The sequence below is a fragment of the Erinaceus europaeus genome, chromosome 12, assembly GCF_950295315.1.
Source record: "Erinaceus europaeus chromosome 12, mEriEur2.1, whole genome shotgun sequence".
NCBI lineage: Eukaryota > Metazoa > Chordata > Mammalia > Eulipotyphla > Erinaceidae > Erinaceus > Erinaceus europaeus.
In genome coordinates, this window is record NC_080173.1 from 46607697 (window position 1) to 46748618 (window position 140922).

At 45.5% G+C, this 140922-nt stretch overlaps 5 protein-coding genes and 1 long non-coding RNA gene across 11 annotated transcripts; 3 read left to right on the forward strand and 3 right to left on the reverse strand.

Annotated features, from left to right (window-relative positions):
• The first annotated feature begins 7401 nt into the window (after nt 1-7401).
• Nucleotides 7402-52422, forward strand: EZH1 (enhancer of zeste 1 polycomb repressive complex 2 subunit). The gene is made up of 20 exons (XM_060203456.1): nt 7402-7725; nt 9889-10010; nt 10379-10507; nt 15653-15772; nt 19492-19612; nt 24262-24435; nt 29123-29225; nt 30025-30188; nt 30561-30652; nt 38302-38482; nt 40200-40396; nt 41944-42035; nt 43727-43767; nt 44228-44353; nt 46388-46566; nt 47064-47159; nt 47917-47998; nt 48799-48879; nt 49786-49870; nt 50155-52422. The coding sequence occupies exons 2-20, from the start codon at nt 9894-9896 to the stop codon at nt 50213-50215; spliced, it is 2241 nt and encodes a 746-aa protein (XP_060059439.1). The 5' UTR covers nt 7402-7725; nt 9889-9893; the 3' UTR covers nt 50216-52422.
• Nucleotides 52423-52851: 429 nt separating this feature from the next.
• On the reverse strand, nt 52852-70145 carry CNTNAP1 (contactin associated protein 1). Its single transcript, XM_007535016.3, has 24 exons — nt 69896-70145; nt 68943-69044; nt 68658-68851; nt 68112-68259; nt 67822-68025; nt 66895-67079; nt 66109-66252; nt 65345-65606; nt 64813-64962; nt 64428-64599; nt 63594-63700; nt 63325-63444; nt 62194-62397; nt 61907-62063; nt 61708-61835; nt 61212-61397; nt 60549-60770; nt 60072-60311; nt 57725-58078; nt 57437-57564; nt 56083-56176; nt 55428-55673; nt 55288-55335; nt 52852-54206 (listed from the first exon to the last, which is right to left on the reverse strand). Exons 1-24 carry the CDS (start codon nt 69957-69959, stop codon nt 53896-53898), a joined length of 4170 nt encoding a protein of 1389 aa, XP_007535078.1. The 5' UTR covers nt 69960-70145; the 3' UTR covers nt 52852-53895.
• CCR10 (C-C motif chemokine receptor 10) lies at nt 53820-74535 on the forward strand. The gene is made up of 2 exons (XM_060203455.1): nt 53820-53927; nt 73182-74535. Exons 1-2 carry the CDS (start codon nt 53820-53822, stop codon nt 74247-74249), a joined length of 1176 nt encoding a protein of 391 aa, XP_060059438.1. The 3' UTR covers nt 74250-74535.
• A 760-nt stretch (nt 74536-75295) lies between these two features.
• Nucleotides 75296-78110, reverse strand: LOC132541917 (uncharacterized). 3 transcript variants are annotated; one of them, XM_060203460.1, is made up of 4 exons: nt 77290-78110; nt 77059-77187; nt 76271-76375; nt 75296-75593 (listed from the first exon to the last, which is right to left on the reverse strand). In XM_060203460.1, exons 1-4 carry the CDS (start codon nt 77549-77551, stop codon nt 75463-75465), a joined length of 627 nt encoding a protein of 208 aa, XP_060059443.1. In that variant the 5' UTR covers nt 77552-78110; the 3' UTR covers nt 75296-75462. The 3 variants fall into 3 exon arrangements, with proteins under 3 accessions (XP_060059443.1, XP_060059444.1, XP_060059445.1); XM_060203461.1 differs by having other exon boundaries at nt 75296-75601; XM_060203462.1 differs by having other exon boundaries at nt 75296-76033.
• On the forward strand, nt 76394-86557 carry PLEKHH3 (pleckstrin homology, MyTH4 and FERM domain containing H3). 4 transcript variants are annotated; one of them, XR_009553027.1, is made up of 13 exons: nt 76394-77083; nt 78959-79014; nt 79365-79444; nt 79551-79742; nt 79828-79985; nt 80098-80218; nt 82379-82685; nt 83454-83661; nt 83877-84013; nt 84211-84343; nt 84514-84956; nt 85294-85485; nt 86176-86313. XR_009553027.1 is itself a non-coding variant. In XM_060203457.1 (13 exons), the coding sequence occupies exons 1-13, from the start codon at nt 76922-76924 to the stop codon at nt 86347-86349; spliced, it is 2388 nt and encodes a 795-aa protein (XP_060059440.1). In that variant the 5' UTR covers nt 76394-76921; the 3' UTR covers nt 86350-86557. The 4 variants fall into 4 exon arrangements, 2 of the variants coding, with proteins under 2 accessions (XP_060059440.1, XP_060059442.1); XR_009553028.1 differs by having other exon boundaries at nt 83877-84004; XM_060203457.1 differs by having other exon boundaries at nt 84514-84981; nt 86176-86557.
• On the reverse strand, nt 86553-89650 carry LOC107523250 (uncharacterized). Its single transcript, XR_009553029.1, has 3 exons — nt 89540-89650; nt 88848-89006; nt 86553-88287 (listed from the first exon to the last, which is right to left on the reverse strand). It is a non-coding gene; the product is annotated as an uncharacterized LOC107523250 (long non-coding RNA).
• Nucleotides 89651-140922: the final 51272 nt, after the last annotated feature.

Genomic DNA, 140922 nt, shown 5'->3' on the forward strand with positions numbered 1-140922 from the left:
CCCAGGTTCAAGCCCCTGGTCCCCACCTGCAGAAGGGAAGCTTTGTGAGTGGTGAAGCAGGTAGCAGTGCTGCACGTGTCTCTCTCTTTTTGCCTCCAGGGCTATTGTTGGGGCTCGGTGCTTTTTTTCGTTTTATTGGATCGACAGAAACTGAGAGAGGAGGGGGACATAGAGAGGGAGAAACACAGACACCTCAAGACTTGCTTCATCACTTGTAAAGCATCCTCCTGCAGGTGAGGAGCCGGCGGGCTTGATCCCCGATCCTTGCTGGGGTCCTTGCGCTTAGTACTATGTGCGCTTAACCCAGTGCAACACCGTTCGACACCCCTACATACCTCTCTCCATCTCTCCCTTCCCTCTCGATGTCTCTTTGTCTCTATCCAATAAATAAATAAGTAAAAATTCAGTTATTATATATATTTGCCTCCTGGGTTATTGCTGGGGCTTGGTGCTGGCACTATGCATCCACTGCTCCTAGCAGCCATTTTTCCATTTCTCTATTGGATAAGGCAGAGAGAAATTGAGAGAGGATGGGGAAGAAGAGAGGGAGAAAGACAGACACCTGCACACCTGCTTCACCGCTCGTGAAGCGACAACCCCCCCCCCCCCGCGTAGGTGGGGAGCCGGGGGCTCAAACCCGGATCCATGCTTGCTTCCTCGCGCTTCGTATTATGTGTGCTTAACCGGGTGCGCCACCGCCCGGCCCCAAAAAATATCTTTAAAAGATATAGACTCCAGAAGGTTTCCTCAAATCACTGACAGTCCCTCAAAGCCTCTGACAGCGCCACTGTGGAAACCATTCGGTTAGGGGAACGCCATCTGACTCTTAAGAGTTCAGAGTAGCGACGCCAATTGACAGCTGTGTGAAGAAGGAAGCCCAGGTGACCGAACTGCAGGCGCGGACCTCAGTGCGCAGGCGCCTGGAGGAGGCGTGGGGCGTGGCCGCAACGCGTGGGCGTGGCCGCGGCGCGCAGGCGTGCTGGCGGCGAGTCCCTGTGGCTCGGGATGGAGGGTGAGTGAGTAAACAAGCCGGGGCTGGGCGGTGGGGCCGGACCTCGGCACCTCGCCACCCCGGGCCGCAGGGAGGGGGAGGCAAAAGGCTGGGAGAGCTGGAAGGAAGCCGAGGGGTGCACCGCCTGCCCCGCGGACTATAGCTGATTGCCCCTCCCAGTTAGAAGTGGGGGAGCGGGGGCATGGGGCGAGGGAGCCGCGGGCGAGGAGCTGGTCTGCAGCGGGAGGTGGAGGCGGTGTGCCCGGAGGGGGCGCGGCGGGGGCGGGCCCGGCCGGGCGGACCCGTCTCCCGCGATCGTGGGCTGTGTCGGTGGGCGGGAGCCCGGGCGGCTGGAGCGCGGTGGGCGGTGGCACCTATGGGGGCCCAGATCGAGCTGGACTCCCGGGAGCTGGGGTTATGCTTCGGGAGTCGAGCTCGGAGGTTGAGCTGGCGCTGACTTTCCGGGGCGGTGGCGGGGTGCGGGGAGGAGTGGGGGTGCTGGGGGCGGGGCCAGTGGTTACCACTAGCAAGACCGGAACTAGGCTGGGGCGGGTGAGGCACTTAACTCTCTGGGTCCTGCGGGTGAAGCCTCCTTCGATCTTAGGTCCTAGTTGCCTCGCTCCCCTGCTCCTGTCCAGGCCCTATGAGGCTTTTCTGCAGATTCGATCTGACGCCAGTCCCTGCTCATCCCAGATTCCTCTCCAGGATACGGTGATAAAAAGGAGAGCATATTGAAGCAAAGACAGTGCCTCTTAGGAAATGTGGGACAGACATTTCAGTAAAAGGGGACTACTGAGAAATCGTTTGGGATGGAGGAAAGGGACGTAGAAGGGGTGTTGGTACCATCGGTCAGCACACTGTGGTAGTGCAGTATTTAGAGTGGACTTGTGACAGGTGAGTGGCCTGGGGTGGGGAGTCTAAAGGTGGAGGGCTGAGGAAGAAGGAAAGGTGTGTGCTAGGATGGTGATCAAAGTGTGGGTCTCTACCTTTGCTGCCGTGATATAGAAAACACTGAATAAAGTTTGCAGATGGAGAAGGTGCTGACTTTGTTCATGGTTTATGTAAGAACTTGTCTCTTTCAAGCCTCAGAGTCCCTAGGGCTGTTATGGTGTGACACTGATTTAAAAAAAAAAGAGATTGCTTACATAGACAGAATGTGTTAGCAGATAAGTCTTTTCCACACATTTATAATAAAGTAGGGCCATTTATAAAAATGTACTAACACTATTCCTGTCAAGGTTTATGCCAAGTGTGTGCATCACAGACTGTGAATTAATCCCCCCACAGCAGGGATGTTTGCCATCTTTATTCACTGGTAAACACCCTAAACATCCAAAATGGTACTAGGTACAGTAGGCTCTCATGCTTATTTGTGGAATAAAAATCTTGAATGTTGGTGGGGAAGTAGCTCAACCTGTTACAGCACCAGCTTGTATGCCTGAGGTCCCAGAAGCTTCAGGTTAGGTCCCTGATACCACCGTATGCCAGAGCTGAGCAGTGCTCTGATCCTTGCTCATAATAAATAATAATAAATGCATAAACATATCTCTGGAAGTGGGGAGATATGGGCTCTTGTTGACCATTTTTAGGCTGTATTTATCTACCCACATAGTTGACATAATGTGAATGTTGATGAGATTTATCACTGCCAGAATACCAGAATGATTTGTGTATTTACTAAAGCTCTGTAGAGGTAGCTTTATTTCTGCCATTCATCTTCCAACTGCATCATGAACTGAAAAGGAAAGAATAAGAGAAAAAAATTAAATTTACTGTGTCGTAAATCTCTGAAGCTTTACTTAGACTACTGCTTAAGCTAACTATTGTAAAAGAGAAAGTGGTAAAGAAAGACACGACCTTGCCTTCAAGATACATATGTCTGCAAAATAATACTTTTATGCAGATAAAAAAAAAACATAGTTTGGGATTTTCATATTGTGATCTCTAGATTCAAGAATATTGTTCCATAATTTGATAATAATAGTTACTGTTATTACTTATTTTACCACCAGGGTTATCCTGGGGTGTGGTGCCTGCATGACAACTCCACCACTGGAAATGTCTTTTTTTTTTTCTTATAGAGACAGAGAAACAGAGAGGGGGTAGGAAAGAGAGAGGAGACACCTGCAGCACTGAAACTTCCCTCCCTGCAGGTGTGGATTGGGCTTGAACCTAGTTCCTCATACATGGTAGCATGTGCATGCTACTGGGTGTGCCACCAGTGCTGCTGGTATCTTTCATTCATATATATATATGCTACTGGTAAAGTAGAAGTGCGGGTAGTCGGGTGGTAGCGCAATGGATTAAGCGCAGGTGGCAACAAAGCACTAGGACCAGCGTAAGGATCCTGGTTTGAGCCCCTGGCTCCCCACCTGCAGAGGAGTCCCATCACAGGCCGTGAAGCAGGTTTGCAGGTGTCTGTCTTTCTCTCACCCTCTCTGTCTTCCTCTTCTCTCTCCATTTCTCTCTGTCCTATCCAACAATGATGACATCAATAACAACAATAAAACAACAAGGGCAACAAAAGGGAATAAATAAATATTAAAAAAAAGAGTAAAAGTGTGTTGGCACCAAGCACCTGCAATATCACTAGTGCCCCCCCCAAAAAAAAGTAGGACTAGAGAAATGACTTACCAGATAGGGTGCCTGCCTTGCCATAAATATGACCCAGCATCAGACCTCAGCTATGGCACCACAGCAAACTCCAGTGCTGTTGTCTGTCCATCTGAATGAAAAACCAGCCTAGAGCAATAAAGTCCAAAACATATCACAATCCTGGATCCCAGCAAAATAAATAAATAAGGAAGGAAGAGAAATGGTGCCATTTGTATGAAGGAAATTCTAATCTGCTTAATCTTTTTTTTTAAAAAAAACTTTTTTAAAATATATATTTATTTATTTTCCCTTTTGTTGCCCTTGTTGTTATTTAGATAGGACAGAGAGAAATGGAGAGAGGAGAGGAAGACAGAGGAGGGAGAGAAAGACAGACACCTGCAGACCTACTTCACCGTCTGTGAAGCGACTCCCCTGCAGGTGGGGAGCCGGGGGCTCGAACCGGATCCTTCTGCCATCCTTGAGCTTTGCGCCACGTGCGCTTAACCCGCTGCGCTACCGCCTGACTCCCAAGAAACTTTTTTTTTATACTTTATTTTATTTTTTTTTCCTCCAGGGTTATTGCTGGGCTCGGTGCCTGCACCATGAATCCACCGCTCCTGGAGGCCACTTTTTCCTCCTTTTGTTGCCCTTGTTGTAGCCTCGTTGTGGTTATTATTATTACCATTGTTGATGCTGTTCGTTGTTGGTTAGGACAGAGAGAAATGGAGAGAGGAGGGGAAGACAGAGAGGGGGAGAGAAAGACAGACACCTGCAGACCTGCTTCACCGCCTGTGAAGCGACTCCCCTGCAGGTGGGGAGCTGGGGGCTCGAACCGGGATCCTTACGCCGGTCCCTGCGCTCTGCGCCACGTGCGCTCAACCCACTGTGCCACCGCCCGACCCCCACTTTATTATTTTGTTGAGAGAGATGCAGAGAAAGAGACAGACAGAAACACCAGAGCACTGCTCAGCTCTGGCTTATGGTGGAGCAGGGGACTGAACCTGGGGTTTTGGAGCCTCAGTCATGAGAGGCTCTTTGCATAACCATTATGCTATCTCCCCTGCCCAATCTTCTTTTTTTTTTTTTTTTAACTTAACACCTTAGCACTCTGGAATTCAAGGTCTTAGATTTTGTTTTTGTTGTTTAACTCACTTGCACCAGAGACGTAATATTTAACTCATAGGGAATTCTGTTTTTAAGGTTCTGAACCACTTGATTGAGTTAGCAGTAAACACAGTAAATCTGTCTGCTTATTTGCTATTCCTGCCCTTTTTGTTTACCCTCTAAATTTAACATAGCATTACATCAATCCATTTGGTTCTTCAAATGAAGCATCTAGACATAGGCCTCTCAAAACCTGTATGTATGAATTACTATAATAATCACAGTCTGATTTTGTCAATAACCATAGTTTGTATCTTGATGTTTTCTTGTCTGTGTTCTCATTTTTTAAATAATTAATTTTTCCTTTTTAATGTTCATTTATTTATTCCCTTTTGTTGCCCTTGTTTTGTGTTATAGTTATTATTATTGTCATTGTTGTTGGATAGGACAGAGAAATGGAGAGAGATGGGAAAGTCAGAGAGGGAGAAAGATAGACACCTGCTGACCTGCTTCACTGCTTGTGAAGTGACTCCCCTGCAGGTGGGGAGTCTGGGGCTCGAACCAGGGTCCTTACACCAGTCTTTGCGCTTTGCCAGTCCTTGCGCTTTGCGCCACATGCTCTTAACCAGCTGCGGTACCGCCCGACTCCCAGTGTTCGCATTTTGTACAGGGGAAAGAAAGCAGGTCTTTTATAAAAGCTTCTTTAGTAGGGTTGGGCAGTAGCGCAGTGGGTTAAGGGTTAAGCGCACATGCTGTGAAACGCAAGGACAGAGGGCACAAGGATCCTTGCTCGAGCCTGGGCTCCCCACCTACAGGGGGTCACTTAACAAGTGGTGAAGCAGGTCTGCAGGTGTCTATCTTTATCTCCTGCTGTCTACCCCACCTCTCCACTTCTCTCTGTCCTATCCAACAACAACGATATAAATAACAACAATAATAATAACCACAACAACGATAAAAAAAAACAAGGGCAACAAAAGGGAAAAAAATAGCCTCCAGGAGCAGTGGATTAGTAGTGTAGACACTGAGTCCCAGCAATAACCCTGGAGGCAAAAAAAAAAAAAAAGCTTCCTTAGGAAAAATAGTAAATTTTATTTTGACTGTAGCTTCTTTATAAATTTCCTTCAGGAAGCCAAAATGTTTAATGGAATAAATAGAATTAGGGGCAGAGGGTAGATAGCATAATGGTTATGCAAACAGACTCGTGCCTGAGTCTCAGAAGTCCCAGGTTCAGTCCCCCGCACCACCATAAGCCAGAGCTGAACAGTACTCTGGTTAAAAAAAAAAAAAAAAAGAGTAGAATTAGTTCTCTAGGAAGCTTAACTAGTCAATACAGAATAAAAACACAAACTCGGGGGCCGGAGGTAGCAGCGGGTTAAGTGAACGTGGCACAAAGTGCAAGCATGGGCTTAAGGATCCCAGTTTGAACCCTTGGCTCCCCACCTGCAGGGGGTCACTTCACAAGTGGTGAAGCAGGTCTGCAGGTGTCTATCTTTCTCTCATCCTCTGTCTCCCCTCCTCTCTCGATTTCTCTTTGTCCTATCCAATAACAACATCAGTGGCAAAAACAATGAGGACAACAACAAGGGCAACCAAATGGGAAAAAATATCCTCCAGGAGCAGTGGATTTGTAGTGTAGGCACCGAGCCCCAGCAATAACCTTGGAGGAAAAAAAAGTAAAATAAAATACAATAAAATAAAATAAAATAAAAGCAAGTGCTCCAGGAGGTGGTGCATTGGATAAAGCATTGGACTTTCAAGTATGAGGTCCTAAGTTAAATCCCCGCAGCACATGTACCAGGGTGATGCCTGGTTCTTTCTCTCTCCTTCTATGTTTCTCACTAATAAATAAATAAAATATTAAAAAAAAAACTGTGTGTGCAGTGCACACACACTGGGAATTGAGCCCAAAGCTTCATATATAAGAAGCATGTACTTTACCACTGAATACATTCCCAGCCCCAGATTTTATTTTATTTCATTTTATTTTTTATCTTTATTTATTTGTTGGATAGAGACAGCCAGAAACTGAGAGGGTAGGAGGACATAGAGATGGAGAGAGACAGACATCAGCTCTGCAGCTCTGCTTCACCACTCGCAAAGTTTCCCCCCTGCCCGTGGGGACCAGGGGCTTGAACCTGGGTCTTTGCACATTGTAACATGTGCACTCAACCAGGTGCACCACCACCCAGAACCCTTAGCCCCAGATTTTATTTAATTAGTTTTTAAATGTACTTATTATTTGTTCTTTCTCTAATGTAATCAGTGGACAAGTAGTGAAGCAGGGCTGCAGGTATCTCTCTGTCTCTCCCCCTCTCTATCTCACCCTCCCCTCTCAGTTCCTCTCTGTCTCTATCCAATAATAAGTAGAAAATAAGTACAAAATAATAAATAATAGATGGGCCTACTAACTGAGTCTAGAAATTATTTCAGAAAAGCACTGTAATTTTGATCATTGTGTGACTATATATGCTCAGATTACTGGAAGGACAGAATCAATAAAATTAAAACCCCTCCTCAATGGCTTTAAGTATTATTGGATCCTACTGAGTGCATTAGGGTCTAAATATGTTCCCATGACTTAGTAAAACTGCTATCTGGGGGCCAGAGGATAGGGCAGCCGGGCAGCAGGTAAAGTGCACATGGCGTGAAGCACAAGGACTGGCGGAAGGATCCAGGTTGGAGCCCCACCAGCACGGGGGTTACTTCACAGAGATCTTCAAGTGTCTGTCTTTCTCTCCCCCTCTGTCTTCCCTTTCTGTCTTGATCTCTCTCTGTTCTATCTAACAACAGCAGTGGCAACAATAACAAGGGCAACAAAATGGGAAATAGGGCATTGGATTCATAGTGCAGGCACTGAGCCCCAGTGATAACCCTGGAGACAAAAAACAAACAAACCAAAAACACCAAAAAAACTTCTATCTGTTCTTTTTTTAAATAAAAAACCGGCAATTTCTTTGCTTTTGTGTCTTGCTGCTCCTCTGAAGAACAGAAGGCACGTCCTAAGAACCTGTACTTCTCCTGTACTACATAAGGTATGTAGAGTGTGTTACAGTAGGCACTTCTTTAAAATTTAACCTTCATTCTGCTGCCAAGAAAGAAATAATTTGTAGTTTTATTTATTTCCAAATATTTTGCTGCTGGTTTAAAGATGAGATTATGCTCTTGTGATGTGTGACCTTTATTGGTAGTCACATGGGAGATTTAGATAATTTGGCAGCTACAGTTTTGTAATGTGGGTGGATCTTTCCATAAAGCTCTTTGATATTAACTTGATTCGTGCTGAATATTTCTCTTCGTTATCATGGTGAATAGGTTTCCAAATTTCCAAATAATGTAATTTCCTAATCTCAATGGGAAAACTTCTTGAATACTAAATTGAAAACAAGGTACCAGAGAGGACAGAGGTTAAACCTTTTGTAATGAGACCAGGAGTGGCTGCTGTGCTATCTTTTTCTTTTTTCTTTTACACTGCTCAGCTCTAGCTATTGTTGGTGTCAGGGATCAAATCTAGGATCTCTCTCATACGAGTGCTCTTATGCACAACTACTATGCTGTCTCCTCCACCTTGGAATCTGGGAATCTTTTCTCTCTCTCTCTCTCTCTTTTTTTTTTTCCTTCACCAGAGCACTTCTGTTCAATTCTGTCTTATTGATGATACTGGGGATTAACCCTGGACATCAGAGCCTCAGGAATGAAAGTTGTTTTGCATAGCCAATATGCTATCTTCCCACCCTTTTCTCTCCCCACCCCACTTTTTTTTTTTAATGAGTGAAATACCAAAGTACTAGCCTGCTCTTTATGATTGTTTGTTTTTCTTGTTTTTATGTGGTACCAGGGGTTGAGTCCAGGACTTCATGCATGCGAGGCATGTACCATGAGCTACCTCCTGAATCCATAACATCTTTTATTATTATTACTATTTTTTAAATGTTTGTTTTATTTATTTTAGATAGAGATGAGAAATTAAGGGGTGGGGAGGGGGCTGGGCAGTGACACAGCTGGTTGAATGCACACGTTATCATGTGCAAGAACCCATGTTCAAGCCCCCACCCCAAATTCCCTATCTGTAGGAGGGAAACTTGATAAGCATTGAAGCATATCTATAGGTGTCTATCTTTCTCTCTTCCTCTTTATCTTCCCCCCCTCTCAGTTTCTCTCTGTCCTATCAAACAAAATTAAAAAATAAAAAAGACACAAAATGGCTTTGGGGAGTGGTGGATTTGTAGTGCTGACCTTGAGCTCCAGCCATAACCCTGGTGGCAATTAAGAAAAATAAAAGGGGGGGGTGGTAGATAGGGAGAGAGAGAGAGCTGCAGCACAACTTCACTGCTTGTGAAGATGCCCCCTGCAGATTGGAACCAGGGGACTTAAACCTGAGTTTTTGTACATAGTAACCTATGTACTCAGCCAGCTGTGCTACCACCCAGCCCCCATCACATTTTTTTAAAAAACATTTATTCCCTTTTGTTGCCCTTGTTATTTTATTGTTGTAGTTATTATTGTTGCTGTTATTGGTGTCATCATTGTTGGATAGGACAGAGAGAAATGGAGAGAGGAGGGGAAGACAGAGGAGAAGAGAAAGATAGACACCTGCAGACCTGCTTCACCTCTTGTCAAGTGACTCCCCTGCAGGTGGGGAGCCAGGGTTCGAACAGAGATCCTTACTCCAGTCCTTAAGCTTTGCGCCACTTGCGCTTAACCCACTGCAGTACCACCCGACTCCCCATATATTCTTTTAATAGAAAGTTCTATAGATTTAAGTTCTCTAAAATTACATTATCATGAATAAATGCAATGGGACTGAAAATAAATTCACCAGGTACATTTGAGTTTTAGGAGTGTTTGATTTTCAGGTAATAAATGCTATTTCTTGGGAGTTGGGCGGTAGCGCAGTGGGTTAAGCACACTTGGTGCAAAGCACGAGGACCTAAGGATCCGGGTTCAAGCCCCCGGCTCCCCACCTGCAGGGGAGTCACTTCACAAGCGGTGAAGCAGGTCTGCAGGTTTCTTTCTCTCCCCCTCTCTGTCTTCCCCTCCTCTCTCCATTTCTGTCTGTCCTATCTAACAACAATGACATCAATAACAACAATAATAATAACTGCAACAATAAAAAACAACGTGGGCAACAAAAGGGGAAATAAATAAATAAATAAATAAATAAATGCTATTTCTCATCTCTTTCTCTCTGACTACAGAAAAAATGGATATACCAAATCCCCCAACGTCCAAATGTATCACTTATTGGAAAAGAAAAGTTAAATCTGAATATATGCGACTTCGACAACTTAAACGGCTGCAAGCAAACATGGGTGCAAAGGTAAAAATAAAATAACTCCTGAGTGAAAGGTTATACACTTTATCGAGCCAATGTGAAAAAGTTGGATTAATTTTTAAATTATTTTAAGTTTTTTCTTAAAATCCTAACCATTTCTTTCTTTCTTTCTTTCTTTCTTTCTTCCTTTTTAATATTTATTTATTGGATAAAGACAGCCAGAAATTGAGAGAGGAGGGGGAGGGAGAGAGACAGAGACACCTGCAGCTCTGCTTAACTGCTTGTGAAGCTTCCTCCCTGCAGGTGGGGACTGGAGGCTCGAACCTGGGTCCTTGTGTACTGTAATGTGTGCTCAACCAGGTGTACCACCAACCAGCCCCAATCCTAACCATTTCTTTTCTTGACTTTGCTAGGCTCTATATGTAGCAAATTTTGCAAAGGTTCAAGAAAAAACCAAGATACTCAACGAAGAATGGAAGAAACTTCGTGTTCAGCCTGTCCAGTTGATGAAGCCTGTGAGTGGGCATCCTTTTCTCAAAAAGGTACCTTTGGGTGTCTAAACTCAGCCTTATTCTCTCCCTTAGATATTGTGTGTGTGTGTGTGTATTTGTGACTTACCAAAAAAATGGAGGGGGGCAAAATGAATACAGTTATTATTTATTACTATTATTTTTTAAAGATTTTATTTATTTACTAATGAGAAAAATAGGAGGGAGAGAGAGAAAAAGAATCAGACATCACTCTGGTACATGTGCTGCCAGGGATTGAACTCAGGACCTCATGCTTGAGAGTCTAGTGTTTTAGCCACTGCGCCACCTCCCGGACCACGAATACTGTTACAATAGTCAGCTTTTAAAAACTAGAATGGTGAATCTGTAACTCAAAGAATAACTCTTTTATTTAATGTTCTTAATAAATGAGTTTACTGTTGAGTGCATCATGAAAAACAAAAGCCGTTTACTGGCCGCTTTCCTGGTCTTTGTGTTCAAACTCCATAATTGCTTTTCTGTGGAAAGAGCACGACCTTTTTTGTACCTTGTTTGGTTCCTCAGATTGGAAAAAAGTGTTCTGGTGACAGGAGCATATTGTTTGAAGGGATATCTCTGGTGGGGGCGATGGTTGAGCAGTAGTACATTTGATTGAGCATAAGCATCACCATGCACAGGGACCCAAGTTCAAGTCCTTGGTCCTCACTCGCAGGGGAAGCTTCATGATTGGTGAAGCAGGGCTTCAGGTGCTTCTCTTTCCCTTTCCTTCTACCCCTACCCTCTCAATTTCTCTCTCTCAAAAGAAAAAAGGGGGTAGTACTAGTCTTTTTAAAATTTATTTATTTATTTATTTATTTATTCCCTTTGGTTGCCCTTGTTTTGTTGTTGCAGTTATTATTTTTTATTTTTTTAATTTATTTACCCTTTTGTTGCCCTTATTTTTTTTTTATAGTTGTTATGGTTATTATTGTTGTTACTGATGTCGTTATCGGATAGGACAGAGAGAAATGGAGAGAGGAGGGGAAGACAGAGAGGAGGAGAGAAAGATAGACACCTGCAGACCTGCTTCACCGCCTGTGAAGTGACACCCCTGCAGTGGGGAGTCGGGGTTCAAACTGGGTCCTTGCACCAGTTCTTGCACCAGTTCTTGCGCTTCACGGCACGTGCGCTTAACCCACTACGCTACTGCCCGACTCCCTATTGTTGTAGTTATTATTGTGGCCGTATTGATGTCATCGTTGTTGGATAGGACAGAGAGAAATGGAGAGAGGAGTGGAAGACAGAAAGGTGGAGAGAAAGACACCTGCAAACCTGCTTCAACGCCTGTGAAGCGACTCCCCTGCATGTGGGGAGCCAGGGTTCGAACCAGGATCCTTACTCCGGTCCTTGACTCTGTGCCACGTGCGCTTAACCCGCTACCTCCTGACTCCCTGTGGGAGTGGTATTCTTGGTCTAGGATGATGAGTTAGAGCACTTGCCTCACATGCATGAGCCTCTAAACTCAATTTTCAACTTTGCATAAAATGATAGAGCAGTGCTCTGGTCTCTCTAACAATAAAAGAAAAACTTTGAAATTTACAAGGTACACCTTGTAAATTTTAACAGTTTTTTTCTTCTTTCTATATTTTAGTATACCACCAGGGTTGTCTCTGGGATTACATAACTCCACTGTTCTCAGTAGCCTTTTTTTTTTTTAAATTTTGTATGTATTTATGTATTAGGTAGAGATGCTAGAAATTGAGAGGGAAGGGTTGATAGAGATGGAGAGACACCTGTAGCCCTGCTTCACCACTCGCAAAGCTTTTCCCCTGAAGTGGGGACTGGGGCCACGAACCAGGGTCCTTGAGCATTGTAACATTTGCACTCAACTAGATCTACCACCACATGGTTCCAGTATCTTTTTTTTTTTTTTTTTTTTGCTTCCCGTGTTATCACTGGGGCTTGGTACCTACACTAAGAATCCACTGCTTCTGGTTGCCTTTTTTTTTTTTTCCTGTTTCACTGGATAGGACAGAGAAATGGAGAGAGGAGGGGGAGATAGAGAAGGGGAGAGAAAGATAGACACCTGCAGATCTGCTTCACCGCCTCTGGAGCGACTCCCCTGCAGGTGGGGAACTGGGGGGCTCGAACTGGGGTCTCACACTTTTTTTTAATTGATATTTATTTACTTTTTAAAAATTTCTTTATTGGGAGATTAATGTTTTACATTCAACAGTAAATACAGTAGTTTATACATGCATAACATTTCTCAGTTTTTCACATAACAATACACCCCCACTAGGTCCTCTGTCCTCCTTTCCTAGGACCGGTACTCTCCATCCACCCCACCCCAGAGTCTTTTACTTTGGTGCAATACACCATACTTGTTTTTGTTTTTTTTTGTAAATATTTATTTATTTATTCCCTTTTTGTTGCCTTAGTTGTTTTATTGTTGTAGTTATTATTGTTGTCTGTCTTCGTTGTTGGATAGGACAGAGAGAAATGGAGAGAGGAGGGGAAGACAGAGAGGGGGAGAGAAAGATAGACACCTGCAGACCTGCTTCACCATTTGTGAAGCGACTGCCCTGCAGGTGGGGAGCCGGGAGCTCTAACTGGGATCCTTATATTGGTCCTTGTGCTTTGTGCCACGTGCGCTTAACCCGCTGTGCTACCACCCAACTCCCTCTTTTTTTTTTTTTTTGTATATATTTTGTTTATTTTATTTTTGAGAGAGAGAGACATATATAACACAGAAACACCAGAGCACTGCTCAGCTCTGGCTCATGGTTTTGCGGGAGATTGACTTTGGAGCCTCAGGCATGAGAGTCTGTTTGCATAATCATTATGCTATCTCCCCCATCCAGGTGTCTATCTTTCTCTTCCCCTCTCTGTCTTCCCCTCCTCTCTCCATTTCTCTCTGTCCTATCCAACAATGATGACATCAATAATAATAATAACAATAATAAAACAAAGGGAATAAATATTTTTTTTAAAAAGAGCTTACAGTAAGAATTATGAATTGTTATTAAAACCAGATTAGTTGGGGGTTTGTTTTTTATGCTAATACAATGGTTAGCATCTATGGTAATATACTAAACCTCACTTTGCTTTGTACTCTTTAGTGGTATCTGGACATCTTTGTATTTTAGATACTGACAGGGCCAAATGGTCTTGAGCTGTCTGCTCTAAAGTTATAGTTGACTTAGATGTTTAACAAGTTACATATGCACATGTATTTTTAGAGCTCCTTGAACTGTTTAAGCCCGGTGTCAGAGTTTGATCATCTTACAAATCTGAGGCTACTTAGGCTAAATACTTAGGCTAAAACAAAAATTTGTACTTCGAGCTATGGGCTAGGCAGTTAGAGGACTTGAAGTATTACATCTGTTTCCCCTCTGACACATCATGTTAATAGTGATTTATAAGAATATAATTGGTGGGGCCAGGCAGTGGCGCACCTGGTTAAGTGCACACATTACAATGCGCAAGGATCTGGGTTCAAGCCCCTGGTCCCCACCTGTCAGGGGAAAGCTTCATGAGTGGTGAAGCAAGTCTGCAGGTGTCTCTCTGTCTCTCTCCTGCACTGTTTCCCCCTCCCCTCACAATTTCTCTCTGTCTCTATTCAAAATAAATAAATAAAGATTAAAAAAAGAATATAATTGGCATGTAATTTTGTAAACTAATATTAAATTACTAACAAATATATATATTAAATCACTAACAAATATATATATATATATATATATATATATATATACACACACACACACACACATACAGAGAGAGAGAGACTAGAATACCTCTCTGGCATACGCAGTGTCTGATGCCTTGTGGTCTGCCCACTGAACCACTTCCCTAGCTACAATTCGTGCATAAGATACTATCTTTTAAATATATAGATCATTTACTGAGGGTAATTTTTCTCTTCCAAAATAGTATTTTTAGTTTTATTTATTTTGAGCTGAGTACTGCTCAGCTCTGGCTTATGGTGGTGGTGCTAGGGATTGAACCTGGAACCTTGGAGTCTCAGGCACTAATGTCTTTTTGCATAACCACTATGCTGTCTCCCCAGCTTTTTTCCAAAACAGAATATAACTGTAATGTGTAAACTACTTGCTTCTCTTGATATTATAACCATCACCTTTGTAACCAAGTTGATGTCCACTGCCACTTGTCTTTTTTCCTTCCCCCCCCAGAGCACAGCTCATCTCTGGCTTATAGTGGTATGAGGGATTGAACCTGGGACTTTGGAGCCTAAGCCATGAGCATATCTTTGCATAACCATTATGCTGTCTCCCCTGTGCCCTCCACCCACCACTACTGCTTTTCAAAGCCAGGGTTTCATGCATGTGCAATTTCACTGTTCTTGAATTGAACTCTTTTCATTCAGATAGAGATACACAGGCTGGGGAGACGGCATACACAGACTGAGGAGACAACACAATGGCTATGCAAAAAAGACTTTCTTTTTTTTTTTCTTTTAAAGATTTTATTTATTTATGAGAAAGATAGGAGAAGAGAGAAAGAACCAGACATCACTCTGGCACATGTGCTGCCGGGGATCGAACTCTGGACCTCATACTTGAGAGTCCAAGTCTTTATTACTACACCACCCTCCGGATCATGCAAAAAAGACTTTCATGCCTAAGACTTAGATGTCCCAGGTTCAATCCCCAGCACCACCATATTGGTCTCTCTGTACCTTTCTCTCTGTATCTTTTTTTCATTAAATGAAATATTTTAGAGAGAGAGGGGAAAGAAAAAAAAAAAGAAATATTTGAGAGAGAGAAATACACCACAGCACTAGAGCTTCCTGTGGTGCCATGATGGTATTCCTATTTGGTGCTAAACCTTGAACGTAGACTGTATGCATGGTAAGCCAGTAACTACCTCTCCTGCCTTATGCCCACTGTCTTAATGTTTAAGAAACTGTCATCCTCATTTTGTAGGACTTTCGGGGCCCTGAAAGTTGCACATAGCCCAAGTTGACCAACAGTCTTAGATTGAAATAAACAGTTGTAGAGGACACAAAGGAGAATGAAAACCAGTTCTGCCTCTCACAGGTGGAGGATTCTTACTGCCGGTGGATTCTTTAGGCATGATTGTAACAAAATGCTCAGCTTACTAATTTATAAGAATTAAATGGCTATGGGGGTTATTTTGAAAGGAGACTTGAATGTGGGCTTGCCTTTCACACTGCATGTATCATTTATGTTTCAGTGCACCATAGAGAGTATTTTCCCAGGATTTGCAAGTCAACATATGTTAATGAGGTCCCTGAACACAGTCGCATTGGTTCCTATCATGTATTCCTGGTCCCCTCTCCAGCAGAACTTTATGGTATGTATTGAAAACATTGTGGGGGTTATCCAAACTGTAAGAACTTCTTATACAGGGAGTTGGGCCATAGCGCAGCGGGTTAAGCTCACGTGGCGCAAAGCACAAGGACCAGTATAAAGATCCCGGTTCAAACCCCCGGCTTCCCACTGCAGGGGGCTTGCTTCACAAGTGGTGAAGCTGGTCTGCAGGTGTCTTACTCTCCCCCTCTGTCTTCCCCTCCTCTCTCCATTTCTCTCTGTTCTACCAAACAATGACGACATTAATAACAACAATAGTAATTACAACAGTGACAACGAGGACATTAATAACAACAATAGTAACTACAACAATAATAAAAATAAGGGAAAAAGGAAAAAAGAAGAACTTCTTATATTGATATGTTGGCACTACTCAGTATATATTGATAGAGTGTATTTAACAAAGTTTGGACAGTAGGACAGACTTTCTGTATTTTATTTACTCTAAAATAATATATTACTTGTAACATGCTACTTGCTCTTCTGACTTGTTAGATTTTGTGCTTCTCTAAAGGATACTTTAGAGTTGATACTGTTTTTTGAATGATTGAGATCTGGCAAAACTCCAGTCTTCCTTTATTGTGTTGTCGCAGTTTGTCACCTCATGTGCAGTTAAGTACATTCTAGGGGGCCAGGAAATAACTTACTTAGTAGAGCACACACTTTAAAAAATATATTATTTGTTTATTTATTTATTTATTATTGGATAGAGACAGAAATTGAGAGGGGTGAGGGAGATAGGGAGAAAAAGAGACGCTTGCAGCCCTACTTCTCCTTTCATGAAGCTTTTCCCTCGCAGGTAGGGACCAGGGGCCTGAACCTGGGTCCTTGTGTACTGTAATGTGTGTGCTTAACCAGGTGGGCCACTTCCTGGTCCTGAACACACTCTACTATTTGTGAAGATGTGGGATTAGCCTCTGGCTAGCACATCGAATAGCACATCGAAACACCATGCAACACAGAGGCTTCGTGATCAATGGAGCAGTGTTGTGGTGCCTCTCCTCTCTCCCTATCTCTCATCCTCTACCTAAAGAAAAAGAAAATAAGTCTTCCTGGAGTAGTAGAATCTTAGAATATTTTTTTTTAAATATTTATTTTATTCCTTTTGTTGCTCTTGTTTTTTTTTATTGTTGTAGCTATTATTGATGTTGTTGGGTAGGACAAAAGAAATGGAGGGGAGAGGCAGAGGGGGAGAGAAAGAGAGCACCTGCAGACCTGCTTCACCACTTGTAAAGTGACTCCCCTGCAGGTGGGGAGCCAGGGGCTCAAACTGGGATCCTTATGCCGGTCCTTGCACTTTGCGCCACCTACGCTTAACCCGCTGTGCTACCCGACACCCAAATCTTTGTTGTTAGGACAGAGAGAAGTGGAGAGAGGAGGGAGACAGAGAGAGAAAGATAGACACCTGCAGACCTGCTTCACCTCTATTGAAGCAACTTCTCTGCAGTTGGGGAGCTGGGGGCTCGAACCAGGATCCTTACGCTGGTCCTTGTGCTTCACACCACCTGTGCTTAACCTGCTGCGCTACCACCCAAATCCCCAAATCTTAGGATCTTATAGATATGGATCCCCAGAGAAAACGCTAGCAGGGGACACTTGAAGCTCAAGTAAGTCGACAGTTTTTGCTAATGGAGCAATCCATTCTGAATCAGAGACTTGAGTAGTTTTATTTATGCTTGTGACTATAAGAAAGACTATTTGGTGGGGTGTAGAGGGGAGTGGTGACTTACCCAGTAGAGCATATACATCATGTGCAAGGACCAGGGTTCAAGCCTCCCTCCATCTACTTTCCCCTGTTCCCACCTGCATTTATGAATGGTGGAGCAGTGCAGAAGATATTTCTCCTTGTCTCTGTTTCTCCCTTTCTTTCTCTACCTCCTTCTCTCTCACACATCTGCCAAAAAAAGAAAAAACAGGAAACCTGGCAACCAGAACGGGTAGAGTTGTTATACAGTTCCATTGATAACCCTGGTGGCAAAAACAAAAAACAAACAAAAAATTGTGTTGGACCAGGTAGTGTAGTGGTAGCACACAGTACTTGTTTACAAGAGATTCCAGGATTGAATCTCGCTGTCAGTAGTCAGAACTGAATAGCTCTCCAGTAAAAAACAGACAACAACAACAAAAAAACTAAATAAAAAGAAAAGGAATAACTGTTCTCTACTGAACAACAGCAACAAAAAATAAAGCACATGAAAGCAATCTGAATGTGGCACCTGTAACCCCATTAGTCACCAGGATTAATCTGGCTGATCGGCTGCCTGTTTGGGCACCTCTTCTCCTCACCACTCCACGTACACGCCACGCACACCCCACGCACACCCCACGTACACTCCACGTACACTCCACGTACACCCCACGTACACCCCTCCTGAAGCAACCTTACCAAATAGGGGTGAGCCATCTCTCAGTCCAGGGCATACAGGTAGCTGTGTACCTGTTCAAACACCCGAACTATGGGGAAAAAAAAAAAAAAAGCAATTCATCAGTATTATGGATAATATGCTTCTCATTGGAAAATATCCTTGGCTTATACTGTAATTTATTCAGGTTCCCATTGAGTATGATCTGCTTCAGTTATAACATTTTTATGACTCTGAAAGGTTAGCCATAGTCTGTATCCTAGGCTATCTAAAACTGTGATGGTTGTTCAGTTTCTGTTCTAAATACTCAGGCTTTATTGCAGAATGGATATACCCTAGGTATAATTTATCTGCTGATCTTCTTAGGAAAATAATTAGAATTGAAAACTTTTGGGGTTGTTGTTTAGATAATATTTGTACCTATTTTACAGTGATGTTTATTGGAAAAAAGTGAGATAATAGATACTCAATTTAAAAATAAATGTGAGTGGGCAGTAGAGATAGCATAATGGTTCTCCAAAAGACTTTCATGCCTGAGGCTCTGAAGTCCCAGGTTCAATCCCCTGCACCACTATAAGCCAGAGCTGAGCCAGTGCTCTGGTCTTGCTCTGCATCTCTCTCTATATATATCTCATTAAAATAAAATATTTTTTAAAATTACACTTCCAAGTGTGCTATTAAAAAATGTGAGGGGCTGGGTGATGGCACACCTGGTTTAATGCATACATTACTATGCACAAAGACCCAAGTTCAAGCCCCTGCTCCCCACTTATAAGGGGGAAACTTCTCAAGCTGTTAAGCAGTATTGCAGGTATCTTCCTTTCTTCCTCTCAGTCTCCCCTCTCAACCTCTCTCTTTCTTGGCAGATAAAATGGTTTTAATTGAAAAAATAAAAAGTAAAATAAATGTACTTAGGTGGGGAAGATAGCATAATGGTTATACAAAGAGACTCTTATGCCTGAGGCCTCAAAGTCGAGGTTCAGTTCCCCACACCGTGATAAGCCAGAACTGAGCAGTGTTCTGGTAAATAAATAAATAAACAAATGTGCTATCAAATTCTAGATGTTGGTGGAAGTATCACTGTTATTTTCAAAATAAACATTTGCTAGTTAATACCCTAAAGTAGTTAAACTTATTTATTTTCCTCTAAGATTAGGGCAAGGTCCACATAAGATTTTGTTAGAGAAACAAAATGACCACTTTTGAAAATGTCAGAAACTCTTTGACCAGAAGCATTTTTAGGAGATTCAGGAAACAAAAAAGGTTTAACAGAAATTCCATTAAACAGAAAAGAGGTGAGGTAGACTCACATAATGAATCACATTTGGTTTCATTTCAGGTAGAAGATGAAACAGTGTTATGTAATATTCCCTACATGGGAGATGAGGTGAAAGAAGAAGACGAGACTTTCATTGAGGAGCTGATCAATAACTATGATGGAAAAGTCCACGGTGAAGAAGGTATTAGTGCTGGTCTCTTTGGGATATATAGATATAGATTGTCTATTTTACTATTTATTATATATATGTATATATATATATATATATATATATATATATACTCTGCTTTATTCGATAGGATAGAGAGAAATTGAGAGGGGAAGGGTAGAGAGAGATGAGACACCTGTAGACCTGCTTTGCTGCTTGTGAATCATCCCCACTACAGGTTGGAAGTGGGGGCTCAAACCCAGGTCCTTGCATGGGTCCTTGCACATTTTTACCAGAACATGGCTCCTCTCTGCTTTATAGTGATGTTGCTGATTCATCCTGGAACCTCTGGTGTTTCACCTATGGGATATATTTTGCATAACCATTATGCTATCTCTCCATTCCTAAAACTTTAAAAATAATTTTATTTTATTTATTTTTTAAAGTTTTTTTTTTTTTTTTTTTGCCTCCAGAGTTATGCTGGGGCTCAGTGCCTGCACCATGAATCCACTGCTCCTGGAGGCCATTTTTTTTTCCCCTTTTGTTGCCCTTGTGGTTATTATTGTTGTTGTTGATGTTGTTCATTGTTGGATAGGACAGAGAGAAATGGGAAGACGGGGGAAAGAAAGATAGACACCTGCAGACCAGCTTCACCGCCTGTGAAGCGACTCCCCTGCAGGTGGGGAACTGGGGACTCAAAGCTGGTCCTTGCACTTTGCACCACGTGTGCTTAACCCGCTGCACTACCGCCAGACCCCCTTTTTTAAAGATTTTTAAAAATATCTGTTTATTCCCTTTTGTTGCCCTTGTTTTATTGTTGTAGTTATTATTGTTATTATTGATATCGTTGTTGTTGGCTAGGACAGAGAGAAATGGAGGGGAGAGGGAGACAGAGAAGGGGAGAGAAAGACAGACACCTGCAGACCTGCTTCACTGCTTGTGAAGCGACCAGGGCCCCTGAAGGTGGGGAGCTGGGGCCTTGAACCGGGATCCTTACGGCAGTCCTTGTGCTTTGCACCACGTGCATTTAACCTGCTGCACTACCGCCCGGCTCCCTAAAAATAATTTTGTTCACTTATTATTGAGAAACAGGAAGAGAGAGAAAGAGAATCAGAACATCACTCTAGTTTATATGTTCCAGGGGATCAAACTTGTAACCTCATGCTTGAGAGTCCAACACTTTATCCATTGCACAGCTTTGGGATAAAACTTTTTTTTAATTTTTATTTATTTCCTTTTTGTTGTTTTATTATTGTTGTATTGTTGTTGTTATTGATGAGAGAAATGGAGAGAGGAGGGCAAGAAGAGAAATGGAGAGAGGAGGGCAAGACAGAGGGGGAGAGATAGACACCTGCAGACCTGATTCACAGCCTGTGAAGCAACTCCCCTTCAGGTAGGGAGCCAGGGGCTCGAACCGGGATCCTTCCACCGGTCCTGGCTCTTTGTGCCACGCGCACTTCTTCTTCTTCTTCTTCTTCTTCTTCTTCTTCTTCTTCTTCTTCTTCTTCTTCTTCTTCTAGCGTTTGCCCTTCTTCCCTAGCCAGTCAACAGCGTCAGGTTGAGCCTGATGTAAAGTTTCGAGACCTCCTTTGAATCTGGAGAGGTGGCAGTCGTTGACTATGTGGGTCATTGTCTGTAGCCGCAGGGGTAGTTCGGGTCGTCTCTGACTCCCCAGCGATGGAACATAGCGGCGCACCGGCCATGGCCTGTTCGATAGCAATTGAGGAGGGCCCAGTCATAACGTGCTAGGTCAAAGCCGGGTTGACGCTTAAATTAACCAACTGCGCTACCACCCAACTCCCTGGGATAAGACTTTTAGAATGCTTCTTCTTTGATACATTACCGTCTTATCTGCTACCTTGTTGGGTTTACACTGAAGAATATTTCAATATCATCATATGGCTGGAATTAAAAATACTTCAGTTAATTTTCAAAAGGAATCAGGACAGAAAAGGTGGTAATCAATGACTTGGAAAAAAAAAAGTTTAGAGTACAGATAAATTTAATCTCCAATGCTTTCTATGAATTTTTTTCTTTCGATAAATTTATCCCGGGCTATTTATGTTCTTCATTTCATTTTCTCTGAAAATGGAAATGAACATGACCTTTCTGTTTTACTTCTTTGATCCAAATACTCTGGATCTCCCAGAGGTTAATTGAATATACTGACTTTACTAAAAGCAAGTCCTTTAGGTTTGGCTGTAGTTCTAGAAAAGGTTGTCAGAGTGTAAGAAGTGAACAGCTGTGGCCTAGAGGTGGTGCTGTTGCCAGAGCTGTTGTAGTTTACAGCATGAGGTCTCATGTTCAGATACCTGGTGTACCGCATGTGCTAGAATTCTTTCTCTTCCCTCCCTCCCTTCATACTTCCCTCCTTCTATCTTCTTCTTTTTTTTAGAAGAGTTCCTTCTTTTTTAAAAAAAAAACATTTTCTATTATCTTTATTTATTTATTGCATAGAGACAGCCAGAAGTCGAGAGGAAGGGGGAGAGAGGGAAAGAGAGAGACACCTGCAGCACTGCTTCACCACTTGCAAAGCCTGCAGGTGGGGACTGGGGACTTGAAGCCAGGTCCTTGAGCATTGTAGCATGTGCGTTCAACCACGTGCACCACCACCTGGCCCCCTCCTTCTATCTTCTTAATAAATAAATCCTTAGAAGAAGAAGTTGGAAGATGTTGACTCTCCATTGATTTGCAGACAGACAGCATCAACTATTAAAGCTCATTATTTATCCAGAGTGCCCTCTAGTGTTCAAAGACTTACTTTTGAATTGTAGTATAACTCTATACAGTGATGTTAGAGGGGAAAATGCTGTCTGTTGATTTGAAGAAGTTGCTGTTGGGGGGGTCACGTGGTGATACACCTGGGTAAGCGTACACATTATAGTGTGCAAGGTTCAAGGTTCAAGCCCCTGCATGGGAAAGCTTCACAAGTGGTGAAGCAGGAATGCAGGTATCTGTCTCTTCTATTTCCCCCTCCCCTCTCAATTTCTCTCTGTCTCTATCCAATAATAAATAAGTAAGTTTTATATGTATATATATTTGCCTCCAGGGTTATCTCTAGGGCTCAGTGCCTACACTACAAATCCACTGCTTCTGGAGGCTATTTTTTCCTTTTTGTTGCCCTTGTTTATCATTGCTATGCTTATTATTGTTGTTGTTAGTATTATTGTTGTTATTGCTGTCAGATAGGACAGAGAAATCAAGAGAGGAGGGGGAAGACAGAGAGGAGGAGAGATAGACAACTGCAGACCTGCTTTACCTCTTGTGAAGTGACCCCCTTGCAGGTGTGGAGCCGGGGACTCAAACTGGGATTCTTTTGCCAATCCTTGTACTTCGTGTCATGTGCACTTAACCCACTGCACCACTGCCCAGTGCTCCATAAATGATATATTTTTAAATACTGCTATTAGTGGTCTGGGATTTGGCATTGTACTCTCAGGCATGATGCCGTTAGTTTGGTCAATAGCATTGCGTGTGTCAGTGATGTTATCATTCTCTCTTTCCCTCTTACTCATTAAAAAGTAAATGGATCAAAAAAATTAATAAATAAATAATAATCACTACTGATTCATCAGTCACAGTATTCCCCTGCTAATTTCTCTAAACTAAGAACATCTTCATTTTATTATTCTTTCTTCATCACATTTATATTGTTTTTATACTTTTGTGAGACTTGGAGTCATAAATACAGTGGGACCTATGACTAAGGAAGAAAAATATTCAAGTAAGATTAAAGCCTACTACTGGATGTCCTGCTCTCACCAGGTAATCTGTTACAGTTGTAGGAGTCAATCATTATTGCAATTCACTGGTTGTCCATATAAAAATTTATATGTTATCTGCTTTTTTTTTTTTTTTGCCTCCAGGTTTGTTGCTGGGGCTCAGTGCCTGCACTACAAATCCACTGCTCCTGGAGCCTATTTTTCCCATTTTGTTGCCCTTGTTGTTGTGCTTGTTGTAGTTGTTATTGTTATCATAGCTGTTGTTGTTGTTGGATAGGACAGAGAGAAATGGAGAGAGGAGGGGAAGACAGAGAGGAGGAGAGAAAGATAGATATCTGCAGACCTGCCTCACTGCTTGCGAAGCGACCTCCTTCAGGTGGGGAGCCAGGGGCTCAAACCAGGATCCTTATGCCGTCCCTTGCGCTTTGCACCACGTGCGCTCAACCTGCTGTGCTACCGCCTGACTCCCTTATATATGTTATCTGCACGAATCTCAAGAGTGAGTACAAGAAAACCTTTCTAGGGGGCATTGGGAGGTAGCGCAGTGGGTTAAGTGTACATAGTGCAAAGCGCAAGGACCAGCATAAGGGTCCTGGTTCAAGCTCCTGGCTCCCTACCTGCAGGGGAGTCGCTTTGCAGGTGGTGAAGCAGGTCTGCAGGTGTCTCTCTTTCTCTCCCCCTCTCTGTCTTTCTCCTCTCTCCATTTCTCTCTGTCCTATCCAACAACAATAGCAATGACAACAATAATAATGACAACAACAAAGTTAACAACAAGGGCAACAAAATGGGAAAAATGGCCTCCAGGAGCAGTGGATTTGTAGTACAGGCACCAAGCCCCAGCAATAACCCTGGAGGCAAAAAAAAAAAAAAAAAAAAAAGAAGAAAGAAAGAAAAGAGAAAATCTTTCTAGGAAAGTTAATGAAGTGACCACTGCTCTCGTCCATCTAATCTTTGTTTCAGAAATGATCCCTGGATCTGTCCTGATTAGTGATGCTGTCTTTCTGGAGTTGGTAGATGCCCTGAATCAGTACTCAGATGAGGAGGAGGAAGGACACAATGACACCTCAGATGGAAAGCAAGATGACAGTAAAGAAGACCTGCCAGTAACAAGAAAAAGGAAACGACTTATTGAAGGCAAATAGCACTACTTCCTTATTCTACTTTGAAAGTGACCGAGAAGGAAGAAAGAGAAAACAAAAAGACTGATTTAATTATTTTTGGTAGAGACTGAGAGAAAAGGGGGAGAGAGGAAGGGAGGGAGAGAGAGAGAGAGAGACTGCAGGTGGGGGGACCAGGGTCTTGAACCCAGGTCCTTGCACATGGTAAGATGTACATTCTAGGGCCAGGTGGTGGCGCATCTGGTTGAGAGCACATGTTACAGTATGCAAGGAACCAGGTTTGAGCTCCTGGTCCCCACCTGCAGGGGGAAAGCTTCACAAGTAGTGAAGCAGTGCTGCTGGTGTCTCTCTGTCTCTGTCCCTCTCTGTCACCCCTTACCTCTCAAGTTCTGACTGTCTCTATCCAACAAGTAAAGATAAAAAAAAAAAAAATTATTAAAAAAAAAAGAATCTTAGGGCGGTGGGTAGATAGCATAATGGTTATGCAAACAGACTCTCATGCCTGAGGCTCCAGAGTCCCAGGTTCAATCCCTCGCACCACCATCAGCCAGAGCTGAATAGTGCTCTGGTTAAAAAAAAAAAAAAAAAAAAGATGTACACTCTACCAGATATACCACTACCTGACCTCCAATAAAAAGGTTTATTACTTATTAAAGACTATTGGTGCTTTTCACTGATTTACTTAATAGTTTAAATAAACATTAATAGTTAATCAGTGACATAGCTGAAGAAGAAAGTAGAACTTGTAGAATAATCCTTGTTCGTTTATAATTATAAAATTAATATGTTTGGAAATCATGGGAGTCGGGCTGTAGCGCAGCAGGTTAAGCTCAGATGGCGCAAAGCACAAGGACCGGCATAAGGATCCCGGTTCGAACCCCGACTCCCCACCTACAGGGGAGTCGCTTCACAGGCGGTGAAGCAGGTCTGCAGCTGTCTATCTTTCTCTCTCCCTCTCTGTCTTCTCCTCTTCTCTCAACTTCTCTCTGTCATATCCAACAACAATAACAATCACAACAACAATAAACAACAATGGCAACAAAGGGGCAAAAATGGCCTCCAGGAGCAGTGGATTCCTGGTGCAGGCACCCAGCCCCAGCAGTAACCCTGGAGGCAAAAAGAAAAAAGAAAGGAAACAAGCTCATCATTAGAGCACAGTACTGACATGCCTGAGACCACAGAAACTCCAGGTTCAATCCACAGTACCACCACATGTCAGAACTGAGGAGTATTCTGTTCCCTTATAAAAATAAATACATCTGGGGGCCAGTAGCACAGCAGGATAAGCGCACATGGCACAAAACTCAAGGACCAGCATAAGAATCCCGGTTTGAACCCCCAGCTCCCCACCTGCAGGGGTGTCACTTCACAAGCGGTGAAGCAGGTCTGCAGGTGTTTGTCTTTCTCTCTGTCTTCCCCTCCTCTCTCAATTTCTCTCTGTCCTGTACAACAACAGCAATAGCAACAACAAAGGCAACAAAATAGGAAAAATGGCTTTCAGGAGCAGTGGATTCATAGTGCAGGCACCGAGCCCCAGCAATAACCCTGGTGGCATAAATACATAAATAAATAAATATATATATATATATATATATATATATCTTAAAAAAATATTTACGGGAGTTGGGCCGTAGCGCAGCGGTTAAGCGCATATGGCGCAAAGCCAAGGACTGGAGTAAGGATCCTGGTTTGAGAGCCCGGCTCCCCACTTGCAAAGGAGTCGCTTCACAAGCGGTGAAGTGGATCTTCAGGTGTCTTTCTCTCCCCCTCTCTGTCTTCCCCTCCTCTCTCTATTTCTCTCTGTCCTATCCAACAATGACTACAACAATAAATTTTAAAAAAAGTTATTTACTGGGAGTTGGACGGTAGTGCAGCAGGTTAGGTGCAGGTGGCGCAAAGCGCAAGGACCGGCACAAGGATCCCAGTTCGAGCCCTGGCTCCCCACCTGCAGAGACCCTGATTGCTTCACAAGTGGTGAAACACGTCTGCAGGTGTCTATCTTCCTCTCCTCCTTTCTGCCACCCCCTCCCCTCTCCATTTATCTCTGTCCTATCCAACAACGACATCAATAATAACTACAACAGTAGAACAACCAGGGCAACAAAAAGGAATAAATAAATATTTTTTTAAAATATATTTACTAGGGCTAAGGAGACCGCATAATGTTTATGCAAAAGACTTGCATACCTGAGGCTTCAAGATCCCAGGTTCAATCCCCAGCACCACCATAAGTCAGAACTGTGTAATACTCTGGTCAAAAAAAAAAAAAAATTCTTATAGAGAGGTTTTTTTTTTAATAGTTTTATTTATTTATTCCCTTTTGTTGTCCTTGTTGTTTTATTGTTGTTATCGTTGGATAAGACAGATAGAAATGGAGAGAAAAGGGGAAGACAGAGAGGGGGAGAGAAAGATAGATACCTCAGATCTGCTTTACCGCCTGTGAAGAGACTCCCTTGCAGGTTTTAAAAAACATTTATTTATGAGGACCAGGTGGTTGCCCACTGGGTTAAGCACACCTAATGTGAAGTGCAAAGATCTGGCAAGGATCCCGTTTTGAGGCCCCAACTCCCCACCTGCAGGGAGGTTGTTTTGCAGGTGGTGAATCAGGCCTGCAGGTGTCTGTCTTTCTCTCCTCCTCTCTGTCTTGCCCTCCTCTTTCAATTTCTCTCTGTTCTATCCAACAACAACAGTAGCAGCAACAACAATAACAGAAACAACAATGGAAAAAAGCTGGCTGCCAGGAGCACCAGATATTCATGGTATAGTCACCAAGCCCCAGCAATCACACTGGTGGTAAAAAAAAAAAAAAAAACATTTATATTATAGAGACAGAAATAGAGAAAGAAGGAGGAGATAGACACAGCTAGAAACCTGCAGAAACTGCTTCACCACTTGTAAAGCTTCCCTCTTGCAGGTGAGGACTGGGGGCTTGAATCTGGGTCTTTGTACATTATAACATATGTGCTCGACCAGAAGTGCCACCACCTGATCGCAAAAATATTTCTTTATAAATGTTAAATATGGGAGTTGGGCAGTAGTGCAGCGGGTTAAGCCCACATGGTGCAAAGTGCAGGGACCAGCGTAAGGATTCCGGTTTGAGCCCCCGACTCTCCACCTGCAGGGGAGTCGCTTCATAGGAGGTGAAGCAGGTCTACAGGTGTCTATTTTTCTCTCCCCTTCTCTGTCTTCCCCTCCTCTCTCCATTCTCTCTGTCCTATCCAACAACAACTACAACAAGGGCAACAAAAGGGAATAAATAAAAAAAGATTTTAAAAAATGTTTAAAAAATAAATAAATGTTAAATATACACGGAAAACTAAAGTAATGTTAAATGTCAACTATATTTCATTTTTTAAGTACATAAACCAATCACATGTTACATATGTTATGTGAGATTGGAGTAATTGGAATCATGCCATTCTGGCACATGTAGTGATGCTGGGGATTTGAACTCAGGACACCCATACTTTTAAAGTCCAGTGCTTTAACTACTGGGCCACTTCTGATGCTGTGTATATCCCTTCCTAAAAATAAATCAATTTATTTATTTTTTTAATATTTATTTATTTATTCCCTTTTTTTTGCCCTTTTTATTTTTATTGTTGTTGTTATTGATGTTGTTGTTGATTAGGACAGAGAGAAATGGAAAGAGGAGGGGAAGACAGAGAGGGGGAGAGAAAGATAGACACCTGCAGACCTGCTTCACCGCCTGTGAAGCGACTCCCCTGCAGGTGGGGAGCTGGGGCCTCGAACTGGGATCCTTACTCCATTCCTTGGCTTTGCACCATTTGCGCTTAACCCACTGCACTACCGCCCAACTCCCAATTTATTTATTTTTAAGATTTATTTGTTAAGAGGAAGAGAGAGAGAACCAGAGCATCACTGTGGTATATGCAGAGCTGAGGACTGAAATCAAGACTTCAGGGTTAAGGGTCCAACACCATATCCACTGTGCCACCTCCTGGCTGTATCCTTTTTAATTTATGTGTATACCATGAACATTTTTCATGTTGTTAATAGTTGACTTGATGTTTAATTATACTTTATTTTATGATTCCACATCTCCAAGGACATAATGTCTGTCTCTTTCTGTAACAATTATATCAGTTTTATTATTCAGCATCACAATTATGATAGGACTCTCTTTTAAAATATTTATTTATTTATTTATTCACTTTTGTTGCCCTTGTTTCATTGTAATTATTGTTGTTGTTACTGATGTCATTGTTGTTGGATAGGACAGAGAGAAATGGAGAGAGGAGGGGAAGACAGAGAGGGTCAGAGAAAGACAGACACCTGCAGACCTGCTTCACCACCTGTGAAGCGACTCCCCTGCAGGTGGGGAGCCAGGGGCTCAAACCGAGATCCTTTCACCAGTCCTTGCGCTTCACACCATGTGCGCTTAACCTGCTGTGCTACCGCCCGACGCCCAGGACTCTTTTATATTCAGTTATCTCCATGAAAATTCCTTTTTTTTTCACCTCTGGGTTCTGTCTTGGACTGTGTATTTTGTTACTGACATGTAAAGGACTCCAGTAGCCTATTGGATAAGTTAAGGCAGCTTGTACCTTCTTGATGTATTCCTAAAGAACAGTTAAGTAACAAAGTATCTCTAACCAAAATGGTGCAGTAAAAGGAAGAATGGTCCAACAACTCTGCTTGAGAGTCTTGTTTTGTTTGGATTTTTCTCCTTTCCAATTCAGGCAACAAAAAGAGTTCCAAGAAACAGTTCCCAAATGACATGATCTTCAGTGCAATTGCCTCAATGTTCCCTGAGAATGGTGTACCAGATGATATGAAGGAAAGGTAGGGAAATCTTCCTTGCTCAGACCATGTAGAGTGCTGGGACAAAGCTTTTGTTCAGGCCTTTATCTTTTTTCTTTTCTTTCTTCCTTCCTACCTTCCTACCTTCCTTCCTTCCTTCCTTTCTCTCTTTCTCTCTTTCTTTCTTTTTTTTCTTAAGAAAGTTAAGATTGTCTGCTCTTAGGAGTATTACTTGCCTACTTGCTCACCTCTAAATGGCCATTCTCATGTTAAGGGTCATCGTGTGCTGACTTTTGGGTAAGTCTGGGCAGAGAACTTTTAAGGTTCTGATACTTTTCTGGAGCGTTACTCCAGCACTGTGTTTCTCAAATCTTTCCTTTCTTTAGTTGCAGTCACATGAGGGCCGAGCATAACTGCAATGGTATATGCACTTAGTTAGGTACTGTTCTGTCAATAAGACCCACAAAAGCCACTCATCCTCCCTTGGTGGACTGTATCTGAATGACTTTCGGTGTTCACTTTGTATTTTATTTTATTTTTTTTATAAAATCCTTTTTTAAAAATTAAAAAAAAAAACCTACATATTTGTTATTGGATAGAGAGAAATTGAGAGGGGAATGGGAGCTTGAGAGGGAAAGAGACAGAGAGACACCTGCAGCCCTGCTACACCACTTGTGAAGCTTCCCCCCTGCAGGTGGGGACCAGGGCCTTGAACCTGGGTCCTTTGGAAATGTAATATGTGCCCTTAACCAGGTACACCACCACCTAGCCCCTTCACTTCATATTTTCTTGCTGGAAACATTCCTTTAGAAAGAACTTTCTTCTCTTTTTTCTTAAATAGGTATCGAGAGCTAACAGAGATGTCAGACCCCAATGCACTGCCCCCTCAGTGCACACCCAACATTGATGGTCCCAACGCCAAGTCTGTGCAGAGGGAGCAGTCTCTGCATTCCTTCCATACACTTTTTTGTCGGCGCTGCTTTAAATACGACTGCTTCCTTCACCGTGAGTGAGGCTGCTCTGAAATGCTCTTTTCATTCCCTTCCTCAGCCACCATTACCTTCTTTTATTTTAGTTTATCAAAAAGGGCTCCCAGTTGTAGATCTGAGGATGATTTTACAAAACCCAACTCTGTTCTCTCTTGTTAGCATTCTTTGCTTGGGCAGGATGCATCAACAACAACAACATAATTGTTCCTCAGTACTTCCTAGCTCTGAAAGGGTTGTGTTAGTGTCAGAAATGATTACATTTCGTGCCCCTTGATGATAGCTATTCATATCTGAATTATCCTACGTTAACTCCCCGATTTAATTTTGTTTTTCCCCATCCTGTCAAGTGGATGAAGCATTGAGAACAAAGCAGTTTTGTGTTTTCCAGCTTTTCATGCCACCCCTAATGTATATAAACGCAAGAACAAAGAAATCAAGATTGAACCAGAACCATGTGGCACAGACTGCTTCCTTTTGCTGGTATGTTAATACAGTGTTCTGCCATAGTCAACTTTGTTTAATATTGAGCTGGAAATGGCCTTTAAGTTTTCAGTCCCTGGGAACACAAACCAAATGAACCAGCACCAAGCACTCAAGAGGTCAGAAAGCACAAATAAAACATGGTTTCTGTCCTAATACAGTTCCTAGATACTGAGGTTGTGAGGCTATAAACTTAGTCTGATGGAGTGAGATTTGAAGAGCATGAAAGACTTTCTTGTTCTAAATATCATCTACTCAGATTTCAGAGTCGACAACTGCTACCATTTGTGTGTCCTGAATTTTCTTTGCTCTCTTCTTATGAATATAGAGGGACTAACACATGAAGATACTGGTATTTTATTGGGAGGCAGTCAGCCCAGTGGACCCTCTGCTGATGGATGAATCATCTGTGGCAGCATAAACTCCCCAGCATTCTTGTGGGGAGAGTAATAGTCTGAAGAGAATATGTCATTTGGACTTGCCAAAGACAAATTTTATTTTTACATAATAAAGAATAGAATACTTTGATAAAATTCCTCCCACCAATTAAAATTAGATTATGTAGCCAAGTGCCTTTGGGATCATCTTCAGTGATATAATAAAAAGATGATTGAAAGTCTGTTGGAAAATGGGCCCTACTAGCAAAAAAAAACTTTTTTAAAAATTACATTTATTTATTTATTGGGTAGAGATAACCAGAAATTGAGAGGAAGGGGTAAATAGAGAGGGAGAGAGACTGAGAGACACCTACAGCCCTGCTTCACCACTTGTGAAGTTTTCCCCCTGCAGGTGAGGACCAGAGGCTTGAACCTGGGTCCTTGTGCACTGTAACGTGTGTTCAACAGGTATGCCACCACCATGCCCCCCCCCAAAAAAATATTATCTATTATTTCCCTACTGGTATGTACCTGGTATGTGCCAGGTACTGTGCTGATCCTTAATATGTTCCAAGAATTCATGTGGGCATTTTCAGGATATGGATATATATATATATATTTTTTTTTTTTCTGTTTTATTTATTTTTCAGTTATTTATTTATTTTCAGATAGAAGCAGAGAGAAAGAGAGAGAATGAAAGAAACTACAACATGAAGCTTCCTTTAATGCTGTGGTGACTGGGCTTGAACACAGGTCTCAGACACAGCAATGCAGCACACTTTCCAAGTGAGCTATAATATTTTGATGACCCTTTTCTTTTTTTAAAGAGTTATGTATTATTGGTGGGGGGGGGGCAGACCAGCACTCTGGCATATGTCCTGGCACATACCAGTGATCAAAATTAGAACCTTATGCTCAAGAGTTGAATCTTTATCTACTCCACCAACTCCTGGGCCACTCTTCTGTTGTTTTCTTACAGTTTAGTACATTGAAGCCTGGCTGAGCACACATACACTTTACAAGGACCCTGGTTCAAGTCCCTGATCCCCACTTGTAGGGTGAAGTTTTCATGCACAATGAAGCAGTGCTACAGGTGTCTGTCTCCTTCTCTTTCTCCCCATCCACTCTCAATGTCTCTCTGTCTGTATCCAAAATAAATAAACATTTTTTTTAAAGTATATCTCAAGGGAGCTGGCCGGTGGCACACTGGGTTTAGTGCACATAGTACAAAGCACAGGGACCTGCACAAGGATCCTGGTTCAAGCTCCCGGCTGCCCACCTGTGGGGGGAAGGTGTCCCTTCACAAGTGGTGAAGCATGTTTGCAGGTGTCTATATTTCTCTCCCCAACTCTATCCCCCCTCCTCTCTCAATTTCTGTCTGTCCTATCCAATTATCCAATTTAAAAAAAAAAAAAGGAAAAATGGCCTCTAGGAGCAGTGGATTCATAGCACCGAGTCCAGCAATAAACCTGGAGGCAAAAAAGAAAAAAAAATAGGGAGAATAGTTCAGCAGCATTATATTTGAATATGTACTTGTTTTAAGAGTTTGAGATACACTTTTTTTTGCCTCCAGGGTTATTGCTGGGGTTCGGTGCTATGAATCCACTGCTCCTGAAGGCTATTTTTTTCCTTTTGTTGCCCTGGTTGTTTATCATTGATATTATTGTTGTTATTGCTGTCATTGTTGGATAGGGCAGAGAGAAATCAAGAGAGGAGGCAAAGATGGGGAGAGAAAGATAGACACCTGCAGACCTGTTTCACTGCCCGTGAAGTGACTCTCCTGCAGGTGGGGGGCTGGGGGCTCACCGGAATCCTTATGCTGGTCCTTGTGCTTTGCCATGTGCGCTTAAACTGCTGTGCCACCGCCCAGCCCCCATCCCTAATTATTTTTTTCTTTTCAGGGTTATTGCTGAGCCTCAGTGCCTGTACTACAATTCCACTGCTCCTGGAGGCTGTTCTTTCCCTTTTGTTGCTCTTGTTATTGTTGTTATTGCTGGCATTGTTGTTGGATAGGATAGAGAGAAATTGATAGAGGAGGGAAAGACAGAGAGAGGGAGAGAAAGATAGACACCTGCAGACCTGCTTCGCGGCGACCCCTCTGCAGGTGGGTAGCCTGGGGCTCGACTGGAATCCTTACCCTGGTCCTTGCACTTTGCACATGTGTGCTTGACCCACTGCAGTACCGCCTGGCCCCCCTCCCTAATTTTTTTAAAGTCTTTTTTTAATTTTTTATTTTATTTTTTTTATTATTTTATTTATTCCCTTTTGTTGCCCTTGTTGTTTTATTGTTGTAGTTATTATTGTTGTTGTCGTCGTTGTTGGATAGGACAGAGAGAAATGGAGAGAGGAGGGGAAGACAGAGAAGGGGAGAGAAAGACAGACACCTGCAGACCTGCTTCACCGCCTGTGAAGCGACTTCCTTGCAGGTGGGGAGCCGGGGTTCGAACCGGGATCCTTACGCCGGTCCTTGTGCTTTGCGCCACCTGCGCTTAACCCGCTGCGCTACAGCCCGACTCCCCACCCCCTCCCTAATTTTTAAAGAGCATTTTAAGATGTGTAATTTTGTTGAAAAATATCTTCCTCTTGAATTTAATATCTCATTAATAAAACTTTTTTTTTTTTAAGCCCTTTAAGATTATCTGATCGGGAGTCGGGAGGTAGCGCAGCGGGTTAAGCGCAGGTGGCGCAAAGCACAAGGACCGGCATAAGGATCCCGGTTCGAACCCTGGCTCCCCACCTGCAGGGGAGTCACTTCACAGGCGGTGAAGCAGGTCTGCAGGTGTCTATCTTTCTCTCCTCCTCTCTGTCTTCCCCTCCTCTCTCCATTTCTCTCTGTCCTATCCAACAACGACGACAACAACAATAATAACTACAACAATAAAACAACAAGGGCAACAAAAGGGAATAAATAAATAAAATAAATATTTATTTAAAAAAAGATTATCTGATCATACATATTTTATCATTACATATTTTTCAGTCTCCTTTAATCTCAAATAATCATAAAATGTTTTCCTTTTCTTTTTGAGATGTCTACACTGATTATGTCTACACTGATTATGTCTACACTGATTATGTCTACACTGATTATGTCTAGACTGATTATATCTACACTGATTATGTCTACACTGATTATGTCTAGACTGATTATGTCTACCCTGATTATGTCTACACTGATTATGTCTACACTGATTTTCTGGATTTGGATTTCTCTGTTGTTTTCTCCTAATGTCAGCCAACTCGTTCCTCTTGCCCCCTATTTCCCTTATGCCATAATTAGCTCTATCATATTGTGCTAAACATCTGGGCACTGGGGAGGTAGGTAGCTCAGTGAGGAGAGCCCATACCTTTCATGTCTGAGACCCAGGATTCCATCCTTGGCACCATGAAAGAACAAGGACAGAGACAGGTGGAACTCCATGGATGGTAGAGCAGCGTGTTGTTGTCTCTCCCTCTCCTTTTCTCTATCTCTTTCATAAAAATATATAATAAATTTGAGACTGAGTGGTGACACACCTGATTAGGTGCACAGGTTACCACGCTTGAGTATACAGGTTTGAGCCCCCATGCCCCACCTACAGGGGTGAAACTTCATGAGTTGTGAAGCAAGTGTCTCTCTCTCCTTTCTCATTTTCTCCCCCCCCCCCCCAATTTCTGCCTGTCCTATTAAGTAAACTAGAAAGAAAAAAAAAAAAAGGAAAAAAGTGGATCGATGATCCATTGTATTGGCACTGCCCCCTAGTGATAACCCTGCTAGCATTTTTTTGCCTCCAGGGTTATTGCTGGGGCTCAGTGTCTGCACTATGAAAACACTGCTCCTGGAGGCCATTTTTTCCCATTTTGTTGCCCTTGTTACCATTGTTGTTGTCATTGTTTTATTTTTTTTAAATGTTTATTCCCTTTTGTTGTCCTTGTTGTTTTATTATTGTTGTAGTTGTTATTGTTGTTGATGTCGTTGTTATTGGATAGGACAGAGAGAAACGGAGAGAGGAGGGGAAGACAGACAGGGGAGAGAAAGATAGACACTTGCAGACCTGCTTCACCGCTTGTGAAACGAACCCCCTGTAGGTGGGGAGCCCGAGGCTCGAACTGGGATCCTTATGCCTGTCCTTGCGCTTTGCACCACATGCGTTTAACCTGCTGTGCCACCACCCGACTCCCTGTTGTTGTCATTATTATTATTGTTATCATTGTTATTGTTTTTAGATAGAACAGAGAGAAGTCGAGAGAGGAGGGGAGACAGAGGGGGAGAGAAAGACAGACACCTGCAGACCTGCTTCACCACTTGTGAAGCAACCCCTGCAAGTGGGGAGCAGGGTCTCAAACTGGGATCCTTAGCCAGTCCTTGTGCTTCGTGCCATGGGTGCTTAACCCACTGTGCTACTACCACCTGACCCCCAGTAGCATTTTTTTTAAAGTCAAAAAGAGAAGAACAAATATTGTGGTCCAGGAGGTGGTACAGTGGATAAAGCATTGAACTCTCAGGTATGAATTCCCGAGTTCAGTCTCTGGTAGCTCAAGTACCAGAGTGATGTCTGGTTCTTTCTCTTTCTCTCTCTCTTTCCTCCTATATTTCTCATTAATTAATAAATAAAATCTTTAAAAAAAAAAGAAGAAATACTGAATGATCTCACTTATAAGTGGCACTTAGTAATTAGGAATGGGGAAGGAGAAAACAAAGTGAAAGGTGAACTGGGCATGGTGTATTGCATTAAAGCAAGGAACTCTAGGGGGAGGGCTGGAAGAGAACTGGGCCAGGTGCAAAATGAAATTATATGCATGTGACAATGACTGTACTACTGTAAAGCATTAATCATGGGGGGTCAGGCAATAGCGCAGCGGATTAAGCGTACATGGTGCGAAGCTTAAGTACTGGCGAAAGGATCCTGGTTCGAGCCTCTAGTTCCCCACCTGCAGGGGGGTCGCTTCACGAGTAGTGAAGCAGGTCTCCAGGCATTTATCTTTCTCTCCCCCTCTGTCTTCCTCTCCTCTCTCGATTTCTCTCTGTCCTATCCAACAACAGCTATAACAACAATAACAGCAACAACAAGGACAACAAAATGGGGAAAATGGTCTCCAGGAGCAGTGGATTCATAGTGCAGGCACTCAGCCCCAGCAATAACCCTGGAGGCAAAAAAAAAAAAGCAATATATATATATTTATATTTGAAATAAACTATGGGCCAGAGTAGGTAAATGATAGAACTCATATGCAAGGCCTTAGGATTTGTTCCTTGGCACCCCATAAGAAATAAAATAAAAATAAACAAAGTGAAGTGTTTTGTCTAATTGTAGTATAGGTACATAATAGCACATTCAATTACTTTCGAAATTTCTCCTTAGGATTTCTTTTGTAATGTATGGTATATTATTCTGGATCTTTTTAAAAATTCTTTAATTAAAGCAACTTTATTTTTTACATATTTTTAAATTTTATTTATTTGTTATTGGATAGAGACAGATAAATTATGAGGTATTGGGGGATATAGAAAGGGAGAGAGACAGACACCTGCAGCCCTGCTTCACCACTTGTGAAGCTTTCCCCCTGCAGGTGGGGACCAGAGGCTTGAACCTGGGTCCATGTGCACTTAACCAGGTGCACAACCACCTGGCCCCTTAGTCTGGGTATCTTTGGTAATGTTACACCTTTATCCTTTACTTATAACATCTAGACATCTTTGGCAAACAAATCTGAGGAGAAAAAGGATGATCAAGCTTAAATATAATTATTTGATGTTTTTATTTATTTTTAAAAATATTTATTTGTTTATTAATATGGGAAAGGAAGAGAGAGAACCAGAGCCTCACTCTGGCACACATGATACCAGAGATTGAATTTACAACTTCATGATTTTTTTAAAAATTAATTTATTTTTCAATTTTATTATTGTTTTTTTAATCCACAACTTCATGCTTTTAAGTTCATTGTTCTAGACACTGTGCCACCTCTAGGGCTATGGATAGTTATTTGGTTTTTTTTTTTTTAAATAGTATAACAATGGAATACTACTCAGCTGTAAAAAATGGTGACTTCACCGTTTTCAGCCGATCTTGGATGGACCTTGAAAAAATCATGTTGAGTGAAATAAGTCAGAAACAGAAGGATGAATATGGGATGATCTCACTCTCAGGCAGAAGTTGAAAAACAAGATCAGAAAAGAAAACACAAGTAGAACCTGAAATGGAGTTGGCATATTGCACCAAAGTAAAAGACTGGGGTGGGTGGGTGTGGAGAATACAGATCCATGAAGGATGATAAATGACATAGTGGGGGTTGTATTGTTAAATGGGAAACTGGGGAATGTTATGCATGTACAAACTATTGTATTTACTGTTGAATGTAAAACATTAATTCCTCAATAAAGAATTTTTAAAAAATAGTATAATAGGGGCAGGGCAAATGTGTGTGTGTGTGTGTGTGTGTGTGTGTGTGTGTGTGTGTGTGTGTGTGTGTGTGTAATATAATGAAATATTTTTCTAAGCTTAGTATACTGATTTGGAGGGAAGTTCTAGAACTAAGCAGTAATATATAATAAGGAACCATTATACAAGTTCAAGAATTACACACTTTGCTATTGAAACAGAGGCAATGTGGTAGAACATAAAAAACATTCTCTTTTCTATATGACTCTGGGGGCAAGGAGCCCTGATTCTTATGCCCTCTCTGGAGCAGTTATGCTCTGAAATGAACCTCATTTCCTTTCTACCTGCTAGCATGTGTTCACTAATTCCAAACAGCTAACATATAACTGGATTTTGAGGGCCAGGTGGTGGCACACATAGTTAAGTACACACATTACAGTGCACAAGGACCCAGGTTCAAGCCCCTGGTCTCCGCCTGTAGGGGGAAAGCTTCACAAGTGGTGAAGCAGGTATTCAGGTGTCTTTGTCTCTTTCCCTCTCTATCTCCTACTCCTCTCTCAATTTTTGTCTATCCATAATAAATAAACATAACTGAATTTTATGTTTTAATGGATTTCATCGCTCCTTACTTTTTTTTTTTTTTTTTTTTTTACCAGAGCACTGCTCAGTACTGGCTAATGGTAATGACAGCGATTGAACCTGGGACTTTAGACCCTTGGGTCTCAGGTCAAAAAGACATGAAAGTTGTTTTGTTTTTTTTGTTTTTTTGCATAGTCACTGTACTACCTTCCCAGCTCCCATGACAGTTTATTGTGCTTGAGCACAGATGTTGAAGAAGACTGTTTTGCAGTAAGATCAGTCTGATAACTCTGGGCCTGTTTCTGTTTCCTGTCTTGTAACTTCACCACAGGAGGGAGCAAAGGAATATGCCATGCTCCACAATCCTCGCTCCAAGTGCTCTGGCCGTCGCCGGCGAAGGCACCACATGGTCAGTGCTTCCTGCTCCAATACTTCAGCCTCTGCTGTGGCTGACACGAAAGAAGGGGACAGCGACCGGGACACAGGCAATGACTGGGCTTCCAGTTCCTCAGGTACAGTGAACACAAAATGGCCTTTCTTTCTATGTAAAAACAGCATTAAAGCCAGGATCCCAGCCTGACACTTAACATCACTACCTTTCATATTTTTTTTAAGATCTTGTTTTATTTGTTCATGAACAAGATAGGAGGAGAGAACCAGACGCTTGAAATTCCAATGCTGCATCCATTGTGCTGCCTCCCGGACCATTGATCATGTCTTTTTAAAGCTTCACCTGTAAGCAGTGGAGACAGAATTTTTTTTCTTTTTTCTTTTTTTACCAGAGCACTGTTCAGCTCTGGTTTATGGTGGTGTGGGGAATTAAACCTAGGGCTTTGGAGCCTCAGCCATGAGAGTCTCTTTTCATAACCATTATGCTATCTACCCTCCGCCCAACAGAATATTTTCATCCTAACTGTTCTGCATTTTATTTTTATCTTCATTTTTAAATATTGACTTTATGAATATTCATGTGAGAGGGTTGCACATGAGAGAGAGAGTTACCAGAACACTGTTCTGGTACATGCAAGTCCTGCACTTCTTTTATTTTCATTTATATATATATATATATTCAGAGCACTACTCAGCCCTGGCTAATGGTGGTACTCAGGATTGAATTTGGGACCTCAGAGCCTGTCAGGTCAAAAAGACATGAAAGTGTCTTTGCATATTCATTGTACTATCTCTCCATCTTACACTTTTTAAACTTCTGATAGACAAAGAGGAGATAGTATAGCACTAGAGCCTCCCCTGTTGCCATAGCATCTCCCATGTGTTGCCAGAGCTCAAACCAGGAGGCATGTATGATGGTGCAAGTGACCTACCTGGTGAGCTATATCTCTGGACCTATTTTGTCTTTTAAAGTAGAATGAGGGGTTGGCAAAATAGGTCACCAGGCTAGTAAGCCTGTGTTACCATGCATGTGACCCAGATTCTATCCCTCAGTGCTGCAGTGCCTTTCCCTCTCTGTCTGTCTCTTTCTTTCTATCTGATAAAAATCTCCCAGGTCAGTTAAGCCCCAATGATGGAAAAAAAAAAAAAAAAAAAAAGGAAAGAAAGAAAGTCGGGATAGCTCACTTGGTTAGAATGCATACTTTACCTGTGTGAGGGCTCAGGGTCAAGTCCTGACATCACATTAAAGTGCTGTGGATGGAACCAAAAGAAGCTCCACAGATATGGTACGGTGTCATGGTGTCTTTCTCACACACACACACACACACACACACACACACAAACTATCTGAAATAAAAGACATGAAAAGTTACACAAGGGGCAATGAAATTCTTATGCACAAGGCCCTGACTTTGCAGTAATAAGAAGAATGCTTTTAAAAATAGAGTAAGGGAGTTGGGCAGTAGCACAGCGGGTTAAGCGCAGGTGGTGCAAAGCACAAGGACCAGTGTAAGGATCCTGGTTTGAGCCCCCAATTTCCCACTTGCAGGGGAGTCCCTTCACAGGCTGTGAAACAGGTCTACAGGTGTCTTTCTCTCCCCCTCTCTGTCTTCCCCTCCTCTCTCCATTTCTCTCTGTCCTATCCAACAACGACGACATCAATAACAACAACAATAACTACAACAACAATAAAAAACAAGGGCAACAAAAGGGAAAATAAATTTAAAAATAAAAAATAATTCACTAAAAAAAATAGAGTGAAATACTTCTTAATTTGTGGCAAACTACTGATAACTGCATTCCACGATCTTCTGTTTCTCTTCTTTCTTACTTTCTTAGAAGCTAACTCTCGCTGTCAGACCCCCACGAAACAGAAGGCTAGTCCGGCTCCACCTCAACTGTGTGTAGTAGAAGCACCCTCAGAGTCAGTGGAATGGACTGGAGCTGAAGAATCTCTTTTTCGAGTCTTTCATGGCACCTACTTCAATAACTTCTGTTCAATAGCCAGGCTTCTGGGGACTAAGACCTGCAAACAGGTGAGTGGGAGGAGTAGGTACACACGGGGACCTGCTTTTTCATCCACTGTTCTGTCAGCCCTTTTACCATTATGTTAGGCTGTCTGTCTGGAGAGAGCTATCTTAGGCTCAGTCCCGCGTAGGTCTGTGCTCCTGGGGCATGAAATTATTGGATAGAAACAGAGAGAAATTGAGAGGGATGGGGAAAGTAGAGAGGGAGAGAGACACCTGCATCCCTGCTTTACCACCCGCGAAGCTTTCCCCTTGCAGGTAGGAACCAAGGATTTGAACCTGGGTACTTGTGCACTGTAGTGTGTGTGCTTAACCAGGTGTTGCACCACCTCCTGCCTCCCTACCCCCCTTTTTTTCCTATTTTTAAGACCTTTTTTATATATATTTATTTATTCCCTTTTTTTGTTGCCCTTGTTGTTTTATTGATGTAATTATTATTGATGTCGTTGTTGGATAGGACAGAGAGAAATTGAAAGAGGAGGGGAAGATGGGGTGGGGGGAAGACACCTGCAGACCTGCTTCACCACCTGTGAAGCAACTCCCCTGAAGGTGGGGAGCCAGGGGCTGGAACCGGGATCCTTATGCTGATCCTTGCACTTTGCACCACCTGCACTTAACCCACTGTGCTACTGCCTGACTCCCTCTTTTTTTTTTTTTTTTTCCTATTTTATTTCATAGGACAGCAAGAAGTTAAGAGTAGTAGTATGGGAGGTGGCACAGTGGATAAAGCACTGGACTCTCAAGTATGAGGTCCCAAGTTCAGTCCCCAGCAGCACATGTACCAGAGTGATGTCTGATTCTTTCTCTTTCTCTGCTTATCTTCTATATTAATAAGTAAATAAATAAATAAAATATTATAAAAATGGAGAGAGAAGTTGAGGGGGATAAGGAAATATAGAAGGAGACAGAGAGACACTCACAGACCTGCTTCATTGCTCATGAAGCACCCCCCTGCGCATAGGGAGCAAGGGCTCAGACTTGGTCCTTGTTCATAGTAATGTGTGCTCGGCTAGGTATACCGCTCTCAGTCCCCCAGCCCTATCATCTTCTTTGTTTTAATATTTATTCATTTATTTCATATGAGATAAATATTTTGAGAGATGGAGGGAGAGAGAGAGAGAGAGAAAGAGAGAGGAGCTAGAGCATCACTTGTATACATGTGGTATCGGGGATGGAACTGAGAACATGAGACATGTCAGTACTACACACTACCCACTGAGCTATCTCCCAGGCTGTGGCCCTGACATCTTTGTACCAGCAGAGGGAGCTAATGCTTAGCTCAGAGTTGTCTTCATACAACTAGGCTTATACTCCGTTACACATAGGAAGCTAATATTTTAATGCACTTAGTATTTCCCCTTTCTCAGGTCAGGATAATAATTAAGAAATTAATTTCCAAGCCAGTGACCTGTGCCACTCTGTCTCTCCCTGACTGAGACCCTCAGTCGGAAGTCTGCGAATTCTGCAGAGCTCTCCCACACCCCAGCACTTGGCTGGGTCACTTACCTGACCTCCTAGCTCACAGAGTGATACGGCCTGTTGGATTTCTTCTCCAGGTTTTCCAGTTTGCAGTTAAAGAATCACTTATTCTGAAGCTGCCAACTAATGAACTCATGAACCCCTCACAGAAGAAGAAAAGGAAGCACAGGCAAGCGTTGGACTAAAGACTTTTTTGTGATCACACTGTTCCCTGTGCTCTGACCTCCCTTTGGACTCCCCATCTACCTTCCTCTTTTGCACTGCTCGTGAGCGTGGCATCACACCACTGTGGGCCCACATCCTCAGTGCTTCCTGCAGGTTTATACCTTGGAGCAGCCTTTCTCCACTCCCACATGCTGTGTTCCGTGAGAGAATCCTGACCATTTAGCTGTCATTTAAGCTCCTGACAGTGGGACAGGAATCATTTATCACCCTGAGACCATTTACTATCTTACCCACTTCTCAGCTATAACCAGACTTTATTCCTCTCTTCATTTATTTGTTCAGAATTTTTTTTTTTATGTTGCATAGTAACACTGTCTTCTAGCAAGCCTTTTCATAAGGTTGGATTTTTAAAAAATATTTATTTATTTTCCCTTTTGTTGCCCTTTTTTTTTATTGTTGTTGTAGTTATTATTGTCGCTGTCATCGATGTCGTCATTGTTAGACAGGACAGAGAGAAATGGAGAGGGGACGGGAAGACAGAGAAAGATAGACACCTGCAGACCTGCTTCACCGCCTGTGAAGCGACTCCCCTACAGGTGGGGAGCCGGAGACTCCAACTGGAATCTTTACGCTGGTCCTTGCGCTTTACACCATGTGCGCTTAACCCGCTGTGCTACCGCCCAACTCCCTGGATTTTTCTTTAATTATATTTATTTATTTACTGGATAGAGGCAGCCAGAAATTAAGAGTGAAAGGGTTGATAGGGAGGGAGAGACACAGAGAGACACCTGCAGCCTGCTTTACCACTCACAAAGCTTTCCCCCTGCAGGTGGGGACTGGGGGGTGGGCTCGAACCCGGGTTCTTGCGCACTGTCCCTGATTTCTTTTTTTTCCACCAGGGTTCTCATTGGAGCTTGGTGCCTGCACTATGAATCCACCGCTCCTGGTGGCCATTTTTTCTCCCATTGGATAAGACAGAGAGAAGCGGAGAGAGGAGGGGAAGACAAGAGTTGGGGAGAGGAAGCTAGGCACCTGCAGACCTGCTTCACTGCCTGTGAAGTGACTCCCCTGCTGGTGGGGAGCCGGGGGCTCAGATTGGTATCTTTGTGCAGGTCCCTGCGCTTTGTGCTATTTGTGCTTAACTTGGTACGCCACCACCCAACTCCCAGGTTGGATGTTTTAAAAGAAAACACTGCTTGGCTTGGTTTCCAAATGACTATCACCTATTAAAGGAAGGAACTGACACCAGTTCTGGATATAAAAGGAAATTCCTATGACTTCTCCCTTTTAGGTCTATCACTCAAAGAAGATTCCTGAAAAGCATTTACACTTCCACATCTTGAAACCCCCAACCTCCACCTCCTACAAAGAAGGGAGGGAGGAGGGAAAGGGAAAAACAGTGACATTACAATGAGCTTATAGGGCTGAGTCTTGTTTTATGTCTTTTTGTTGTTGCTTTTGTTCTTTTATGTTTTTTGTTGGGAGGTGAGACACTGTTTAAAGTTCCAGACATCTTGAGTCATAGACCAGCAGGATTCAGGGTGGACTGCCTTCCATGTACCAGAGCAGTGGTCTCTTGTGAAGAGATTTTGAGAGGATACTCACCAATCACCAAACCACACATCCCTCAAAGTAGGTCATGCTGTCTTTTACCCTCGTCTGCAGACTTTCCTAGGACCCCCTTCTCTTTTTCAGATTGTGGGCTGCACACTGCAGGAAAATCCAGCTGAAGAAAGGTGAGTTCTGCCAACGCACCCTGCTGTTCCATTCAAGGTCTCAACCCTCTGGGTGCCCCCACCCTACCTGCCACTGCACTCACTGACCCTGCCCCACCTCCGAAGATTGCAGATTTCTCTGCAGCAGCTGAAAACAGCTCAATTTCTCACTGCAGCTGAGAGGTAGCGATATGGGCTTTGTGGTCACTGGCTTTCATAGTGTGCCGTACGCCACCTTCTCGACTTTGTTTAATGTTTAGAAATAGCTGCCCTGTGGTCCCAGACCATTTTCACACTCTCCCCACAAAGCAAAACACCCTGTTGTAGCTTGTGAGTTGCCATCATCTATGGTTTCATCTTCCTTCCCATGCCAAACGTACATCCAAGCTTATGGTTAGAACAGGTCTCTAGAACTGGGGTGGGGGGGGCAGCTGGGGAGCTTGGGCACAGCAGAGTCCCAGTCTGTGCTCTTCTCTCCTAGATAACTCTTCTACACAAGTCTACAACTATCAGCCCTGCGACCACCCAGACCGCCCTTGTGACAGTACCTGCCCCTGCATCATGACTCAGAATTTCTGTGAGAAGTTCTGCCAGTGCAACCCAGACTGTAAGAGTTCTACACTCTCCAAAACAATTGGCTTCAGGGCATCCCATGCTTCCTTCCCCTCTCTCCCTGTGCCCTTCAGTGCTTCTGGGCTTTCTTTCCTTCCTTCCTTCCTTCCTTCCTTCCTTCCTTCCTTTCTTTCTTTTTTTTTGCCTCTAGGGTTATTGCTGGGGCTCAGTGCCTGCACCACAAATCCACTGCTCCTGGAGGCTATTTTTTTTTTTTACCCTTTTTGTTGCCCTTGTTGTTTTACCGATGTTGTGGCTATTATTGTGGTTTCCTGTTGTTGGATAGGACAGAGAGAAATCAAGAGAGGAGGAGAGAGAGATACCTGTAGACCTGCTTCACCACTTGTGAATCAACTCTCCTGCAGGTGGGGACCCAGGGGCTCGAACCGGGATCCTCATGCCAGTCTTTGCGCTTCACACCATGTGCGCTTAACCCGCTGTGCTACCGCCCAGCCCCCTCTTTCTTTTTTTTAATTATTACCTTTATTTATTTATTGGGTAGAGACAGCCTGAAGTCGAGAGAGAGGGGGGTGATAGGGAGAGAAGTCTAGAGGGAAGGGGTAATAGGGACAGAGACATAGAGACACCTGCAGCCCTGCTTCACCACTTGCAAAGCAGTCTTCTGCAGGTGGGAACTGGGGGGGCTCAAACCCGGATCCTTGTGCACTGTAGTGTGTGCGCTTAACCAGGTGTGCCACCACGCAGCCCCATTTATGGGCTTTGTAATACTTTTTTGCCATGCTAATTTAAGCACTTGTCAGAGAAAACAAGAAAGTCAATTAAAAAAATTACCCCAAAATGTCATTTCTGAAAAATCCCAAGGTGTATGATTTTGAAAGCAACAATTAACAGAAATCAGTTGCTTTCTCAACTTCACCTGCCAGGAAAAAAATTAATAAAATAATCTTGAATTCCCTTAAGGTACAGTCATAGCCTCCCATTTTAGGATTTTGTATGTCTATTTCAGCTTAGCATCTGGAGTTTTAGCACCTGTGCGGTCTGGAAGTCCACAGAAAGGAGGAGAGAGTCTTCAAGTGCTTCTCTCTTCCTTCTGTCTTGTCATGCCCTTGCCCACTCAAGGCCGAGCAGATTAATAGCAACCCCCAGTGCTTGCAGAACTTGCCCAGGCATTTGTGTTAGAAATACCTCCAAACCCATAGCAGATAGTAATCTCAGTCGCAACAGAGGTGCTTGTGCTGCAGAGGGCAGTGGTGGAGGGAGGTGGCATAGAACGGATGCATTCTGTCCTCACAATGAATCTTGTTATGATTATAGGGCTGTGCCACTCAGAAGCACTGATTTTATTTTCTCTGCGACACTACCGATCTTCCTTCCAAATCCAACTAGCAAGGTGGAAGGGAGAACATTGTTGGGAAAACACATTGTAATAGGCAAGCCTGCTTTTTTGACTCTCGGGCTGTCTTTTCTTTTTTTTTTTTTTTCCTCCAGGGTTATTGCTGGGCTTGGTGCCTGCACCATGAATCCACCGCTCCTGGAGGCCATTTTTTCCCCCTTTTTATTGCCCTTGTTGTAGCTTCGTTGTGGTTATTATTATTGCCCTTGTTGACGCAATTCGTTGTTGGATAGGACAGAGAGAAATGGAGAGAGGAGGGGAAGACGGGGGGGGGGGGGGGGGAGAGAAAGACAGACACCTGCAGACCTGCTTCACCGCCTGTGAAGCGACTCCCCTGCAGGTGGGGAGCCGGGGGCTCGAACTGGGATCCTTATGCCAGTCGCTGCACATTGCGCCACGTGCGCTTAACCCACTGCGCCACCGCCCGACCCCCTTGGGCTGTCTTTTCTAGGAAAAGAAAATGGAAGGAAGGAAGGAAGGAAGGAAGGAAGGAAGGAAGGAAGGAAGGAAGGAAGGAAGGAACTTGAGTGTGTAATGATTGGAAAGGGTTCTTTTCTCCTGTGTTGCCAAATGTCCTTGAGGTTGGAACATTTACTTCCCACTGTCCCTTGAGTCAAGTATGAACCCCAGTATTACCCTGATTCTCCTCTTAACCTTAGCTGTTATCCCATTCAGGTCAGAATCGTTTTCCTGGCTGTCGTTGTAAGACCCAGTGCAATACCAAGCAGTGTCCTTGCTATCTAGCAGTGCGAGAGTGCGACCCTGACCTTTGTCTCACCTGCGGGGCCTCAGAGCACTGGGACTGCAAGGTGGTTTCCTGTAAAAACTGCAGCATCCAGCGTGGCCTCAAGAAGGTGAGAGCTTTTCTGAAGACTAAAGCCAGATGGACTGGGGCCTGTGGAATAGTCCTGAACAGCCTTCTTCTACTGGCTTCTTGGAAGCTCTCTACTTGGTCCACCCCAAAAGACACAGATCCCTAAGTGAATAAAGTTCTGTGACCCAGATAGGAGTTAGAAAATTTGTCCTTTGAACTGGCCAGACTGGAAGAACAAGAGAAGAGGGATATGACATTGAGGTCTATTTCTGCTGGACACACAGCAGTCAGTTCCCACAGGAGGTCCCCAGTTCTAGAGGAAGAGGTATCATCTTTTCTTTCACTACCTCCCTTTTTTGTTTTTCTCTTCTACTAGAACAGAATAGCTTAGGCCTTTTTCTGTTTTCAGATCCTCTTATCAGTTGCTAGTTCTTTCCATTCTGTAGCCCCCTCTCCACCCCCCACCCCGCCCATGTGCACATTTACCCCTCACTCACAGATACCCTTTAGCCTGAGATTTGACTCTCTTCTCCCCAGCACCTGTTGCTGGCCCCTTCAGATGTGGCCGGATGGGGCACCTTCATTAAGGAGTCTGTGCAGAAGAACGAATTCATTTCTGAATATTGTGGTGAGGTGAGTGCTGTTGGTTTGGCCCATATTCTTTCTGGGGAAATACTGATGAGAAACCTTGATTTTTCTGTGGGCCAGCCTTCTTTGAATCAATCTCTAAATAACTCAGCTGAGTTCTCATGTGACCTCTTGGGGGATCCCACAGAACTGTTTGCAGTCCTGAAACAAACCACTCTTCAATTCTTTGGCAATACAACCACACCGTTGGGGGCAGAGTGGGGAGGCAGGCAGAGGATTCTCTGAGTAGCTTTAATACTGGTCAGCCTGGGTGGACATTGATCTGTAGGGATGAAATAACCCATGTGCAGACAACCCCACCAATGCGTCCTGGAGCACTGTTTCCCCAGAGCCCTTCCACACTAGGGAAAGAGAGAAACAGGCTGGGAGTATGGATTGACCTGCCAATGCCCATGTTCAGTGGGGAAGCAATTACAGAAGCCAGACCTTCAACCTTCTGCATCCCACAATGACCTTGGATCCGTACTCCCAGAGGGGTAAAGAATAAGAAAGCTGTCAGGGAGGGGATGGGATACAGAGTTCTGGTGGTGGGAATTGTATGGAGTTGTACCCCTCTTATCCTATGATTTAGTCAATGTTTCCTTTTTATAAATAAAAAATTTTTAAAAAGAAAGGAAGAACCCATGTGCTCTCTCTCTTCTGATTCTTACTGTGGATCTGCTCGGTAAGCGCCTTTGGGCGGGATACTGTGTCCTGACTAGATAACTTGATCCCTCTTTTTGTTCCTTGTCTGTCTCTGCAGCTTATCTCTCAGGATGAAGCTGATCGACGAGGGAAGGTCTACGACAAGTACATGTCCAGTTTCCTCTTTAATCTCAACAATGGTATGAATTCTTTCTAGTTCCAAGGTAGTTTTGTGCAGGTCTACCTAGTAGATTTCTCTTGGAGCTCTCTCAAGTTCAGATAAACTCCAAATCTCCCAGAAGATAGAGAGAGCAAGGTGAGATGGACTTCTGAGACACTATAAGCCATAGTTCACATGCACTGGGAGAACTTCCACTTCCTAGTTGTGTTTGGAATCAGAAATCTCCCCAGCCAGCCGACAGAAAAAGGAGATCCAGGAGTCGGGCAGTAGTGCAGTGGGTAAAGCGCACGAGGTGTGAAGTGCAAGGACTGGCATAAGGATCCCGGTTTGAGCCCCTAGCTCCCCGCCTTCAGGGGGGTCGCTTCACAGGCAGTGAAGCAAGTCTGCAGGTGTCTGTCTTTCTCTCCCCCTCTCTCTCTCCCCTCCTTTCTCGATTTCTCTCTGTCCTATCCAACAACAGCAACAGCAACAACAATAATAATAAAAACCACAACAATGAATGAAACAAGGGCAACAAAAGGGGAAAGGATAGCCTCCAGGAGCAGTGGATTTATGGTGTAGGCACCGAGCCCTAGCAATAACCTTGGAGGCAAAAAAAAAAAGGAGATCCATAGTTCAGGTGGAGGTGGGGGAAGCCAAAGGAATTGCTTCCATATGAGGCTCAATTCTTGTGCTGCATTTTTTTCCCACTAGTAGCTGGCGTTCAAAACACCCAGCTAATTGAATTGTTTGTTACTGTTAAATGTTCTTAAAGTCAGGCCCAAGAAGCTGTGGACCTGCCTGGTGAGCTCATGGTTTTCCTTGGTCTATTTTAAACAGATTTTGTAGTGGATGCTACCCGGAAGGGAAACAAAATTCGATTTGCAAACCATTCAGTGAACCCCAATTGTTATGCCAAAGGTGAGTTCCCAGTGACTAAAGGTGGGGTGAGAGGTGGGTAGAAATGGTTATCTTCATCTGCTATGATAACTGTCCATTATTCAGCTTTTTTTGGAAATGAGTTAATTTTTTGTCCATGTATACTCATAATTAGTGTCTGGTATCATTTTAAGTGTATTTCTCCTTAGTGTTATCATTACTAACATTATAGACATTTCCCTACAAATTATAGTCTTAACATGATTATTTTTGGGGTTTTTTTGTTTTATTTTTATACCAGAGCTGACATCTGATTTATGGTGGTGCTCGGGATTGAACCTGGGATTGAAGAGCCTCAGACATGAATCTTTTTCCATAACCATTATACTAACTCCTCATCCCAAATATTTTATTTATTTAGTTTGGATAAAGACAGAGAAATTTAGGGGAGAAAGGAGAGAGAGAGACCCAGAACACTGCTTCATTGCTTATGAAATATCCTGCTAGAGGCGGGGACTGGGGACTTGAACCCAGGTCCTTCCACATTATAATGTATGTGCTCAACCATGTGCACCACTGCCTGGCCCTAAGATAATTCTTTTCTATATTATTAGCCTGAAAAACAGCATACCTACAAGTATAGAGACAACTAACTACCTTTGTTGGTTGCTTTCTTCATTTTTTTAATGATTTTTAAAAAGATTTTATCTATTTTAATCAGAGAAAGACTAAAGCACTGCTCATCTCTGATTTATGGTGGTTCAGGGATTGAATCTGGGACCTCAGAGCCTTAAGCATGAAAGTCTGGTGGGCTCCCTTTGCTCTATCTCCCAGCCCCTTCATTGTCTACTTTCTCATTCTTCATTTACATTCTCTGGAAATTTGCAGAAAAATCAGCCCAGAATCGCTCTTAATTGTTGACTTGCCTTGTGTTTACCCTTTTTACAGTGGTTATGGTGAATGGGGATCATCGGATTGGGATCTTTGCCAAAAGGGCAATTCAGGCTGGAGAAGAGCTTTTCTTTGATTACAGGTGAGGTAGCCAGGGAATGGCCCTATGGAGGTGATACTTGCGGTGGAAGGGGTGGCTTTTGGATTTGACTTGGGGCCTTCACCCGGGTAATGTGGATGAAGGCAAGCATCTCACACTGGGCCTAGTTGTTTACTTTGTTCTGATTTCTGCTGCCTTGCCTCATAGGCAGGCACTTTGTACACTGCTGTTAGGGAGTGGGAGGAGAAGTAAAATGGGAGGAGGCTGTACTTGTCCATCACGAAAGCCTCAGTAGTAACCTGGTTCCCTCTCCGGCTCTTGTCCAGGTATAGCCAAGCGGATGCTCTCAAGTATGTGGGGATCGAGAGGGAGACTGACGTCCTTTAACCCTCCTGGCCCCACACCAGTACTCATGGTAGCAGCACTGTCTTTGCTTTCATGCACACACCACTGCTGCTGAGTTTCCTGCACTGTTTGTCTCTCACACTGAGAAACCCCACGCCCACTCCCTCTGTAGTGAGGCCTCAGCTGTGTCCAGCAGGGACAAAACTGTCTTAGAGGGCAGACAGAGGCAGCTAGGGCTTAGTACCCCAGGAAAGAGATTTGCACAAATGGGAGACTGTTTCTTTTCAGCTACCAGCATATGGCTCTTAGAGAATCAACTTGGACAGTTCCTACCAAGTGTTAACCTGTAACACTGACTTTCCAAAGCCACGGTCCTTTATAGCTAGGTTGTCAGCATATCTCTCTGTGGTCCTTAGACTGGCAGGACCAGCTAAGGGACACTTGATATCCTAGAGCCTGAGTGGTCTGGTTTAAAGGCAAGTCGGGTGAGCAGCACAGACTGAATTCAAAGGGGAAATGGGTCAGCTTACTACCTCTTCACTCCTGGCAGGGCTCAACCTGAAAGAGTGTGGGTTTTAATTTCAATTCTGGAAGAAGGAAAGCTAAGTGCTGTCCTTCCACAGAGAGGGAGAACCAGCCTGACGACAGTGGCTAAACTGCTAAGCCTGGGGCCCCGGAAGGCTTTGAGAATGCCTTCTCTGCATACCCTGGAGATGGATGGATGAGTTTCAGATTCCCTGGAGCAAGTGCCAGTGCCCTCTCAGTTCCTTCTGAAGTTGTGGCTCAGCTACCACAGGCAGGCATTACCCTGCCCTGTGTATGCAGACGGCATGCTGGAGAAGTATGAAAGGGCTGTGCTGGTCTAGTCACAACGTAGCAAAAGGGAAGTTTTTGGGGTTTTTTTGGTAGGGGCTGTGCTGGTCTGAGCTTTCAGACCTTTCATTCCCCTTCAGTGCCACTGTTGTTTATCTCTTCAGGGTGAATGGGCTCAGGCCTGGACTAGAGAGGGGGCAGATGACCGGAAAGGTCTACTTTTCTATTAGTAGAACCTGCTATTGGAATGATGATTTGGCAGTGTGTGGAAGGAGGGTGAAGGCATCATGACAGGTGGCATCATGAACACAGTGCAGACTAGTAGCAGGCATGTGAGGTGTCAAGGAGCAGGCAGACCACCTGTCCCAGTGCATGTGCCATTCTCTCTGGGATTCGTGTGAAGCAAAGCACTTTATTTCTTTTAGAAGGTCTGTAGATGGAGGTGGGATTTGAGCTAAGGTCTCTGGGGTCCCCACCTAAATCCATTCCTGAAGGAGGAGGGTGGAAGTTTCTCCTCTAGTTTTGTCTCTTGTCCTGGGGAAGGCAAGAGGGGCTGCTTGGGCAAGAAGTGAATGAGGAAGGGCCTAGTTCTAAGAGCTGCCCCTGTGTGTATGGCTGGTGTGCAGAGCCTGCAGTGCTTCCACAGCACGTGCTGGGTATAAAGGATGTAGACAGGTTCAGACTGGCCCAGGGAGGATCACAGCAGGGAGCAGGCTTCCCCCTTCTCTCTGGGGAAACACAGCCTTTTTTCCCTGGGTCTGTGCTGACCACTCCTTTCCTCCAACCCCACTGGCTACCTCTTGAAGCAAGAAGTGAGGTGTCTCTGGCCAACCTGTGAGCCAGGAACTTCTATGGGACATACACACACACACACACACACACACACACTCACCACATTTGTGGGCATACTTACGCTCAGCACAGGCTCAGCCAGCTCCTGACAGAAGCCTCTTCCCACATGATTGGGCCAAATCTACATCTTCTGTGGTTTGTATTCATCATGTATACTGGGGACACCCTTTTGGAGGACTGTGGGCTCTGAATTACTCCTAACTTATAGGGGAAACCAGATACAAATGAAAGAGTCACTCTGAAATGCTAGGGGCTGGTTATGAGGAATAGGTGGGGAAAATGATATCCAACCTTTAAGAGACCCTTAAACTGACATCACCCTCTCCTCTGTGTGCAGAATCACCATAGTCAGCCTCAACCGCTTCCCCAGCTCCAACCACTGATAACCCCATCCTTTTTCCCTCCTGCCCCTTACCTTTAATGACGGGTCTCAACCTCCCCTCTTCCCACCCCATACAAGGATGGAAGGAGAAAGTGGGGGGGGGGGGGCTGGCAGATGTGCGGCTTTATTGCCAGTGAACTTCATGCACTTTAAAGTCCTGTGGCTTGTGACCTCTTACCTGAATAAAGTGGTAGTATCCATATTGGCAGGTTGTGTACTGTGTGCTTTGGGGCTGGAAAGACCCACAGATGGAGGTACTGGGGTAGCAGGGGCAAAGCTTCAAAATTGTGACTACCAGTGTCCACTGAGGTACAAGATTGTGGGGGAAGTGTTGAGGGGTGTTATAGTCAGGCTCTGAGTAGGTAACGTAAAAATTTTGATGGGGGTGGGGGTATAGCATAATGGTTATGCAAAGAGACTTTCATGCCTGAGGCTCTCAAGTCCCAGGTTCAATCCCCCACAGAGCTGAGCAGTGCTCTGGTTAAAAAAAAAAAAAAGAAAAAAGAAAAGAAAAGAAAAGAAAAAATGATGACTCCCCCTATAAATTCCCAAGTCCTCAGATTAATTCCCTTAAAATCTTGCCATTTATCCTTGAGTGACGGCGCCAGCTACCACACACACAGACCAGAGCTCTGCCACCCAGTTTTATTAAAAGAGTCTGAGAGCACAGCTTCAGCATGGAGGCTAGATCATGCTGGGTGAGTGACCAGCAGACCTCAGGAGACTCCAACACAGGAGAAGCAAATTACAGACCACAGGACAGGACAATCCACTGATTTTTGTTTCTTTTATATATAAACTGATAATTTAAAAAATTAGAATAATATATAATTTCCCTAGGGAGACTTTGCAACCAAAAAATATATATAAAGAATATGACCTCCTGGGCAATAAAGCGGCGTCTCTGAGTGGAGGAAAGAAGGCTCCTCATGCAACGGAGTGGGGCGGGGTAGGCCTTCAGACAGGCACCAAGGCTGTTGCATATCTTGGAAGAGGGAGGAAGTGTAGAGGGCTGGCAGGTCAGGGTGTCTGCATTATTCTCTCTACATTGCAAGGCTTTTTTGTTTTTTGTTTTCTTATGGCTTTGGCTAAAGCAAGTGAAGCAGCGGAGGTACTACTAAGGTGCTAAACTGAGGCCTCTCGGTCTCTGTAAGAAACAAAATGGGGGGCTGGGTGACAGCAGTGAAGCCCTCCCTAACCCCAGGTTGAGTGGAAGCAGATGGAAGACATTCTGCAGGGCAGAGGGGAGGCTGGGGGATATGATTTAGCAGCCTCCTCCCCCCATACCCTGTGCATCCCTGCAGTCCCACACATCTGTCCCCGCTGAGGTTGGATATTTGAAGGGAGGCAGTTAATCTCCCCTGCGCTCTGGTATTAATTCCCGGCAGCAGCTGGGACAGAAATGGCAGGAAGGGCCTTTCTCAACCCCATCCTTGGGGACAGGCAGACATCCAGGGGCCTGGGGAAATAGGGACGGGCAGGGCATTGGTTTAGGCAGTGAGGCTCAGCCACTCCCTTTGGTCCCATCTGTAGCTCTGCCCACCAAACTTGGCAGGAGGAGTTTTCTCAAGATGAGCAGAGCCAACTTAGAGGAGACAAATGTCCCTGACAGGGTGGGGTAGAGACACAGGTATGGGGAATTTGGAGAGGGACTTGGCCCCTGGAGCCCTTCTTTTCATTCAGACCTGGATTCCTCCAGGATCTGGGGTAAGTTTTGGTCCCGTGGGGCTGGGGCCGGGGCCGGGGCCGGGGCCGGGGCCGGGGCCGGGGCTGGGGCCGGGGCTGGGGCAGTAACTTTGGTGGAAGCTGGTGTAGGGGCTGAGGGCTGGGCAGGGCCAGAAGTAGACAGAGGAGGTTTGCTGCCAGAATGGTAATCGTGGGTGGCTTTGGGCTCATTAGTGTGGTAGGAGCCCTTGTAGCGATGATTTTGCAGATAGAAGAGCACCAACATACCCACCAGTCCCAACAGCAGGAAGGCCACCAAAACTGAAAGGAGAAAAAGGGACAGTTCAGGGGGCAAGTTTATGAGTTTTCACCCACATACAGAACATGTGTCCTTATGGACAAAAGTTCATGTGTGTTACAGAGGGCACGTCCGGCTGCTCCCAAGTGTCCTCCAGTACATCTGAATTCCTGGCTCAGCCTCTGCCACCTTTTATTTCTAACATTCTCTTTCGACATCCCTGGCAGTTACCCTCATTTCTCATCTCTCTATATACTGCTCCCTAATTTCCTCATCTCTTAGCTATAACTTCTTGATAATATTTCAATTAAAATTCTACAACCTCAAGCCAGCAAAATAGCTCACTTAGATAGTGTGCTGCTCTGCCAGATTCGAGATTCTCACTGGATGCTTGGTGCTGTGGTTTCTTTCCCCCTATCTCTCTGCTTCACTCCTTCACTAAAAAAGGTCCATAGCATTCCCAAACTTTTAAAAATCTCATCCAGAGGGCCAGAGAGTTAGTGCAGTGGTAGCAGGTAAGACTTAATTGCATGAGACCACAGAGGCCCCAAGTGCAGTTCTTGGTACTGCTGTATCTCAGGGCTGAGCCATGCTCTAGTTGCTTGCTCTTTCTACAAAAAAAAAAAACCTTTAGAAATTAGCAAATAGAGGGTGTGTGGGCAGTGGCACATGATTGAAGCCCTGCTCCCCACTTACAGGAAGGAAGCTTCACAAGCAGTAAAGCAAGTCTGCAGGTTTCTTTCTGTCTCCCTACCTCTCTATGTGTCCTATCAAATAAAAGATGGGGGAAGAACCAAATGTGTAGGCATAAAGCCCCAGCGATAACCCTGGTGGCAATAAGAAAAAAAATCAATTAAAAAATTATATAGACAAAATAACATTAATTCCCCAATAAAGAAGTAAATTTTAAAAAATTATATAGACAAATAAAGATTAAATTATCCATCCTGATTATATGCTACCTTCAGCACAGCCTATCTCATCCTCTGTTCCACCATGCACCAGCAGCCTTCATCAACACCCCTCATCCCTGAGAGCTGGGGCAGAGAGAGAATGTTAACAGAGGGTAGAATGGGAGGTTGGGGGGTGACTAGTGCCACTTACAGCCTAAAAGTATGGCAACCCATCCATCATCATGGTAGTATGGGAAATCTGGAAAGAAGAAAGCACTGGTTAGGGGAGCTTCCCTATCAAGTCATTTCCCTTCCCTAGCATCGTTTCCTTCCTCTGTCCCAGGCACATACCTGGAGGCAGATACCAGGGATCCAGCTCAGGCGGCACCTCAGAGAAAAGACGTGGCATGGCCCCACAGTTAGATTCAGACAGCTCACCCTGTACTCGAAGGGCCTCAGTTAGCTCAGCTGTCATGGGCCGAGGGGTTCGGAAGTGGGCCTTGAGGGGAGCCACGTTGTTGAATCGAACACCAGACAGGCATCCTGAGAAACCTGGTGTGTTGTAACGCTGGATCTCTGGGTCAATTATCCCAGTCTCTGAAGGAGAGGCAGGCCCAGAAAAGAAGAGACTTAGACCACCTACAGTCTTCCCCTCCCCTTGACATCCATGAACTCATCCATCTCACTGCCATCTAGGGTCCTTCCTCTCGCTGGGCTCCTGGAACTTTACTCACAACTCTTTACTCCAAAAGTATCTTCACCTGGGGCCAGGTGGCGGCACACCTGGTTGAGTACACATACTACAATGTTCAAAGACCCGGGTTCAAGCCTTCAGGCCCTTCCTCCAGGGGGAAAGCTTCACAAGTGGTGAAGCAGGGCTGCAGGTGTCTGTCTGCCTCTCCATTGCCCACTTCCTCTCAATTTCTCTCTGTCTCTATCCAAAATATAAAGATAACAGAAAAAAAAAACTAGAAAAGCATCCTCACCTATTGTACCCACTGCTTACCCATCACACGGCCTAGATACAAGGCCTTAGGTGAGTCCAGTTGGCTGTCCACCAACAATGAGAATTTCTGCTCTGTCATTGGGAAGTAGTCCACCTGGGAAGAAGGGATGAGACAGGACCAGAGGTAGATGTTGCCAAGACCACAAAGGAAATCTCGGCTGGTAAAACTGGTGGTGCTGCTGGGTGAATCGTCTCTCAGTCCTAGATGGTCAACCCCTGTGCCCAGATAGGGGATTTGATGTTTAAAAGTCTAACCCTGTAGTTTCCAGCCCTGTATTTGCATCTTACTAGTGACTGAACTTTGAGAAGACCTTCCTGAGACTGTTTACTGTTTTGTTCTACCAAACAGTTCCTATCCACGTTTTAATTTAATATTTTTATTTATTTATTTATTTACTCTCAGAGACAGAGAGAAGTTGAGAGGGGAGGGAGAGAGACAGAGAGACACTGCAACCCTGCTTCTCCACTAGTGAAGTTTTCTCCCTGCAGGTGGGGACCAGGCACCTGACCCCTCTTTTTAATTTTTTAATATGTTTTATTTATTTATTAGGTTTTCAGAAAAGTCATGACACAGTTTAGCCTAGAAAAATACATCAGGGGGGCCAGGTGGTGGCACACCTGGTTGATCACATGTTATAATGCACAAGGACCCAGGGTCGATCCCCTGGTCCCCACCTGCAGGGGGGGAAGCTTCACAAGTGGTGGAGCAGTGCTGCAGGTGTCTCTCTCTCTCTGTCGCTCTTCTTCCCTCTCTGTTGCTCTCTTGTTTCCAAAATAAATAAATAAAATGCTAAAATAAGTGGTCTGGGAGGTAGTGCAATGGATAAACCACTAGACTCTCAAGCATGAGATCCCAAGTTTAATCCCTGGCAGCACATGTACCAGAGTGATGCCTGGTTCTTTCTCTCTCTCCTCCTATCTTTCTCATTAATAAATAAAATTTAAAAAGAGAGAGAGAGAGAGAGTCGGGTGGTAGCGCAGCAGGTTAAGCGCATGTGGCGCAAAGTGCAGGGACCAGCATAAGGATCTCAGTTCGAGCCCCTGGCTCCCCACCTGCAGGGAAGTCGCTTCACAGGCGGTGAAGCAGGTCTGCAGGTGTCTATCTTTCTCTCCCCCTCTGTCTTTCCCTCCTCTCTCCATTTCTCGCTGTCCTAGCCAACAATGACGACATCAATAACAACAATAATAATAACTACAATAAAAAACAAGGGCAACAAAAGGGAAAATAAATAAATATAAAAAATTTTTAAAAAGGGAAAATATAAAAAATTTTTAAAAAATAACAAAACTAAGTAGATCATGAGGCTGTCATCTGAACTGATCCATCTCCCTGTGCACCTCCCTTTACACATACCTGGATAAAAAGGTTGCGGTAGACACGGGTGATGTTGACACTGTGGGGCTGACCATCTGTAACTGGGCGGGTGGTTAACTGGTACACGTACGGACTGGTGCCCAGCTGATAGCGCAGCTGCAGGGTCCCTGTAGGGCCAGAAGAAAAAGGAATCTCCTCTCAGCGACCATAATCTCCATCATCTTCTAAGAGTACCTGGCCCCTTGTATTGATGAATAACTATTTCTGAGGGTAATGGAGGCCCTGGATAAAGGTAGAACTGGGGAAGAGGCCCGGGCCAGAGCTTACCATCTTCCTTGATGAGCACTGCCATGTAGTCACGCACGAAGGAGCTGACATAGAGCAAGACAGCCGGGGCGGAGCTGGTGCTGAAGCTGAAGGACACCTCCTCTCCAGTAACATTGTACACGGGCCCACGGTATCCTGGCACAGGCCGGCCAGGCCGGGGGTAGTCAGGTAGGCGGTACCCGGGGCCATGGTAGCCAGGCACATAGCCAGGAGTGTCATAGCCAGGGATATAGCCAGGCTCGTAGCCTGGCACTGGGCGGCTCAGCATGTGAGAGAACTCCTGAGCTGCAGAGCGCAGTGCAGACTGCAGGTTATAGCGCATCCAGGTGCCAGGCTCAAAGAAACCACCAATATCTGAAGGCAGAGTAAGTTGTAATAAGGTCAGAGTCCTGTTTCCAGAGTCAGGGTGGATGAATCCACTCCTAGCCCAAAAGCCACAACACTGCTCTGTCAATTTTCAGATCCCCATTGAGCCACTCTTAAATCTGAGAAGTATAGAAGATCATCTGATTCAACCCCTCCAGGCAGGGAAACTGAGGCCTAGAGAACAGTAGTTACTTGCCTACGCAAACACAGTAAGTGGAGAGCCAAGATCAAAATACCTTGAACAGTGAGTGACTTGGGAGGTGGTGCAGTGGGTTAAAGCATTGGACTCAAGCATGAGATCCGGAGTTCAGTCCCCAGCATCATATATGCCAGTGATGTTCTACTTCTCTCTACGCTACTTTTTTTTTTCTTTATTGGGGGGTTAATGTTTTATGTTCAGCAGTAAATACAATAGTTTTTTGTTTAATATTTATTCCCTTTTGTTACCCTTGTTTGTTTTGCTGTAATTATTACCCTCATTGTTGGTTAGGAGAGAGAGAAATGGAGAGAGGAGGGGAAGGCAGAGAAGGGGAGAGAAAGATAGACACCTGCAGACCTGCTTCACCACCTGTGAAGTGACTCCCCTGAGCCGGGGGCTAGAACCGGGATCCTTACACAGGTCCTTGCGCTTTGCGCCACATGAGCTTAACCCACTGCGCTACCACCCGACTCCCCTGTTTGTTTGTTTTTTAACCAGAGCACTGTTCAGCTTTGGCTTATGGTGGTGCGGGGGGGGGGGGGGGGGGGGGATTGAACCTGGGACTTTGGAGCCTCAGGCATGAGAGTCTGTTTGCATAACCATTATGCTATCTACCCTCTGCCCCCTACTTTTTTTTTTTTCTCAGCTCTGGTTTATGGTGGTGCAGGGGATATAACCTGAGACCTTGGAGCTTAAGGCATGAGAGTCTGTTTACATAACCATTATGCTCTCTCCCCCACCCAAATTCTAGATTTTCAAGCATGAGGCTCTGAATTGATCCCCGGCATCACATATGCCAAAGTGGTGCTCTGGTTCTCTTTTCCTGTCTCTCTTTCTGCCCTACTCCCTTTTTCATAAATAAGCATTTAAAAACAAGATATCTTATATAAAGAGATCATGACCCCATTGGGCACACTTTCCACTACTCAACTTTCAAACCAAGATCAAGCATCTTAGTTGGTCCCTAAATCCCTGTATCTTCCTACTCGACTGGACTTTGCCCATCAGTAACCTACCTGCTCACGCATCCTAGACGAGCCTTAAGGAAGATGCAATCAGGGGCTGGGTGGTAGTGCACTGGGTTAAGTGCGCATAGTATGAAGCGCAAGGACCAGTGCAAGGATCCCAGTTCGAGCCCCTAGCTCCCCACCTGCAGGGGAGTTGCTTCACAGGCGGTGAGGCAGGTCCACAGGTGTCTTTCTCTCCCCCTGCCTCCCCCTTCCCTCTCAACTTCTCTCTGTCCTATCCAAAAAAAAAAAAAGCCTCCAGAAGCAATGGATTTGTAGTGCAGACACCCAGTCCCAGTGATAACCCTACAGGCAAAAAAAAAGGAGGATGCGATCTGGGTATATGTGCAGAATCTTGCTATGGTGAATATCAAGGCTCACCTTAATCAAGAACCAGGTTGAGGTCATGGTATGAGAGAGCAGCGATTGTCAAATAGGAAATGGCATAGAAGGGCATCATGCAGTCTGGGGTGGATATGCTTGGAAGGGGGGTAACCTGTGTTATTTTGGTGATAGTGGGAAGATGGTTAAATTATTTGCTTGTTGCTCTTGAATTCTTTTAGCACCAGCTAGCTCTGTATCATCTCTTCCTTGCCACCCTTTTATGTCTTTGGAATCTCCCAACATCTTCAACTGTCTCACTGCCCCAGCTCAGCACTCAGGGACAGCTCTAGCGTTCTCTGATTGCTGCCTCTACACTCTCCTTCCTTCCTTGCCCTCCCTGTGCCCCATGATTCCCTGTGGCTCCCTGTCCCCCCAAACCAGCAGCACTGACCGTGATTGCAATATGGGCCATCAAAAGCTGTGAGGTCACAGTCACACGTGTAATAGCTGTAGCGCTCCACGCAGCGGCCTCCATGGAAACAGGGGAACCGGGGGTGGGCACATCGACCCGTGCAGTTGGGTGAAGTACCCTCAGAAGCATTGGCACGGCCCTCCAGGTTCAGGGTCACTCCATTCAGACGCATAGCCCTCAAACAGCCCACAAAGGGGCGTCTCTTTAGCTCTGCAGATCCTGGGAAGGGTAGGAAAGAAATAGGTATAAAGCCAAAGACAGGGACTGGGAAGGAAGCCTGGGGGTCTAGAAGAATAGAGCAGGTACTAGGCCCTAGAGAGGAGAGGAACCTTCCTCTAAGCAGAGGGATTGGGACCTAGGGACCTAGTACATGGGGTTCCTGGAAACAAGGAGAGCAGTCTTAAGTGGGTGGGAAAGTGAAGCCAGCTTTGGACCTGCCCCTGTGTTGCAGCTCACCAACATAGAGGGGCTGATCATACTCCAACCAGAGGTAGGTCTGCAGGGGCATGGGCCGCAGCACCCAGGGCCTGTGGTCCACTCGAAGCCGGGCCTGCTTCACGTTGATTTCAGCCCTGACCAGGTGCCATTCATCATCATTGAATTCAAAGTCATCTGAGTGTACTGTCAGGTTCTCGTCTCCATTCCCCACATCGAAAGCGAAGACCACGTCCCGGGATGCTGGACAGTGCAGGGGGAGGGGAAGAAGACTCAGGACTCCAAGCCCTGCATATTCCTCACCTGGTACAACTTCTTGTTTTCACCTCTTTTGAACTCCTTGAATGTCTCTAATTTGATCACAGCTTGGGCCCAAATCCATGAACTGCTTAAAACCCTCAGAGCCCTGGTCTCCCAGTTTGCCCAGCCCCATGTCTTGGGAGACACATTAGGAACCCAGTTCCCTTACTCACAAGGAAGAGGCCCAAGACAAAACATGGGTTCAGGGTTCCCAAGCCACCTATCAAGACATCTGGGTCTAGAACCTACGTCACTAAAAAACACTTTCATATTTTTCTCAAAAGAGTGCCTATTCTTATCTTTTACCCCACCTTCCACCTACTCCCCATCTGCCCAGACATCATCTTCTACCCTATTTCCCCAACCCAGTGTCTTCCTGCTCACTGTTGAGTTCCACCCGCATGTAAGGTCGGTGCCACTGGTAGTAAGGACCCGCTATGTTCTCTAGGAAGACTCCTGAGGGAGCAGAAGTCCTGAAGTAGAAGGAGACATCAAGGCTGTGGTTGGCATGGATAGGGGGAAAGCGAAGGGTAGCCCCAGTGTGGAAGGAGATAGTGTTCCAGGAATTTCCTACAAAAAAAAAAAAAAAAAAAAGATGAAGGAAAGACATCAGGGATATTGGAGGATGAATGAGTAAGGGGGTCTCAGGTGGGGTAGGGGAAGGAAGGGCAAAGGGGGGCAACTGAGGCACCCAAGGGGAGACTAAGAGTAATGAGAGGGAAGCCAGGTGAAAGGAGTCACACAGATGGGGTCATTATCCCAGCAGGAGCTGAGCTAGCTGGCAGTGTGTCCTAGAGACCCTCAGTGGCTCAAGGGACTCAGACTATGGAAACTAGAGAGCCCACCCTAGAAGATCACACAAAAGGGATCTGCCACTCACGGTCACCATAGCAGCGCAGAGGCCTCAGGAAGAACTGGGCCTCAGAGGTGGAGCGGTTCGTATCCCCCACCACCACCTGAGTGACAGGCAAATGGTCCACAAAGGTCAGCAGTCCCTTGTCAGTTCTCCTGTGGGGACAGGATGCAGTGGCTCAGCACCTGCCACTCAACCGCCCCTGCCATTCCTCTGCTTCACTCACCACTGCGGCTGGTCAGCATCACAGTTACAGTGCAAGGCGGGGTCCACACAGCTCTTGTCCAGACCACAGGCACAGCGCTGGATCCCAGGCTGGGAGCCTCCCCAGTAGAAGTGCTGCTCCTCATTTCGACCAATCCAGAAGCTGTAGGGGTAACCTCCTGGGGAAGAGGTGTCCCTCCATTTGACCTTGCTTGAAGGGTCTAGTTCAAGGTTCCAGTTTCCCTCTCCCAGACCCCTACTGCTCTCTTCACCAGTTCCCCACTCACCCTCCCTGGCCCCAGCCCTAACCTGCAGTGTTGAGTAGCCGAGAATTGTAGCAAGAGAACTCAATCCACTGTTCACAGTGCTGGGAAGCATTGGCCAGGGCACTGACTTCCTCCCAGGAAGCATTCCAGTACTGGACAGCCCCCAGGAATGGCCGTTCCATGCTAGAGCCTGTCACTCGAGTTGTCCACAGCCTGTCATGTCTCACGACTGTCCATGCCCGGTTCTCTGGGGTAGGGGGAACGACAGAACTTGAGCAGGAGACTAAGATTCTCCATCCCAGGTTCAATCCCCAGTTCCCCCATAAAGCAGAGCTGAGTAGTTCTGTGGCATATATATATATATGAAACCTGTAGGGGGGAAGCTTCGTGAGTGGTGAAGTGGTGCTGCAGGTGTCTCTTTTCCTTCCTTTCTCTCTTTCTTTCTTTCTTCCTTTCTTTCTATACCAGAGTACTGCTCAGTTCTGGCTTATAGTGGTGTGGAGAGTTGAACCTGGGGGCTTGGGACCTCAAGCATTAGAGTCTGTTTGCATAACCATTATGCTATATTCCTCATTCCTCTTTCCCTCTATGTATTTTTTATTATCTTTTTTTAAAAAATTATTTTATTTATTTATTCCCTTTTGTTGCCCTTGTTGTTTTATTGTTGTAGTTATTGATGTCGTCGTTGTTGGATAGGACAGAGAGAAATGGAGAGAGGAGGGGAAGACAGGAGGAGAGAAAGATAGACACCTGCAGACCCGCTTCACCGCCTGTGAAGTGACTCCCCTGCAGGTGGAGAACCGGGGTTTGAACCGGGATCCTTATGCCGGTCCTTGTGCTTTGCGCCACCTGCGCTTAACCCGCTGCGCTACAGCCCGACTCCCATTATTTTTTATTATCTTTATTTATTTATTTGAGACAGCCAGAAATCAAGAGGGAAGGAGGTGGTAGAGAGGGAGAGAGACAGAGAGGCACCTGCAGCACTGCTTCACCACTCACAAAGCTTTCCCCCTACAGGTGGACCATCTCCTATCCTTCCATCTCCCCACTCCCACCCCACAATACACAGTTTAATCTCAGTGGTCCCTGCCTGCCCTTCAACCCTCCTCAGTTTCCCCCACACCCTACATTGCCTAGTCAGCTTAGCTCTTCACTGCCCATCAGAAACACTTACCACGGATATCACAGTACACTACAAATGGCTTCAGGGGGCCACTGCCATCAGGATCAATGGTAAAATTCCCAGAAGTTTTCCCACTAAGCCGGTAAGCTTCACAGGATTCTTTATACAAAGCTGGTAAGTAGTGACGTAAGGAAAAAGCAGTTATGGGAAGAGTCAGGGAGCTAGGAAGGCCAGCCCTACCACCTCTAGCAGGCCCTCTCCCCCAGCAACCTGCTCCTGACCCCCCCATGCTGGTTTTCCCTGTACCCCAGCTGGCTTACGTTGGTGGCAGGTCTCCCCCTTGTAGCCTGTCAGTTCACAATAGCATATGAAGTCATCCCAAGACTGGTAACAACGTCCATCATGCTCACACATATTAGGGTTGCACCTAGGGGAGAGGGTCAGCACCAAGGGAAGGAAGCCTCCCGGGAGCTTGAGCATGAGGTCTTATGCCTACGAGCCTCAACCCCAACTTCAGCAAGAACCAGAAACACACCCCTCCTAATTAGCTAAGTATGAGCTTAGATGCTAGGTTCTTAGGCAGGCCTCAGGGCTCAAGTACTATTGCCTGTCCTTTTCCTAGAGAACCAATAGTGCCGGATACCCCACTTCCCAAAGGAAATTCTCTAGGACCAAAAGCGTGCTTCATTTCTATTCAGAGCATGTGCAATTTTAAGGAAAGATATGAGATGAGGGAGTCGGGTGGTAGCACAGTGGGTTAAGCGCAGATGGCGCAAGCACAACGACTGGTGTAAGAATCCCGGTTCCAGCCCCCAGCTCCCCACCTGCGGGGGAGTCGCTTCACAGGCAGTGAGGCAGGTCTGCAGGTGTCTTTCTCTCCCCCTCTCTGTCTTCCCCTCCTCTCTCCATTTCTCTCTGTCCTATCCAACAATGATGACATCAATAATAACTACAACAATAAAACAATAAGGACAACAAAAAAGGGATAAATAAATAAATAAGATATGAGATGAGAGGTCAAAGAGGAATCATCCCTTGCTGGGAGACCAAGGAGCTGGGACCAGGAAAGGAGAAATTACTGAGAAAGGGCATTCACACTCAGGGATCATGGAAGAAAGGGATCATCTCTTGTAGGGAGAGGGACTTCTGGATACCTGTCAGTGATGCCACATGTGTCAAAGAGGATCTCAGCATAGTATCCAAGCCGCCGGTGCTCCACCAAAGTCAGGTTGACCAGTTGACCATCCACCTTGAGCAGCTCCATGCAGCCATGGAATGCTGTCTGGTTGGAGTGGCAGCCCGATCGACTGGCTGGCTTGGGACAACCTAGAGCAACCACCCCTGTGAGACCCTCCCTAGGGGAGACTCCAGAGACCCTCCCCCAGGGAAATGCCAAGGGAAAGCCCAACATGAGGGAAGGAAGGAATGAAGGGGCAAATGGACAGTGGCAGTAACCTTCCAGTTCTCAAGGCTCCAGAGGAGCCATTTTGCCTGGTCCTACCCAGAATCAGGGGAGTGGTCAGATTGGCCCCCACTTACCTCCAAAAAAATACGAGGTCCCTGTACGGATTAGCAGTGGATAGGAGACCCTGACCTCTGCCCCCTCCACATCATCAATACTGATGACTGCATGGTTTTCCTGTGCTGCAAAATTCACCTCATGCCAAAAGCCATCATTCAGGCGGTATCCTGGACAGAAAAGGAGAGTGGTGTGTGTAAGCTAAGTACCACAATGCAGGAGAGTGGGAGTGGGGAAGCAGCAGCCCCACTGCATGTCCCAGTAGCAGTGTGTGCCCCCCTCCCAATAGTGACATCTCACTATCCTTCGCTCCAGCAACTGACAGAGTCCACGAAGTCATAAGTCAGCAGAAACCTTCAGGATATTACTACCCCCTACAGAATGCCAGATCTCCCTGGCTTCCTGCTTCCCTAGCACCCTCAACCCTTCAGATCTCCCAGTCACCCCACCTCCAGCCCAGCTCCCTTCTCCTCCCCACCTCTCTCTAGTCTGCCAAAGCCTATCAGGCTCTACTACCTCCCCAGTTAGGATACCCCACCCTGTGCTCCTCACCAGCTGCGAACTGAAGCTTCTTTCTGCCAGTCTGGGCAATGGACACATTAACCTGCCCTTCACTGAGCATCAGCTCTACGTGGCCCAGCCCATCGCCCAGGCGGGAGAAAAGCAGGAGCCCAGTGAGGTCCCAGGTGCGGAAGCGCAGAGAGACCGCAAGGCGGCCTCTTCGCGGGAAACCAGGCACTTGCACAAAGTTGTTAGGCCCTCCAAAGTTGATGGGGTGAGGGACTGGGTCCAAGCATCGGAAAGCCACCTTCCCCTGGGGGTGAAAATGTTCATGTCCATCAGCACCTGGGGTGGGTCTCCAGCCCGTCTAACCACTCATCACCCCACTCCCTCAGTGTGGGCAGCAGTCAACTTCCAGCTCCCCCCCAACTTTTCCAGCTGTGGTGGGGTCTCCAAATGAGCTTCTGGTCTATACCAATTCCATGGCGACCCCCTCCTTCCCTTCCATCAGGATCCAGAAGCACTTTCCTGGGTGCTGGAGTATTCTCTCCTGCATTAACCCAGGTCAAACACCTGCATCTCTGTGCCTAGTTTCTTCTTTGTGGAAATTGAGGAGCTGGATCTTAACTTCAGGGATGGGGTGACTACTGTAGCTCTGTCAAGTCTGTACTGCCCCCATCCTCCACCCCACTTAATATCTGGCTGGGGAGCAAGGGTCCTCACTTCTCTCCTATCCAGAGGTCTCTCCTCACTCCACTTCTTTGCTCTTTGAGGGACTCCACCATCCCTCCTCCCAGATCCCCTTGCCCACTGGCCTCGAAGGTGATCTGGGAATGGTGCCTCACGGCCAGGTCCGCAATGTTGACTTGGTTGAAGATAACGTTTTCTATACAGCCTCGGAAATTATGACGGTAGGCAAGATTCTTCCTGGCGGCACCCACCAGACCCCCGATGAACATCTGCAGGCAGGGCGGGGTGAGCTGAGTTGAGCCTGTGCACTTCCTTCCTGCTCCCCCTGTCCCCGTAGGGCTTCTCAAGCTCCGGGCCAGGTTTTATAAAAGACCTAAAACACATCTCCCTGAAGTTGGTACTGAAGCTGGGAGCAGGAAGCTCACAGGGCTTTGATTCTAGCCTTGACCACTACAAACTGGCTTACCAAACTTGAGCAAGACTAGAAGTCTTTATCTGTAAATCAGGTTCCAGCTTTATCAACTCCACTGAGTTAGGCAATCCTCATCTTGCCTGACACCCAAATCAGTATTTCCAGACTTTTTTTTTTAACCAGAGCACTGTTCAGCTCTGGTTTATGGTGGTGTAGGGGATTGAACCTGGGACTCTGGAGCCTCAGGCATGAGAATCTGTTTGCAAAACCATTATGCTATCTACCCTCCACCCTCCACCCTCCAGACTCCTTATCATTTCTGGGGTGGGACTAGGGACTCTGCATACTAACAAGAACAACAACAACAACAAAAAAAAAACAGGCCTTTCTGGTGAGCTTGCTGGGAGATGCTCAGCTATTCAGGAATCAGAAAGTAAGGTTTTCCCTCTGGTAGAGAGGGTTCCTGCCCAGTCAAATGGCACTCCACTTCTCTGCTCACCTCATTGTCCAGGTTCAGTCTCTCAAAGTCCCCATTGAGTATGAAGCGCTGCACATAGCCATCCAGGGTGAAGTTGACATCTCGGCCGTATCGGTCCACTCGAACGTAATGCCAGTGCTGGTCATTGAGGACACCTCCAGCACTCACAGAAGTGTGACCCGGCCTTGGCTGGATAGGGCTGCTGCCTGTGATATGGGAGGGGTGGGGTCAGACCGCAGGCTTGGGAAGCCCCAGTGAGTGCTAGCCCCCAGGGGGAGCAGCAGCCAGCAGAGCAGAGGAGGGGTTGCACTGGGCCCAGGGCAGCCAGGGAGGGGAGGCATGTAATGTATGGATGGGGCAGTCTGGAATGGAGTATGTGCTTGGTCATTAGCATAAGCCATTTGACCTCTCTGAGTTTGTGTTCCTATCAATAACACTTGGGGTACCACAGCTACGTGTGTCTCACTATGAGAATATTAGGAAAAACATATGAGATAAAATAATGCCAACTCTGTGTGTACATACATGTGTATAATGATACCTTTTAAAAATATAACATTTTATTTTAATGAGGGAAAGACACAAAAAGAGACCAGAGCACTGCTCAGCTCTGGTTTATGGTGATATAAGGGATTGAACCTGGGATCTTGAAGCCTCAGGCATTAAAGCATTTTGCATAACCATTTTGCTGTCTCTCCTGCCCTATAAGGGTGTCTTTCCAGTAAGGAAAGACCTAGTCCAAGGTCACATGACTTGCATATACGAGAGTTGAGATTACAAATCCTGTTCTGACTTCTCGACCGGTATTTTGCTAGCATCAAATACTGCATGTAAAAAGCAAAATGGTCTAAACAAGAAAGACAAGCAAGTTTAAGAGTGAGTGCAGCTTGGCCAAGATGGGTGGATGGAGGGTGGGGCCGGGTTGGCAGAAGAGGCCCCAGAGCTCACCCAGGCTCATATGCAGCAGCAGGTGCGCCCCCTGCAGTTCGAGTGTCACATAGTCGCCCTGGGCGCCTTCTGCGTGGAGCAGGAGCCCGTCTTTCTCTTCGGTCTTAAAGCTGAAGGCGAACACGTCCCACAGGCTCTGGCTAACCCCGCGCGAGAAGCGATACGAAATGGCATCATCGCCATCGAAATAAAGTATGTCCGACTCTGCGTAAAGGACCAGGGGTGCATGAGCGGGGACCTGGGAGCCGGCTCACCTGGGGTGGGAGGAACCAAGATCCCTGTCTTCTTACTGTAAGGGCAGCCATAGAGGCCCAGCCTCAGGCCGATCTTGCCGCGTGGATTCCAGGCCAGGGGCACGATGCGGATGTATCGCGCCGTGAAGTGGTAGTGCAGGTCGTGGCGCACCACTGCCGATTCATTCACGTTCCCAAAGAAGGTCTGGGGGAGAAGGGGAGAGGAAGGAGCATGTTCCCACCCGCTGCTTCATTTCTCCACAACCTCTCCAGCCCTAAACTGTCACACCAGCTAAACCGCCTTCAGAGCCCAGCACAGTTGCCAACAATGCCCTCTCCCTCTACCCTGTTACTTCTCCAAAGTTCAACTCAAATCCCTTGGGCTCTACCAGATTTACCCTAAAATACATTAAATGCTGTAATCTGGGAGTGTGTTGCACACAGGATGAGTTGACAGTTCCTCTAGACTGAATGCTTGGGATGGAGTCACGTTTCTCCTCAGTGCCCTCACCACAGCCCCTTCCCCCTGCTCTCCAAGCTAGTGCCCAGCTCAGGTCCCCATTGGAGGAGGCTTCCAAGTGTCCCTGCTGAGGTCTGGAATACCGAGTTGTGCCCTTGCTGGTAGAAAGGTGTCCAGCTGTCCACACGATCACCATAGAGCAGCATGTAACGTGTGACCCAGTCCCAGGAGTTAAAGGAGCCCTGTGTAGCCACAGCCCGGATTCGGTGCTTCTTCATCAAGTCTATTTGGAGCCAGGGATTTGGGTCCCCAGTTTGGGGAGACCAGCCGCTTATACCTGTAGAAGAGGCAAGGGTTTCACCGCTGGCTCCACCTGAAAGCCCAACCCTGGAGAGCTTCCCACTCTCCAAGGGTGACGCCCTGCTCACCATGTAGCCTGGCAAAGCGGGGTGCAGTGAAGAGCCCATAGTAGGAGGAGGCACCCAGGGATCGATAGTATAGGGGTCCAACCAGTTCTTCGTCGCAGCCATCTGGGTTGGGGGAAAAGAATTTGTTGGTAGGGTGATCCCTCTCAGGTTCTACAGAAAGCCTGACCCACTGAGTAGCTTGAGCTCCCCCTTTTTTTGCTTCCTTGTGGCCGACCCAGTCCTACTTGAAAACTGGCCACCCAATCCTCATAGGGCAGGTTGCCTTCTGCTTCTTGGGGGAACCCCTAGAACAGACTCTCCATAGACTCCTGCCCTGCTAACTCATGCAGGTTAGTGACCTTCCAAACACAATCCCAAACCTCAACATCTCCCAGAACCTGAATCAAGCCAAAACACCAGTGCAGCCCCAGCCCTGGCATCAGTTTTCCCCTTATCATCACCCTCAAGACTGCATTAAGTCCAGGTCTAGGTTTCAGCACAAACCTGTCTTAGTACCGTCACCACTTCTATGTCCTACCTTTGCACCATCACGGTCACCAGTTCTTTCTTGGATCCCAGCCACAAAAATCCGGCCCCAACCACAAAATCCAACCCCAGCCACAAACTCTAGCCACTGGGCCAGTTCGTGGGAAAATCTTAGCCCTATCCTGGTCGCTGTCACCTCCCTTAACCCCAACCCTCACATCAGCTCCCGCTGGGAATCCAGTCCCTATTCGCATCCAGACTAATTCCATCCTCCCCCCAGGAACCCAGCTTCAGCCCCGGGCACGCGCGCCAGCCTCGGAGCTGCATTGCGGAGAGCTGAGGAGAGGCAGCAAAGGATGGAGAGCAGCGAGCGCGCACCGGCCTGTAAGGGACCCGAGACCACCCAGCCGCAATGCGGTGCGGGACCCGCCCTTTTAGTCTTTGCGCTTCCGGGCCCAACCCTGCCTGCTTCCGAGCCGCACACTCACAGTAGCCCCAGCCCCGGGCTCCAGAGATAGCGGCCAGGAGGATGCAGAGCAGCCGGAGACGCATTCTGCAGGGTCGACGGGTCCCGGCGGCCGTCTCCTGCTGCCCGGCTGGGGCTTGGGCTTCAGTTCCTGTGCGGGCTCCAATTCGCAGCGGATCGCCTTCTCCCTCCCTCACCCACGCCTCCCTCCCTCTTCTCTCCCCCAGCCCTTCGCCCTTCTCTCTTTTTTCTGAGGTTCCCAGTCCTCCGTGATTCTCTCTCCTCTCCTCCCCACCTTCTCTCCTCCCACCTCCCCCCCTTCCCCAGCTTCTCTCCCCGCACGCGCCGCTTTCCCAGACCCCGCGCAAGCGCGCGCCTCAGCTGCGAAAGGGCGGGGGTAGAACCTCCAGCCGCTGGGAAATACCCTGAGGAGCTGGGGCTTTGCAGGGACTGGGGCCGCAGGGGTGGGGAAAGGGAGGGTAGGGCTGCCGGGGGTCACAATTCCCAGAAAGGGGAGGAGGCAAGAGGCGGCTGACCATGGGAGAAGTAAAACAATCTAGCATTTTCTGAGGGCAAGTTGTGCTCCAGGTACCAGTACTAGGCATCTTTATAACCCTGTGAATTCAACATGTTTTATTTTGTTTTATTTTTTTTAACCTTATTCCACTTGGCAGAAGAAAACCTGTGATGCAGTGATGGGAAAAAGAAAGCTTACATAACTGGTAGACAGCATAATGATTATGTAAATGATTTTCAAACCTGAAGTTCTGAAGTCTCAGGTTCAATTCCCAGCACCACCATAAGCCAGAACTGAGCAGTGGTCTGGTCTCTTTTTCTCTCTGTAGCTAGCGCCTTCTCTCTCTCTCTCTCTCTCTGTCTCTCTCTCATTAAAAATAAAGCAACACTTTTTTTTTCAAAGAAAGTGAAAAAAGAAGAAAACATAACATTATCATAGATATATTTAGCAAATTATGATATTCCAAAACTCTTCTTTATTTCTTTCTTTATTTTCTTATTTCTTTCTTTATTTCTAGTACTTTTGGAGTTACTAGGTGTCAAGCCCAGTTTATGCAAAGTATTCCATCTACCACTGAACTACATCCAAGACCTCAAACCCGTTCTTTTTCTACTGACAGGGTAAAGAAAAAAAAATTTTTAGGGGGGGTGGTAAAAAAAGTTAGGTAAAGGGCCTACCTCCCTCTTGGCCCTTCTGCCCGCCCCTTCCTTCCGGTCCCTTTTGTTAAACTTCTCCCCCCCCCCCAAGTGGCTATACCTCAGAAACTCTTTGTAACCAGAGATGATGGGGACTGAGCCCACAAAGCAGGTGAGAGGGGGGAAGGAGGGTACAGTGGTGGGTGGGATTTCCCCACCTAGAAACCAACCTGTGCCACACTACAACCTTTTCAGGATGTCTGAAGCCATATGGAAGCAGAGATCATTCAGTTAGACCAGGGCTGCCAAAGTGAAGCTGGGTTGGGACATCACACCAGGACTGAGAAGTAGGAAGAGTTGAACCTGGAGATCCAAGGTCCCAACCAAGCACAGAAAATCTGAACTCCAACCCTTTACATTGTTTTTTTTTAATGTTGTTTTTTTTCTTTTTTAATATTTTTAAAAATTATTTATTTAATTTATTTATTCCCTTTTGTTACCCTTGTTGTTTTATTGTTGTAGTTATTATTGTTGTTGTTATTGATGTCACTGTTTTTGAATAGGACAGAGAGAAATGGCGAGAGGAGGGGAAGACAGAGAGGGAGAGAGAAAGACAGACACCTGCAGACCTGCTTCACTGCCTGTGAAGCGACTCCCCTGCAGGTGGGGAGCCGGGGGCTTGAACCTGGATCCTTATGCCGGTCCTTGCGCTTTGTGCCACATGCTCTTAACCCACTGCTCTTACCACCCAACTCCCCCTTCACATTCTTTTGTTTTAAGTAGTTTAATACATCCATAATAGAGATACAAATGGGGTGGAAATCAGTGAAAGGAAAGGTGACAGAAACTCTCCAAACCAAGCATAGAATTCTAGGCTTAGGCATGTAATTGTAGGACTAGATCTGCTGTAGAAACTGCATGTTGGGTGTTTTTCCAGGAGAGGATGTTGCAAAATGAAACGAAGCACCAAGGTTTGTTTGTTTGTTTGTTTGTTTTGTTTTAAGGGGAGCACTGATGGTGGGAACTGAATCCAGAACCTCTGAGCCTCAGACATAAAAGTCTTTTACAGGGCCGGGCAGTGGTGTATCTGGTAAAGCACATATGTTACAGTGTGCAAGGACCTGGGTTCAAGCCTCCACCTACAAAGAGGAAGTTTCACAAATGGTGAAGCAGTGCTGCAGGTGTCCCTCTCTTTCTCCCCTCTTCCATCTCAATTTCTGCCTTTTTCTACCTAAAATACACTTTTTTTTAATTTAAGGGGTCAGGTTAACCTTTTTATGCACACACCTTACAGTGCACAAGGACCTGGGTGCAAGCTTCTAGTCCCCACCTGCAAGGGTTAAGCTTCAGGAGTAGTGAAGTAGGGCTGCAGGTGTCTCTCTGTGTATCTCCCGCTCTATCCCCCCCCTCTCAATTTCTCTGTCTCTGTCTAATAATAAATAAGTAATTAAAATATTTTTAAATGTTTCTTTTAAAGATGTATTAAAAATCTTTTGCATTACCACTACTCTTTTCCCCGCCCTAAGATTGATTTTGAAATTCTAATTTTAAAAATACTTTACTTATTTTACTTATGCATCCACTGGCCCCTTGATTGATTTTTTTTTTTAAGTTTTGTTTTATTTCGTGAAAGACAGCAAGAGAGGCCTGAGAACTACTCTGATAAATGTAGTGCCAAGGATCAAATCTGGGACCTGCGTGCAAGTCTTGTGCTCTCTACCCATTGAATCATTTTCCTCCACCCTCCCAAGACTTGTTATTATAGTAATATCAGTACTTGTTCTACTGCTTCATATCCACTTATGAATATGAATTTACTTCCAACAACCCAGCCAGGTGGGCTCATCAGAATTTCTAACCTCCACTTTACATATTAAACAACTGAGATCCCCAAAGAGCAAGTGACTTTATTAAGGAAGAGGAAGACTCACCCAGAGAGCAACATGCAAAGGTTGGATGGAATACAAGGGAGCCAAGTTCTACTGAGGATGTGCTAGGAAGGGTCTGGAGAAAAATTTATGTCTTCCCCCCCCATGTACCTGGTCACATTCATGGACTCCTTGGAAGACTTGTGTGGGAGAAGGAGGGGGTGGGGGGGATTGGCAGCAGATGTGTAGGAAGGCGTCAAATAAACTCTCTTGTTTTGACCTCTTCAGGTCTCCTGGGGCCCCTACTCTGGAGATGGTGAGGAGGCATACTCGGCTGAGCCTCTGCCAGAGCCCTGCTACAAGGCTGATGTTCAAGCTTTCAGTAGGGCGTTCCAACCCAGTGTGTCCCTGACAGTGGCAGCACTGGGGCTGGCAGGCAATGGCCTGGTCCTGGCCACCCACCTGGCCACCCGACGTGCTGCCCGCTCGCCCACTTCTGCCCACCTGCTCCAGCTGGCCATGGCCGACTTTCTGTTGGCCCTAACCTTGCCCTTTGCTGCAGCTGGGGCTCTGCAGGGCTGGAGTCTAGGGAGCGTCACCTGCCGTGCCATCTCAGGCCTCTACTCGGCCTCCTTCCACGCTGGCTTCTTTTTCCTGGCCTGCATCAGCGCCGACCGCTACGTGGCCATTGCACGGGCCCTCCCAGCTGGGTCGAGTCCCTCCGCACCCGGCCGTGCACGCTTGGTGTCAGTCTTTGTGTGGCTCCTGTCACTGCTCCTAGCTCTGCCTGCCCTCCTCTTCAGCCATGACGGGCAGCGGGAAGGTCTGCGACGCTGCCGTCTCGTCTTCCCTGAGGGCCTCACACAGACAATGAAGGGGGCGAGCGCGGTGGCGCAGGTGGCCCTGGGCTTCGCTCTGCCGCTCAGCGTCATGGTGGCCTGCTACGCGCTGCTGGGTCGCACCTTGCTGGCCGCCAGGGGGCCCGAGCGCCGGCGCGCGCTGCGCGTCGTGGTGGCTCTGGTAGCCGCCTTCGTGCTGCTGCAGCTGCCCTACAGCCTCGCCCTGTTGTTGGATACGGCCGACTTACTGGCTGCCAGTGAGCGGAGCTGCCCCGCCAGCAAGCGCAAGGATCTCGCACTGCTGGTGACCGGGGGCTTGGCCCTCGCCCGCTGTGGCCTCAACCCCGTGCTCTACGCCTTTCTGGGTCTGCGTTTCCGCCAGGATCTGCGGAGACTGCTGCAGGGTGGGGGCTGCAACCCAGGGCCTCACTCCCGGGGCCGCTGCCCCCGCCGGCCCCGCCTTTCTTCCTGCTCTGCTCCCACCGAGTCCCATAGCGTCTCCTTTAACCAGAGCTAGGGTGGCGAATTAGAGGAGGGGGCAGGCTGGGGAAATGATGGGGGGAGGTGATGGGAGAAGGGGAGTCTGCGAGAGAACTCTGGGAAAGAGGTAGGGACGTAAAGAAATTACTTCTGTACCTTGTCACATTAAGTCGATAACATGGAAATAACCCAACAACTGTTACTATTTTTGAATCACCGACTTGTAACTGTGATTTGTAACTGGGCAGAGCCCGTGTGTACCCTCACTGACCCACCCCAATGAAAGGCGCTGAGAGTCCGGCTGGGGGAGCTGCAGAGCCTGCAGAAGCTCTAGCCACTGACCCCCCCCCTCCACAAAGACACACACACACACACACACACACACACCACTTCATGTGCAAACAGAGATGAGGTGGGAATGCAGCCAGGCAAGGAGGGGCGGGGGTTCCTATTTGAAACAAAGCAAGGAATTGCTTTCTAACAAACAGAGTGCTATCCAGTAATGGCTGCCTTAGCGAGAACTGAGTTCATGGTCTTTGGAATGTTCAGGCTGAGGCTGTCAGGAGTGTGAGCGTGAGCGTGTGCGAGTGTGCGCCAGCTCTTAGTATGGGGGATGGAATGAAGGCAGGTAATCTCTGTTGAGAGGTGGGTTTTTGAATTAGATTACCGTTCAGTCTCTTCTAAGGTACTGTGGTGGGAAGAAAAAAGTAATCTAAAAAGTTGAGCCGAGTTAAAAAAAAAAAAAAAAACCTGGCAGAAAAGCCAAGGAAATAATTCCAGTGTGCCAATTCGCTGGAGTCTTTGTTGTGGGTGTGATGGGGGTGACTGTCGCTCTCCATCTTCCCTGGGGAAGGGGTCATAGGAAATGCACTGTGCATTCCGGAGAGAGAGAGGTGAGACAAGGGAAAAAAGTTCCCTGCAAGCGAGGGACTGAGATTCAGACGGAGAGTAACTCTGCTGCAATATTTCCATCCTTAGGAAACCACTTTCCTCTGGGGTGTAGGCAAGGCTGGCTTGGCCTCTCGAAAAGGTCGTATTGATTCCTGGCCTTTGTTTTACACAATCACGACAGACAGGAGGATATTCATGTGCGAAAACTCTTGCAATTTAATATCCGGTCAGCAAAGCTTGCACGGACCTCTCCAGCCTAAAGTCCAGGGATCCCAAGCAAGAAAGGCGGGGCGTGGCGGGGAGGTCTCCTGGGAGGCACTGGCCTGATGGCCCGCCCGGGCCCGCCTCTACAGTTTGCGCTAGCCTTCTCTTCCAGAACCTCCAGTGGCTGTTGCCGAGAGCCACGACCTCCAGGGGTCAGGATCCAGCAAAGGCCGGGAGATGGCGCCGATCTTCAAAGGGTCCCGCACGCCATCCACTGGGGGCCAACCTGGAACCCTCCACCGGAGACCGCGGGAATAGCCGCTGAGTCAGCAACGCAGCGCGCCCGAGGTCGCCCTGACCACGCCCTGCCCGCGGCCCCGCCCGGCCCGCTCAGCGTCGGGGTTAACCCCTTCCACACTACCACAGGACAGTCACCCTGCTAGGCACTCCTTGGATTCCAAGATCACAGAACCCCGTGTAATCCCAAGTCACTCTCCCTACTGGAGTTCAGTGAGCAGTGCGTTCTAAAGTAGATTTCCTTGCCGGCCTAGGCCTTCGTTTCCCCAGAGTCTCTGCCTCAGTTTCTTTGCAACGAAAAGGAGTGAGACACTGGACTTCTGCAGCCAGGGGAGGAGGTAGGATAGGGTGGGAGGCACCTCTAGAGCTGTGTTCACCGCCGTTCTCAACATGCTTTTGAGAACTGAGGCTCGCTTCTTTATAGGACCTCTGAGAAGAGACCAGGAGCAGTGTGTGTGGGGGGGTCTTCCTCTCCGCCCCTTGCTCTCCAAAGCTTCTCCCAAAGGGTTTACAGTCTGTTGCTGGTTAGCCAAGAGTTAAAACCCAGGCAAGAAGGCGGGCTTCCCTAACGTCACTAGCACTCCTCGTCTGACCTCAGAGACTGGGGCGCGGCTAACACTGCCCCGCCCCCTCCCTCCCCAGTCCCCCCTCCCTCCCCGCTGTCACCTAGCCAGGGGCACATGATGCAACCCGCCGAGGTTTCAGCAGCTTGATTGGTGGCCGCACCCGGCGCCAGGCTCAGGGATTGGACGGAGGAGACTGTGACGAAAACTGTAAAGAAGGGAGGAGAGAAAGAAGAGGGAAGAGGGAAGGGGCCCCCCCTCCCGGCGGGCTAGGGGGTTGGGGAGGCGGGGTCCCGGCGCCGCGCTCCCAGCGCGCCAGTCCGGGGGCTGCAGGGAGCGCAGCACGCGCGGCCCGGGCCCGGGCCACCGGACGCCCTACCGGACACAACCCTCCCTGAAGCTTGGACAACTGCCCACCTCGGACACTGCACCGGACATTGCTCCCCACAGGGCTGGACACTACAACGGACACCACTTCCCAGCTCCGGACATTGCTCCCTCTCCCCGCCTCCCCGAGCCCTGGACACTCTCCCCCTCCCCCCTCCAGGGGCTCTGAGACAGAGCCCCCCGCTGACTCTTGCTAGCAACCCCGTGCACCCCAGCGCCTGAAGCTGCCTCCTCCGGGTCCCTACTCCCTCTTTCTCCTCCCGCCTCATCTTTCTTCCCCGCTCGCGTCGGAGCCCTGCCAATTTCTCAGACCCCCTGCAGCTCGGCCGCGGCTGCCCGCGCCCCCATCCCCCGGCTGCTTGCCCGGATGCCTCTCCCCGGGGGATTGTGGTGGCTCCTCTGCTGCCGTCGAGGCTTCACTCTTCTGCACCGGGACTACGGGGACGGCGAGCTTAGTGGGGACGGGGACGAGGACGAGGACGAGGAAACCTTTGAGCTACGTACCCCGAGTCCAGCGGGCGGCGGGAGGGTAAGTCCCGACGGGTTTGGAGCTTGTCTCAGCCCTTCTCACCACAACTGACCGTCGCATCTGCTTCTGCTCCTGCTCCAGACAAACACCGCGCTCTTGGTGGACTGGGAACGTGGAAGAGGTTTTTAGCCTGGGAGGTAGGGGGGGAGGCAGGGAAGTCAAGCAGTAGCCCTGCTGGGGATGTGCCTATGGGCCTCACTCCTTACATTGGGCGCTGTCCACCTGCTGGGGGCCCTGAGGCAGGGGAGGTGTCACGCGTGGCCCGAACTGGCCCTGCTTCTCCCTTCCCCGCCGGTCCCGCGTCCCATCCCGTCTCCTTCCGCCTCCGCCAGCGCCGAGGAATGTGGCGAGGCCGGCTGGGCGGCTCGGTCGCCTGGGTCCGCTCCGCTCCCAGTTGCTGAGCGCTGAGCGTAGGTGCCAGATGCGGGAGCTCCCGCCGCGGGGACCTGTGAGAGGGGGACAGGTCATCTTCGGGTTGGGGTCCGAGGCCGGAACTCCATAGAGCGGGAGCTGGGGGCCACAATTCCTCGAGGGCCCCTCATCTTTACCTGGTCGCTCAGGACTGAACTCTGGGCTCTCCCTGGTGAGATTCCTGGGGAATCTTAGAGGTGGGTGTTGGGGGGGACACCCGGCTGCCCGGGAATCTGCCCTGGGGAAACCCAGGTGGGATTGGTATTGAGAGGTGTCTCCTCTCTGGTGTCCCTGCACACCAGGCAACCACACTCCAGTGGTTGTGGCTTGAGTCAATCCCCATCCCCCGCTCAGGGGTCCCCAGAAGGCCGAGTGGCTTGATGCCCGATGCCCGGGTGGGGCGGGCTGTGCCTCTGGGGCGGGCGCCAGCACCTGGCAGGGGCGGAGGGTGGATAAATATAGAGGGGGGGGAGGGAAGCAGGGGATGGCGATTAGGGGAGCTGATTAGGGAGTGGTCAGCACCTGCACTTGGGGATGTGACTGGGAACCCCTCTCAGAACCTCCGGAAAATAGGTGGCACTGCACTCTGGGGAGTCATAGCACCCCAGCATCCCCAGTCTTCACTTTGTAAAAGGAGACATTGCTTCTCTCATGCTCCCCCCTCCCCCCAGAACTTGGGGACAGGTGTCCTGGCCCTCCTCCCCCACCCCCTTCTAGCTTAGGAGTCTGGGAGCAATGAGACAGTGGCATAGTTCCCACCTAACCTGACTGTTGGACTCCTTTGGTGCCTTTCTCTGAATCCAGTTTAAAGTTGAAGCTCTGAGGGATGGGGACAGAGAGAAAATTCCAGGCTTCACCTACTATGGATAATGTGTGTGCTTCCCTAGCCTGGCCAGCCCTTCCTGAGACCTGGCAAAGGGGCAGGGGTGTCTGCCTACCACTGCATCTCAGGGGTGCTGGTAGGAAGGTACAAGAAACTATACTGAAAGGGTCCCTCTTTCCTTTACTCACCTGTGTCAACCACCTGCTAGTCCTTCAACCAAGGAAGGAAAAATGAGGAGGAAGTGACTTTCAGTGAGAAGGGACATAATCCACCACTCCTTTCCAAAGATGAGGAAGCTAAGTTCCAGGGTCCCACTGGGGTTTAGTGGTTCAGCTGGTATTAGAAGCCAGATCTCCTGATTCTGTCAGTGTTCTTTCCACTCTACCCCACCCCTGTCTGTATCTTCAAAGGGTAATAGAATAATGGAGATGAGGCTACACAGCTTTGGTTACTCAAGCTTAGGCTGTTCTGTAGACACTGGTGGAAGAGGCTAGCACAGAGATTTCAGCTCCCTACAAAACAGCCACTAACTACCCGGGCTTGATTCTTAAATCCCCTGAGCAGCAGAGTCCTGGGAGCAGGAGCCAGGGGCATCCCGAGGGAGGCGGGCTCTCATCTTGAAGGCTGCCCTGTTTCCTCAGGGCCCCTTGGACGTGACACTGACTCAACCTGTGAGAAGTGGGCCGGTCTCCGACAGGTAAGTTCCACCCCTATACCTCTGGGTCTACAGACCCCAGCGGACCCTCCTGCTTGCCTGTCCTCCCTCGTTTGGTTGTGCAATAAGGGAGAGGCCTTAACACCCACCGGACGCTGTGGTTTGGCCAGCGTCCCCGGGGGGCGGTCCAGCTGGGGGCGCGGGGAGGAAGGAGGGGGGTCCGGTCTATTTCTGGTGCAAGGTCAGAACAGAGCCTGGCGGTTCCCACAGTTGGGGGGAGGGGTTCCCAGATTGGGAGAACGCATCCCTCTGGGTCTGGGGAGATCCTACTGAGGAGTCCCTGGAGGCGGGGTGCAGTACCCGCAGCCTCGCTCACCCCTCCCTTCCCTCAGGCTGCAGAGCTGGGAGGAGACACGGAGTCTTATCCCCGATAAGGGGCCACTGGAGGATGACCCGGATATCGTAGTGAAAGGTGAGGATTAACCTCGTGCACTCTGGAGCCCCCCCCAATCCCAAACCTACAGGGGATAATGTTAATTTCCTGCTGACTCCCCTCACCACCCTCCGGTTTTCCCCAGGTTGGCTGTATCGGGAGCCCCGTGGAGGAGGGGCAAGGCCCTGGTTGCCCCCACGAAGGGCCTGGTTCGTACTCACCCGGGACTCCCTGGACCAGTTCAGCAACAGCGGGAAGGGGGCACGGAGACTTGGGAGCTTGGTGCTCACCAGCCTGTGTTCAGTGACTGGCCCAGAGCGCAGGCCCAAGGAGACCGGTGAGCCTTGGAGGGGACTTGCTTTCCTTCCTGGGCAGTGGCCCCAGCCTGCCCTGATTACCTTCTGTGGTCTCTTTCCTCCCAGGTTTGTGGTCAGTGACCGTGTCTGGCCGGAAGCATAGCATCCGGCTCTGCTCCCCCCGCCAGGCTGAGGCTGACCGCTGGGGAGTGGCACTGAGAGAAGTGATTGCTTCCAAGGCACCGCTAGAGACCCCCACCCAATTGCTGCTCAGGGACATTCAGGTGTGAGAGAGGGGACTCCAGCAAGAAAAAGGCGGGTAGTAAACTCAGAATCTTTTTGGGTTGATGGGAACTCCCTTCTCCATCACCCTGACCCTTTTTCCCTGGCCTCTAGGAGAGCTGTAGTGACCCGGAGGCTGTGGCCCTCATTTACCACCGGAACCCAATTCTGAGGCATACCAGTGGGGCCTTATATGCCCCGCTTCTGCCTTTACCTTATGGAATCAGTGCCCCAGGTGAGTGTTGCCATGGCCCAGGTACTCTGGATGGCTGAGGTGGATTAGAAATAAGAAATTGAAATGTTTCACCAGACTGACATCTAGGAGTCAGAGGGCCTATTCAGCCTCTTTTCTTTTCTTCTTTTTTTTTTTTTTTATAAAATATTTTATTTATTTCTTAATGAGAAAGATAGGGGAGAGAGAGAGAGAGAGAGAGAGAACCAGATATCACTCTGGTACATGTGCTGCTGGGGACTGAACTCAGGACCTCATGCTTGAGAGTCTAGTGCCTTAGCCACTGTGCCACCTCCCGGACCACCAGCCTCTTTTTTTTTTTTTTTTTTTTGCCTCCAGGGTTATTGCTGGGCTCGGTGCCTGCACCATGAATCCACTGCTCCTGGAGGGCATTTTTTCCCCCTTTCGTTGCCCTTGTTGTAGCCTCGTTGTGGTTATTATTATTGCTATTGTTGACGCTATTCGTTGTTGGATAGGACAGAGAGGAGGGGAAGACAGAGAGGGGGAGAGAAAGATAGACACCTGCAGACCTTCTTCACCACCTGTGAAGTGACTCCCCTGCAGGTGGGGAGCCGGGGGCTCTAACCGGGATCCTTACGCTGGTCCTTGCGCTTTGCCACATGTGCTTAACCCACTTCGCCACCGCCCAATCCCCCACCAGCCTCTTTTCTTCCTTCCTTCCCCCCCTTATATCTGATAGAACAGGTAGAAATTAAGAGGGGAGGGGGCAATAGAGAGGGAGGGAGGGTATCAGTATAGCATAATGGTTATGCAAAGAGACTTTCATGCCTGAGGCTCTCAAGTCCTAGGTTCAATCCCCTACACTGCCACGAGCCAGAGCTGAGCAGTGCTCTGGTAAGAAAAAGGGGGGGGGGGCTGGGTGGTGGTGCACCTGGTTAAGCCCACATGTTAAAATGCACAGGGACCTGGGTGCAAGCCCCTGGCCCCCACCTTCAAGAGAAAAGCTTCACAAGTGGTGAAGCAGGGGTGCAGGTGTCTCTGTCTCTCCCTCTCTATCACCCCCTTCCCTCTTGATTCTGGCTGTCTCTATCCAAAATAAATAAAGATAATTTTTTTAAAAAAAGAGAGAGGGAGACAGAGAGACACCTTCAGTACTTACTTCACCACTGGGGAAGCTGTGACCCTGCAGGTGGGGACACAGGACCTTGCACACTGTAATGTGAGTGCTTAACCAGGTGCACTACCACCCAGCTCGTCTTATTTTTCAAAGGATAAAACTGACTGCATGGGGGGCAGACCCCTCTGAATACCTTCTGTATGGGTCTCATTCTAGTCATTGATGTTTCCTTATAAGTTTTTGACCTTTTCTCCTTTTTTTTTTAACTTTTTAAATTTTATTCATTTATTTATTCCCTTTTGTTGCCCTTGTCTTTATTGTTGTAGTTATTGTTGTTGTCGTCATTGTTGGATAGGACAGAGAGAACTGGAGAGAGGAGGGGAAGACAGAGAGGGGGAGAGAAAGATAGACACCTGCAGACCTGCTTCACTGCCTGTGAAGTGACTCCCCTGCAGGTGGGGAGCCGGGGGCTTGAACCGGAATCCTTCCACTGGTCCTTGCGCATTGCACCCCCTGTGCTTAACCTGCTTCACTACCACCAGACTCTCCCTTTTCTTCTTCGTATAACCCTATGACCATGCCACAAATCCCTTGCTATTGGTGGAAAAGCCACTACTTTTGGAGAATGTGCTGACCTCATCCAGTTATCCTTTTCCCCAAAAAGGGATGATGACTGGCCCAGGTCCTAAAACTAGAGGATTAAGGACATCTGGGAAAGAACCCTGGGTCTCTGACTTCTAAGTCAGCTTGCTTTCTGCCCTATGGTCATGACTTTCAGGCAGAGTCTGGGGCTTGAACTGCAGCCCCTTAGTCCGTCTGACCCCCACCTTACTAATTTAAATCTATGGTCAGCAGATCTGGAGGGACATCCATCCTAGTAGCAGGCCTAGAGTTTGGCTCCACAGGAACCACTGCTTTCCCTTAACTCTTCCTGTCATTGGTACCTCCTCCTTCTCCTTATACTCTCTCCCACCTTATTCTCTCCCCTTATACTCCTTCTGACCTTCCCTAGTTCACACCTTCATCCCAGGGCCGGGTTCTACATCTCCTCTCCAAACCTTCCCTCCACCCCCACCTTCCTGCAGGTCCCGGTTATGCTTCCTTGAGAGAGGAGGCAGTGCGGCTGTTTCTGGCACTGCAGGCTTTAGAGGGAGCGCGGCGCCCAGGGCCCCTGATGCAGGGTGTGCTCCAGACCTGCCGGGACCTGCCTGCACTCCGCGACGAACTATTCCTGCAGCTGGCTAAGCAGACCTCAGGCCCCGCGGGGCCCCCTGGGCTCCCGGCCACACGAGACCCTGCGGCCCTACGGTACTGGCAGCTCCTCACTTGCATGAGCTGCACCTTCCGGCCTGGGGGAGCTGTACGGGGACACCTCCTGGGGCATCTGGAGAGGTGAGAGGGGAATGCACCAGGGAGCTTCAGGGCAGGAAGAGAATGGTCACCTCCCCCCAAGGGCTTTGCAGATGGCAGTTTAGACCCAGAGAAGGCAGGGTCGCTGCTACTGAGTACAGTGTTTTTGTGGGAATTTCAAGAATCACATCCTACTGGCAAAGGCAGTGGAATTACAAAAAAGGCGCCCCCTTTGGGCAGAAGAATTATAAAAAGATTGATACAGCAGTTTAGTGCCAGGGCTCTTAGGTTAGAAATCAGAATGTGGCTGCATTTGGATCCCAACTCCTAAGATGGGGCTCAGAAAGAGTTGGGGAAGGTGGGAATAGGGCTGTGATTAGGAGTCAAGAGAGTGGAGTCAAGGGTCTTAGTTAACTTAACTTCATGGAGCACACCGGGACAGATCTAGTTTTTTTTTTTTTTTTGAAAGAGACAGAAATTCGGTGGGAAAAGGAGAGAGAAGAGAGAGAGACCTACAACGTTGCTTCACCGCCTGCAAAGTTTTCCCCTCGCAGGTGGGGACTGAGGGCTTGAAACCTGGTCCTTGTGTAGTGTAACATATGCATTTAACCCGGTGAGTCACCATCTAGCCTCTCCAGGGCAGATTTAGAAGATCTGGTGGCTGCCTTCAAGAACTTGGAGGGGAAGAACACTATGAGATAACAGAAACTATAACCGTAGAAAGCTGAAAAAGTAAAATAAAAATAAGGAGCAGGGGAGTTAGGAGGAAAGCCCTGTGAGCATTGAGGCTCGCCATTCTGTCTCACCCAGGACCGAACAGGCACTCCCAGGTTCGGAACTAGCAGAATACGCTCGCTTCATCCGGAAAGCGCTGGGGCGCACGCGCAGCAGAGAGTTGGTGCCCTCCTTGGCGGAGATATCCGCGCTGAGCAGACGGCAGGAGCTGTTGTGTACCGTGCACTGCCCAGGGGCTGGTGCCTGTCCTGTGGCCATAGACTCCCACACCACAGCGGGGGAGGTAAGGCCAGAGAAAAACCCCTGAAATCTCAATCTTTTCTCCTAGCTTCCTGACTGAGCCCTATTCATCATTTGGGTAAAGGTCATTGTCTGGCCTAAGAGGCCTGAGAGCACAATTCCCCCACTGGGTCAGCCCCTCCAAACGTTTTGGTAAGCCCTCCACACATATACACACATACACATCTGACATTTCCCTCAACACCCTCGCCCCTCCAGGTAGCTCGAGAGCTGGTGGGACGCCTGGGCTTGGCCCGGAGCCGCAACGCATTCGCGCTGTACGAGCAGCAAGGGGCCCAGGAGCGAGCCCTGGCTGGAGGGACTCTCGTGGCCGACGTGCTCACCAGGTTTGAGAAGTAAATGTCCAGCCCCAGCCCTGCTCTACATTAGCCTGTCTGCCTCTCGGCTTCGGTCAACCACTGAGCAACACTTGCCCGGTACAGTGATGTCAGCTGGCTCGCAGACGACCCTGCCGGCCTGCTCACCTGGGCTGCCCATTCCGCCCCGCCCCGGCCCCGCCCCCTGTGGCTAAGCGCTCTTTTATCTCCTGCAGTTTGGCCACCGAGGACGCCGGGCTGGAGGACTCCCCGGATTCGGGTTGGAGACTGTGCCTGCGTCTCCACGGACCTCTGCACCCTGAAGGACTGTCCCCAGACAGTCACGAACTGCCTTTCCTTTTCGAGCAGGTGTGCATCTCCGGCACTCACGGCCCCATATGCACGCCTCCCTTTCTGAGTCGTCTCATAACCTTGTGGCAACTCCAGGGAAGCCTCACTCGAACCCAGATCTCAGATCCCACACCCCGAGCTGTTTCCGCTAGGGGGCTCCCGCACTGACGCCAGGGCCTCTCCCGCAGGCTCACGCTCTGCTGCTGCGCGGCCGGCCGCCTCCGCCCGACGACACCCTGCGCGCCCTGGCGGCGCTGCGCCTGCAGAGCCTGCACCGGGACTTCTCCCCGCGGGCGCCCCTGCCACACCTGGACCGCTTGCTGCCGCCGCCGCCGCCGCCGGCCCCGCCGCGCGAAGACCCTCCCCGCCCGCTCCCCAGGCCTCCCCCCTCCGCCGCCCTGCTGGCCGGGGCAATCTGGAGCCCCGGCCTGGCCAAGAGGCGGGCGGAACGGGCCCGGGGCGGTGGACCCAGCCGCGCGGCGGGAAGCGTGGCCCGCGAGGAAGGAGGTGGCGCCAGCACGGCCGCTGCTGTGCTGGGCGGCTGGAAGCGGCTACGGGGCATGGGCCGAGCTGAGGCCATGGCTGCCTACCTGGCTCTGGCGGCACAGTGTCCAGGTTTCGGCGCTGCTCGGTATGACGTTCTGGAGCTGAGCACGGTGAGGGGGAGAAGGGAGAAGGGGGCTCTGGAGGTCCAAGCCCCACATCTCTGCCCCAGAGCCGCAGGTCCCCACTAAGGGCCATTTCACTCTCTACACCTAGCACAGCTGCCCTATGAAGTCCTAGTAGTCACTGACCCTCGGGGCCTCACCTCTCTGGAGCCTAGAGCCCTCCACATATGCTCTGTGGATCTGAGGGGTGGGAGTAGAGAGAAGCCCTGCTCACAGCCATCACCCACGCTCACCCCCAGCCCTTAATAATACTGCAGGGTTATTAACACTGTTCCACCTGAACCTGCCTTTCTCTCACAGGAGCCTGGTGGGGGCACTCCACAGAAGCTGTGTCTGGGTCTGGGAGCCAAGACCATGTCCCTATCCCGACCCGGAGAGACAGAGCCCATCCACAGTGTCAGCTATGGCCATGTGGCCGCCTGCCAGCTAATGGGCCCCCATACCCTGGCACTGAGGGTGGGAGAGAGCCAGCTACTTCTACAGAGTCCCCAGGTGAGTGGAAGAGTGGTCATGGCAGGAGGAACGAGGGAAAGCAGATATCAAGAAATATTTATTGAACTTGGATCATGGGTCAAGTACTGGGGGTCCAGCAGTGGCCAAAGATAAGGTTTTTTTTTTTTTTTTTTTTTGTCTCCTGGGCTTTATTGCTGTAGGCTAACCTTTTTAGAAAAAGACATACAAGGGTGGGGGAGGTATGCTGGTATACTACAACACTTAAGCTTCTAGGTGGTGAATCGGGCTCAAACCTAGGCCGTGCACATGGCACAGCAGCACCCACTCAGGAGATTTATCTGGGGAGTCAGATACTAACAAGGAATCCAAGACTAAGATAGTTGTGGATGCTACAAAGAACAGGCACAGTTGACAGAGCGGTCTGGAAAGGATACTCAAAGTAGGTGACATTTCAGCTACCCATAGGAAGATGTGGGAAAACAGCATTCCTGGTAGCCAAGGCCCTGCACTGAGATTAAAGCTGGCATATTTGGGGACAGAGAGAAGCAAGTGTGAGTGGGGGAGTGAGTGGTGATGAGAAGAGAAAGGTTGCAGGTGGTGTGGGGGGGGGCAGCTTATATTTGGTTCTGGTCAAGAAACTGGAGCCCAGAGACCCAAGCTGGGTGGAGGGTGAGACAAAAAAGAGGACTGGGTGGCTCCTGTTGCATTCTGCCCTCTGCCCTCTCTTAGGTGGAAGAGATCATGCAGCTGGTGAATGCCTACTTGGCCACCCTCTCCCCAGAGAGGCCTCGCAGCACTTCTTCTCCATGCCAAGACCTGCCAGACACCTCCCCTTCCAGCCAGCACCCGGCCCTGGACAAGCCCCAGGGACAGCCTGGCTGTTTGGGGCAGCTGCAGGACTGAGCCTGCCAAGAGGTCAGGACCTCCCTCTAGCCTCCTGCCTGGGCCTGGACTGCTCTGAGATTTGAGAGAATCATGGACCCTTTTGGCCCTGCAGGGACGGGGCACACCCCACAACCAAGAGCTGCAGTGGATGCAGACAATTTTCTAGTTTGTTTCTTAATTTATTTGTAGAAGACAAGTAAAAGAAAAAAATCCTTATTTACACAAACTCTTCCTGTGGGAGTGTTGTCAGTGGGACAAATGAACCCCATAGCTCAGAGCTCCACCCCTTAGGACGCCTACACTCTGGGCTTTTACCAGCATTGAGGGAAGTCTGGACACCACAGTGCTCCACCCTCCTTGACCTTCTGGATTTAACCTTTTCTTAGCCAGTATGCTGCCATAGGGTGGTGGGTGGGGCAGGCATGAAGGCATTTCTGAAGCTGGCAATTACCCTCTATTCTCCATTGAGTGGCGTAAGGGTGGCCTCCTGGCGTCCCTCAGGCCAGAGGGCAATGAGTCATCTGGACTGGCACTACCCAGTTCCTACCCTGGTGTTCACCTCTGGGCCCTGTTTGGGTTCATCTTTGGTGTGCCTACTGCTGTGGGTCTGGAATGAAGACAAGATTGGGACAGGATCCAGACCCAAGAACTTCTCTGGCACAGATAAAAGAGCTTATCAGGATGGGTTCAGCCTTACTCCTGGCCTCTTCCTGCTTATCATGTTGGCTAGAATTGTGTTGAGGATCTTACAGCCTTGGGTGCTGAAAATCTAGTGTCCCTGCTTTAGTCTCCCCCACAGTGTTTTTTCTTGGGGGGCAACATAAATCCACCTGAAGCAGAAATGCAGGCATCAAGGAGTTAACAGAACTCATACCCCTTTGAAGTCTTGAGAGATGGTATCCCCCTAGGCAAGGTATACCAATGAGAACAGTAGACATGCTAAGACCTGGACTGGAATAAGAAGCTAAGACAGGGAAAGGCTACCCTACTGTCATATCTGGGAAGTGGGGGAAACATGGAAATCCCTTCACTGTTCATATCCATGGACCAAGCCCTGACTGTATACATGCAACTAGACTTTATTATTTTATTAGTGTTAGACAAACATATTAGGGATCAGGGCATGGAAGAGAAGGAGTAGAATCAGTTCTGGGTCTAGAAATTAACTAAGAATGGTTGTCTGTGAAGAGAATTTGGGTCAGAGAGGCCAGGCATGGTGGAGATTGTGCCTAACTGTCCAGTGAAGATTTACTGAATAGTGATGAGGAAATCACCACTCCTGAGTGCCCCAGGAGATATAGTCTGGCTTTGTGGCTGCATGATACTCATCTATGAGCTCCTGCACAACCTCCCTGGACCTGTCTAGCTCATCAAAGTTCTTGGAGATGCTTTCCTTTCAGAACTACTCCAAAAAAGGCCTCCAGCTTCTGTAGCTTGTCAATACTGCTGACAACTCTCAGAGAACTAGAGGAAATGGAAATCTGCAGAATAGGAGCCAGGTACAAGGCAAGAAGTTGGGAAGGGATGGGGAAAGATGATGAAGGTAGCTAGTGGAACAGGGTGCCCAAAAGTTCTGGAGACTAGACTCACTTTGGAGATGCTGGTGTGGTTGGTTGTCATGAGTCCGATGACTCCCCCTTAGTGAGACTTTCATGACAGTGCCACCTGGATGCTGGCTGGGCCTCAGGGGATGAAGTTGGCCAACTATCTTTCCTGGATCCTTTGCAGGTTCTTGTGGACCTGGGGTGGACACAGCAACAGTGGTGGCAGTCTCTCCTCTAGGCATGGAAAGAAGGATCCTTGCCTACCTGGGTGGGGTCCACCTCCGCCTGGATGATGTTAAGGATGACAGTGTAGTAGTGGTTGGTCCGGTGATCCGACCTGTGGATACCATCACATTATTGGGCTGTAGCAGCTTCCTCATGACATCTAGGACTGTGGTCTTCCTCACACTACCTGAGGGACAAAAGCCACTATCTTACATCTACTGTTCACTAAACTTAACCTCTCTCACATGACTCCTGTTCATGTCAACCCCTTCCTTTCCCCAACCCTTCAGCTTCCTTGCCTGTGCCCCATGGACCAGAACCTCTCACCTCTAAACTGTCACTTCCATCTGCTTCTCAGTTTATGGTATCAAAAACTTCTTCATGGATTTTTTCATCCTGTCAGAGACATGGAAAAGGAGTGGCCAGAAGGAACATTCTGGAGAATCTCTGGGCAGTACTAGGAACTCTAATCTGGAAGCATCACCTTCTGTCATTGTGGTCCTCAACCCAAAACACTACAAAAGATTTGCCCACTATATGCATAAACTCTCCTCAGTTGTTCTTGTTAGGGAGGCATGACCCTCCTTTCTTCTCCTTTCCCTCTCCTTCCTTTCCTCTCCCCTCTACCTCTTCTCTTCTCCTCCTCCTTCTTCCTCTCTCTCCTCTAGTCAGAAATCCCCAGGCTGCTGTGTCTGCCTTATCCCAGGAAGAAAACATAAAGGGTCTCTGGCACAGGAACCTCAATACCTGGGAGAAGTCGCTGGCCCAGTTGCCAGCCCCTCCTTCATGCTCTGAAAGGCAGATGTCTGGGTTGTAGAGCTTGGCATAAGGAGGGGTTGAAGATGCAGTGGATCACCTGGGGCTTCGGATTCAGCAGCACAGCTCTGGGGATGTAGTACTTATCGTCTGTATGTAAGGGGGGTGTGTGTGTTTCAGGACAGCACCCCATCAGCTGGAGCCTGCCCAGGCCTCCATTCTTCCAGTTCTGGCTTCTGCCTACCCTCCTTCTGCCCCCCTGCCCTGTCAGTCCCACAGTGCCAGGTGGTCACCCTTCCCTTTTGGGATCCCCGAGGCACTGGCAGGCCTGGGGGGTAAGTCGCTGGGGGCATCTGGTAGACCCTGTGTTAGGTGAACTCGACGATGCCCTAAGGGCTGATACCATGTTCGAGGCACAGCTGTTTCCGATCTCAAATCCAACTTGGGGATGAGGAGAGACTCCTGGAAGCTTCAAGAGCTCTGAAGATGTCACATTCAGAGATTGGACCCAAGATACCTGGGTCTCAGAGCCAGCACAGCTTAGGGCTGGAGCAGTGGCTCTGCTCTGGGGCTTGTTTCATCATGCACAGTCAGACCTGGGGGTTCATGGAAGCGTATGGGAGAATGGTGGGTGCCAAGCCCCGGAGGGACAGAAGAGGGTACTAGCAGGGTCAGGCACTCACTGGCTCACTCTGGTTGCCACACTGGCCCAGCTGCAGGATAATCTTGCGGGGCATCGCTTTTCGGACGTGGGCGGGCCAGCCCAGCCCTGAGGGAGGCACCCCAGAGAAGAATGCCTGGCAGCGGGGTGCGCAGGACTTGGGGAGCACGCGGGTGCTCCGTCTGCGCGTGTGCAGTGTGCAGCCTCAGGCGGTTGGCGAGGCTGAAAGCCCAACCCTGCCATCATTTCCCCCCCCAAAGCAGCTGCAGCTGGAATTCAGCAGAGGCAGATGGGCCACGCCCCTTCTGCCTTGCTAGTCCAGCTCCGCGCCTGCGTGGTGAGGCTCGCCCAGCGCACTGGACCAGGGGCAAGGTGGGGGTGGGTTGGGCGTGTGGAGTCTGTTGCATTCAAGCCAACTCTTCCTTTACATTTCTTTCTTCCTTTCTCTCTTTCTTCCTTTCTCCCTATCTTTCTTTCTTTCTCCCTTTTTTTTTTTTTAAACCTCCAGGGTTATTGTTGGGGCTCCGTGCCTGCACTACGAATCCACTGCTCCTGGAGGCCATATTCCCCACATTGTTGCCCTTGTTGTTGTCGTTATTGTTGCCATTGATGTTGTTGGATAGGACAGAGAGAAATCGAGAGGGGAGGGGAAGACAGAGAGGGGGAGATAAAGATAGACACCTGCAGACCCGCTTCACCGCTTGTGAAGCGACCCCCCCCCCAGCAGGTGGGGAGCCTGGGGCTCCAACCAGGATCCTTAAGCCAGCCGGTCCTTGCGCTTCGCACCTTGTGCTCTTAAACCGGGTGCACTACCTCCCAACTCCCTTTTTTTTCTTTACCAGAGCACTGCTCACTGCTCAGCCCTGGTTTATAGTAGTTCTGGGAATTGAACCTGGGACGCTGGAGCCTCAGGCATGAAAGTCTTTTTGCATAAACATCATGCTGACTCCTTAGCCCAACCTAGAGCCATTCTAACCATTTCTGCCTGTGGCATACAGTACATGTTATTTTGCAGTCATTCACCACCATTCATTTCCAAAACTTTTTCATCTTTCCAAACAGACTCCATACCCATTAAACAGTAATGCTCCAGTTCTCTCCATTGACATTCAACTTTCTGTCTCCATGCATTTGACCACTCCAGGTTCCTCATATAAATAGAATCACAATATTTGTCCTTTTGTGTCTGACTTATTAAACTTTGCCATGATGTTTGCAGATTCTTCCATGTTGTACGATATGTCAGATTTTCCTCCCCTTTGGGGACTGTATAATATTCCACTGTATAGACCACATTTTGTGTTTATCCATTCAACTGTGTGACTGGACACTAGGGTTTCTTTATTTCCCTCAGGGTTATTACTGAGGCTCAATGCCTGCATGACAAATCCATCACTCTCTGCAGACATTTTTTCCTTTTTTTTTTTTCTCCCTCTTCTTTTACTTGGTAGGACAGGAGGAGGGAAGTAGAGAGGAAGAAAAGAGAAACCCTTAGAGCACTGCTCCACCACTCGTGAAGTCTCCCCCCTGCAGGTAGGAATTGGGGGCTTGAACCTGGGTTCAAGTATGTGGGAACAAGTGTACTCAACCCAATGCAAAACCTCCCAGTCCCTGGGGTTGCTTTCAACTATTGGATCTTGTGACTAATGCTGCTCTGAACATGTGTGTGCAAATATCTGAGTCCCTGCTTTCAACTTTTCTGGGTATGTACCCCGATGTGGAATTGCTGGATCATATGGTATTATGCAATTATTATTTTCTTTTTTCTTATTTTATTATATATAATATATACTATAGTATTATATATACTATATAATAATATATATGTGGATTTGGGGTTTTTTTGCCTCCAGGGTTGTCTCCGGAGTTCGGTGCCTGCACTACAAGGCCACTGCTCCTAGAGGCTACTTTTTCCCTTTTGTTACCCTTGTTTATTGTTGTTGTTGTTACTGTCATCGTTGTTGGATAGGACAAAGAGAAATTGAGAGAGGAGGGAAAGACAGAGGCGGAAAGAAAGACAGACACGTGCACACTTACTTCACTGCCTGTGAAGCGAACCCCCTGCAGGTGGGGAGCCGGGGGCTCGACCCGGGATCTGATGCTGGTCCTTGTGCTTTCCACCATGTGCGCTTAACCTGCTGCGGCACTGCCTGTCATCCGCATTTAACTTTTCAAGGAATTGCCATACCACTAATTACAGCAACTGTACTCCTTTATATTTCCACCATCAATATCCAAGGGTTCTACTATCCCACATCCTGGTAAACACTTGTCTCTTTGTGTTGTTAAGGACTGATTGATTGATTGATGTGAGAAAGAACCAGAGCATCACTCTGGCACATGTAGTGCTGTCATCAAACTGGGACTGCACATTTGCAAGTCCTGCATTCCACCACTGTACTACTATTAAAAAAATAAAACGTGGTCAGGCAGTAGAGCAGCAGGTTAAGCGCAGGTGGCGCCAAGCGCAAGGACCAGTTAGGATCCTGGTTCAAGCCCCCGGCTCCCCACCTGCAGGGAAGTTGCTTCACAGGCGGTAAAGCAGGTCTATAGGTGTCTCTCTCTCTCTCTTCCCCTCTATCTCCCCCTTCTCTCTCAATTTCTCTCTGTCTCTATCCAATAACAAATAAAAATAAAATAAAATAAATTTTAAAAAATGTAAACAGGAACTGGTTGAGATCTCTTACTTGGGAGATTACCTACTTTGTTATGTGCATACCCCAGTTTGAAATTCACCCCACAGATACCAATTGGAGTACTATGCTTCCATGTATGGCATCTCTCCTTTCTATCTGAAACAGTGATCTCAGAGCTGTGACAACACAGCATTGGGAAAAAAAAAAAGAAAAGAAAAGGTTTGGATGGGGATACATAATGGTTATGCAAAGAGACTTTCATGCCTGAGGCTCCAAAGTCCCAGGTTCAATTCCCCACACCACTGTAAGCCAGAGCTGAGCAGTGCTCGGGTAACAAAAAAAAGTATATGAAAATGACTGTATTTTTACTATGTATTTTTATTTTTTATATAGTAAAATCAGAATATTATATACTTGTGTGACCTAGTTTTTTTCATCTATATTAGATTTTTGCGATTTGGCCATGTTGGTACATGTAGAGTTATTTCTTTTAACTGCTTTATAGTATTTCACTTGATGAATAAAACCACTTAATTCTATTTCCATGTAGAACAATTAGATGGTTTCTATTTGATCTCTATTACAGCTAACAAGTACAAGACTTGCCTCAAGTATTTTCTCTAGGATGATCATGTCAGTTTACACTCTTACCAGACTGGACTTCCTTACCCCCCATCCACACTTCGATTATTGGTTTCCTTTATTTCTTTTTCTTTCTTTTTTTTTTTTTTAACTTCTCTTCTTTTTCTTTTTCCTGTTCTGTTTTGTTTTTACCACAGCACTACACAGCTCTGGCTTATGGAGTTGTGGGGCATTAAGACTTTTCAGTCTTAGACCTGAAAGTATTTTTATTTTATTTATTTATTTATTTTATTGTTGCTGTTGTTGTTGATGTCGTCATCATTGTTGGATAGGACAGAGAGATTTGGAGAAAGGAGGGAAAGATAGAGAGGGGGAGAGAAAGACACCTGCTTCACTGCTTGTGAAGGGATGACCCTGCAGGTGGGGAGCTGGGGGCTCAAACCGGTATCTTTACGCCGATCCCTGCTCTTTGCACCATCTGTGCTTAACCTGCTGCGCTACCACCTGACTCCCGACCTGAAAGTATTTTTACATAAACATTATGCTATCTCCCTAGCCCAGATTATTAGGTCTTAATATTTGTCTCCCAGATGCCCAGTGGAACCACAAGGTTTTCATGTTCTTTTGTCATTGACCTATGAGAACTGCTTTGCCTAACAATTGCTACTTCTCTCTCCTCTTCCTTTCCTACTCTTCCTTCTCCCTGACCTTCTCCTTCCCAAGCCTCCTGGCATCTCTTTGCCCCTTGTCGAGAGCTGGGCACAGCAGCCAAGTGGCTTTTTGGGGACTTCCCAAAAAGGGGGGCCTCCCGCTGTCTCCCCTTGTCTGTCAGTCTCCTCTCCCTCTTTTACCCCTCCCCCTCCTTCTTTCTTTGCATTGCTAGGTCCTTGTGCATTCCTGACTTCACCCTTCCTAGTTGGAGAGACAGAAAGGGAGCAAAGACAGATGCTACTATACCAGAGCTTCCTCTAGTGCCTATGTTGTACTTCCCCTGTAGTATGCTGAAACCTGGGTCTCTGGTAAGGCAGGCACCCTACCTGGTGAGCTGTTTCTCAGGCCCACCCATTTTTCCATTTACGCTATTTCTTTTACCCATTTCTTTTTAATTTTTTAAAAATATTTATTTATTTTTCCCTTTTGTTGCCCTTGTTGCATTTCTTATTTATTTATTCCCTTTTGTTGCCCTTGTTGTTTTATTGTTGTATTATTATTGTTGTTATTATTGATGTCCTTGTTGGATAGGACAGAGAAATGGAGAGAGGAAGGGAAGACAGAGTGGGGGAGAGAAAGATAGACACCTGTAGACCTACTTCACCTACTTCACCGCTTGTGAAGCGACCCCCTCCTCCAGCAGGTGGGGAGCCAGGGACTCGAACCGGGATCCTTATGCCGGTCCTTGTGCTTTGCGCCACCTGCACTTAACCCGCTGCGTTACCACCTGACTCCCTCTTTTACCCATTTCTATGAAAATTCTTAGTTGTATGAGTTGTAAATACTGTCTCTTGGTCTATGACTTGTCTTTACACTTTGCATATGGTGTCCTTTGGAATAGGGACAAGTCTAATTTTTTTTTTTTTTTTACTATTTAAAAAAAATTTTTATTATCTTTATTGAATGGAGACAGCCAGAAATTGAGAGGGCAGGGGAGATAGAGAGGAAGAGAGACAGAGAGACACCTGCAGCCCTGCTTCACCACTTGCAAAGCTTTCCCTCTGCAGGTGGTAACCGGAGGCTCGAGCCCAGGTCCCTGAGCACTGTAACTTGTGTGCTCAACCAGGTGTGCCACCGCCCAGTCCCACAAGTCTAATTTTAATGTAGCCAGTTACCTATCCTTCCTTCCTTCCTTCCTTCCTTCCTTCCTTCCTTCCTTCCTTCCTTTCCCTCTTTCTTTCTTTCTTTCTTTCTTTCTTTCTTTCTTTCTTTCTTTCTTTCTTTCTTTCTTTCATGCCTCCAGGGTTATGGCTGAAGCTCGATGCCTGCACTATGATTCCACTGCTTCTGGAGGCTATTTTTTCCCCTTTTGTTGCCCTTGTTGTTTATCATTGTTGTTACTATTATTGTTGTTACTGCTGTCATTGTTGTTGGATAGGACAAAGAGAAATCCAAGAGAGGAGGGGAAGACAGAGAGGGGGAGAAAAAGACACCTTCACTGCTTGTGAAGCAACCCCTCTTCAGGTGGGGTGCCGGGGCTCAAACCAGGATCCTGATGCCGGTCCTTGTGCTTTATGCCATGTGTGCTTAACCTGCTGTACTACTGCCCGCCGGCCCCATCCTTTCTTTTTAATTTATTTTATTTCTTTCATATGAGATAGACGATTTCTCATGAGAGAGAGGACTTAACACCACTCTGGTGCCCAGAATCAAAATGAGTGCCTCAGACATGCGAGCCCTTCACTATACTGGCTGTTTTCTTGTCTTACAGCTTGTTAAAGAAAGCACCCTTCTCTCAGTATCGTAGAACTGTCCTCTGTTTTCTTCCAAAAGTCCCATAGTAGCTTTACTTGTCTGTAGGTCTTTAGTTCATCTGGAACTTATTTGGAGGCCTGCCTATAAGATAGGGCCCTACTTTATATTTTCCATATGGATAACCAATTGTCTCCAAACCAATTATTGAAGAGTCTGTGCAGTCTCCCCTACCCAGCCCCCCTGGAACATTCCAAGCCCCTGCTCTGATGGAGGCCAGCTTCTGGCCTCTCTTCAGTTCCTTTGCTGTCTGTCTCCCTTCTGGCAGACTTTCTCTGCCAGCCATGCTGAGGCCAAGAGTCAGGCTCAGACTAGGTTTTTGTTTTCTTTTCTCTCTCTCTTTAGAGAACTCGGCCGCCCTCCAGGCCCTGCTGCCAGGAATCCTCTGGGCTTCTGGAGAAGGCTCTGGCTCTCCCCACTCCCGCCCCCTCCCTGGCCTCAGCTCTGCCTCACCCCTGTCGGGCCTCCCAGGCAGCTTCCTCTCTCTGGGGCCGGGCTGTCGGAAGAGCTCCAAGGTCCCCAGGGAGGATTGGTAGCCTTGCCTATTTAGGGAGGGTCTGGTTGCTTCTTTGAAGCTTAAGGGTGGGGTGGGAGCTCGCCTGAGCCCTTCCCCCACCCAAAGAACAGCTCCTTAAGGGCTGTCAGAGGCTGTGCCAGGAGGCACAGGAGGCTGTCAGGAGGCAGCCCAGGTGGAAAGCAAGGCTTCAGAGGTGAGAGCAAGCTTGAGGGCCTCCCCTCCCAGTGAGACCCGGTGCTTCCTTTAAAGTAAAAAGCTGTAAACAATTTATGAATACTTGTGAAACTCGAGAATTTAATTTCAGCCTTTACTTGTGATTAATAACAGTGCCTAGCTCCTCTTTCTGGTCGCCCAGAAGTGAGACTTTATTCAAAGCCCAATTTATAAGCTAGCAAGTTAGAACATGTGGCTTTCTCTGAGTTTGGAGAAGCTGCAGTGCAAATTTCTTCTAAGAAGCCTTCTCTGACAAGTTTGGGACTCTTCCCAGACTGTAGAATTGAGTTGGAAACTGAGTATACCACTAGCAGAACTGAACATAACTCCTCCCAGTTATCAACAGGCCCTGCTCTGCTCTGCCTTCTTTCTCTGTCAAGGGCTTCAGACTGATTCCCACCCACTCACCCCCAATAGGAAGTGTGAGAGAGAGGAAGAGAGGAAAGACACCATAGCAACAAAGCTTCTCCCAGTCCCATAAGGGTCACACAGGAATCTGGGTCCCATGCATGGCAAAGCAGGCACCTTCCCATGTGAGATATCTTACCAGTTCGGCAGACTTTGCTTTCTATTTCTGCTGAGAACTGGCCTATCCTGTATGGGTTAAATGAGATGAGACATAAGCACTTACACAGTGTCTGACTCATAGTAAACATGTAACACATATTAGCTGCTATTATTATTATTATTATCCATAGGTGTCACTGGAACTGAGTTATAGCTTGCCTACTGCTATGGATGGAATATCTTCTTCAGGGTAGAGGCAAAATCAGAGGCTACTTTAAATAAATAAAACTCAATATTTGTTATGATCCTATGGATTCAGTTTCAGATTGCTATTGGAGTTGAACATACGGCCCGAACTAGAGTTTCAGATTCAAGACTTCAAGGTCACTCTTAATGAGTGCTGAGTTTAATTTCTTTTAGCTCTGTGTTCCCTGCTTCCAGTTATGATATATAATGGGATGTGGCATTTCTTCATCTTGACACCTTGGTGTGCCCCAATCATAAATATAGCATTTGTAAACTAATGATTTTGTTAAATGTTCTAAGCCTTCATTGGTGTTGTTAAGGGTTATCTCAGGGACTCGGTGCCCGCACTATGAATCCACTGCTCCTGCAGCCATTTTCTTATTTATTTACTTTTCCTTTTGTTGCCCTTGTTTTTTTTAATTGTTGTTGTTTGTTGTTGATGTTGTCATTGTTGGATAGGACAGAGAGAAATGGAGAGAGGAGGGGAAGACAGAGAGGAGGAGAGAAAGATAGACACCTGCAGACCTGCTTCACCGCCTGTGAAACGACTCCCCTGCAGGTGGGGAGCCAGGGGCTCGAACCGGGATCCTTATGTTGGTCCTTGAGCTTTAGCGCCACATGCACTTAACCTTCTGCACTACCGCCCGACTCCCGAATTTATTTATTTGTTTATTTATGAGAAAGATAGGTAGAGAGAGAAAGAACTAGACATCACTCTGGTACATGTGCTGCCAACTGTCCCCCTCTGGATCTCTCCTCCTCTCTCAATTTCTCTGTCCTATCCAATGGAGAAAAATGGCTGTCAGGAGCAGTGGATTCATAGTGCCAGCACCAGCCTTAGCAATAACCTTGGAGGCAAAAAGAGAGAGAGATACCTTAGTAACACTGCTCCCTCTTCCCTCTCCTTCTCCTGCTCTCCCTCCCCTCCCCTCTCCTCCACCCCTTCTCCTCCTCCCTCTCCCCTTTTTCTCTTCTTCCTCCTCCTCCTTCTCCTCTTTCTTCTTTTTTCTCTCTCTCTCTTTCTGTATGAAAAAGTTGGCTTTGAGGGCTAGTGAAGTTAGCGTAGTGGTTATGCAACATGCCTTTCATGCCTGAGGTTCCCAAGCCAAGGTTCAATCCCCAGTATCACCATAAGTGCTCTGGGAAAAAGAGAGAGAGAAAGAAAGCAAGAGTTGAGGTATGTTTGCTGTAGTACTGTTTATTATGGTGGGGAAAAAAGCCAACCTGTTGTCTACGTGTCCATTACAAGAGATATGTTCAAATAAGCTATAGTCATCCTTATTAAGGATTATAAAGAGGGCAGGTGTAGATAGCATAATAGCTATGCAAAAAGACTCTCATGCCTGGGGGTCGGGCGGTGACGCAGTGGGTTAAGCACACGTGGCGCAAAGCGCAGGGACCGGCGTAAGGATCCCGGTTCGAGCCCCAGGCTCCCCACCTGCAGGGGAGTCGCTTCACGGGCAGTGAAGCAGGTCTGCAGGTGTCTATCTTTCTCTTCCCCTCTCTCTGTCTTCCCCTCCTCTCTCCATTTCTCTCTGTTCTATCCAACAACAAAGCAACATCAACAATGGCAATAATAACCGCAACGAGGCGGCAACAAAAAGGGGAAAAAATGGCCTCCAGGAGCGGTGGATTCATGGTGCAGGCACAGAGCCCAGCAATAACCCTGGAGGGAAAAAAATAATATATTAATATTATTTTTTATTAATATATTATTAATAATATATTAATAAAATATTAGACTGGGAAATCGACTCAGCAGCAGAGTTCAAGTGTGAAGTTTTATCCCTGGCACCATATTAAAATACAAATGGGGGGGGGATCACTTGCCCTTATATACAACTGAAATAAACTGATGTTTGAGGAATTTTTTTTTTAATTGCTATGAGGGTTATTGCTGGGGCTTGGTGCCAGCACTATGAGTCCACTGTTCCCAGCAGTCTTTTTTTTTTTCCTTTTTAATTTTTTCTTCCTATTTTATTTGATAGGATAGAAAATTGAGAGGAGTGGAGGAGAGGGAGAGAGATAGACACCTGCAGAGCTGCTTCACTGCTCATGAATTATCTCCCCTGCAGGTGGGCAGCTGGGGCTTGAACCCAGGTCTTTGCACATGGTAATGTGTATGCTCAACTGGTTGTGCCACTGTCTGGCCCCTTAAGAGATCTTAAAATTGAGACATGGGGGGGTCGGGCGGTGGTGCAGTGGGTTAAGCGCATGTGGCGCAAAGCGCAGGGACCGGCGTTAGGATCCCGGTTCCAGCCCCCGGCTCCCCACCTGCAGGGGAGTCGCTTCACAGGCGGTGAAGCAGGTCTGCAGGTGTCTATCTTTCTCTCCTCCTCTCTGTCTTCCCCTCCTCTCTCCATTTCTCTCTGTCCTATCCAACAACGAATTGCGGGCAATAATAATAACCACAACGAAGCTACAACAAGAGCAACAAAAGGGGGAAAAATGGCCTCCAGGAGCGGTGGATTCATGGTGCAGGCACCGAGCCCAGCAATAACCCTGGAAGAGGAAAAAAAAAAAAATTGAGACATGAAGGGAAGATAAGGAGGTAGTAAGGGGGCATAGACTTTAAAGCAATGGTTTTTTAAAAAATATTTTATTTATTAATTGATGAGAAAGATAGGAGAAAGGGAAAGAATCAGACCTCACTCTGGTACGTGTGCTGCCAGGGATTGAACTCATGCTTGAGAGTCCAGTGCTTTATCCACTGTGCCATCTCCTGACCACTAAAGCAATGGTTTTGATCTTGTGTCCACAGATTTCACCAAGGGGTCTGTGGAGAGAATTCAAGGGATCCATGAGCCTGAGTGGGGAAATATACATCTTGATTTTTCACTCACCTCTAATTAAAATATGGTTTTTCCTTCAATAATAGCTGTAGATAGGTAATACCTAAGTAGTATTAATAGTACCTCTGACTTTGTCACCTGTAAACATTACAGGGTTTGTTTCTTTTCTTTTTTGCCTCCAGTGTTATTGCTGGTGCTCAATGCCAGCACTATGAATCCACTGGGGGGCTGGGGGCAGTGCACCCAGTTAAGCACACATAGTACTAAGTGCAAGGATCTGCACAGAATCCAGTATGAGTCCTGGCTTTTTAAAAATATTTATTTATTTATTTATTTAATATTTATTTATTTATTCCCTTTTGTTGCCCTTGTTGTTTTTTATTGTTGTAGTTATTATTGTTGGATAGGACAGAAAGAAATGGAGACAGAGAGGGGGAGAGAAAGACCTGTGAAGCGACTCCCCTGCAGGTGGGTAGCTGGGGGTCCAAACCGGGATCCTCCTACCGGTCCTTGTGCTTTGCACCACCTGTGCTTAACCCACTGCGCTACCGCCCGGCTCCCCATTTCCTTTTCTTTGTATTGGATAGGACAGGAAGAAATTGAGAGGGGAGAGGAGAGAGAAAGACGCCCAGAACCACTTCACTGCTTGTGGGGTGACTGCCCCCTGCAGGTGGGGAGCTGAGGGCTGGAACCAAGATCCTTGGGCTTCCTACTATGTGCGCTTAACCGTGCACGCTACTACCCGCCCCGCCCCCTCCGCCCCCCCCCCCCCCCAGTGTTTTTCTTTACTAGAGCTGTTACTGTTCAGCTCTGGTTTATGATGGGCCCAGGGGTTGAACCTGGGACCTCAGAGTCTCAAGCATGGGCATCTTTTTTTTTGCATAAACCAGCCCCCAGCACAGCTATTTTTATATTACAATGGATGTAGATGCTATAAAATATTTCTTGTAACATCACTGAAAATAGGAAGTTGGTGGCGGGGGAGATAGCATAATGGTTATACAAACAGACTCTCATGCCTGAGGCTCCTGAGTCCCAGGTACAATCCCCCGCACCACCATAAGCCAGAGCTGAGCAGTGCTCTGGTGTTTCTCTGTGTCTTTCTCTGCATCTCTCTCAAAAATAAAATAAATAAAAAAAATATTTTTAAAAACAGGAAGTTGGGAATCGGGTAGTAGAGCAGCGGGTTAAGCACACGTGACGCCAAGCGAAAGGACAGGCGTAAGAATCCCGGTTGGAGCCCCCGGCTCTCCACCTGCAGGGGGTTTGCTTCACAAGCTGTGAAGCAGGTCTGCAGGTGTCTGTCTTTCTCTCCCCCTCTCTGTCTTCCCCTCCTCTATTTCTCTCTGTTCTATCCAACAACGACGACAACAATAACTACTACAATAATAAAACAACAAGGGCAACAAAAGGGAATAAATAAATAAATAAGTTTAAAAAAAAGAAAATAGAAAGTTATTAGACCTACTTCAAATTCTTGTAATTTCGTGTATTAATAAAGGACACACAACAGCCTGAGAGATAGCAGAGTGGATAAGGTGTTGAACTCTCAGTCATAAGCTCCTAAGTTCAGTCTCCAGCATTGCATGTGCCAAAATGATGCTCTGGCTTTTCTCTTCTGTCATAAATAAATAAATATATAAATATGTGAACCATTGACCCCCCCAATAAACAAAGAAATGAATATTTGTAAAGGGACATAAAAAATAAAATAAGAAGAGCACATATATTATTATGTCACAATATAGAGGGCTGTGAAAGTAGCTCCATGCCGCAGGGATTCTGAGTTCAATCCACAGCACCACCATAGCTGGAGCTGAACACTTCACTGGTATTTCCACATCTATATATATAGATAGACATATAGATATAGATAGATAAGATATTTCCAAATATGTCTCCCTCATCTCTCATTTAAAAAATTTTAAAAATACTTTAATATATTTCTTTATAATTGGGTTCCATAGTTAGTCTGTATATATTGTATGCATTCAAAAACATTATCCAAGGCCAGGTGGTGGCGCACCTAGTTGAGCGCATGTTACAATACACAAGGACTCAGGTTCAAGCCCCTGGTCCCCACCTGCAGGGGACAGCTTTATAAGTGGTGAAGCAATGCTGCAGTCTCTATCTCTTCCTACTCTGTTTCTGTCTCTATCAAATAAATAAAGATAAAAAAATATTATCCTTGCACCAAAGTAAAAGACTCTGGGGTGGGTGGGTGGGTGGGTGGGGAGAATACAGCTCCATGAAGGATGATAAATGACATAGTGGGGGTTGTATTGTTAAATGGGAAACTGGGGAATGTTATGCATGTACAAACTATTGCATTTACTGTTGAATGTAAAACATTAATTCCCCAATAAAGAAATAAATTTTTAAAAATTATTATCCGGGAGTCGGGCGGTGGCGCAGTGGGTTAAGCGCACGTGGCGCAAAGCACAGGGACCGGCGTAAGGATCCCGGTTCGAGCCCCAGGCTCCCCACCTGCAGGGGAGTCGCTTCACGGGCGGTGAAGCAGGTCTGCAGGTATCTATCTTTCTCTCCCCTCTCTCTCTGTCTTCCCCTCCTCTCTCCATTTCTCTCTGTCCTATCCAACAACAAAGCAACATCAACAATGGCAATAATAACCGCAACGAGGCTGCAACAACTAGGGCAACAAAAAGGGGAAAAAATGGCCTCCAGGAGCGGTGGATTCATGGTGCAGGCACTGAGCCCAGCAATAACCCTGGAGGAAAAAAAAATTATTATCCGTGGTCCGGGAGGTAGCACAGTGATAAAAGTATTGGACTCTCAAGCATGAGGTCCTGAGTTCAATCCCTGGCAGCACATGTGCCAGACTGATGTCTGGTTCTTTCTTTTTCCTCCTTTCTCATAAATGAATAAATAAAATCTTTAAAAAAATTATTATCCACAAGACTGCCAAAGAGTACTGGGAGACAACATAAAGGTTATGCAAAGGATAGTCACACCTGAGATTCAAAGGGCTCAAGTTCAGTCTCTAGCACCACCTAAGCCTGAGTTTATGCTCAGGCTTATGCTCAGCACAGCTGAGCAGTGCTCTGCTTTGTATCTCTCTCCCTCTCTCTCTGAATCTTTCTGTATCTTTTTCATTAAAATAAAATAAGTAAAATATTAAACAAATAAAAAATTCTGCCAGCGCTGGGGAGACAGCATAATAGTTATGCAAACACCTTTCATGCCCGAGCCTCCAGGTTACAGATTCAATCCCCCTGCACCACCATAGGCTAGAGCTAAGCAGTGCTCTGGTGAAAAGAGAGAGATGAAGGATTTCAAAAACTCAGGTCCTTGAGGAGGCTGGAGCTATTGAGAATGTAGCACTCAGGTGGACGGATTAACTACAGGAAGGAAACTTTCCCCAAGATAAAAGGGAGGAAAGGATGAGTGTAGATAAAAATAAGTGCTTTAGTGGGGTGGGAGTGAGGGCAGGAAGTTGAAGAGGTTCTGCCTTGATGGCTTCTATTTTCACCTTCAAGTAGGAGTGTAGTTATCTGCTCAGATGAGAATGAGAGGGGAGGTGATAAAGGTGGAGTGCAAAATAGTTACCCAGACAAGAATCCCTACCAGCCCAGGGCTGTTCAGAGGGGTGGGACAAGTTAGAGGTCTCCAAGTTGTCATAGCAACAGTCTGTGTGGGCTTGAGCTACCTCAAGTAGTGCTCAACTGCCCCAGTGTAGGAGTTGGAGGCTAGACTGGTTGTACCGATGGGATGAGTTGAAGATTAGTGGAAATAAATAAAAACGGATGAATCCGATAATCCAAGCTGTATGGAGAAAGTTTGGGACAGTGAAATTAACATTAGGAAAAAGAATGGGGGTGGGGGCTGGGCGCACCTGGTTAAGTGCACACATTACAGTGCACAAGGACCCTGGTTTGAACCCCTGGTCCCCACCTGCAGGGGGGAAAGTTTCAGGAGAGGTGAAGCAGGGCTGCAGATGTCTCTCTGCCTCTCTCCTGCTCTATCACCCCTCCCTCGATTTCTAGCTGTCTCTATAAAATATATAAATAAAAATTTAAAAAAAGAATGGGACATAAGGAAAGGGAAAGTGAAGGCACAGGAAGTGGTAGTAGAAAGAGAAGCAGCGGGTGGGGGTAGATAACATAATGATTATGCAAACAGACTGTCATGCCTGAAGCTCTGAAGTCGCGGGTTCAATCCCCCGCACCACCATACGCCAGAACTGATCAGTGCTCTGGTAAAAAAAAGAAAGAAAGAAAAGAAGGAAGGAAGAGAGAAAGAAAGCCAAGTTTAAGGTTGAGGTCAGAGCTTATGGGCTGAAGAGTGCTGAGGTCTGTACATTGTATGGATGAATAGTGCAGAAGGGACATTGTAGGTGAGAAGGTCAAGGAACCACTAAGTCCAGTCAGGCTTAGCAACATGGATGTAAAAGTCACGTAGGATGAAGATGAAACTTGGAGTACTGAGGACAGCTCTAGACACGATGAAAGAATGATGTGATAGTAATCAGATCATTGGAACATGCCATGGCAGAGAGGTTGCATAGAATTCACCTCAAAGAACAGGGTCGGTCTTTTCAACTAGGTGAAAGTGTAATTTAAAAGTAGAAAAGGGGGGGGTTCCCGGAAGATGGCAGACTGAGAAGCTGCTAGTGGCTTGAGCTCTGACCACATCTCCTGGAAACACAGGAACCTCACATCTCCACTATGGAGCCTCTACTTCCCCCAGTCCTGGAACCATTGGATAGGGCCCACTTTCCCGTATGCCTCTCCCAATCCATGTCAAATAGTGTTGCATCTGCCGATCACAACCTAACCAACACAACGATTGCCACCTCAACATGCTTCACTTCAGACTGTGTCCAGAGACTTCACATATGGAATGACAACCCTTCAGCTTCATTGCTCGGGTGAGACCTTTCCCTTCATAGTATACTCTAATTCCATCTCAGGTGGTTCACTTTCTTTTTTTTTTTTTCTGATTATTTCTCTCTCTCTCTTCCTGTCTCATAAATAAATAAATAAACAAATACATAAAATCTTTTTTTAAAAAATGGTGGGAGTAGGGGGCCGGGTGGTGGCGCACCTGGTTGAGCAAGTGTATTACAATGAGCAAGGACCCGAGTTCAAACCCACGGCTCTCACCTGCAGGAGGAAAGCTTTACAAATGGTAAAGCAGGGCTGCAGGTGTCTCTCTGTCTCTCTCCCTATCACCCCCTCCCTCTTGATTGCTGTCTGTCTCTATCCAATAAATAAAGATAATGGTAACTTTTTTTTTTGAGTTTCCCTTTTTTTTTTTTTTTAAATAATTTATTTCTTTATTGGGGAATTAATGCTTTACATTCAACAGTTTACAAATACAATAGTTTGTACATGCATAACATTCCCCAGATTCCCATTTAACAATACAACCCCCACTATGTCATTCATCATTTTTCATGGACCTGTATTCTCCCCACCCACCCACCCCAGAGTCTTTTTTTTAATTTTTTTTATTTATTTTTTATTTTTTTATTTAAGAAAGGATTAATTAACAAAACCATAGGGTAGGAGGGGTACAACTCCACACAACTCCCACCGCCCAGTCTCCATATCCCACCCCCTCCCCCGATAGCTTTCCCATTCTCTATCCCTCTGGGAGCATGGACCCAGGGTCATTGAGGGTTGCAGAAGGTAGAAGGTCTGGCTTCTGTAATTGCTTCCTCACTGAACATGGGCGTTGACTGGTCGGTCCATACTCCCAGTCTGCCTCTCTCTTTCCCTAGTAGGATGGGTCTCTGGGGAAGCTGAGCTCCAGGACACATTGATGGTGTCTTCAATCCAGGGAAGTCTGGCCGGCATCCTGATGACACCTGGAACCTGGTGACTGAAAAGAGAGTTAACATACAAAGCCAAACAAATTGTTGAGCAATCATGGACCCAAAGCTTGGAAAAGTGGAGAGGAAGTATTAGGGAGATACTCACTGCAAACTCTAGTATACTTCTGCTTTCTTACTTTGGTGCCATATTCCAAACTCAGTCAATTTCTGCTTTGCGTTTCTACTTCTTTTTTTTTTTTTACATGCATAACATTCCCCAGATTCCCATTTAGCAATACAACCCCCACTATTTCATTCATCATTTTTCATGGACCTGTATTCTCCCCACCCACCCACCCACCCCAGAGTCTTTTACTTTGGTGCAATATGCCAATTCAATTTCAGGTTCGACTTGTGTTTTCTTTTCTAATCTTGTTTTTCAACTTCGGCCTGAGAGTGAGATCATCCCATATTCATCCTTCTGTTTCTGACTTATTTCACTCAACATGATTTTTTCAAAGTCCATCCAAGATCGGCTGAAAACGGTGAAGTCATATTTTTTACAGCTGAGTAGTATTCCATTGTGTATAGATACCACAACTTGCTCAGCCACTCATCTGTTGTTGGACACCTGGGTTGCTTCCAAGTTTTGGCTATTACAAATTGTGTTGCCAAGAACATATGTGTACACATATCTTTTTGGATGGATGTGTTCGGTTCCTTAGGATATATCCCCAGGAGAGGAATTGCAGGGTCATAGGGTAGGTCCATTTCTAGCCTTCTGAGAGTTCTCCAGACTGTTCTCCACAGAGGTTGGACCAATTGACATTCCCACCAGCAGTGTTGGAGGGTTCCTTTGACCCCACACCCTCTCCAGCATTTGCTGCTGTTACCTTTTCTGATGTATGACATTCTCACAGGAGTGAAGTGATATCTCATTGTTGTCTTTATTTGCATTTCTCTGACAATCAGAGACTTGGAGCATTTGTTCATGTGTTTCTCAGCCTTTTGGATCTCTTCTGTGGTGAATATTCTGTCCATGTCCTCCCCCCATTTTTGGATGGGGTTATTTGTTGTCTTGTTGTTGAGTTTGGCAAGCTCTTTATATATGTTGGTTATTAAACTCTTTTTTTTTTTTTTACTTCTTTTTTTTTTTTTTTTTTACATGCATAACATTCCCCAGATTCCCATTTAGCAATACAACCCCCACTATTTCATTCATCATTTTTCATGGACCTGTATTCTCCCCACCCACCCACCCACCCCAGAGTCTTTTACTTTGGTGTAATACTCCAATTCCATTTCAGGTTCAACTTGTGTTTTCTTTTCTAATCTTGTTTTTCAACTTCGGCCTGAGAGTGAGATCATCCCATATTCATCCTTCTGTTTCTGACTTATTTCACTCAACATGATTTTTTCAAGGTCCATCCAAGATCGGCTGAAAACGGTGAAGTCACCATTTTTTACAGCTGAGTAGTATTCCATTGTGTATATATACCACAACTTGCTCAGCCACTCATCTGTTGTTGGACACCTGGGTTGCTTCCAGGTTTTGGCTATTACAAATTGTGCTGCCAAGAACATATGTGTACACATATCTTTTTGGATGGATGTATTGGGTTCCTTAGGATATATCCCCAGGAGAGGAATTGCAGGGTCATAGGGTAGGTCCATTTCTAGCCTTCTGAGAGTTCTCCAGACTGTTCTCCACAGAGGTTGGACCAATTGACATTCCCACCAGCAGTGCAGGAGGGTTCCTTTGACCCCACACCCTCTCCAGCATTTGCTGCTGTTACTTTTTCTGATGTATGACATTCTCACAGGAGTGAAGTGATATCTCATTGTTGTCTTTATTTGCATTTCTCTGACAATCAGAGACTTGGAGCATTTTTTCATGTGTTTCTCGGCCTTTTGGATCTCTTCTGTGGTGAATATTCTGTCCAATTCCTCCCCCCACTTTTGGATGGGGTTATTTGTTGTCTTGTTGTTGAGTCTGGTAAGCTCTTTATATATGTTGGTTATTAAATTCTTGTCTGATGCATGGCATGTAAAGATCTTCTCCCATTCTGTGAGGGGTCTCTTGATTTGGGTAGTGGTTTCTTTTGCTGTGAAGAAGCTTTTTAATTTGATGTAGTCCCATAGGTTTATACTTGCCTTAGTCTTCCTTGTAATTGGATTCGTTTCATTGAAAATGTCTTTAAAATTTATGCGGAAAAAAGTTCTTCCAATATTTTCCTCTAAGTATCTGATGGTTTCTGGTCTAACATCCAAGTCCTTGATCCACTTGGAATTTACTTTTGTATTTGGTGAAATACAGTGATTCAGCTTCATTCTTCTGCATGTTTCAACCCATTGTTTCCAACACCATTTGTTGAAGAGACTCTGCTTTCCCCATGTAATAGTCTGGGCCCCTTTGTCAAAGATTAGATGTCCATAGGTGTGGGGCCTCATTTCTGGGCTCTCAATTCTATTCCACTGGTCAGTGTGTCTGTTCATGTTCCAGTACCAAGCAGTTTTGATGACAGTGGCGCTATAATATAGTTTGAGATCTGGCAGTGTGATGCCTCCGGTTCTGTTCTTTTTTCTCAAGATTGTTTTGGCAATTCTAGGTCTTTTCTGGTTCCAGATAAACATTTGTAGCATTTGTTCTATTCTCCTAAAAAATGTGCTTGGGATCTTGATGGGGATAGCATTAAATTTGTAGATGGCTCTGGGTAAAATATTCATTTTGATGATGTTAATTCTTCCAACCCATGAGCATGGAATATCTTTCCACTTCTTTGTGTCTTTTTCAATTTCTTTGAGTAGTGACTCATAATTTTCAGTATACAAGTCTTTCACTTCTTTGGTTAGGTTTATTCCTAGATATTTTATTGTTTTTGTTGCTATAGAAAAAGGAACTGATTTCTGGATTTCAATTTCTTCTAACTTAGTGTTTGCATAGAGGAATGCCACTGACTTTTGAATGTTAATTTTATAGCCTGACACATTACTGTATTGCCTGATGATTTCCAAAAGCTTCTTGCTAGATTCCTTAGGTTTTTCCATGTATACTATCATGTCATCTGCAAATAAGGAGAGTTTGACTTCTTCTCTTCCAATCTGTATCCCTTTAATTCCTTGCTCCTGCCTGATTGCTATGGCAAGAACTTCCAACACTATGTTGAATAGTAATGGTGATAGTGGGCAGCCCTGTCTAGTACCTGATCTGAGGGGAAATGCTTCCAGTTTTTCACCATTGAGTATGATGTTGGCTGTAGGTTTGCTATATATAGACTCCACTATCTTCAGGAATTTTCCATCTATTCCCATTTTTTGTAGTGTTTTGATCATAAAGGGATGTTGTATTTTGTCAAAGGCTTTCTCTGCATCTATTGATATGACCATGTGGTTTTTGGTCTTGCTTTTGTTGATGTGGTGGATCACATTGATTGATTTACGTATATTAAACCAACCTTGCATGCCTGGGATAAACCCCACTTGGTCATGATGAACAATCTTTTTGATATACTGCTGTATCCGGTTGGCTAGAATTTTGTTCAATATTTTCGCATCTATGTTCATCAGAGATATTGGTCTGTAGTTTTCTTTTTTGGTTGTGTCCCTGTCTGCTTTTGGTATCAGGGTGATGTTGGCTTCATAGAAGCTGGCAGGGAGTATTCCAGTGTCTTCAATCTTCTGGAAAAGTAGAGGTATTAGTTCTTCTTTGAAAGTTTTGTAGAATTCATTTGTAAAACCATCTGGTCCAGGACTTTTATTTTTGGGAAGATTTTTGATAACTGTTTCAATTTCATTAGCTGTGATGGGCCTGTTCATGTTATCCACTTCCTCTTTACTTAGTTTTGGCAGTTGGTAGGTATCTAGGAAATCATTCATTTCTTCCAGGTTCTCTAACTTGGTGGCATATAGTTGTTCATAGAAGCCTCGCATGATATGTTGAATTTCTGCAGTGTCTGTTGTGATATCTCCTCTTTCATTTACTATCCGATTTATTTGGGTCTTCTCCCTTTTTTGTTTTGTGAGTCTGGCTAAAGGTTTGTCGATTTTGTTTACTCTTTCGAAGAACCAACATTTACTTTTGTTGATCTTTTGTATGGTTTTCCTATTCTCAATGTTATTTATTTCTGCCCTAACTTTAGTGATTTCTGTCTTTCTGGTTGCTTTAGGGTTCCTTTGTTGTTCTTCTTCTAGGTCTTTAAGATGTGCAATCAGGCTGTTTATTTGTGCCTTTTCTTGTTTCCTAATGTGTGCTTGTATAGCTATGAACTTCCCTCTTAGGACTGCTTTAGCTGTGTCCCAAATATTTTGATAGCTTGTGTCTTCATTTTCATTGAACTCTCGAAACATTTTGATTTCTTCCTTGATTTCCTCTTTGACCCAGAAGTTGTTAAGAAGTGTACTGTTGAGCTTCCACATTTTGGTACTGTTACTAATCTTTTGTTGATTGTTAAGTGTTAGTTTAATTCCACTGTGGTCTGAGAAGATGCTTGGGATGATTTCAGTGCTCTTGAATAGGCTGATGCTGTCTTTGTGGCCTAACATATGGTCTATTCTTGAGAATGATCCATGTGGATTTGAGTAAAATGTGTATTCCAGTTTCTTGGGATGAATGACTCTGAAAATGTCCAATAGTTCTAGTTTATCTATCTCTTCATTTAGCTCCCTTATGTCTTTACTGATTTTCTTCCTGGATGATCTGTCAAGTTGAGAGAGTGGGGTGTTGGTTATTAAACTCTTATCAGATGTATGGCATGTAAAGATCTTCTCCCATTCTGTGAGGGGTCTCTTGGTTTGGGTAGTGGTTTCTTTTGTTGTGAAGAAGCTTTTTAATTTGATGTAGTCCCATAGGTTTATACTTGCCTTAGTCTTCCTTGTAATTGGATTCGTTTCATTGAAAATGTCTTTAAAATTTATGCGGAAAAAAGTTCTGCCAATATTTTCCTCTAAGTATCTGATAGTTTCTGGTCTAACATCCAAGTCCTTGATCCACTTGGAATTTACTTTTGTATTTGGTGAAATACAGTGATTCAGTTTCATTCTTCTGCATGTTTCAACCCATTGTTTCCAACACCATTTGTTGAAGAGACTCTGCTTTCCCTATGTAATAGTCTGGGCCCCTTTGTCAAAGATTAGATGTCCATACGTGTGGGGCCTCATTTCTGGGCTCTCAATTCTATTCCACTGGTCAGTGTGTCTATTCATGTTCCAGTACCAAGCAGTTTTGATGACAATGGCCCTATAATACAGTTTGAGATCTGGGAGTGTGATGCCTCCGGTTCTGTTCTTTTTTCTCAAGATTGTTTTGGCAATTCTAGGTCTTTTCTGGTTCCAGATAAACATTTGTAGCATTTTTTCTATTCTCCTAAAGAATATGCTTGGGATCTTGATGGGGATAGCATTAAATTTGTAGATGGCTCTGGGTAATATATTCATTTTGATGATGTTAATTCTTCCAACCCATGAACATGGCATATCTTTCCACTTCTTTGTGTCTTTTTCAATTTCTTTGAGTAGTGACTCATAATTTTCAGTATACAAGTCTTTCACTTCTTTGGTTAGGTTTACTCCTAGATATTTTATTGTTTTTGTTGCTATAGAAAAAGGAACTGATTTCTGGATTTCAATTTCTTCTAACTTAGTGTTTGCATAGAGGAATGCCACTGACTTTTGAATGTTAATTTTATAGCCTGACACCTTACTGTATTGTCTGATGATTTCCAAAAGCTTCTTGCTGGATTCCTTAGGTTTTTCCAGGTATACTATCATGTCATCTGCAAGGTGGTTCACTTTCTAACAAAGTCCCAAAACCTGGATATACACCAGTTTCTGTGAGAGATAGCATATGTTCACACATATCCATAAACTACTGCAGGATATATACCTGAAGGCAGAAGTACACTGGAGTTTGCAGTGAGTACCCCCCTAGCACTTCCTCTCCACTATTCCAAGCTTTGGGTCCATGATTGCTCAAAAATTTGTTTGGCTTCGTATGTTAACTCTCTTTTCAGTCACCAGGTTCCAGATGTCATCGGGATGCTGGCCAGCCTTCCCTGGACTGAGGACCCCACCAATGTGTCCTGGAGCTCCGCTTCCCCAGAGACCCACCCTAAAAGGGAAAGAGAGGCAGACTGGGAGTGTGGACTGACCAGTCAATGCCCATGTTCAGCGGGGAAGCAATTACAGAAGCCAGACCTTCTACCTTCTGCAACCCACAACGACCCTGGGTCCATGCTCCCAGAGGGATGGAGAATGGGAAAGCTATCAGGGGAGGGGATGGGATATGGAGATTGGGTGGTAGGAATTGTGTGGAGTTGTACCCCTCCTACCCTATGGTTTTGTTAATTAATCCTTTCTTAAATAAAAAAGAAAAAGAAAAAAAAGTAGAAAAGATGGTGGTCTAGTGGTGCACTGGATAAAGAAGAGGAGTGACACCGTGGATAAAGCAGTGAACTCTTAAACATGAGGTCCCAAGTATAATCCCTGGCAACATATGTATCAGAGTGATAATCTGGTTCTTTCTCCTCTCATCTCTCTCATTAATTAATAAAATCTTCAACATCAACAAAAAAAGTAGAAGAGGTGGCTGGAGAGGTGACTCAGTGGTGGACCACAGGGCTTGTTGTGCCAAAGTAATGCTCTTGTTTTCTCTGTCATTAAAAGACAATATAAGTAAGCCTTTAAAAAAATAAAAAAGTAGTATAAACCTATGGGACTACATCAAATTAAAAAGTTTCTTCACAGCAAAAGAAACCACTACCCAAACCAAGAGACCCCTCACAGAATGGGAGAAGATCTTTACATGCCATACATCAGATAAGAGTTTAATAACCAACATATATAAAGAACTTGCCAGACTCAACAACAAGACAACAAATAACCCCATCCAAAAATGGGGGGAGGACTTGGACAGAATATTCACCACAGAAGAGATCCAAAAGGCCGAGAAACACATGGAAAAAATGCTCCAAGTCTCTGATCATCAGAGAAATGCAAATAAAGACAACAATGAGATATCACTTCACTCCTGTGAGAATGTCATACATCAGAAAAAGTAACAGCAGCAAATGCTGGAGAGGGTGTGGGGGTCAAAGGAACCCTCCTGCACTGCTGGTGGGAATGTCAATTGGTCCAACCTCTGTGGAGAACAGTCTGGAGAACTCTCAGAAGGCTAGAAATGGACCTACCCTATGACCCTGCAATTCCTCTCCTGGGGATATATCCTAAGGAACCCAATACATCCATCCAAAAAGATATGTGTACACATATGTTATTGGCAGCACAATTTGTAATAGCCAAAACCTGGAAGCAACCCAGGTGTCCAACAACAGATGAGTGGCTGAGCAAGTTGTGGTATATATACACAATGGAATACTACTCAGCTGTAGAAAATGGTGACTTTACCGTTTTCAGCCGATCTTGGATGGACTTTGAAAAAATCATGTTGAGTGAAATAAGTCAGAAACAGAAGGCTGAATATGGGATGATCTCACTCTCAGGCCGAAGTTGAAAAACAAGATTAGAAAAGAAAACACAAGTAGAACCTGAAATGGAATTGGCGTATTGCACCCAAGTAAAAGACTGTGGGGTGGGTGGGTGGGGAGAATACAGGTCCATGAAGGATGATAAATGATATAGTGGGGGTTGTATTGTTAAATGGGAAACTGGGGAATGTTATGCATGTACAAACTATTGTATTTACTGTTGAATGTAAAACATTAATTCCCCAATAAAGAAATAAATAAAAAATAAATAAATTTTTAAAAAAAGTATTAGCCTGGGAAATGTTGTAGCCGGTAGAGTGGTGAGCTTCTTTGTGCAAGGTCCTGAATTCAGTTCCCAGTGCTGCTCTGTTGTTCTCTCTCTCTCTCTCTCTAATAAATAAATGATTTAAAGTTTATTAAAAATAAATAAAAGTTGTGGAAGAGATAGCATAATGGTTGTGCAAAGAGACTTTTAATGCCTGGGGCTCCCAGGTCTTGGGTTCAACCCTCTGTACTACCATAAGCCAAAGCTGAACAGTACTCTGGTAAAAATAATACAAAATTTGGCATGTTTCACCAAAGTAAGAAACTCTAGGGTGGAGGGGAGAGCTCAGGTCCTGGAACATGATGGCAGAGGAGGACCTAGTAGGTGTTGAATTGTGTGGAAAACTGAGAAATGTTGCACATGTACAAATTATAGTATTTAAAAAAAATAAATAGGGGCTGGGTGGTGGTGCACCTGGTTGAGTGCACATGTTACAATGCACAAGGACCTGGGTTTAAGCCCCAGTCCCCACCTGCAGGGGGAAAGCTTTGCAAGTGATGAAGCAATGTTGTAGGTGTCTCTCTCTACCTCTCTTGAGTCACCCCTACCTTCTGAATTTCTGGCTTTATCCAATAAATAAATAAAGATAATAAATAAAAATAAATAAATAAATAAAGGATCGGGTGGTAGTGCTGCCGGTTAAGTGCACAAAGCACAGGATTGGAATAAGGATCCCAGTTCGAGCCCCCAGCTCCCCCACCTGCGGGGGGGGGGAGGGTCGCTTCACAAGTGGTGAAGCACGTCTGCAGGTGTCTGTCTTTCTCTCCCCCTGTCTTCCCCTCCTCTCTCCATTTCTCTCTGTCCTAACAACAACAACATCAATAACAACAACAACAAGGGTGACAACAAGAGCAACAAAAATGGGGGATGTGAGGGTGATCTGGCTTCGACATCTGTCACCCCATTGATCGCCAGGGTTGATTTGGCTGATCTGGTTGGCTAGGCTAGTGTCAGCCTTTATCCCTCACTATTCCATGTGTGTCCCTCCCGAAGCTGCACGCTTGGAGAAGACGGCCTTCCCCGAATAGAGATGGACCAGTCTTCGGTCAAGGGTATATGAGTAGCTGTGCTCCCCTGCTAGAACATCCAAACAAGCGCTCAAAAATGGGAAAAATGGCCTCCAGAAGCAGTGGATTTGTAGTGCAGGAACCAAGGCCCAGCGATAACCCTGGAGGCATAAATTAATAAATAGATAAAACAACAACAACAACAATAATAAAATAAAGTAGCAATCAGGAGATAAAATAGGACCAAGAGTTGACTCAGAGGGCATGGTTCATGCCTTGCCAAGTGTAAGGCCCTGAGTTCATCTCTCTTGAACCATAAATACTATGCCAAGGGATTTCCATGGATTGTGGCCTCAGTGTTTTGCTCTCTCTGGAAACATAGAATAAAAACTTGGCAAGGGATGTGACTTGGTGATATCATGTGTGTGTGTGTGTGTGTGTGTGTGTGTGTGTGTGTTGCACTGAAGGAAAAAAGAGACAAAAGAATTCCTGCCCATCATGAGGTAGAGAGGGAGTAGGGAGCCTGTGATCCTGCTGTGTAGTGAGGGCATCTTTACTAAGGAGACCAGAAAGAATCATATAATTGTGGACCAAACACAATCTCATGCAGTCGTTTCCAACTTCAGAAGATAGTACCCTTCCATGCCCCACCCTTCTTCTTCTTCTAGCGTTTGCCAACATGCCCCACCCAAGTCACAAGGTATCTGCAAACTGTGGTAAGGTAGGTGACTCTGGCATTTGGCACCTATAGATCAGAAGTGTTCAGTATCCTGCACTGCACAGAATAGTCCCACATAGTGACTGATCATCCTGCCCAAAGTGCCAGTAGTGCGCTTCACAGATGAAGAGAATGGTTTTCAGGAACGAAGGTGTGCACTTGCTTTCTGGAGCTGCTGTTGTCTTGACATCATATTAAGATGGATGGCTGTGTCTGAGTCACTGTGCCTGACAATGTTGTATGGCGAGTCCAACCCTCTCTCCTAGAGTCACCTCCCAATGACAGGTCTTATGTTGCTCCAGAGAGACAGAAGCAGAAAGCATGGAGCAAGACAAAGGAGGGGGAGTGACAAATGCAGCTGAATATCTCTTCCCCCTTCACTCTGATCCCTTCCTCCCTTATGTGTCAGACTTGATTCAGTAGTTCTCTTGTGCTTAGGAACACAGAAATCACATACACTTTAGTGTTAGTGGAAAACAAAGATACAAAGGTCATTTGTCCTTGATTTCCTAATAGGTGCCCAACCTGGACTCCCCACTTCACAATTTCCCAAATGAGAACAACATATTACTATGTTTAAGCCACTTCTAATTGAATGTTCTCATAATTGAAGCTTAATGTCTTACTCCCTGATAAGGTCACTGAACCAGTTTGTAGCAGAGCTAAGACTAGGTCCATGTTTCTTCTCTCATAATCAAATACTTGCTCTGTGACTGACGGCAGCAGTTCTCAAAGTGTGCTGTTCTCCAACAGCATCAGAATCACCTGGGAACTTGTAAGAAATTCCGAATTGTATGCCCCATGTCAGAACTTCTAAATTAGACTTTGGGGGTGGGACCTAACAGATGGTTTAAGGAGCCCCCTGCAGGTGGTTCTTATGCTCCTAAGATTGAGAACCTTTGCTTTCTAGCTAGGTCCTTGATGATCCTGCCCCAGCTACCACAGTCACCTGGAGGATAGTTAGATCATTAGGTTCTGCTCCAGTGCTACTGAGTCAGAATCTGCATTTTCAGGAAGTTCCTAGGTTATCTGTATGAACATTAAAGTGGAAGGAGCACTATTGTACAATACACTTGTATGACTTTTATTTATTTTCCCTTTTGTTGCCCATGTTTGTTTTTTTTAAATTTATTTCTTTATTGGGGAATTAATGTTTTACATTCAACAGTAAATACAATAGTTTGTACATGCATAACATTCCCCAGTTTCCCATTTAACAATACAACCCCCACTATGTCATTTATCATCCTTCATGGACCTGTATTCTCCCCACCCACCCACCCCACAGTCTTTTACTTGGGTGCAATACGCCAATTCCATTTCAGGTTCTACTTGTGTTTTCTTTTCTGATCTTGTTTTTCAACTTCGGCCTGAGAGTGAGATCATCCCATATTCAGCCTTCTGTTTCTGACTTATTTCACTCAACATGATTTTTTCAAGGTCCATCCAAGATCAGCTGAAAACGGTAAAGTCACCATTTTTTACAGCTGAGTAGTATTCCATTGTGTATATATACCACAACCTGCTCAGCCACTCATCTGTTGTTGGACACCTGGGTTGCTTCCAGGTTTTGGCTATTACAAATTGTGCTGCCAAGAGCATATGTGTACACAGATCTTTTTGGATGGATGTATTGGGTTCCTTAGGATATATCCCCAGGAGAGGAATTGCAGGGTCATAGGGTAGGTCCATTTCTAGCCTTCTGAGAGTTCTCCAGACTGTTCTCCACAGAGGCTGGACCAATTGACGTTCCCACCAGCAGTGCAGGAGGGTTCCTTTAACCCCACACTCTCTCCAGCATTTGCTGCTGTTACTTTTTCTGATGTATGACATTCTCACAGGAGTGAAGTGATATCTCATTGTTGTCTTTATTTGCATTTCTCTGATGATCAGAGACTTGGAGCATTTTTTCCATGTGTTTCTCGGCCTTTTGGATCTCTTCTGTGGTGAATATTCTGTCCAAGTCCTCCCCCCATTTTTGGATGGGGTTATTTATTGTCTTGTTGTTGAGTCTGGCAAGTTCTTTATATATGTTGGTTATTAAACTCTTATCTGATGTATGGCATATAAAGATCTTCTCACATTCTGTGAGGGGTCTCTTGGTTTGGGTAGTGGTTTCTTTTGCTGTGAAGAAGCTTTTTAATTTGATGTAGTCCCATAGGTTTATACTTGCCTTAGTCTTCTTTGTAATTGGATTCATTTCATTGAAAATGTCTTTAAAATTCATGCAGAAAAGAGTTCTGCCAATATTTTCCTCTAAGTATCTGATAGTTTCTGGTCTAACATCCAAGTCCTTGATCCACTTGGAATTTACTTTCGTATTTGGTGAAATACAGTGATTCAGTTTCATTCTTCTGCATGTTTCAACCCATTGTTTCCAACACCATTTGTTGAAGAGACTCTGCTTTCCCCATTTAATAGTCTGGCACCTTTGTCAAATATAAGATGTACATAGGTATGGGGCCTCATTTCTGGGCTCTCAGTTCTATTCCACTGGTCAGTGTGTCTATTCATGTTCCAGTACCAAGCAGTTTTGATGACAATGGCCCTATAATACAATTTGAAATCTGGGAGTGTGATGCCTCTGGTTCTGTTCTTTTTTCTCAAGATTGTTTTGGCAATTCTAGGTCTTTTCTGGTTCCAGATAAACATTTGTAGCATTTTTTTCTATTCTCGTAAAAAATGTGCTTGGGATCTTGATGGGGATAGCATTAAATTTGTAGATGGCTCTGGGTAATATATTCATTTTGATGATGTTAATTCTTCCAGCCCATGAACATGGAATATCTTTCCACTTCTTTGTGTCTATTTCAATTTCTTTGAATAGTGACTCATAATTTTCAGTATACAAGTCTTTCACTTCTTTGGTTAGATTTACTTCTAGATATCTTATTGTTTTTGTTGCTATATTAAAAGAAATTGATTTCTGGATTTCAATTTCTTCTAACTTAGTGTTTGCATAGAGGAATGCCACTGACTTTTGAATGTTAATTTTATATCCTGACACCTTACTGTATTGCCTGATGATTTCCAAAAGCTTCTTGCTGGATTCCTTAGGTTTTTCCATGTATACTATCATGTCATCTACAAATAAGGAGAGTTTGTCTTCTTCTCTTCCAATCTGTATGCCTTTAATTCCTTGCTTCTGCCTGATTGCTATGGGAAGAACTTCCAACAGTATGTTGATTAGTAATGGTGATAGTGGGCAGCCCTGTGTAGTACCTGATCTGAATGGAAATGGTTCCAGTTTTTCACCATTGAGTATGATGTTGGCTGTAGGTTTGCTATATATAGACTCCACTATCTTCAGGAATTTTCCATCTATTCCCATTTTTTGTAGTGTTTTGATCATAAAGGGATGTTGTATTTTGTCAAAGGCTTTCTCTGCATCTATTGATATGACCATGTGGTTTTTGGTCTTGCTTTTGTTGATGTGGTGGATCATATTGATTGATTTACGTATATTAAACCAACCTTGCATGCCTGGGATAAACCCCACTTGGTCATGATGAACAATCTTTTTGATATACTGCTGTATCCGGTTGGCTAGAATTTTGTTCAACATTTTCACATCTATGTTCATCAGAGATATTGGTCTGTAGTTTTCTTTTTTGGCTGTGTCCCTGTCTGCTTTTGGTATCAGAGTGATGTTAGCTTCATAGAAGCTGGCAGGGAGTATTCCAGTGTCTTCAATCTTCTGGAAGACTTTTAAAAGTAGAGGTATTAGTTCTTCTTTGAAGGTTTTGTAGAATTCATTTGTAAAACCATCTGGTCCAGGACTTTTATTTTTGGGGAGATTTTTGATAACTGTTTCAATTTCATTAGCTGTGATGGGCCTGTTCATGTTATCCACTTCCTCTTTACTTAGTTTTGGAAGTTGGTAGGTATCTAGGAAATCGTCCATTTCTTCCAGGTTCTTTGCTTGGTGGCGTAGAAGCCTCGCATAATATGTTGAATTTCTGCAGTGTCTGTTGTGATATCTCCTCTTTCATTTACTATCCGAGTTATTTGGGTCTTCTCCCTTTTTTGTTTTGTGAGTCTGGCTAAAGGTTTGTCGATTTTGTTCACTCTTTTGAAGAACCAACATTTACTTTTGTTGATCTTTTGTATGGTTTTCTTATTCTCAATGTAATTTATTTCTGCCCTAACTTCAGTGATTTCTGTCCTTCTGGTTGCTTTAGGGTTCCTTTGTTGTTCTTCTTCTAGGTCTTTAAGATGTGCAATCAGGCTGTTTATTTGTGCTTTTTCTTTTTTCCTAATGTGTGCTTGTATAGCTATGAACTTCCCTCTCAGTACTGCCTTAGCTGTGTCCCAAATATTTTGATATTTGTCTTCATTTTCACTGAAGTCTCGAAACATTTTGATTTCTTCCTTGATTTCCTCTTTGATCTAGACGTTGTTAAGAAGTGTACTGTTGAGCTTCCACATTTTGGTACTGTTACTAATCTTTTGTTGATTGTTAAGTGTTAGTTTAATTCCACTGTGGTCTGAGAAGATGTTTGGGATGATTTCAATGCTCTTGAATTGGCTGATGCTGTCTTTGTGGCCTAATATATGGTCTATCCTTGAGAATGACCCATGTGGATTTGAGTAAAATGTGTTATTCCAGTTTCTTGGGATGAATGACTCTGAAAATGTCCAATAGTTCTAGTTTATCTATCTCTTCATTTAGCTCCCTTATGTCTTTATTGATTTTCTGCCTGGATGATCTGTCAAGCTGAGAGAGTGGGGTGTTGAAGTCCCCTACTATGATTGTGTTGCTGTTAATATATTGCTGTAGCTCTTTCAGTAGAAGTTTGATGTATTTAGATGGCTTCTCATTGGGTGCATAGATGTTAATAATTGTTAAGTCCTCTTGATAAACTGATCCTTTGAGCTAAGTAGTGTCCATTCCTATCTTTTTAAATCTTACCTATTTTAAAGTCTATTGTGTCTGATATGAGAATAGCTGTTCCTGTCCTTTTGTGTGGGCCATTGGCTTGTATGATAGTTTTCCATCCTTTCACTTTAAGTCTGTGTTTGTCTTGTCGAGTTAGGTGGGTTTCCTGTAGACAGCATATTCTTGGGTTGTGTCTTCTGATCCATCTTCCTACTCTGTATCTTTTAATAGGTGAATTCAGGCCATTGACATTTATTGATATCAAAGACTGAAGATATTTTAACGCCATTCTTGTAGAGTTTTAGAGTGTTTTGATACATGTCCTATTTGTGGTGGTCTGATTGTTTATAGGAGACCTTTCAGAACTTCTTTCAGGGCAGACTTGGTGATGGTTGATTCCTTCAACTGTTGCTTGTCTGAGAAGGTTTTGATGCTTCCATCTAGTCTGAATGACAGTCTAGCAGGATATAGTATTCTTGGCTGAAAGCCTTTCTCATTGAGCACTCGATAGATATCTTGCCATTCTCTTCTGGCCTGTAGTGTTTGTATGGAGAAGTCTGCTGCTAATCTTATGGGTTTTCCTTTGTAGGTGACTCTTTGTTTTTTTTCTTGCAGCCTTCAGGATCCTTTCTTTATCCTTATTCCTTTCCATTCTAAGTATGATATGTCTTGGTGTCTTTAGGTCTAGGTTAATTCTGTTTGGAACCTTCTGGGCTTCTTGAATCTTTATGTCTTTGATGTTGTCTAGACTAGAGAAGTTTTCAGCTATTATGGCCTGGAAAATGCTTTCTTCCTCCCCTTCTCTTTCTTCCTTTGGTATGCCAATAATGCATAATTGTTTCTTTTGAAGTCATCCCATAGGACTCTGTTGTTGTTTTCAGCATCTATTAGTCTCTTTTTGAGATCTCTTACTTCTTTTTTAGTTGTCTCTAATTCATCCTCAATCTTGCTTATTCTGTCTTCAGTCTCATTGATTCTATTCTCTCTGCCCTCTACTGTTTTCTGGAGTTCATCTATTTTGTTGCCCTGTTCTGATACTGTTTTAGCTTGTTCAGCTAGTTGTGTTCTTAGCTCAGTGATTTCAGCTTTCAGCTCTCTAATAACCATGAGATAATTAGTATTTTCTTCCATAGTCTCATTTGTTGTTCCTGTATTTCTGATTTTAGAAATAAAAAATTTTTTTTCAAATTTTTTACTCACTCCTGTTATTATTTCCTTAGCTAATGTTTGGATGTTGAACTCGTTATTTTGTGCTTCACCCTCTGGAAGACTTTTAGCTGGACTCTTGTCCTGGTTCGATTCTCCAATATTTCTTCTTGTTGTTTTAACCGTTTTACATATTAAGTTATGAGTTCCCTTTATCAGTACTTTTCAAATTACTGATCACTACTGCCTGGATTGACTTGTGTCTAAGTAAATTAATTAAAGGGTTCACAGTGGTGGAAGTTAACAGTTGTTTCAATAGTATTTTAATCCCTGAGTTGGAGCTCAGTGGTTTAAAAGCCTCTTTTTTTTTTTTTTCTTCCTTGTAGGCTATGGGAGCCTGAGGGCTTTTAAACTATCAATAGGCTTCAGCTTAATCACTGACTCCTGACCAAGAGATAAAGCAGGGTGTGGCAGAGATAATCCAGTGGTTATGCAGAGACTTTCACAGCCCTTCAGCTATGCCACCCAGGTATAGATCTTCTCCTGAGTTTCCTGGTTAGATCTCTGTCCCCTGGTGTCCCTTCCTGTCGCTGCTCCAGATCTGAGGGTAGTAGCAATGGAGACTCAGAGTTGCACTTGGTGAGTCTCTGGGGAGTCCTCTCTTCTCTTCAGCTGTCCCCTTGTTGGTGGAGCAGACTGGAGGTGGTGTCTCAACTTATAAACTGCTGGGCTGTTAGCAGTCACTTAATCTCTCCTTAGGCTCCTCTCTCCTCTCTGTCACCAGCCACACGTGTTTGTACTCACTGGTGATTTAGTGGGTTCCTGTGGTCATTCTAGTCCTGTCTTGTTTCGGTCCCAGGTGGTCTTCTTTGGTATTCCTAGTTGATTTCTAGCCTTCTGAGAGTTCTCCAGACTGTTCTCCACAGAGGTTGGACCAATTGACATTCCCACCAGCAGTGTAGAAGGGTTCCTTTGACCCCACACCCTCTCCAGCATTTGCTGCTGTTACCTTTTCTGATGTATGACATTCTCACAGGAGTGAAGTGGTATCTCATTGTTGTATTTATTTGCCTGAGTTCAAGTCTTGCCATTGCATGTGCCAGATTGATGCTGTAGTTCTTTCTCATTTATATATATATTCTAACCAGAGCATTGCTGAGCTCTAGCTGATGGTAGTGCAGGGGACTGAAGCTGGGACATTAAAGCCTCAGGAATGAGAGTCATTTTTCATAACCATTATGCTATCTATCCCTGCCCCTAAATAAATCTATTTTAAAATTCTTTAAATAGGGAGTCGGGTGGTAGTGCAATGAGTTACACGCACATGGCACAAAGCGCAAGGACTGGTGTAAGCATCCCGGTTCAAGCCCCAGGCTCCCCACCTGTAGGGGAGTCGCTTCACAAGTGGTGAAGCAGGTCTGAAGGTGTCTGTCTTTCTCTCTCCCCATCTCTGTCTTCCCCTCCTCTCTCCATTTCTCTCTGTCCTATCCAACAATGATGATAACAACAATAATAACTACAACAACTATAAAAAAAAACCAGGGGCAACAAAAGGGAAAATAAATGTAAAAATTCTTTAAATTATCTCGTGTAAATGTGAAAATACACTTAGGAATCTCTTGAATGTTAAGGTAATCTGTGTCTGCATACCATTAGTGCCTATGTATAAAGAAATCACACCCAGAGCTGCTCAGTGCTCTGGTTTTAAAAAAAAAAGTACATAATTTGGAAAACTGAGAAATGTTATGCTTGTATAAACTATTGTATTTTACTATTGACTGTAAACCATTAGCCCCCCAATAAATAAATAAAATAAATAAATGATTGTGTTTTAATATCTTTATGTTTATTGGAGAAAATATTATAGGGACAAATTGAAATTTTTTAATTTTCTTTTTTTAGTATTTTATCTATTTATTAATGAGAGGGAATGGGAGGAGAAAGAGAAAGAAGCAGACATCACTCTGACACATTTGCTGCTAGGGACTGAACTTGGGACCTCATACTTGAAAGTCCAACACTTTATCCACTGTGCCACCTCCCAGACCACCAAATTGAATTTTTTTATTTGTGTGCTTTTATTCCCTCTTATACCATTGATATATATATATATATATATATATATATATATATATATATAATTTATTTCTTTATTGGGGAATTAATGTTTTGTTTTTTTTTTCCTCCAGGGTTATTGCTGGGCTCGGTGCCTGCACCATGAATCCACCGCTCCTGGAGGCCATTTTTCCCCCTTTTTTGTTGCCCTAGTTGTTATAGCCTCCTTGCGGTTATTATTGCCATTGTTGACGTTGTTTTTGTTGTTGGATAGGACAGAGAGAAATGGAGAGAGGAGGGGAAGACAGAGAGAGGGGGAGAGAAAGACAGACACCTGCAGACCTGCTTCACTGCCCGTGAAGCGACTCCCCTGCAGATGGAGAGCCGGGGGCTCGAACTGGGATCCTTACGCCGGTCCCTGCGCTTTGCGCCACGTGCACTTAACCCACTGCGCCACCGCCCGACCCCCGGGAATTAATGTTTTACATTCAACAGTATGAAATATATATATTTTAATTTTTTAAATTATCTTTATTTATTGGATAGAGACAGCCAGAAATCGAAAGGGGAGGGGGTGATAGAGAGGGGGAGAGACAGAGAGACACATGCAGTACTGCTTCACCACTCACAAAGCTTGAACCCAGGGGCTTAAACCTGGGACCTTGTACATTACAATGTACAATGTAATAGGTGCACTCAACCAGGTGTGCTGCCACTCCGCCCCTTGAAATTTATATATTTATGATTACATTTTCAGAATTTTATGATGATACTTAGTTCATGCCAATATTACTTCAAATTGCTGTCCTTAGAGTTCTTAGCTATAGTTTTAGTGTATTATTTTAGTTCTAATTCCAATCTGCTTCAGAGATACATTTCATTAGGAATACCTGCCTTCAAATATGCTAGGACTACCTTTAAAAAAAATCTTGGTAGTATTTAAATGTATTTTCTAGGAAAGTTGCTTTTAGAAAGATGGAGTACAAAAAAGTCAATAATTTGACTTTTTAAAATAATTTGACTTTTAATAATTTTTAACTTTTTAATAATTTGACTTTTTTTCAATAATTTGGGAAACTAAGAAATGTTACACTTGTATAAACTATTGTATTTTACATTTCAGATGGAATAAAAAAAAAACATTTTAGATGGAGTAAAAAAAAATAAAGACGGAGATGTTTCTATCATTTCCATTATTGTCATATTCTCTTTCTGGAGTCTAGATTTTGCTTTGCTTGTAAGCACCATGTATTATTATTATTATTATTATTTAAATTCATTGGATAGAGACAAAAATCAAGAAGGAAAGATAAGTTAGATGGGGAGAGAGAGAGAGAGGTACTTGCAGCAGTGCTTCACTGCTTCTAAATCTTTCTCCCTGCAGGTCCTTGTGCATCCTAACATGCACTCAACCAAGTGCACCACTACCTGACCCCAGGGCACCATGTATTATGATGCTGACTTATTGGAGAAACACCCACAAGACACTACAGGAGCATGGGGCCTGGGACTCATTCATGAATTAGGCCTTTCCAGCCTCCTCCCCACAGCAGTCCCACCCACAGCAAAAGGTGTCGTTGAACAGTGCCCCATAGGAAGGAAAGAGTCTTTGCTGTGAGAAGAGCTGCCTAGAGGCTCTTGCCATCTACTAGCAGACCTGTAACCCACTTCGTTAAGCCCAGTCCATCTTACCTTTTTTTTTTTTATCATGAATGTGGAAACTGAGGCTTGCTTCTTTTTTAAAAGTGTGTTTACTGATTGCTCAACAATTTGTTTGGCTTTGTATGTTAACTCTCTTTTCAGTCACCAGGTTCCAGGTGTCATCAGGATGCCAGCCAGACTTCCCTGGATTGAAGACACCACCAATGTGTCCTGGAGCTCAGCTTCCCCAGAGACCCATCCTACTAGGGAAAGAGAGAGGCAGACTAGGAGTATGGACCGACCAGTCAACGTCCATGTTCAGCGAGGAAGCAATTACAGAAGCCAGACCTTCTACCTTCTGCAACCCTCAATGACCCTGGGTCCATGCTCCCAGAGGGATAGAGAATGGGAAAGCTATCGGGGGAGGGGGTGGGATATGGAGATTGGGCGGTGGGAATTGTGTGGAGTTGTACCCCTCCTACCCTATGGTTTTGTTAATTAATCCTTTCTTAAATTAAAAAAAAAAATTTTTTTTAATGTAAAAAAAAAAAAAGTTCACTTGGATAATGTGCTACTTGGCCATATATGTGAAAAAAAAAAAAAAGTGTGTTTACATGATATATAAGTGGGAGTACCCTATGGTTATGTAAAATATGTATTTTACTTTCTTTTTTCTTTCCTTATATTTATTTATTCCCTTTTGTTGCCCGTGTTTATTTATTTACTCCTTTTTGTTGCCTTTGTTTTATTGTTCTAGTCATTATTGTTGTTATTGATGTCGTTGTTGATAGGACAGAGAGAAATCGAAAGAGGAAGGGAAGACAGAGGGGGAGAGAAAGATAGACACCTGCAGACCTGCTTCACTGCCTGTGAAGCAACTCCCCTGCAGATGGGGAGCCAGGGACTGGAAATGGGATTCTTATGCCCATCCTTGCGCTTTGCGCCATGTGTGCTTAACCCACTGCGCTACTGCCTGACTCCCCAGTATTTTACTTTCTTTTCTAATAATTCTGTGGGAGAGTCAGGGCCTAATGCATGCATTATTTCACAATTCTGAGTCTTTTTTTGTTTTGCCACCTGGATTATCAGTGGAATTCTGCCTATATGACTCCACCATCCAGGCTCTCTCTCTCTCTCCCTCTCTCTATTCTTTTAAAATCTTTAAAAAATATTTATTTATTTATTTATTTCCTCCAGGGTTATTGCTGGGCTTGGTGCCTGCACCATGAACTCACCACTCCTGGAGGCCATGTTTTCCCCCTTTTGTTGCCCTTGTTGTTGTAGCCTTATTGTGGTTATTATTATTGCCATTGTTGATGTTATTCGTTGTTGGATAGGACAGAGAGAAATGGAGAGAGTAGGGGAATACAGAGAGGGGGAGACAAAGATAGACACCTGCAGACTTGACTGTGAAGCAACTCCCCTGCAGGTGGTGAGCCAGGGGCTGGAACCGGGATCCTTACGGCGGTCCTTGCGCTTTGCGCCACATGTGCTTAACTCACTGCACCACCGCCCGACCCCCTAAAAATATTTATTTTATTTATTCCTTTTTGTTGCCCTTGTTTTATTGTTGTAGTTATTATTGTTGTTATTGATGTCATCGTTGTTGGATAGGACAGAGAGAAATGGAGAGAGGAGGGGAAGACAGAGGGGGAGAGAAAGATAGACACCTGCTTCACTGCCTGTAAAGTGACTTCCCTACAGGTGGGGAGCCGTGGACTCAAACTGGGATCCTTACTCCAGTACACACACACACACACACACACACACACACACACACACACACGGTGTGTGTGTGGCAGTACTATTCTACCACTTGTGAAGCTTCTTCTGTGCGAGTGCTCCCTGTCCTCATACATGGCAAAATACAACCTTCTACTGGGTGAGTTACCTTCCAGTTCTTTGAGCTGCTCTTGATTCTTTCAGATAGAGATGAGTGAGGGGGGGGGTGCCAGGAGAGGAGACACCACAGCACCAGAGGCTTCCTCCTTGCCACTGTGTGGCAATTCCCACACTCCCCATGTAGTGTTGGGTTCATACCTAAGGGGTACACATGATAAGGCAAGAACTGTACCCAATGAGTTTTTTCTCTCCAACTCCACTTTAATTCTCCTCCTCCTCCTCCTCTTCTGCCTCTAGGGTTACCACTGGGACTCAGCGCCTGAACTACAAATCCACTGCTCCTGGTGGCCAATTTTGTTTGTTTTATTGGATAGGACAGAGAGAAATTGGGAGATGAAGTGAAGATAGATATAGACACCCACACACCTGTTTCACTGCTTGTGAAGCAGCTCTCTTGCAGGTGGGAAGCCGGGGGGCTCAAGCCCAAGTCCTTCCACTTAGTACTATGTGTGCACTTAAGTATGTGCTTGGCATTAATATGTCCCCACCTTTTTTTTTTTTTTAACCAGAGCCCTACTCAGCTCTGACTTATGGAGGTATAGGGCATTGAACCTGGGGCCTTGTCCATTAAGAGTCTGTTTGCATAACCATTATGCTATCTCCCTCACCCTTCTTCTTCTTCTTTTTTTTTTTTAGTTTCTTCTTTTATGAAATTTTTTTTTTTTTTTTTTTTTTTGCCACCAGGGTTATTGCTGGGTCTCAGTACCTGCACCATGAATCCACTGCTCCTGGAGGCCATTTTTTCCTACCTTTGTTGCCCTTGTTGTGGTTATTATTGTTGTTGTTGATGTCGTTGTTGTTGGATAGGACCAAGAGTAAATGGAGAGAGGAGGGGAAGACAGAGAGGGGGAGAGAAAGATAGACACCAGCAGACCTGCTTCACCGCTTGTGAAGCGACTCCCCTGAATGTGGGCAGCCGGGGCCTCTAACCGGGATCCTTACTCCAGTCCTTGAGCTTTGCGCCACGTGCACTTAACCCACTCCACTGCGCTACCGCCCGACCCCCAAGTTTTAGTTTTGATGCAAAGCAAAATAAAGCATGACTTTATTAGAAATTAAGAAAAATATGTTTTCTGTTACTTTAACCTCATAGGTTACAATTTATGCTAACATTTGGTTTCACTGTGACCATAATTCCTACATTTAAATTGATAGGACTCATAATGAACAAAATGACAGAGAAGAAAGGGCATTATTTTATTTTGCCTCATTTTTATTTGTGATTAACAGTAGGTTACAAGATTATATGATTACAGTGTATAGTTTCTCTTTTTTATTTTTTTATGATCTTTATTTATTTATTGGATAGAGACAGCGAGAAATTAAGAGGAGAGGAGATAGAGAGGGAGAGAGACTGAGAGACACCTACAGACCTGCTTCACCGCTCTCAAAGCTTTCCCCCTGCAGATGGGGACCAGAGGCTCAGACCTGAGTCCCTGCGCTCTGTAACATGTGCACTCACCCAGGCATGCCACCACCCGGCCCCACAGTGTATAGTTTCACACCACACCCACCACCCAAGTTTTATGTCCCCATCCTCACACTACCCACAGGTAACCACCATAGTTCTTATGAAGCTTTAGGAACAGTTGGTTTGCTTTTATTGGTTTTCTTTTTTGGAAGTTCGTATGTTTCAGTTCTCTAGATTTCACATATAAGTGAAACTTTCCAGTAGTTGTCTTTCATTTCTTTACTTATTTTGCTAGTCATAATCCCCTCAAGTTCTATCCATATTGTCCCAAAGGACACAATTCAAAAAAGATTTATTTATTAATGAGAGAACCAAAACACCACTCATATATGGGTGCCAGAGATAAAACTTGGTATGTCATGCATGCATGTCCAGTGTTCACCATGTGCCAAATCCCAGGTAGTTGTTCTTTATTTTATTGTAAAAATTGCATTTTTAAACATATGAAAGCAGGAGGGACAAGAACCGGAGCGTCTCTTGGCACATGGTATGCCAGGATTGAATTCAGGGCCTCATATTTGAGAGTCCAACACTTTATTCATTGCAACACCTCTCAGGCTACATGAAAGTTGTACCTTTTCCCCATTCTTAGAGTAAACATGACTTCTGTTTAATTCATGATATATTTGTGTTAGTTATTTTTTTAAATATTTATTTATTTTCCCTTTTGTTGCCCTTGTTGCTTTATTGTTGTCGTTGTTATTGATGTCATCGTTGTTAGATAGGACAAAGAGAAATGGAGAGAGATGGGGAAGACAGAGAGGGAGAAAGATAGACACCTGCAGACCTGCTTTACCACTTGTGAAGTGACTCCCCTGCAGGTGGGGAGCTGGGGCTTGAACTGGGATCCTTACACCAGTCCTTACACTTTGTGCCATGTGTGCTGTGCTACCGCCCGACTCCCTTGTGTTAGTTATTTTATCAGAGTTTTTTGTTTTGTTTTGTGGTGCTAGGGCCTTGTTGGGGGGGGGGGGACACTGCAGTACTGAAGCTTGCCAGTGGGACACTCAGCGCTATGGTGCTAGGGTTCCAACCTGGGTTCCAACTCATGGCAAGAGCTATCTTCTTGCCACAGGGTGTTGTTTGTTGTTGTTTTTAAGATTCTTCTGTACCAAACTTTTGTGCTTTTATGGTATCACAATTTTTTTATGATGAAATTAAAAAATGTTTCCAATGTAATAAGGTATTATCTGTCCTACCACTGATTTACTATGCTTAATAAGAAATTGATTTAAGGGAGTTGGGCTGTAGAGCAGCGGGTTAAGTGCAGGTGGCGCAAAGCTCAAGGACCAGAGTAAGGATCTAGGTTCGAGCCCCCGGCTCCCACCTGCAGGGGAGTCACTTCACAGGTGGTGAAGCAGGTCTGCTGGTGTTTATCTTTCTCTCGCCCTCTGTCTTCCCCTCCAACAATGTCGATATTAATAACAACAACAATAATGACTAAAACAATAGAACAATAAGGGCAACAAAAAGGAATAAATAAATAAATATTAAAAAAAGAAACTATTTTAAAAAAAGAAATTGAGGGAGTCGGGCGGTAGCGCAGCAGGTTAAGCGCACATGGGGCAAAGCGCATGGACCAGCCTAGGGATCCCGGTTCAAGCCCCCGGCTCCCCACCTGCAGGGGAGTAGCTTCACAGGCGGTGAAGCAGGTCTGCAGGTATCTGTCTTTCTCTCCCCCTTCTGTCTTCCCCTCCTCTCTCCATTTCTCTTTGTCCTATCCAACAACAGTACAACAATAATAATAACTACAACAACAATAAAAAAACAAGGGCAACAAAAAAGGGGAATAAATAAATATTAAAAAAAAAGAAAGAAATTGATTTAAAAATTTTAGCACTGGGTCCTCAAACATGCAAGAGTCCACTGCTCCAGGGTTCTTTCTCTTTTATTCTTTTTTTCCCTCCCTCTCTTGTTTCTTTCCTTCCTTCCTTTCTTTCCCCCACCAAGACTTTCACTAGGGCACGGTTGTTTTTTCACTTATTTCAAACAGAGATAAAGAGTGACAAGGAGTGAAACCATAGCACCAGAGCTTTTCTGGTGAACTGTTAAAGTCCCCACCCCCTCTAAAATGGTAATAGAAACAAGTCTAAGAGCAAACAGACTGAAATAGTGTTACCTGTTTGAATTACCCTGTGATCAAACAAGGTGTGAATAGACCAAGTAGTCCTGGAACTATCTATATTCATCCCCTCCACCACAGTTCCCCCATGGCTCACGAGTGATACATGGCTGAATATGTTTTACTTTTAACCACATGTTGCAGCAAAGTAATTTTCAAACTCTTTTCACATGTTGGAATCAAAGTAAGTTTTATGCTATGTTGTCTAATCTGAGCTGACATATGTAATGTGATTCTTCTCCCCTCAACATATTTGAAATGTTTAAGAGAAAAGGAAAAAGAAAGAAAGAAAGAAAGAAAGAAAGAAAGAAAGAAAGAAAGAAGAAAAGAAAAATGAAAGAAAAGGAAAGGAGCTGGGCAGTGGTGTACCCAGTTAAGCACACATAGTCGGAAGCACAAGGACCCATGCAGGGAACTGCGTTTGAGCCCCCATGTCGCATCTGCAAAGGGGTTGCTTCACAAGCGACGAAACAGGTCTGCAGAGAGAAATCGAGAGAGGAGAGGAAGACAGAGAGAGGGGGAGAGAAAGACAGACACCTGCAGACCAGCTTCACCAATTGTGAAGCGACACCCCCCCCCTTGTAGGTGGGGAACCAGAAGCTGGAACCCGGATCCTTGAGGCTGTTTCCTGCGCTTTGCACCGTGCATGCTTAACCCGCTACACTACCGCCCAGCCCCTCTAGCCCCTTATTTTATAGACTCCTCTTCAGATATGTACTCCCCTCCCCATTTTCCTCTGCTAATTACATCAGTCTTGTCAAGGCCCCACTAGTGTCCAGTGGTGATAAGCTATTTGCAATTATACATCAACAATAGAGTGAGAAATTCTTCAGCCGGATTATATCTTGCTCATCTTTGTAAGCTTCAGCACTTAGCACAGCACCTGGAACTTAGTAACTTCTCAGTAAATATTTGTTGAGTGAATGAGTGATGAAACTGAGGCCTAGGGACAGGAAGTGACTTGCCTAAGATCACACATCTAGTTAGTAACAGCCTTCTGAGAATTTGGTGATGATAACATTTTAATGATATAGCATTGCTCAAAAGCACATAGTGAGAGGCCTGTCAGAACTGAATGGAGCAGAGAGGTAGATAGTATAATGGTTATGCAGAGACTCTCATGCCTAAGACACTGAAGTCCTGGGTTCAGTCCACTGTACCACCATAAACCAGAGCTGAGCAGGGCTTTGGTAAAACAAAACAAAACAATTGGGGAGTCGGGCTGTAGTGCAGCGGGTTAAGCGCAGATGGCGCAAAGCACAAGGACCGGCATAAGGATTCCGGTTCGAACCCCGGTTCCCCACCTGCAGGGGAGTCCCTTCACAGGCGGTGAAGCAGGTCTACAGGTGTCTGTCTTTCTCTCCCCCTCTCTGTCTTCCCTCCTCTCTCCGTTTCTCTCTGTCCTATCCAACAACGACGACAACAACAATAATAACTACAACAATAAAACAACAAGGGCAACAAAAGGGAATAAATAAATAAAATAAAATATATTAAAAAATTGAACTGGTCTTGGAATAAAACTGTTTTCCACAGAACTGGAAACTCATGAGCTTGTCCCCAGCATCAAGGGCTGACTGTGAGAGAGATGTTTTCAGCCTGCTTGCTTTCTTGCTTTTACCTAAAAGTTTTCTTTTTCTTATTTTATTTTATTTTTTAAATATTTTTTAGTATTTATGTATTTATTTACTCCCCTTTTGTTGCCCTTGTTTTATTGTTGTAGTTATTATTGTTGTCTGTCTTCGTAGTTGGGTAGAACAGAGAGAAATGGAGAGAGGAGGGGAAGACAGAGAGGAGGAGAGAAAGATAGACACCTGCAGACCTGCTTCACCGCCTGTGAAGCGACTCCCCTGCAGGTGGGGAGTTGGGGGCTCGAACCATGATGCTTATGCCGGTCCTTGCGCTTTGTGCCACCTGTGCTTAACCCGCTGCAATACCGCCCAACTCCCCTTATTTTATTTTGTCACCAGCTTGTCTCTGGAGCTCACTGCCTTCATGGGGACTTAACCACTCCCAACAGTCATGTTTTCCCTTTCTTTTTTTCCTTTCCTTTAAAAGTTTTTTTTTTTTCTTTATTCACAGTTGACAGTAAAATACAGTTGTTCATACATGCATAATATTTTCACATAACAATAAAACTGGGGGGTCGGGTGGTAGCCCAGTGGGTTAAGCGCACATGGTACAAAGTGCAAGGATAGATGAGGGGAAGACAGAGAGGAGGAGAGACCTCCTTCACCACTTGTGAAGTGACCTCCTTGCAGGGGGGGAGCTGGGGGCTCAAACCTGGATCCATACACCGGTCCTTGGCTTCGTGCCATGTGCATTTAACCGTCAGCACTACCACCAGGCACTCTTATAGCAGATTCTTAAGGAGGTCTCTGAATCAGAAAAGGTAAGAGAACTTGATGTGGAGCAAAGCAGAAGGAATGTGTGCATTTATGGGGGGGTCTCATTCACACGCAGGGCTATAAGTGAATGGAGCTGGGTAATGCAGTAATGATCAGGTTGGTGGCTCAGGGTCTTTGGATTCATAGCTGCCACAAGATTCAAGTGGTAGTGCACCCATGTTATCATGCACAGGGACCTGGGTCCAAGCTCCCACTCCCCACCTGCGGGGGGAAGCTTCATGAGTGGTGAAGCAGGGCTGCAGGTGATTCTCTTTCCTCCCTCTTAATCTCCCTCTCCCCTCTCAATTTCTCTCTGCCCTACCAAATCAAATCAAATCAATAAATATTTTTAAAATAGCTATGGCATCATGTGATAATCATAGTTACCCCAAAGCAGGTACACACATAAATATTAGCAGTAGTGATTGGGTGGTCTGGGAGGTGGAGCAGTGGATGAAACATTGGATTCTCAACCATGAGGTCCTGAGTTCGATCCCCGGTAGCACATGTACCAGAGTGATGTCTGCTTCTTTCTCTTCTCTTATCTCTCTCATGAATAAATAAATTCTTGAAGAAGAAGAAGAAGAAGAAGAAGAAGAAGAAGAAGAAGAAGAAGTAGAAGAAGAAGAAGAAGAAGGAGAAGAAGGAGAAGAAGGAGAAGAGGAAGTGATAGGAGGCCAGGGAAATTGATCATTTAGTAGAATATCAGACTTGTATGCCTGAGGTTCTGTTTGATCACTGATACCACATGGTGCTCTGGATAGTATCTTTATTTCTCTCTGTCTTATGTGAAACTCTGTCACTCTCATGTGTCTCTGTCTCTCAGTTTCTCTCTGTTCTAGCAAATAAAATGCAAAGAAAAAAAAGGGGGATGGAGTGCACACCAGAGGTGGTCAATTTGTTAACTGTTTGTACTGAGCTCTAGTGATAACCCTGGCCGCAATATAAATAAATAAATAAATAAATAAATAAATAAATAAATAAATAAATAAAATTTTAAGTAGTAGTTGGAAACCTCATAAATGAGCAGGGGATAACTGAAGCATAAACAAAGAAACAGTCACGGGAGTCGAGCAGTAGTGCAGTGGGTTAAGCGCATGTGGCACAAAGCACAAGGACAGGAGTAAGGAACCTGGTTCGAGCCCCAGCTCCCCACTTGCAGGAGAGTTGCTTCACAAGCGGTGAAGCAGGTCTGCAGGTATCTGTCTTTCTCTCCCCTTCCCCTCCTCTCTCCATTTCTTTCTGTCCTATCCAACAATGACAACATCAATAACAACTACAACAATAAACAACAAGGGCAACAAAAGGGAATAAATAAATTAAAAAAAAAAAAGAAAAGAAACAGTCACTGTGACGAGATTCTTGAACATAGACGGAGGCTGGGGCAGAGTGTTATGGTGTTTTTAGGACTTTACAATCCACATAAGGGTCAGGTCATGTGGATCTCTGGGAATCATGTTACATTTTAGAGAAGGTTGTTCCTTGGCTATAGGCAGAGGATCCTTTTAAACTTTATCACCTAAGTTATGTTGTAGAAGTAGTAGACTGGCCTTTGTTAGCCCTTGACCCAAATCCTATTATGTTCATTTCTATCTTTCTCATGAACCTTAGGGCATATTATTTTTATTTTAATGAGAGAGATAGAAAGATGCAGGAAGAGAGATACAGAGACAGAGACCCTAGAGCACTGCTCAGCTCTGGGTTATGGTGGTGCTGGGGGTTGAACTGGGACTTGGGGTCTTTTTTTTTCTTCTTTTGCCTCCAGGGTTGTTGCTAGGGCCAGCACTATGAATACACTGCTCCTGGGGGTCATTTTTTCCTTTTTTTTTTTTTTTAATTTTATTGGGTAGGACAGAGGGAAACTGAGATGGGAGGATGGAGTAGAAAGGGAGAGAGAAATAGGGACACCTGCAGACTTGTTTCATCACTTGTGAAGTGTGCCCCTGCAGGTGGAGAGCTGGGTCTTGAACCCTAGTCCTTGTAGATCCTTGAACATAGTACTATGTTCACTGAACCAGGCATGCTGCCTCCCTACCCCCAGACGTTGGGTCTTCAGGTATGAAAATCTTCTGCATAACCATTATGCTTTTTCCTAACCCTGTATAGTCTCACATTTCATGCCACCCCACTGTGGCCAATGCCCACTGTAATTCATTTCTGTCTCTGTGGCCCAGGCTGATGGGAAACTCAGCCTGGGCTACCATTTCCAGAACTGAAATCTAAGTGGGTGAAAGATAAGTTGGGAGGGCAGTTTTTTCTAAGTTCCAAAATCCTAAGCAAGGATGAAATATAGAGGAATTAATAATTCTTAGAGACCTGTAGCTCAGGGAAAAAAAGAAAGATCATTTTTAAGTCTTTGAGTAAAGATTTGGGGTTGTTTGGTCTAGCTTTTCCCCCCATTAGTTCAGTTGTAGTTAGTTAATTGCTGGGAATCTTTCTCCCTTGTCACTATCTCCTTCTTCCTGCCATCTTTTTTGATGGTTGTGTTCCTTGAATCAGGAAAACCATTGCAAAGCTGTCCTAGAGGAACACAGCCAGTTGGCAACTTTGCTTTACCATGTGGGTGACCTTCTGACTGTGTCAGCTCTGACTGTCCCATTCCCCATCTGGCCAGTACCTTCCTCTGATACTTTGTTTTGCTGCAGCTCTCTGGGGATCCAATTCATGATTCATGACCATTATTTCATCTTGTAGGAAGTAAAATACTCACCACTACTACTTTGTTTCTATTCAGGCACTTATGGCACCTGGTATAATGTATCCATTGGGAACATCTCCAAGGGATCAAATATCAGAAATCCAGCTACCTTATGTTTATTTGGTTCTGATACCATAAGCTATTTAGTGTAAGAAATTTTAGGTATAATTTCTATGTCATGGACAAAAAGAATTGAAAAAATAATTCAAATACTGGTCATGAATCATGAATTGGATTGTAGAGAGCTGCAGCAAAACAAAGTATCAGTAGAAGGTATTGACCAGATGGGAACAGGAACAGGGTTTCCTGTGCACAGAAGCATTGTATTCACAGGATTAGGGCTCCCCAATCCAGAAATCACACCTCCACCTCCAATTCTTGTTTTTTGCTTTTTCCTTAGCACTGCTCAGCTCTGGTTTATAGTGGTGTGGGGAGAGTGAATTTTGGATCCTCAGGTATGAAAGTCTTTTTGCATAGCCACTATACTGTCTCCCACATCTGAAAAAAGGACTATTAATTCACAGCGGGGACAACATTGCCGGAACAACAGGAACAGGATACTGCTATCCCTGAAAAAGTTTACTGTTGCTTTCAGTGGGAAACTAATTGTCCCTCATTGTTTCACTATGGTTACATTTTCATCAGAAAAATAAAAGATATTCCATATAGAGAAGTAATTTTTGTTTTGTTTTTTTACCAGAACACTGCTCAACTTTGATTTATGGTGGTGTGGGGGATTGAACCTGGGAATTTGGAGCCTCAGGCATGAGAGCCTCTTTGCATAGACACAACTCTATCTACCCCTGCCCGAGAAGTAAGTTTTCCCCATAGCTAGTCTCTCTCTGTAGGTCCCATAAATTAAAAAATTAAAGAATTCTTTTTGCTGGGAATATATATTTTTAATTTTAATTAGTTTATTTGATAGAGACAGAAATTGTGAAGGGAGGAGATAGAGGGAAAGAAACAGAGACACATACATCTGTCTACTTCATCACTCATGAAGCTTTACCCCGGCAGATGGGGACAAGGGGCTTGAACCTGGGTCCTTGAGCCACTGTAATGTGTGTGCTTAACCAGGTATGCTACCATCTGGCCCCCTTGATGGAAATACTTGTATAATGTGTTCTTTATTCCTCTTTTCTCCCCCAAGATTTAAGCTTTTTAAATTTTTTTATTATCATTATTTATTGGATAGAGACAACTAGAAATTAAGAGGAAGGGGGAGATAGGGAGAGGGATAGAGAGACACCTGCAGCACTGCTTCACCACTTGCCCGAACATCGGTCCTTGTGTATTGTAACATGTGCGCTCAACCAGGTACACTACCACTTGGCTCCCCAATATTTAAGTATTTATTAATGAGAGAAAAAGAGCGAAGCAGATCATCACTTTAGCACAAGCAATGCGGAGAACTGAACTCAGGATCTCATGCTTGTGAGTTCAATTCTATATATTTATTTACTTATTTTACTCTTTTTTTTCTTTGCCTCCAGGGTTATTGCTGGGGCTCGGTGACTGCACTACGAATCCACTGCTCCTGGAGGATATTTTCCCTTATGTTGCCCTTGTTGTTTATCTTTGTTGTTGTTATCATTATTACTATTGGTGTCATTGTGGTTGGATAAGACAGAGAGAAATCGAGAGAGGGTGGGAAGACAGAGAAGGGGAGAGAAAAAACCTGCAGACTTGCTTCACCGCCCGTGAAGTGACTCCCTTGCAGGTAGGGAGCCAGGGGCTTGAACTGGGATTCTCTCTCTCTTTTTTTTTTGGATAGGACAGAGAGAAATGGAGAGAAGAGGGGAAGGCACAGAGGAGGAGAGAAAAATAGACACCTGCAGACTTGTTTCATTGCTTGTGAAGTAACCCCCCTGCAGGGGGGGAGCTGGGGGGCTTAAACCGGGATCCTTACGCCAGTCCTTGCGCTTCACGCCATTTACGCTTAACCCACTGTGCTACCGCCCGACCCCCTATGTCACCTTTTTCATTGAGATAGACAGACACAGAGAGGAGGGAGACCACAGTACCAAGCTTTCTGTTTCCATAGCACTTCCCATGAAGTGCCAGTGTTTGAATCTGGGTTGAGTATATGGTAATGGGCATACCCGTAACTTCTAATCCTTCAGTTATTTACTTTTACCAGAGCACTGCTCAGCTCAGGTTTATGGTGGTTCAGGGGACTGAAGCTGGGACTTTGGAGCCTCAGACATGACAGTTTCTTTGCATAACCATTATGCTATCTACTCCTACCCTCTTCATTTATTATTTTTTTTTGGAGAGTGACCTGAGCCTCTGTAACATGTGGTAGTGCTAGAGATAAACTGTGTTTACTTTAAAGTCCCTAGTGACTCCTTTCTTATTTCAAACTTGTGTTCATCTAGGAGTCAGCACATAAAAGCAGATCAGACTTTTGTTTAAAACAAGAACATTTTAAAAAATATTTATTTATTTATTTATTCCCTTTTGTTGCCCTTGTTGTCTTTTTATTGTTGTAGTTATTGATGTTGTCATTGTTGGATAGGACAGAGAGAAATGGAGAGAGGAGGGGGAGAGAAAGATAGACACTTGCAGACCTGCTTCACGGCTTGTGAAGTGATCTTCCTGCAGGTGGGGAGCTGGGGGCTTGAACCAGGATCCTTACACCGTTCCTTGAGCCTTGCGCCACCAACAATGAACCTGCTGCGCCTACCACCCGACTCCCCAAAAACATTTGTTTTATAATGTGCTGGCCAGACTGATGTGTTGGCCTTGTCATACATTTAATCTTGCTTCCAGCCTGGCCACTAGAGGAAGCTTCAGTGCTATGTTATCTTTTATTTCTCCCTCTGTCTCTCTTTTTCTTTCTTTTTTTTTTTTTCCTCCAGGGTTATTGCTGGGGCTCTGTGACTGCACTATGAATCCACTGCTCCTGGAGGCTATTTTTTTTCCTTTTTGTTGCCCTTGTATTTTTATAGTTGTTGTGGTTATTATTATTGTTGTTATTGATGTCATCGTTGTTGGATAGGACAGAGAGATGAGGAAGACAGAGGGGGGAGAGAAAGATAGACCCCTGCAGACCTGCTTCACCGCTTGCAGGTGGGAAGCTGGAGGCTCGAACCAGGATCCATCCCTATGCCAGTCCTTGCGCTTTGTGCTATGTGCACTTAACCCACTGTGCTACCGCCCAGCCCCATCTCTTTTTCTATCTGAAAAAGTCAACCCAGAGTGGTGAAATGACAATGATGAACAAAAAAAAAGTTGTTAGGGAGGCAGCTTAGTGGGCAAAGTATCCACCTTGCAAACATGGGGCCCTAGGTTCAATTCCTGGCTATATATTCTTTCTCACTCTCATAAAATAAATATTAAAATAGAAGTAAGTAGGCAGGGTTGGGAAGATACCATAGTGGTTTATGTAACAGATATTTGGGCCTGAGAATCAAAGGTCCCAGGCTCAATTCCTGGCATGTCTATGAACCAGAGCTCAGAAGTGCTCTGGTTAAAAATAATAATGGGGGGGGGGGGTTGTAGGGTCTTAGCGCAGTGGGTTAAGCGCACGTGGTCCGAAGCACAAGGACCAGCATAAGAATCCCGGTTTGAGCCCCCAGCACCAAACTTGCAGCAGAGTCACTTCACAGGCGGTAAAGCAGGTGTGCAGGCGTTTTTCTCTCCCCTCTCTGTCTTCCCCTCTTCTCTCCATGTCTCTCTCTCCTATCCAACAACGATGACAACAATAACTACAATAAAAAACAAAAAAGGGAATAAATAAATATTAAAAAATAACTACAACAATAAAACAAGGGCAACAAAAATAAATATATAAACAAATATTAAAGTGTTAAAAATAATAATAGTGATAATAATTTTTATTAATTTCATGAGGAAAAAGAAAGAGGCCGGGGGTCAGGCGGTATCGCAGCGGGTTAAGCACACATGGCGCAAAGCGCAAGAACCGGCATAATGATCTGGTTCGAGCCCCGGGCTCCCCACCTGTAGGGGGGTGGCTTCAGGAGCGGTGAAGCAGGCCTGCAGGTGTCTTATCTTTCTCTCCCGCTCTCTGTCTTCCCCTCTTCTCTCCATTTCTCTCTGACCTATCCAACAACAATGACATCAATAATAACAACAGTAATAATAACCACAACAAAGATAAAAAAAAAAAAGGCAACAAAATAGAAAAAAAATAGCCTCCAGTAGCAGTGGATTCGTGGTGCAGACACTGAGCCCCAGAAATAACCCTGGAGGCAACTAAATAAATAAATATAAAAATAAAGAAAAAAAGAAAGAGGCCAGGCTGGGGAAATGGCATAAAGGTTATGCGAAAAGACTTTAATGCCTTCCAGGTTCAATCCCCAGCACCACCATAAGCCAGAACTGTCTCTCTCTCTCTCTCTCCCATTAAAATAAATAAAATATAGAAAAAGATTTTTTTTAAAAAGAGGCTAGAGCACCACTCAAGCTTATGTGGGTATAGTTACCACATTAGGGGGCCTGAATGAGTACATTACCATGAGCCCTGACCCCTTTTGAGCCCTTGCTTCCCACCTGTGGGGATGGGGGTGGGGCACGCTTCATGAATAATGAAGCAAGTTTGAAGGTGTCTCTCTTTCTGTCTATCATTCCCTCCCCTCTCAATTTCTCCCAGTCCTATCAAATACAATAGAAAGGAAGAAAAATTGAAAAAATTGGCCATATTGAGTGGTGGATTTGTCATGCAGACCCCGAGGCCCAGTAATAATCCTGGAGGCAAACGTGTGTGTGTGTGTGTGTGTGTGTGTGTGTGTGTGTGTGTGTGTGTGTGTGTGTGTGTGTGTGTGTGTGTGAACTAGGGAGTCGTGTGCCCAGTTAAAGGCACATATTACTAAACGCAAGGACCTGGGCTCGAGCCTCCACTCCCCACTTATGGGGGGTCTGCTTCATGAACAGTGAAGCAGGTCTGCAGGTGTCTTTTTCTCCCTCTTTATTTCCCTATCCTCTCCCGATTTCTATAAAAAAAAAAATTAGAAAGAAAAAAAAAAAGGCCACAGAGGGAGTGGGGCAGTGACGCAGCGGGTTAAGTGCACGTGGTGCAAAGCGCAAGGACCGGCATAAGGATCCCTGTTCGGCTCCCCACCTGCCTGGGAGTCACTTAACAGGTGGTGAAGCAGGTCTGCAGGTGTCTATCTTTCTCTCGCCGTTTCTGTCTTCCCCTCCTCTCTCCATTTCTCTCTGCCCTATCCAACAACAATGACATCAATAACCACAATATTAAACAACAAGGGCAGCAAAAGAGAAAATAAATAAATATAAAAACATTTTTAAAAAAAGCCACCTAAGTGGTGGTAGTTTTGTAATGTTGGCACCTAGCCCCAGCGACCCTGGAGACAATACAAAAAAATTACCACTTAGGAGTCAGACGGTAGCCCAGCGAGTTAAGCCCACATGGCATCAAAGCTCAAGGACCCGCGTAAGGATCCCGGTTGGAGACCCTGGCTCTGCAGGTGTCTATTTTTCTCTCCCCCTCCCTGTCTTCCCTTCCTCTCTCCATTTCTCTCTGTCCTAGCCAACAACAATGGCATTAATAATAATAACTACAACAATAAAACAACAAGGGCAACACAAAGGGAATAAGTAAATAAATATATTTTTTAAATTACCACTTAAGCCTGGGGCTTCAAGCATGTAAACCCACTCTTCCTGCTGAACTTGGGGTGCTCTACGTCTTCAGCAAACCCAAGAAACTAGCACTTTATATATATATTTTTTTAATTAATTTTTTATTTTTTTATTTCTTTATTGGGGAATTAATGTTTTACATTCAACAGTAAATACAATAGTTTGTACATGCATAACATTCCCCAGTTCCCCATTTAACAATACAACTCCCACTAT

Excerpts from the sequence above, each read along its gene's own strand:
- EZH1 (XM_060203456.1), top strand. The coding sequence starts at position 9,894 with ATGGATATACCAAATCCCCCAACGTCCAAATGTATCACTTATTGGAAA. Across the intron at positions 15,773-19,491 it reads CTCTCCAGCAGAACTTTATG|GTAGAAGATGAAACAGTGTT; the intron begins GTATGTATTGAA and ends GTTTCATTTCAG. Across the intron at positions 47,160-47,916 it reads TTTCTGAATATTGTGGTGAG|CTTATCTCTCAGGATGAAGC; the intron begins GTGAGTGCTGTT and ends CTGTCTCTGCAG.
- CCR10 (XM_060203455.1), top strand. The coding sequence starts at position 53,820 with ATGTCCCTGACAGGGTGGGGTAGAGACACAGGTATGGGGAATTTGGAG. Across the intron at positions 53,928-73,181 it reads GGATTCCTCCAGGATCTGGG|GTCTCCTGGGGCCCCTACTC; the intron begins GTAAGTTTTGGT and ends TGACCTCTTCAG.
- CNTNAP1 (XM_007535016.3), bottom strand. The coding sequence starts at position 69,959 with ATGCGTCTCCGGCTGCTCTGCATCCTCCTGGCCGCTATCTCTGGAGCC. Across the intron at positions 68,260-68,657 it reads ACCAGCAAGGGCACAACTCG|ACCTTCTTTGGGAACGTGAA; the intron begins GTATTCCAGACC and ends CTTCTCCCCCAG. Across the intron at positions 68,026-68,111 it reads CCTCTATGGCTGCCCTTACA|AGTCGGACATACTTTATTTC; the intron begins GTAAGAAGACAG and ends TCCTTTACGCAG.
- PLEKHH3 (XM_060203457.1), top strand. The coding sequence starts at position 76,922 with ATGCCTCTCCCCGGGGGATTGTGGTGGCTCCTCTGCTGCCGTCGAGGC. Across the intron at positions 77,084-78,958 it reads GTCCAGCGGGCGGCGGGAGG|GGCCCCTTGGACGTGACACT; the intron begins GTAAGTCCCGAC and ends CTGTTTCCTCAG. Across the intron at positions 80,219-82,378 it reads TTATGGAATCAGTGCCCCAG|GTCCCGGTTATGCTTCCTTG; the intron begins GTGAGTGTTGCC and ends ACCTTCCTGCAG.
- LOC132541917 (XM_060203460.1), bottom strand. The coding sequence starts at position 77,551 with ATGACCTGTCCCCCTCTCACAGGTCCCCGCGGCGGGAGCTCCCGCATC. Across the intron at positions 77,188-77,289 it reads GCAGGTGGACAGCGCCCAAT|TCCACCAAGAGCGCGGTGTT; the intron begins GTAAGGAGTGAG and ends CCACGTTCCCAG. Across the intron at positions 75,594-76,270 it reads CATCATGTGCCCCTGGCTAG|GTTGGCCCCCAGTGGATGGC; the intron begins GTGACAGCGGGG and ends GGAGGGTTCCAG.